Consider the following 144,179-nt stretch of genomic DNA (forward strand, 5'->3'; position numbering starts at 1 on the left):
AGGTGCCATGTTTATAGGAAGCTTGGGAACATAAAACAATAGCACCAATAGTGCCAGGCGTTCAGAGATGCCTGGGAGAGACTGGTGAGCAGGACAGGCAAGGGGCGTCCTGGAAGGGCTGGCACACAGTGGGGGTTTAATGAATAGTCGCTTGATGAATCTACTGATTGATTCATAGTAGTCTACGGAAGTTGTGTCTCTGAATAGAAGACAGTAGAAGCATTCTTACAAATGTCACTCTAGCAGAGGAGACAATTATGAACAATTCCAGCGGATATGGATGTGGAAGCACTGAAGGTATTCAATAAAGCAAGAAACTCAGAGAGCTCTGCTGTTTACATACCTGTGCACTCCATCACTTGCAGCCTAGCCCGCTGCTGTTCTGTGTTCCCAGTCTATAAAGGCTGTGTCTGTGTCTGGATTTCTGACTCAGTGGCTAGATGTAAAAATCCTACATAGTCAGACAACTTGCTTTGGCTGTATCAGCAGAACAGGCTTAGATGGAAAAACGGCTTTCCATGGTTCCACCTATAATTCCTTGACGTTGACATCCCCAGTATAAAAACAGACGTTTGCAGTAAATTCCTATTTAAAAGGCAAAGAAAGTATGAATAGGACAATATCTGTCCAGGAAAGTTCAGATTCAAAACTAGTTCTTAAAATATGAATTCTATAAGAATCAGTTCCAGAATATCACCAATGTATAATAAAATAGATAAGCGTTTATACTTAGTATAAATATATCTTCAGAGTCTGATGGTTTTCTCTGAAAAAAGATAGGATTTTATTAATTTTTCTTGCTGAAAACTGTGTTTACTGAGCTGCCAACTTTTTTCTCTGATTCATTTCATCCCTTGTCCCCATGCCCCTCCCCACTCCCACTCTACCTGGACTAATAAATACACTTGAGAAATCAGAAACATAGGCAAACATCTTTTATTTGGGGTTAGGCTTACACAGTTCCAAAAAGTGAACATAATTAACAAAACACCTAAAGGTACCAGAGAAGGTGCTCCGGTATCAGTAGAAGGCACTGATCATGATACACAGAGAAAGCTTGACATGGGTCTTCATGTAGAGACGCCAGGACCAGCCTGTCGCGTGAACACGCTGTTTTCTGGCAGCGTGTTCGGCTGGCAGGCAGGGGTGGGACGTGAAGGCTCTTCCCCCCTGGTTGGGCAGCCAGGCCCTCCAGGAGTGTTACTACCAATGACATGACGGGCGTAACAGTGACAGTAATGCCGGCTCTGACAACAAAGCTGATGTCATCAGCAACAGCTTGCCCGGATCCATAAGTCCTTAGGGCGCTTCTTATCCAGCTGATAATCCCTGATCCGTTTCTTGGACAGGCCACAAAATCCACTTTCACAGAAATGAATCCAATGCATTCAGTTATCACTGAAAACATACCCGTCCAAGTATTTGCTAGTTTGGAAAAATGGTAAATACTATTGCATCACTTTGGCAGTCAGTCGCATATAAGCTGCAAGAAGAATGTGCTGTTAAAAACACAAACACGGGTACTTTTGGTGGCATGGCTTTAAAACCCTGTGCTTGGCTAGAAAAACATTACATGCAAAGTTAATGAATAGAAATTTTTATTTAAAAAAAAGAGGAAAGTATTTTACTATACCAAAATTAGTTTTAAGACGTATCAAAATCAAATTTCACACAAATATCTTTAGAAAACTGAATTATATAATTAAAACGTTAAATTACAGAGTATTCTTTACAAATTAATGATGTATTTAATAATATATTAAAGACATGATGTGGAAATTAGAGCTGCTTCAAAATACCGTTTTCAAATTTCATTCTTTAAGAGCCTGGGGAAACTGCCAAATCACCATTTGGTACCCCAACTGGGGCTTCAGGGTACACTGGGGGGCCTATTCTGAGTCTGGAGAGAATCATTAAGTAACATACAAATAAAAATAAGAGTAAAGTACCATGTAAAATTAATTTAATTCACTTCCCGAGACTTACACAGAGCTCAGTGACTTGAATAAAACATGACGCTGTTTTTAAATGTTGAGAACACTGTTTTCTGGCGGCAGCGAGCACACTTGTGTTACAAGTAGGTCGTAAAGATAGGGCTTCAGGGAGAAATGGAACACAGACAAACCTCTAAAGAAGTAGAACACGCTCGCAGGCTTCTTATTCTCTTTTTATGAGGCACAAACAGAAAAATAGATAAAACATAACAACCCTGATTACAGACTCCAGGGGATTTTTCATCACTAGACTTTTATGATGGTTTATGAATGATCCTTAATACAGCAATATTCCTAGTGAGTTACCAGGAAATAATTTCAATCATCAATAATACGGTTAAAAAGTTCACCCCATTGTAATACCCAGATCAGCAGACTTCCCCTCTTCTTTATTTTACACGTATGACGACAGACAGTCACGTCTCTCCAGCCTCACGCCCAACTGAAACCTCCGTTACAAAGGAGAGAGAGCAGGATGGAGACTTTGGTGCCATTTCTTTTCCTGTGACAGAAACAAAGCTGCTGTTTTACAGCTTGAAAAACACACAGTAATCACTGCGTATTACAACAGCCGCGTAATGCAAAAGGAAGTGATTTCTCTCAGGAAAAAAAAATCTGTTTTCCCTATGACTCCTCCCCCCCAACTCAGAAATTACCATCCAGTAATTTCCACCTAAAGTCAGGAAGCCGCCGTGCCCCGTGTCGCGCGTGAGCATGAGGACCGCAGCAGGACGAGGCCGGTCTCTGCCTCGCATCCTGCCTGGGCTCCCGGCGCCAGGCCTTATAGCTCCTCTTTGAAGCCTTTCTGTGTCTCCTGCTGGGCTCTGTCTTCCTCACTGGGTGCCAACCACGCGAAGTAGACCTTCACTGGATCGATGTTCCAGTGTTTGTGGAAGGAAATGGGGACCTGGTGGGACAGGTAGTCCTTGGGGTAGTCCACGGGCCGGGCCTGCGGGAAGAAGAACAGAGAAGGCCGCTCTCTGGCTCACTGAGGACAGTCTTGCTTCAGAATAGCATCTCAGTGCATGAAACCGTTGCTTTCCGTCAGTAGCTGATGTTGGTTATGGGAATCTAAAAGCAAGAAGAAAATCCTTCCCACTAAAATCTTCCCTCTAACTGTAGGCTCTTTGCTTCTATGTCTCCAGTTACTTTCACACCCCAAGTGCATCGCTTGAAACACATCGCTTTTTGCTTCTGTGTTTCATAGTCACACCTCTGGGAGATTCCTCAACTGTGGTAATAATTATGAAAAGTTTCCCTTGGTAAGTCATTTGAGTTACAATTATGCCTTCTGCAAAAAGGCAGAAAATCTGTCATTTCTTAGGTCTAAAAAAACTAAAACTCTGGCCATACATGTGTGTGGAGGCGTGGGGCAAGGGGTTTCCAGGCTTCGCATTGCCTGTCTGCTGCCCTGACGTGGAATCAGCGGGTGTCTCTCAGAGCAGGGAAACGTGGAGCTCGTCAGGGAGAAGGGTGCAGTAGCTCCTACTCTCTTCCTACCTGAATATCCAGCCTGGTTCCAGAGGTGTCCTTGGAAATTTGAGTAACCTGAAATAGTCTGCAATAGGACCTAGAAAGTTTTTGCATTACTATCATTTCAGAATTCTCCAGAACTTTTGAAAAAATGAAATGTAAGCAGAATCAGATATAGCCTAAAATGAGACTGAAAAAGTAACCTCCAGGGTATGGAAGGAAACTGAAACCAGATACATTTTGTTTTCTCTGAGCAAAGCATCCATCTTCTCTCAAAGCTTATCTTGTTTACAAATGTATAAAGCCCATCTGTGTCATATAGTAACTCACTGGGTTACCAGTACTGAAGTAGTCTTGACTTTATTAAACCTAGATGTGATACATTTAGAAACAGATCTTCTCTAGGCTAATACTTTATTACATTCCATCTAAATTTTTGATACGAGTAAACTCTCTTAAATGGTTTACAAAATACCTTCATTAAATGTTCTTATTTAGTCCTTGAAACAAACTTCGCAAGATGGTCAGAGCAGCATGATTCCTCCCCAGTTCATAAATGAGGAAGCCAGAGCTCACAGAAGTTATAACTTTCTTGGGGTAACATGACTTGCAAATGTTGGAATGGGGGTGAGAGCAGGTGCCCAGCTCCTAGGCCAGTGTCCTGCCAGCACCTCAGCCTGTCCAGGGTCGTCAGAGGCTTTAGCTGCCCTAGCCGCTTTGGGAGGCTTTATCCAGCGGTGGCACAAGTATGCTGCTCAGCTGAGGGTCAAATGATAATATCTGTGAGGAAGACTTCAAAATAATGTAGGGGAGAACTTTCATAATGGTCACGGTACTATCCTTTAAAAATTCTAAGTGTTCATGAAGTTAAAATTCTAGGAAGAGACTTTTTAAGGGAAATACAGTGAGACAGAGACCAAAATTACATACTAGAATAGATTCTAAATGACTTGAGAAAGTTTTGAATATTAGCTGAGGGAATTCATATATTACATGGGGTTTATTTGCAATGCTCTCTGAGAATTTACCAGCAGAGAAGAAAACCTAGGAGAAACAAAGTCTCAATTCAGTTCTCAGATAATTCCACAATGGTCTCAGGAGAAAAAAATTAAAGCAATGGAAATGAATCGTTGCTTGTTTTTCACATTTAAAAGTCAACTATTGGAGATACAAATACATCTAACAGGAAAAAAATAAATCCATAATATCTTTCCCTCTATTAATGCAGATTCCAGAAGTGATTAGTTGCATCTCAGGAGCCATCTATGCAAGTGAAGACCTGGCTTATTAAGCTCTAGGATGTGCTCATCATTTCTGACAGATGAGCTCATGGAAAAGAACAAAACCAAATGAAAAAAGTAGGATGCATCCAGAGAGGCATCTGTGACACTGAGAAGTCCATTTAGCTTCTAAAAATCACACGTCTGTGAAAAGGCCAAAAGGAAATCCCAAGCAGGCAGAGTCAGGGTGAGGAAGGAGGGCTGGGTAACAGAGGGGAGCATGGTGGGAAGCTGTGTACCCAGAGAGAGAGAGAGAGAGAGATGGCTGAAACTGCATGAGGAGAACACACACTGGGCAAAATTAAAATCTTCTCCTTACAGCACAGTGAACAGAGTGCAGCAAATGAAGGTTAAAACTATATTTTCTTCGACACACATTTTCATCTCAGCTGTATTGAGGTATGATTTACATACCATACACAGTTCACACACAATAATGCTGTGAATGGTAGTTTGGATAATGTTAGCAGATTTCCAGAGCTAGGCAACCGCAAATCTGGTTTCAGAACTCTATAGTCATGCCCCCCAAATTCCCTTGCATGCATTTGCAACGAGTCCTCACCCTCATTCACAGACCTAGGATACCACTGATTTGCTGTCTCTACAGTGGTCCCTAGAAATTTCTTATGAGTGGAATCATAATAGGGGTGTTTGAGCCTGGCTTCCTTCACTTGGCATTGTGGCATACGTCAGAGGTTAGTTCCTTTCTCAGCTGGGCGGTGGTGCCCTGTATGGACGTACCACACAAACCACGCCCAGCTGCCGCGGCTCAGGATTCTGGGCAGCACGCAGCCTGGGCCACGGCTTCACAGTCTCTCACGGTTGCAGTCAAGGTGTCAGCTCAGGGTCTGTGGTCTCATCCGAAGGCTCAATGACGAAAAGATCCACCCACAACCTCACTGGGTGGTTGCTGGTGGCATTCAGAGGGCACCATTGGGGTCCATGTCATAAACTGCCTACTACAAGTATGTTTAACTTAAACTACCAAAACATTCCCAAAGTGCCTGTATTTCATATTCCCACCAGCAGTGTCTGAGAGAGCCAGTTTTCCTGTGTTCTTGTGGACAGAGCGTCCATGGTATGCTCTGCTTTCTGCTCACAGCCAGTGCAGCAGACATGTGGTGGGGCCTCACAGTGATCTCGTTACATTTCCTTAACGACCAGTAACGTTGCACGCTTTTTCATGTGCTCATTAGCCATTTCCTTCACTTCTTCAGTGTAACATCTATTCAAATCTTAGCCCATTTTAAACAGAGTGGTTTGTTTCTTTATGCAGTTGTAAGAGATTGTTATATATTTCTGGACACAAATCTTTCATCAGATACATGATTAGCAAATACTTCTCCCAGCCATGACTTCCTGTGTTTTATTTTGTGTTTTCATTTTCCTCTGATCCATAGTCAGACACATTATCCATTATGCCACTTGCCCTGTACTTTTTTTCATTTTCTTAATGATATCTTTCAAAGAACACAGGTTTTTAATTTACATGAAGTTAAGTTTATGAATTTTCCCTTTCTAGATCATGCCTTTGATGCTGTAAGAGATCTCTGCCTAAACTGAGGCCACAAAGAACTATTCTCCCTGTTTCCTTCCAGAAGCTTGTAACTTTAGAGCTTGTATTTTGTACTGTGATCCATCTCGGGTAATTTCTGTGTATAGTGTCAGGTAAGGTTCTAAGTTCACTTTTTGTATGTGGCTATAATTGTTCCAGCACCACTGTCCCATTTCCCCACTGACTTGCCTTGGCATCTTTGTTAAAAATCAGTTTACCATAAATGGGAGGGTTTATTTCTAGAATCTGTCCCATTCCTTTGATATATATGTTTATCCTTATACTAATTTCACATTGTCCCGATTATTGGAGGTTTATAGTAAGTTTCAAAATCATGTAAGTGTAAATCCTCCCACTTTGAGCTCTTTTTTAAAAAACTGTTTTGTATTTCCATATACATTTTAGGATAAGCTTGTGAGTTTTTATAAAGAAGCCTGCTGCTGTGCTTTTGATATGATTACACCAAATCTATAGATCAATTTGGGGAATACAGGGAGACAAAATTTCCCTGCATGACTGTGTCCTGTAAAAGAGCCTTAGCCCACTATAAATATCTCACATTCCATGAGAATTAAATTGTAGTCATTTTCTAGTTAACTGCTGTGATCCAAAACGAGAGTAAAACCCCCTTCATCTCTGGGAGAAGGCCAGTGGTCATAGCCCTGAACTCCGTCCCTAAATTAAGCCTTGAAGCGCCAGGAAGACCTGAACACTACTACCCACTACTACCGGAGGGATACATTTACATTTCAAGGAAGAATGAGGCCCTTGGAGAAACTATTTGCATAGTAAAGTGCTGAAGTAAGGACTGAAAGGGACAGCTGCCTCCTTCACCTTTATAAGCAGAGAAAACAAAATTTCCTAATCGCTTGCCTGTGGAGTATCTGGTCACCAGTGTAGGATAACTGACTTCGCTCTCATCTTGCCCTAGAGGCAAAAACTAGGTCAAAGGGGCAGTGGGGGTGTGGGCAAGATGCTCTTATTATTTACTGTGAGGTATTTAATTTAAAAAGCTGTCTCTGATCCAGACCATTTCATGCCAGCATTCAGAATAAAAGTAATAAAGTAAATTTTAAATGAATGAAATAAATTAATAAATTTTAAAATGAATATTAAAAGATCAAGGAAATTGCTAGTTTTTTAATACATAAAAACTGTCTGTATCTCAATTTATTCACATCTTAATTTCTCTTAGCAGTATTTGATAGATTCTTAGGATTTTCTACATACAAGATCATGCTGTCTGTGGGTAGAGACAGTTTTACTTCCTCCTTTCCAATCTGTATCCTTGTATTTCTTTTTTTGCTTTACTGCGCTGGTGAGAACCTCTAAATACAGGGGTGAGTAAAAGTGCTGAGGCTGGATATGTCTGCCTTGCTCCTGATCTTCATTTTATCAGGTTGAGGAAGTTCTATTTGTTGAAACAGTTTTTTGTTTTTCTGTCTGCTTATTATTTTTTTTTTTATCATGAAGCGGTGTTAGATTTCATCGAACAGTTTTTCTGTGTCTACTGAGAGGATCATGTGTTTTTCATTCATTATTCATATAATAATCATTGACCTTGGGTGTTAAACAAGCCTTGCATCCCTGTGATGAGCATGACTTGGTCATGTCATATAACCCCTTTAGTATACTGCTGGCTTCAACTTGTTAATATTTGATTAAGGGTTTTTGCACCTCTGTTCAGGAGTAACATTGCTGGTAGTTTACTTTTCTGATGTACCATTTTAATCCCTTTGTTATTTTTTTGCTATATAATTTTAGTCATTTTCTTCGTGCTTGCTGTAGGGATACAACGTTCATCTCTGACATACTAGGTCAACGCTGGCCTCATGAAATGAGTTGGGAAGCATGCTCAGTTCTCTAATTTCGTCCATGTATGTAAGTTTAAATACATTTTCTGTTCCTCCTGGAGAAATAAGATTGCTTAAAAAGTGTGATTCTAGAAACTTCTCCATTTCATTTAAATTGTCTAATTTGTTGGCTAATTTTGGTAGGGTTTATAATGATGCCTCTCTTTCATTTCTGGTTTTGGCAATTCATGTCTTCTTTTTCTCTTGGTGCAGTGAGCTAAAGGTTTACCAAAGTAGTTGATCTTTCCAAAAGAACTAATTTTTGGCTTAATTGATTTTTCTCTACTGTTTTTCTGTTTTCTAGTTCGTTGGATTATGCTCTAACTTTTAATACTTCTTTTATTTCACATAGTTCATGTTTAATATAATTCTTTTGCTTCTCAATGTAGAAACTTAGATTATGTTTAAAACTATAAATTTCCTTTAATCCCTACAACAGCTGCACACAAATTTTTGATACATTTTCATTCAAGGTATTTTCTAATTTTCCTTATGATTTCTTCTTTGACCCATGGGTCATTTAAAAGTGTGTTGTCTCATTTCCAAATATTGGGGGAATTCCCAACATAACTGTGTATGTTTTCAGTCCTGTTACATTTATTGAGACTTGTTTTACGACTTAGCATATGGTCTGTCCTGAAGAATGTTCCATGTGTACTTGAAAAGAATGTTCATTCTGTTGTTGTCAGGTCAAGTAGTTAATACTTAACCTATTTTTCTCTTCAGTTCTATTTCATGTACTTTGAAGGTCTGTTGTTAGTGTATATATACATTTACAATTATTTTATCTTCTTGATGTATTGACCTTTTGTCATGAAGTGCCCCACTCTCTCTCTAGTAATATTTCTGTTCTTAAAATCTATTGTGTTTAATGCTACTGCAGCCACTCAAGTGCTCTATAACCAACTGTTTGCAGGGTGTATCCTTCCCCATCCTTTTATATGCAACCTGTTTGCGTCTATGAATCTGAAGTGTACTTGACTCTCATACACAACATACAGTCAATCATGCTTTTTATCCAGTCTGACAATCTCTGCCTTTTGACTAGGGTATCCAGTCCACTTATAATCATGTAATACTTGATGTAGCTCTATCTTCATCAGCCATTTGCCATTCTATATGCCATTGTTTTTTACATGTCTCATTTTTTGTCCATCTCTTCTTCCTTTATTGGCATTTTTTCATTAAAATCTTTTTAGTATACATTTAAATCTTTTTCTTGATATTTTAGCTGTAATAAAGGTTTCCCTTCACGATAACTGAGACTACAACCCCAGGCCAGTGAAGATGCCGGCTTTTCTTGTTTGTTTCCTACCCTAGTTTGACAGCTTTAGTTGACGTATCTGTGGGTGTTCATCTCTCCCACAAGTCAAGCCCACAACTCTGACAGCAAACCTATTGTTTTTTTCCCACCAGGCCCATACTGGTGAAACTGCTGCTGCCCTCTCCAACCAAACAGGGATGGAAGAGGGCTTGGGTAGGGGGATTCAGACAGAAAGGCCTCAGGCTCTGTTGCTGTTACCCAGAGCTATAGTAGATTTTCAGGAGTTAATGCTTCTCAGTGCTTCTGGTTGACTCTCAGAGTCCTGAAGTGGTTGTTTTGACAATTTTGTGCAGAGGATTCACTGGCCATTGCATGTTGCCACACCCATCAGAGGCATATAATGTTGGAAGAACAGAAAACCACATTCTCTAGAGATTTTGTTTTTAACACAGAGGGACAGACTGGACATTCCTTGAGGCCTCCTTCTAAACCTGTGGTTTCACAATAACGTTCCCTGCCTAAAAAGAGAAGGAATGTGGCCCAGGCAACTTTGTATCTGAGCTTGTTTCCACATGCCCACTAACTCCTCAGGAATCCTGGGTTTTCTCTCTGTCTCATATCTCTTTCTCAGTATGAACAAATACACGGTTTGGACCAGTGTTCAAACATTACAAATGGAAGGTAATGTCCAAATCAAAGCAGACTCTCTTAAAAGAGGCTTAAGAGTTGGAAGATAAAGCAGTGTCCATGGGGAGGATAGGTTTTGAGCATACTTTACAACTTTGGAAAGGTTTAAAATTTATTAGGTGAATTAGAGAAATCAAGAGTTTTAAAGTATGGGAAACAATTTTTTTTTATTTTAAAATTATCTTCAAAGGACTTTTACTCAAGGAGTACTCTCCTTCCTTTTTCCCTTAGCATCTCATTTACTAGCGTATTCTTCCCTAAGTAAAAAAGGCTGCTGTAAAAACCCAAGACTGTGATGTAAACAATAGTAAATTATTTCCCCTATACACCAACAGTTTTAAGTACCCTTCCTTTTCTTTTTCTGTGAGTGAAACGTTATGAGATACATCAAAAGAGGGTAAGAGGCTAACTTGCTTTTCTAAGTCATAACACCACCACACACAGACTCAAGGGTTTAAAAGATGGAAAAGTACCTTCTGAGTGGTACCAAGAAGGAGATTTCTCATACGTTTCGTATTACAACAGTCTATTTTTATCCTCCTTTGCAGTCCTCAAGAAAGCAGAAGAGGATTCTGCCTCTCTTGATAATGCACTGTCTTTGCCTTGTTCAGGTGAACTTCCGTAGTGCTGTCTCTGTCAGGCCCGTTTCCTGTGCTGCTGTCATAGTTTTTGCTATTGGTTGTTAAATAAAGCATGAGGACTATATTTTCAACATAAGGGAGGGCACTTAAAATATACATGCACTCAAATATTTCAAATTTCAAAAAGCTTTACTGAGTTTCTTAAAGGAGAGCATTAAATGAGTGTGGGCTGTGGTTATTTTTAGTCTAAGTATAGCTGCTATTCTTACATTATCATACACTGACCTGATTCTTAAGAGAAAAAAAAAACTTCTATAAATAATGCAGAAGGATTCCCTTCAGACCCTACACTGCAGGACAGTGACACTGTTAGCACCAACCACCCCTGATAAACATCATCTCAGCTCTGCTTTTCTATAGCCTCCAGAATATATGCATATTGAGATAGTACACTGAAATTTAATTAAGTTTAGCCACTCAGTTTAATAGCAAGCAAAGGGGAGAAAGCCCAGCAAAAAGGTAGCCAATGGAGACTGTAAAAACTGAGGACAGTGTACGCTGACACACACTTGGTGGCCAGCAAGACAGTATTAGATCAGTCCTGTATATTTTCTAAATAGCACTGGATAATTTTTAAATGCCATCATTTTTTTTAACTCAAAAGAAAAAAAGAAAGAAAACAAACAGCCTTTACCTGGTCCTACATGCAAGGATGCTGGTCAAACACCATTTCGTTTTCTAGATGTTTCTGCCTTCCATCTTCATGCTGCACCTGGTACAGCACCAACCCTCTGGACAAAGAGGTCTGTTAAGGATTTCCCCCTGGAGCCTGTCCACATGGTTCTTAAGGTTGTTTCCAGAACAGGTGAAGGGAAAGAAGCAGGACCCTTAAGTGAGAGGAAGATCCCCCTCTCTCCCCCTGAGGTCGGACTAAGAACATTCTTCTCACCTGATGGAAGAGCGGGCTGTGTGTCACAGGGATCCCTAACCCGCTGAAGCACATCCCCAGGACCATATCATCCGGAGCATCATTGCTGTAGCAGCGACACTTGCTGGCGAGAAGTCTCCTGATTGCCTCTCTGCTGAAGACCATCCTGGGGGGATGCAGACAGAGAAGGCAGTTAGAGCAGCTCCTCCCGAGCAGTGATCTGAGTAAGGAAATAGCGCTCTCAGCCCCGTGTCTGATAAAGACATTGACAGAGCAGAGTTTTACATTTAACAGTTATTCCAGGGGAAGTGTTTGTCACAGAAACATGAGGTGGCAGAGCGGCAGTGACGATGCCAAAGCAGCAGTGGGGGCCAGCCCTGGGCCAGCCCCAGATGCAGTGTTGTTAACCCGACAGCAGCAGCAGCACCAGAAACCAGCACCCTTTGCTCCTCCAGCCTCAGGGGACAGCATTTCCCATAGTGACTGAGCTCCAGGTAAGGCCACCTGCTCCCTTTTATCCCTCAGCCCTTGCCAGTACTTCTGTACCAAGTTCTTGCAATAAATTCTCTTTTTAAAATATAGATTGGTTTCTGGCTTCCCGTCTGGCTTCATGAATAACCCAGTAGCTGATGGGGCTGAGGGGGCTGACATGGTTCACAAGTTCATTCCCACTAAGCAACAATTTTCTTGAAAGCAAAACTGTCTAAAATGTATCCATATATTCCCACAGGCAAATACAGGGCCTCACATACAGTAAGCCCTCAATAAGAGTTTGATGATCCAACAAATGAGAACAAAGCCGCCTTTGCAAAGATCATCCCGAGGAAGGGGGAAGTTTTATGAATCCATCTAGTAGGAAGGGAAAGAGGACAGAGCCTGAACGCAGTCCCTGACGCAAACACGCTGATTCCTGCTCTGCGGGGCTCAGTTCAGTGCCCTGTGACTGCCACTTCTGACCCTAGGCTGGCAGTGCTCCCTGCCCGCGCTAAGATGTCAGAAGCCTCCATGGAATATGACTGGACAAGAGGAAGCAGCTCGTTATTTAAGATGATACAAGGAAATACAACTGCACAAGAAGAAAAAAGTGATTATGAACTATACAAAAGGGAGCAAGCTGCAAGTCTGAAAACTTACCATAAACTGCCTTTCTCTTAGAAAGTCTAGGGTCCCCCAGTGACTCTGGCTCACACCTATGTGCTGAGTCAAATTCCTGCTTTACTGGCCAAGCCCGGGAAAGGAGCCTGTGAGAGGACTTGTGTTGGCCATAAACAGACCTCTCCCTTAGAATGTCTACCCGATGCCCAGTCAAGGAAAGTTTCATAGGTGACTAAATATATTCCAATCACAGCTGTTATCTTATCCTTTTAAATCCTATCTGAATAAAAATGCTCCTTTCTCTCTTCTGCCAGTAGACAGAAAAGGCCAGCCCGGTCTACCATCCAAAATGGAAAATTACCAGTTATATCATCGTATGTCTGTTCTGCCAACTTTTAAGTATTAAAAAGATATTGAAAGGCTATGAGACTAATAATATGATTTCCTTTAATATGCAATATACTAATTTTAGAAATAAGAAAGCCTGAAGTGGGAGGCAGGGACTGCCTCAAGGGCACACCCACAAATCAAGAGCACGTACAGACGGCAGCGTGGGTCAGAAGCAGCCCGCCCACTCCTGGGCTCCGAGCAGACGGACAGGTCATGGCTGTCTCTGGGCACCACTGCCAGGGCCTCTTCCAAGGGGGCTGCCAGAAAGACTAATGACATCCTGATCACAGCTTCCTACCCAAATATACACAAGTAAGTATTTTCAAAAAAGAAAACAGTTATTGCACTACTTGCCTCCAAATACCCAAACTTAAGGAGTAAGCAACAAGGCAAAAACACAGACAGCCTGGATTCAAATAGTGCAAAGTTCTCAGTTTCCAAACAATACCAAATATCTGCACGTAAATCGCTGGCGTCCACTCTCCTGGCTTAGCTCTGATAAGTGGGGCTTAAGAGGGAGGGTTTAAGGCAATGGCTTTCCAAAACTTGACTGTAAGCCACAGTGAGAAAACACACACATTTTATAAGTAGTAGTTTATGTTTTGTGTATGTGTGTATGTATGTGCATAAAACTGAGAAAATCACGTAACAATACTACTTTTACTACATGTGATACACTATGGTATTTCTATTTTATTCAATTCCATTCTGCATTTCATTATTTTTAAATGATGGTTATGAGCCATTAATTGGTTTTACAAGCCACTAATCAACCCTGATTTGCTGTTTAAAAAAGAGTGTTGGTTATTAAGCTAGATCACCAGAGAAGTCTCCTATAATACTAGAGAAATTATCATGTCTGCAGCTTTTATCAAAGGTAGATATGGGACAATCTCATAAAGAATGCATCTCTATAAGGTGCTGTTAAGAACAGAATACACTGGTCCATGTTAGTTACGTAAGAATCATTACCAGTGTTCATGCACTTGTTTATTCATTTATCCACTGTACCTTGTGAAAAGTGAGTCCTCATGCTAGCAAGTAAGGATGTAATGAGAAATGAAACACAGGTGCTGCCTTCAAATAAGTCATAATCTAGGTGGAAAATAGAAAATAGACAATTAAATGATAATAGTTTGCATAATATGCCATGAAAGTATATTAGAAAGGCATCAAACCCAGATTTCAGGGGCTGGACTAGGCTGGAGGCTTCCAGGAATTCATAAATGATGGTGATATCAAGTCCAGAAGGAGGGGGATTCGCCAGGTGAGAGAGGCAGGAGGCTGGCTGGGGGAACAAGGCTGTGTAGGGGCCAGCAGATGCCGTATCTGGGGGAAGAGTTAAAAACAGTGCCTCTGAAGAACTGAAACAGGCTCAGTATGAACTCTTTTAAGATGAAGGTGCAGATAAATGAGGCAAAAAAGGTAAGCATCTCCTAAGACCAGAAGAGGCCTGGTGAGCTGGATGAGGAATCTGGACTTTATCCTAACAGCAGTGGGAGGTTACAAAAGGATGCAAAACCTTTCACTCCCATGGTAACACAAAGAAAAATCCAAGTAAAATAAAAATCACATTAGCCTCTGGAATCGTTCAAGAGATGAATGATATGAAGCCTAGATGAGCCAGTTTCTAGAGAGGACCCCTGCCCAGGGGAGCAGCAAGTGGTGGCAGCTTTAAGTGGGTCTGGGGGCGGGAGGGGGGAAGGAGAGGCCTGCTGGAGGCTTAGCCCCGTGATCTCAGCGGCACCCGGGAGGCTGGAGATTAGGCAGCTACAAGTGGTTACGACTGAGGCCTAATCCCAGATCAGCTTGACTCTTGTTGAAATCTGAATGATCATGTCTTATTCGGATGCCAGAGTAGGAAAGAGTTTACACTAAAGGCAGTGGGAAGGCAGCGCAGGCCTGACAGCGAGCAAGAGGATCAGATGTGCTTCCATCCAGGTCTCTGTGGCGTGGAGGACACACGGAGTGGAGGACGAGCAGAAGAGACCAGGAGGCCGTGTATAGTAAAATCTTCGTGCTACAGAACATATAAATCTCATACAAATAACAGCGTCCCTTGCAAAAGTCAAAAGTTCTGGCCAATGGGCACCAGCACCTCACCCAGGAAACTAAACACATTACTGTAAGGCTGCAAATGGCGGAACCTTGTTTTAACGACAGCTCAGTTCTCCTTAGGTTTACACTTTAGTGTCTTTTCCAAGGCCGAAGGCCTATGTGGACCCTGCCCTCCTGCTAACGGCCGCCGATGGGTGAACAGAGATCAGTACTCCTGCACAGGCTTGGATCGTCACTAGAAGAGCCACCTCCATAACCACGTGACAGTCACCACCGAACGGGCCAGACCAACCAGAACACTGGGAGGGTGACCATGCAGTAGGTCTCGCAGCAGAAACGGCTCTCATCTAGGGGACTGTGAAATAGGAATATCAGGTCCCAGCTGTCAGATGTTTGTAATCCAGTGACTAGAATGAATGCTGCCCAGCACATAGTGGACATTCAACAAAAACCTGGTGAATGAATTTACATTACAACAGTGGTAACAAACTGAGATTATCCCTAAATAGCCCAATAGCAAAAGACTATAGAAATAACAGAACGACTGCTTAGCTGACTTAGCCATGTAAATCAAATCAAAATCTTTCCCGAGAGATTAGGCAGATGCTTATTTTTTTAAAGCACTGATTTTTAACTGTATTTAAACCCTATAAATCCCCCACAAGTATCACTTGATTGCTCAAATCTAAACTTCTATACCACTATTTTCCCAAATGTGACTTATAAGCACTGGATAGTTAAAAAAATCTAATGACTTATTTTCTGAAATTAAAATCTATATCCAACTTTTTTTTTCCACTTAAACAGTCAAAACGAATTAGCTGCCTCAAAGCAATCACTACCACAGGGACGTTTCTCCCAAGTACCTCCACATGCACTTATATTACTGCCTCTTCAAGGAGTGACATATTCTTTACAGTGGGATCTTCTCATATTTAGCAAATTTAACGTTCACTTTCCTACCACAGTAACAGCTGCTGTTTGCAGAGCACTTACGTAGCAGCGCAGATCCCACCGCCAGACCCGCCCCTGCGGCCCGGAAGCGGAAGTGTGCTGAGAGTGTGGCCGGAAGCTCATAGTTACCCTCCTCCTCCCGTGACGTAGCTGTAGCCGCCGGCGCCCAGGCCGTAGCCGTAGCGCTCTCCCAGGAACACGGGCTCGCGGGGGTCGTAGCAGCTCAGCAGGTGCCGGAGCCTGGAGATGCTGCGATCCCAAAGCGAACAAAGCAACAGTTACTTAATTCAGATGTGCGTTCAGAGTAAGTATGTTATGGCTCTTACAGCCCAGTGGTTATATTATGCAGTACTTGGAGAGACATTCAGAGTTCGAGATTTGGAAATATTTACTCTATATAAAATAGTTAAAAAAAAACAAATTTCTTCTGTGTAGCACAGGGAACTATATTCAGTATCTTGTAGTAACCTATAATGAAGAAGAATATGAAAACGAATATATGTATGTATATGTATGACTGAAACATTATGCTGTACACTGGAAACTGACACATTGTAACTCATTATACTTCAATTTTTAAAAAAGGAAATCATTTAGAGATGAAATTCAAGTGATTTACACAAGAAATGGATTAAAAAAAAAAACTGATGAACACCATACATTACTGGAAACAGGAGAGAAACTGAGAAACAAGGGCTTCCCCCCCAGTTTTAAGAAAGCCCCTGCCAGTCGTGGTGGCCTCGTTTGGGTGGGCAGGGCGGCAGGTTAATGAAGTAAAGGTGTCCTGGGTACCACACAGCTCAGTTCTACTGGAACTGCTCCCCAGTGATCCCCAGTGAGAGTGAACTGATGGTCACATCTTTTCAGATGTCCTTGGTATTTTTTAAAATTCTTGATGGCCGAAAAAGGAACTTTTGAGGTACAGATGAAGTCCATGTCAGGCAGGTCGCTGGCAGGTGGGGAAGGGAACATGAGCAGTGAGGTTTTCCAGGCTAACCTTCAGATTATGATGCACCAGTGTGCTTGTACCTTCTTCAAGGAAGGCTTCCCTCATCTATGGTCCTTTATTTCTGTCTGTACCTTCCGCCCCCTATCCTTCTTTGTCCTGTGTCAACAGTGGTCGCTTACAAAGGGCAGTGAGAGTACCCATGAGCTGGTCAGAAAAGTGCTGGCAACTGTGGCTGCTGTAAGGATGGGAAAAAAAGATTTCATAGGAAAATAAAATCTAGAAATAATGTTTTTAAAGTGGAGACAAAGGTTGATGTTAAGAAAGGCTAGTTTATCCACGTTTTAAGAACTTGTATCACGAAAGAATGCCTTGTAAAGTCCTTCCACTGCTTCTTCTAGAGATTTTCAAGTCACACATACAAAATCCTAGCTTCCCTCACGTCAATCAGCATTCCCTGAAACAAGTTTTCCCACGGCCAGTGACTTTGGATTTGGATTACATATTTTTAATGGGCAAAGTAAATTTTAGTGTTTCTCAAGCCTGTGATTCATGAGCATCATGCATCTCTTAAGAGGTCGATATATCAAGGATTTCTCTCAATTACTAATCATGAATTCTGTTCTCAAGAGCAGTATTAACATCTAGAACACTACTGCTCTACAGCCCTCATTTACTTTTCCTCTTTCTGGGGGGCGGGGGGGTCATAGAAAACAGAGTAGAAGTGGACAGGAAGGAGCCATCTTTTCCCACCCACGCTCACACAGCTTACAGAAACACCCAGCTAATAACACCGAGGCTGGAAGAGAAGAAAAAAAGAAAAATAATGTATGAAAAACGTCTCTTACAAGTGAGGTGCTCATAGTCTACAAGCTGGCTGAACAGCTTTATATCTACCCCAAGGTCAAGGGCTCTGATAACATTGACGGTTTCTAAGTGGCCAGAAAGTGTCTGAAAACCTACCGTGTTTTTGACACAGAAGTTAAACATTCTGGGCACCTAGTTTGGAATCAGTCTTCAGAAAGGCATCTAATAAATACCTCGGCAGGAGAAAGCAAGGAAGGGTGTGGACACCTAGTAACTCACCGTTCGGTCATGGACAAGATACTCAAAGATCTCTAATGAAATCGCAGCCTTTGGTTGGTGAAAAACTCAAAGCCCCCTGGGGCAAATACATGTCTACTTCTTGACCTAGAAGAAATGAGTATCTCCCTTCTTCCTGCATACTGTACAATTATTAGTTAAACCCTAAACCCTCAATTTCTGAGGTTAAAATAACTAGGATTTAACACTGCATCTGATTTTCTTTTCCTGACAACATTAGCCATTTCCATATTCACAAGATCACATTAAAGCTGAAGAGGCATAGACTGAGGCTGACAACGATCACTTACTCCTTATCTGCTAAAAAGGGGAATGTGGCCACAGCAGGCAGATCTCTAGTTCTCGCCAAGTGGACTGGCTCCTGATCCAGGAGAAAAGCCTCATTTAACAATCAGTTACCATTTCAGGCAATTTGAGGCTCAGAAATGAAGAGAAGCAGTATGGAAATGCTCAAGTGACATCAAAATTCTGTTAGTACATTTTAGGGTTTTATCATTCTCTCTGTCTCTGTCTCTCTCTATGTACACACACACACACCTGTATGTATGAATATATACATATACATACATGTATATGTGTACATACTTTTATTTCCTTTGCTGAAATATTTGACATTATATTGTGCCTTTCCCCCCCTAAATACATCAATGTGTGTATTCTAAGAACAGTGCAAGTTAGCAACTTCAAAAACTACTACTGACAGTAAGTTTCTTAACAAGTTTAAACATAAACCTATTGTATGTCCCAGCCATCCTGCCCCTAGGTATTTGGCCAAGATAAAGCAGATGTCTATACAAAGACATGGACATGAAGGTTCACTGCAGCCTGAATTATAATCCAAAGTCGTGAACACTGACACCGTGCTTGTATCTGAGCTACCACCATATTCCAACTCTGTCAACTGACCCAGTAATGTTGTTTACAGCATTTTTTCCCTCCAGTACAGGATGCAGCCCAGGACCCTTACTGCATTTATTTATCATTCACTTTTTTCTCCTGTCATCTGGAACAGTTCCTCAGCTTTCATCTTTCACGACAGTGGTATTTTTAAAAATAAATGCACCTCCCCTTTAATAGACTGATCCTCATGGTGGGTTCGCCTGGCGTTTCCTCATGATAAAGCCCAGGTTATGCGCTCCCAGGTGCGGTAACACAAACGTGCTGCTGTCTGGCACGTGGTACCCACCTGCCCTCCACTGGCAGTGTCTATTTTTATCTATTTTGATCACCTACTCAAGGTGCTACCTGGTTTCTCCCTGGACACTTACTGTTTTCCCTTTGCTATTTTTCAGAATCTCTGGGCAGATACTTTAATACCAGCAAATACCCAGGTCCTCATCAACATGTACTCCTAGTTTAGCATCCATTAATGATTCCAACCTGAATCAATCTTTACTATGATGGTTGCAAAGAGATGATTTTTCCAACTCCGTCCACATTTATCAGTCAGAACTCCTCACTGTCCTGCCGGCCTGCTGTGGACCGCACTATGGCCCGCACCCCGATACTCAGATGTGGAAGTCCTAACCCACAACGTGACCGTATCTGGAGGTGGGGCCTTTAGGAAGGTAACTAAGGTTAAATGATGTCAAAAGGATAGGACCCTGGTGCAACAGAATTAGTGTCCTTATAAGAGACACCAGAGAGCTGTTGCTGCATGGCACACAGAGAAAAGGTCATAGGCAAGGTGGTGGCCACCTGAAACCAAGAGGCCTCAGAAACCGACCTTGTCAGCCCCCGATCTTGGACCAACCTCCAGAACCGTGAGAAGGAAATTTCTGTTGTTTAAGCCCCCAGTCTGCAGTATTTTGTTGTGGTGCCTGATCTGCCTCATTTATTGGTTTATTTACTTACTTATTATCAGCATGAACTCACCGATTCCTGACTTTAATGGTTCATAATTCACTATTGTCCTTACTCATACTGATGCTCAATTTGTCCCAGGTTCACAGCCAGCGGGAACCTTTTCAAGCTCACATCTGTGTCCTCTTGACATGCACTTTTTTTCTTCCTATTTCCTTACTCTTTGGTATAAAAAAGAATGTTCCAAACGTCTTCCTCTATCTTCCTTGCCTCAGCCTTAAAATCAGGTATTTCTGAGAAGGCCTGGTTCCTTTTAGTGGTGGAAATTGCACTATTAGTTCTGGTCACTGCTGCTCGGTGCTTCTGGGATGTCTTCGATTCTACTCTTCTCTGGGGGAAAGAACTAGAAAGATGTATGTGTGCAAGTGCACACGTGCACGCGTGCACGCACGTACACACACACACACACACACACACACACACACACTTTTCAGGAATCATGAGTCTAACGGAAATCAGGAATTCTGGCAGATTTCTCCATTTCAGTCTTCCAGCCCTCCCGCGGGGCTCTTCCTTGACCAGCTTGTTCCAAATCCTTCCACAGACAGCACCTTGGCTACTGACACCACTACCACTTACTCATTTACTCAGGCCTACAGTGTCCCTCACAGCCCTTCAGGACTGCCCGCCCCGCCCCGCCCCAGAAACCAGACCGGCTGCACACCTGGGGGCGGACACTCCTCGCCTCGCCCCGCCCCTGCCTGACGGTGTCTCTAAGTCCTGTCCTCAGCAGCACTTGCATTAGTTTTATTTGCCCTTTAGTGTGATTGTGTTTTCATCTGGAACACATATTCTTCCGTTTCAGTTTTCTCATCATCCTAGTTTACTTTTCTTCTGTCTTGGATTTATTTTTCAACAGGTAAAATATCAGCATGCTTCCCAAAGTCATAACTAAACTAAGAGATAAACTCAGAAAAGGGTCACATACCCCCACCTCCATCCACCCTGTCCTCCTCCCTCTGTAGAAACTACTTCAGGATTTTCTGGCTTATCTGTCCTTTTGTGTAAAGATAAGCCTACGGAGTGTTTTATTTCCCCTTCTTTCTTACACACAAGGAAGCAAACTAAATATGTTCTTGTGCGCTTGGCGGTTGTCAGGTATCTTCTAGGAATCACTCAATACAATTTTTTTTTCAAGGAACCAAAATTTTGGTTCATTAGTTTGATCTCTGCTTTTTTGACCTCTACATCATTATTTCTGCTTTTATCTTAATTCTTATTTTCTTCCTTGTGCTTTTTTGAGTTGACTTTGTGATTCTTTCCCTAGTTTTTTGAGCTGGGAATTAAATTTTTTATCTTTATTGTTCCCACTAGCTTGGCAAACCTTACCCAGCCTTTATTGTCAGACTTTTGGAATGACTGTTTTATGTGTCTTTCATATAAAGCAGAGTTGGGGTTTGCTTTATGAGCCAATCTGAAAAGTCTGTTCTTTTATTAGGTGAGTTAAACCCACTCACATCTAGTGATATGACTGATGATGTTTGATTTCAACACTAAGATTACTTTGTTTGAATTATTATATGTATTATACTGTATTTACTGTGTTTCTTTATCTACTTAGTGAGTCTTTTTCTGCTTCTTAAAAATATTTTTGCTATTAGAAAGTTTTATTTTCCTGGTATTTATCTTCTGTTTACCTTTTCATGTCTCAACTATGCCTTCTTCCTTATTTAACATTTTATTACTTGGCCTGTCAGTTCTACACAGTCTCCTTTGAATTCCATCCGCTACCCATACAATTCACCATGATCTCATCCTACTGTCCCCTTCTCCTTCCTTTTTTTTTAAGTTGCAAGCTCTCTGCTTTGTCAGAACATACATTTACACGCTGTTCTTTACCCATGCCCCCACCCCCATTTTGCTTTTAGTTCTACAGTTAAACATACGAAATGCTCACCATCAGTCCTTTTGTCCAGATTTCATCTTAGTTGCATGAAGTTCTTTCCCTAATATATTCCTCAGGAAGGACACGTGTACACTGTTCCCTGAATTCATGTGCACTGAGAACCTTGTCTGCAGCCTTGATACTGGAAGAACATCTTAGCTGCATATAAAATCCCTGACTCACAGTTTCTTTCAGTTGGTTGAAAACACTCCTCCACCATTATCACACTTCTTGCGTTATTTTGGGAAGTCTGACGCCCGTCTAATTTTCATGCTCTTTAGCTTACTTCAGAGACTCGGAGGACTTAATTATCAAAATCCAGTTGTATTACTAGGATATGGGAAGAAGCTGATGATCTCAGTCCAGTTTTCCCCGGCACCAGCTAGGCCCTTTCAATATACAAATTAAGATTGTCTTTTATTTCTGGTAATTTAAATATTATTTCTGTTCTATTGAGTTGCTTCCATCAGGGACTCCAGTTATACCTGTGTTAGACTTCATGGCCTCCTCCATTTCAACCACAGATACTGTAAATTTTACCTTGTTGGGTGCTGGATGGTTTTGTATTTCTGTATATATTCTTGAGCTTTGTTCTTGGATGCAGGCCAGTGACTTAGAAACAGTTCGGTCTTTTGGGGTCTTGCTTTACTATTTGTCAGGCAAGACCAAAGCAGTGCTTAGTCTAGGGTTAGCTATTTCTCACTGTTAAAGTAAGACCCTTCTATAAACTCTACCCAATACTGTGAATCAAGGGTTTTCCGGGCAGGCTGGTGGGACCAGGTACCATATTCAGCCCTGTGGGAGGGCTGGGCACCACTCCCTCTGGTCATCTGGGTTGGTTCTTTCCCCAGCCTCTGGGAGTCTCCTCACACATACTCTGCTGAATACTTCAGGGGAGTCTCCATAGTCTCCAGTGCTCTTTCTGTGCAGCTTCTCCTTTCCCGTGCTCTGCCCTGCAGCTCTAATGGCTTTGGTCTCCCCAGACTCTCAGCTTCATCACTTCAGCTCAGGGGTTCGGCTGGGTTCCACCTGGGTTCCCCTCCCTGAGCAGGACTGTGGAAACTCTCATAAGGCAGTTACCTGGGGCTGTCAGAGGACTCACCCTACTTGCTTCCTGTGTCTCATGATCACTGTACCTTGTTGCCTAATGTCAGTATTTAAAAAACAAAACACACCTATTTGATACATTGTATCCTTTTGGGGGGTTGTTTCAGATGGGAGGGTAAATCCAGTCCCTGTTACTCCATCTTGGCCAGAAGCGTAAGTACCCATCATTGTTTCTGACTGTGAATCTATGTAGCATTTAAAGCCACCCGAGGACAAGAAAGACTCCGTACCTACTCCGTACCTTATCAGCGTGTCATCATCCAGGATGACTAACCAGGCTACTCTGTCGTGGCTGTGATTCAGAAACCTTTCCAAAATGGCAAATGTCTTTCCACAATGACCTAGGAAAGATGAAAAGAAACTTAAAATTCATTATCTTTCTTAAAATATATATAAATCATATATATTTAAAACTTAAAAGTTTTAAAATGTGACAAGTAAAAGCTTAAATGCTGACATACACCTTAAGAATTTGAAATGTGAAAAATAAGCCTTTTCTAATTTCCATAGGCATAGTGAACCAGTGGGAACTTTAGAGATCACAAAGTCAAAGTGATTCATTTCACACACAAGGGACTGAAGACCTAGGAGGTGAGGGGACTTACACAAGGTCAAGCACAAGTGGGACTAATTTCCCTCCAGACAAACAAGAGAGCTGTAAGCCTCACAGAAATTACAGGTGCTTGACATCTCTCCTCAGATTTACTGTATCCTGAAGGAAACAGTAGAAACTCAAATGAAACAATGGTACCAAAATGTAGTACTATACCTTCACTTATTTATTTTACAAATATTTGCTATTAAGTTTCTAATATGCCAGATATGGCGGCCAGTTCTAGGATATGCATTAAAGATACATGCTACCTGAGACAGAGTCACAGCCCCTTAGACGCCAACAGATATCGATGCTTTAATGGAAAATGCTGGGGCCAGGATAACAATAAAACGCTTGGGAAGAGAACTTAAGTTGGTAAGTAAGAATAAACCCCTCATTTCAACAAAGTATTTGGTTATACAACAGAGAACAAACCACTCGATTTAACCTTCATTTTCTGTATTCTTGATCCCTGTGTGTACTTTTAACCATTATGGTATATACCCTTGAAAGCCATCTCAAATTACCTTTGGAGAAAGTAGAATATAAATATGAGAAATAATAAGGTCAGACTAAAATCAGATGAGGAATGCATCAACGAAAAAATGATTATTATAGTCAACTTAAAGTCTAAAAAGCAAGATTAACAGAAACAAAAAAAGAACAAAAGAAAATTCAGTCTAAATCCTTTTTCTAAAACAGACAGCAACAGACAGACTCAGCAATACATTTACTAACCTTGTCGGGATTACAGATAATTACAGCACTGACACACCTGATTCTACGTTGTACTTTATCAGTCAAGGCATTCTGGGTGACACTACCATAAACTACTCAAGACAAATTACTCTGTAGAACAAGATAATCAACTTAATACTTTTATTTTTTTCATTCATGAAAGGGTTTGAGGGAACCAGAAAACTAAAGAAAAAAATGTGGCAGGAACACAGGATAAAAATTAAGATGAACAAAGAGCATCTGAAGATGAAATAGTCAAATTTCTACTCCTGTTTTTTGAAATAAAGAACGTTTCTAATTAGAAAGCCTGCAATCTGAAGAGAAAAGCAGGTGTACTTCCAATTTACTAATTAAAATATTAATATATGGACATACATGTAGGTGAGCTTTTACTGCATGTATACAGTGTAGAATGTGGTTAAATGCTCCTGAGAAGTACAAACAAGATGTGCCCCAGACTGTCACAGACCATAAGCTCCAGGAGGACAGAAACTGTCAGCTTCATTCCTTTTTGCCTCAGTGTCTAACAGTGGCTGGCACACGGCAGCTGGGTAACAGTCCTGGCTGGATAAACTGCTACAATTAAATGAAGAGATGCTTTGTAGGGGAAGATGATAAATTAACTTTGAACACCCCATTATGGCCACAATGAATTATGAAGGTACCAAAAATATATTATTAAACTCTACCATAACTGTCATATGCATAATTGTCATGCACGTCAATCATAACATGACCAATTAAAAACTCAAAACCTCTGTTAGTACTAAAAGCAGCTCTGAAACTGCAGGAGTCAGTCCGTATCCCTGGATGAAGATGCGAGGGAGGAAAAGAAACCTGTATGAAGCAAAAATTACAGTATTCATAAACACTTCATTTTATCCTAATTTACGACATTTACAGAAGGGACGCTTTGGAGAAGAGGAGTAAATGCAGGACTGACCTCTGTCCGTATTGGGAACTCCCAGATCTACCGTCGGAATGGAGCCATCTGCATAATCGCTGTAGTATTCGATGAGAGCTGCCTGACCCGCCCAAGTCTGCTTCACGATGGGGACTGAAAAAACGAGGGAGGGGACCGTCACCGCACTGTTGTCTGGGAGGCTGGGAACTCAAAGCAGCAGGCTTATCGCCTGTAAAGGACGGAACCGTTGCTTGTTCTTCTTCCAGGGTCCCAAGGCTTAGAGCTTGCTCTACTCTGAGGAACGCCGACAGCACACGAGTCAAACTGTCTTCTAGAGGCATTTTCAGACACACCCCAGGACCAAGACTGCTCATTCCCAGTGCTGGACGCACTGCGTCCAGAGAGCGATCAGTTTTCTAGTCTCATGATACTGTTGTGTTTAAATTAATTTTAACTAATTGTTCTCTTTTCCCAATAGGCTCCTTCATTTATAATTCACAATTTATAAATGGATTTTTAAAATACTTTTTAGGGGAGTAGGGAATGTAATCACTTCTAAGGACTGGAACATTCTGTGTGGTTCTAGCTGAGATGTAAACTTGCCTCCCTCACAGTGGGATGGGGGGTGGGGCGCTTTTCAAACAACACACATCTCCCCTCAGAGATTCTAACAGGACCACCCAGCCTATAAAGGGCACGACCCTAGATGGAGAAGCACTGCATGTGATGCTGACATTACTATGGTGGACTTTGGAAAAATATGGAAGAAATAAGATTGAGAACCACTGCAGATTCTAAAGATCTACCATGAACAGATAAATTATTTTAATACAATAAACACAAACAGCAGTAAATTGCTGGTTTTCTGTATTTTAGGGTGAGATGCTCAAAGGTAGGTGTGTCTCCATGCCTGACATACAGAAATCTGCCTGATCACTACTTGGTATTAATTCACTTGACCAACTATTCCAGTCATTATTTTCTTCTGTGCATCTCTAAATTTTAAAAAGGGTTTCCATTGTTTTAACAGAAAAGATATCTAGATTTTATACCCTGTTGATTTAAGAATCTCAGCTCTGATGAACCAAATCTTTAGGTCAGTATTTTAAGACTTTATTAGATCATTTAACTTTTCCTTTTCCACCAACCTAAATAAAAATAAATTAGATGCAAAAACTATCCATGCAATGCCAAATTTAAGTGTCTAGCTATGCTAGTCGGTTATCTGGAGTCAAACTCCCAGTCCTTTTATGAAAACAATCAAAAGTGTACTACTTTATAGTCCATAATTCACCAGCTTTTAAAAAATAAAAAGACTTATGAATTCTGCATGTTTGCTATACTAATCTACAAATTACCCATTTTAAGCCACTAAATATTATTTTTACACATTAAAGTATATTTCTGCAGTCATAAAAAGGAAGATTAGAAGATTTCTCCCTGACAGAATGGACATAACAGATCAGGTTGCTGGGGTGAAAAAGAGAAAAAAAAATCCTCACTCTGTTCTACTTCGGCGTTCCAGCACAACAGAAATCTTAACCTTGGCCCTGCAGTGGCACCTGCTTTGCATATAATAAGCAGGAGGACTTTCCCAGGCAAGGCTCCCTGCGACCACTACGCGTTCACGCTCTTGGGAAAGCGTCCCCCACTGTGTAACAGGAAGAAGCTGGGAGGAAAGGTCAAGAATTTTCCTTGGTCCCCAGCACTGGGTCCTGCAAACTCTGCTTTCATTTTCCTCAGCCTTTAAGCCTTCAGTTTCTGTTTGCTCTACGAGCGTCATTAAACAGCACAGGCTTCTCTTCTCAATTCGCTGATTTCAGTGAAGTTAAAAATCAAAATCAAGTGTCAGTTAGCTCTTTGCTACACCTAACGACTTGCTTCTAGTTTTCATTTGAAACAGATGAAACAAATTTCACTAAAGGTAGGAATTACTCTTTGACTCAGTCCCCAGCACCCAGCACAGTGCCTGGGAGGTAGCAGGTGCTCAATAAATAGTGACTGAGGACCGGACTCTGGAGGAATTCCAACACTAGGCTGACGGCTATTTGGGGAAGGTTTTCTTCTTACTGGTGATTCATTCTTTGGTACAAGACTGGTACCACCATTGCCAGTCATTCAAAAATGAACCAACCACAGTAACGTGTTATGAGTCTCTAACTCCAGAAGCATCAGTTTGTACCATCCGTCCCCTCATCATGGTAACGCCTGTGCATTTGTTGTATCCACCAGCTGTAAAGAATTAAAAGTTAAAGCTGAGTCTTCTATGACAGCAGGTGAAGGCTTTATTTTCAACCAGTTGATTCAAAATTACTTAAAAGTTTTAAGATATTGGTCTATTTTATTACCACTGTTTGAATTCTAAATTGAATTCATTCTATTTATAAAATATTTTATATTATATTGAGGCACTATATTCCTAAAGATATTAAACTTTGAGAAAATATTTCAGTATAGCTTTGTGATCTGTTATCTCATTTTCAATCAAGAGAAGCATACTTTCTCCCACATAATAAGACAATAGCGAATGCTTCTTTCAAGGTTTGCCATAAGATAACTTAAAATTGGAGCAAAGTAAAAACTGTACTATTAAAAAAACTCTCTGCTCAGATGACATAAATCTTGCCTTTTGCTTTACAGACTGGAGGCAAGAGATGTGTCTCCCTACGAGGCACAGAAGATACATTTTTACTCCCAGTGAATTTACTTGCAAAACTCTGATTACAAATGAAAATGAACTGACACTTGAACCCTGTACAAAAACCACCACAGGATCCAGTGTACATGACTGTTTTGATTTTAAGGAATCTGCTATTTTTAATGGACAAATGGACCTTTTGTCTCGGTATGAAAGTCAAAGACCACAAAATAAAGCTGTGGTTTCTCCTCTCTTCTCAGGAGAGGGTTGGCCACAGCACCCCAAGGGTGTGCTTGCAGTCCTGGGTCTAGAGGTGCGAGGCAGGTAAGATGGAAGCGCATCCCCCATGGCTGATCTAACACAGCATGTCAGGGCAATCTGGAGCATCCTCACCTGTGCAGCAGCCAGGGCGAACGGAACAAAGCAATGTTAATGTTAATAATTTATCTGCTCACGCATTCAGCACGGGGTGTGGCCTTCCATCTGGCTGCATTTGATTCAAACCTCCTGTTTCCAATAAGCATACGGGTGAGAGAGGCTTGTGAGCACCTCTTACAAGGTATAAAGGGGACACAGCTACCAGACACTCTTTTTAATACGTGTGTTCAGATTTGCATCTTCTAGACAAGATCACTGCAGTAAAGATATCAAACTTTTTTTTTAACCTGAAAGGAATAAAGTATTTTTAGGGGCTCAGGAAACTGAAAAGGAACTAAAGGCTGAGCAAATGGCAATTTAACCCCTTTAATTAGAGGGAGTCTGCAGGAGGGGAATATCTCCCATCCCACCGTTTGACAAAAAGTGGCTGCCACATATGGGAACCGCCTGCAAAATGAGGCAGAGAAAATTCCTAACGTTTTCTGATGGCTCACATCACACAAGGGAAAACATGTAACCCAAGAGGAAGTGATCAAGATGAATATCAGAACTCCAGAGAGATTTTCCTTGCTCAGACACAGCTTTACACATTATCCAATTCGTCGCTTTCTGTCATAACCTTCAGTGTCTTTAAGACCCTACCAACTGCTTGCATCTCAGCGAGTGCTGCGGTTTCGATGGTGTCAATGTGTATTTCTTTCTTGAGCAAAAGATAGGATATATTTTTGCTAACTCTGTCCTAAGATGCTTTATTTCATCTAAATCAGAATGAAGACACAAGCAGTTACGTAAACGTTTAAAAGTACAAGATGTAAAATAATTTTCCTAATTTTGGAACTTGGCTTTTATTTTATTAAAAGAGTATGTAGAATGAGTTCAGCTTGTATTTTCCCTTGCCTTGACTAGAGCCCTGAACAGCATGTTCCATCACTCCCCCTCGTTCCTGGAGGAGCCAGGAGTGGGGCTGTGGCTAGCGTCCGCTTACGCTCAGAACCCGGGGCAGCGCACACGCGGGAGAGCCTGCCTCAGGGTAAGTCACTGCTGTGTAGCCGACTCCCAGTTTCTCAGAGATAAACAGTCTTGTCTGTGTTTATTTTTTCCCTCATTGTCATCTGGCTTTTGTAACTTCAAGTGTTTCTACCAGAGTGCACATGGAAAGAAACAGAAAACACCCAGTCCGTGTATTTGGCTTGACTGCAGCAGTAATACGCCTGGATAGGGTGGCAATCTGGATTCCCAGCTCAATATATACTTCAGATCATCCGTGGACTTCAGTTCCTGGCTACCTTCACCACTACTGAAAATAAAAAGCCTCTGCCATGGCTTCTGACCAAGTCACAACTGACCTTGAACGTAGCAGAGCTTCAACACGACTATCATTAGGTTTGTAATGCATCCAAAGAGTTTACAGTATGGCTCCGCTAGTGGAAAGAACTGGGGATTTGGAGCCCCAAAACTGGAGCCCCAGCTCCCCTACTCAGCCTATGAGAAGCTGGGCCAGCGTGTTGTCCATGGTCAGCTTTGCCTATAACATCGAGTGAGTAATAATAGTTACCACGTCACAAGGAACTGCCAGCATGAAACCAGATGATATAATATATGTGAAAAACACACCAGAAAATGGAAAAAAAGATGAGCGGCTAGAAGCTGTTGCCACTGAAATTAATATGATTACTGGATAATTCTTTGGGCCAATGGGTGGCTGGACTAAACTTCCAAAAGGAGGGACAGAGCCCACTAGCCTGGCAGGTTTCACTTCCACCCAGAAAAATGGACATCAAAGACTCTAAAACCCTGCTGTCTTAGAGCATCTTTTCAAACAGGTCCAAGTTTAAAGATGGCCTGCCACAGAAAGTCAGCTGTGAAATCCTTAAGACACCCTGTAGGTCTCAGGCTTCAGTGACTGCAGGTCCAAATTAACAGCAGCAAGTCAATGAGTCTGGCTCTGGGAGGTCTGGTTTGAATTCTCCTAAAAGGCCTATAAGATTTTGTCATTTTTAAAGACCTTTGACTCAGAATTCAAATATAAAAGCATTTAATAGGTATCTGAAAGGATCATCTCAACCTTATGCAAAATAAGAAAGCAGTAAGCTAGATTATTCAAAATGACTCAATTAAAATTAGCAAACTTTTTTCATTTCTGTGGAATATGAAAACTACAACAGGGAAGGTCCCCAGTTTTACTGCTTTACTGTCTCATTCTTAACATCAACATCACGTTCCAGGTGCAGCTTCAAGATCAGGTGAATCATTTGAGCACTTCTGCTTGCTGTGTTTTAAAAAAAAGCAGCCTAGTTCATTTCCCTTGATACTTTTTTATGAAAGATATCAGAAATCATCCCACAGAGCACTTCCAGATTATGAAAAAAAGAGATATTAAATCCAGGTTAAACTCATGATAAATGAACATTTTAAGTGCTATATTCATTTTAATAGTATTTTAGGACTCCTTATATAATGAATGCGTGTATTTCTTCAGGCTGATTTAACAGGACTTAGAACTTATTGTGTCTATTTCAGGTAACCGTGAAGCTTTGTAATAAATGTGAAAGCAGCTCTTTTGACCCTTTCCTGTTTGCCCATTTCTGTCCTGCTCTAACCTTAACCTAAGTATAGGAATGAGATCACTAAGCAACTGAAACTAACCCCTGACTTATGCTCTCCTGAATGCATGCCATGCCCTAACCTGCTGATTTTCCTAGATAAAAAGAAATAAGAATGAAAAAGTAAGCAGTTAAAGAACGATTAGCTCTCTAGCCCCACCAGCCCCTGAGCAATCCTGCAGGCAGATCACATGGGCAAGATAACAACTGAAGAGTCCGGCAGTCTGCGGGCAGTGGAGAAGGATGCAGACCCCAACCTCCTGCCTTGGTGATCCACTGAGATTCTTCCCTCCCATGTTCCTTTTAAAAATTGCCATGGCCGAGCAGACTCTTCAGAGATGGTCCACAGGAGTCCACCTTCTCCCCAGATTGCCAGCTTTTCTGACCAAAGCATCTTTCCTTCCCACTGACACTTGCCTCTCAAATTCATTAGCTTTTGAGCAGCAAGCAGCCAAACCCGAGTTCGTCAACAAATGTACTTGTAAGATATTGTTGATTATAACCAGATTTGAATTGATGTCAGTGTCTTAGGCAGTGCTTTGATCCCAAATTATAATATTCTTTTATTTGGAAAATATGTTCCCATTTAAAATATAATTTGTAAATATCATGTTATCACATAAATTATATAAATGAACTCCCATAGCTCCAATCCCACAAAAATGATAGCTGGTTTAGGAATCTCTCCTATATAAATATCACACTCTTGGTGAAAACTGAGAGTCTTCATGGACAAAAATTAAAATATGTGCTAAAATTAGAAAATGCGAAAGGCTGTCTAATTCTCAATTTCAGGTCAGTGCTGCTTGAAATACGGTGAAAAAAAAGAGATAAATTATGTATTTATATTTAGGATAGGCTTTTTTGTTAATATTATCACCATAACATAGTAGAATTCTGTAATGACACCAAAAATTTGAATAAAAACAACACTCATCTGCATGCAAGATTTCCTTAAGGAGGAACCACTGCTTGTAAGGCACCTTTTTCCTTTTCTCCAGTATATCTATGCATGAGCAAGTACATATCCTTGAAGTTCTAATATGTGCATTTGAATAAATATAAAAAGAAGGAACAGCCTTCAGGAAAACACTCTTTTTGGCATGCTGTTACTCCGAAATTCCCTCTGGTATTTTTCCCACAGCTCAGAGACCGCATGGACATCACAGGACGCTGTTTTGTAAAATGGACTGTTATCCACTTACTGTCTCCTCAGTTGCCACAGCTGAGCTTTTCCAGTTCCAATTTAAAATACTGCTCTAATCGGTCCTTAGAAAGGCTGTGACCACTCACACTGCAATACAGAATTATTTGTGTGACTGATCTTGGAGACTGAAGGGGTACAATGAAGAATACTGACTAAGTAAGTGCTTGCACTTCAGTAATATATCTGTCATTATCTCTTTCTTGAGTTTATAACCGATTTCTAGTTTTTTTTTTTTAAAGGCAATTTGGACTTTTATTAAAGTTCAATAAAAATGAATAACCCAAAACATACTTCTGTCACCATGAAATTTCTTGCATGTTTTTACTGCAACAAAAATCTCCTCCTTCTTCACTGGATTTCCCTAAAAGAAAATAAAAATATATGCATGTATGAGTCAGTGTATCTTAACTTCACACCCACATGCTCTCTCATGCTCCCAAGTTCAAATTCACCAACGTCAGGGATATCAGACTTGTTTCCAGGATTAAGTTTTAAGGAAAAAAAGGAACTGTAGCTCCGCTGACAGTAAAACCTTTGCAGTCAGCCCGGCCTACACCAGAGTCCCAGCTCTGCCACAAAGGCAGTGTCACCGGAACCAGAGTCCCCAGCTCTCTGAACTTCAGTCTGCTCATTTAGCACACTGGAATGGCAGCCAACAGTCAAGCTGCTTTTAGCACTCTGAGTTATTACGCACGTCAGAGGTACTCAGTAAATGCTGGTTCCGTTCCCTTTCCTTTCTCCAGCTGGGGAAGATTTTGACAAAGGAAGGGAGAAGTAGGCAGACGTTTCAGCGCAAAGTAAGAGGTGACACCCTTCTGCAAGCCTGGCCTCACTGTGATGTTTGACGTATTTTTATGGCCCTTTATTGCCAACCCAAGTCTAGGCAATAGTGATGCTCCGTCCTCTGCCAAAGGCAGGACTACAAACACCTGCGGGAGCCTGGAGGCCTGAGCTGGCTGCAGCCCAGGTTGGTTACTCAGGCGAAGGGGCACACGAAGAGTCTGTGGGCAGCCCGCACCCTGACCACGGTGCTTCACGGTGGGGGGGGGGGGCAGGTGTTCTGACCCCTTCATCACCTGTCTTAGGCTTGGAACAATCAATATTCAGTCATGATTCCTGCATCATTTGGGGCTGGTTTATAGTGACATGTAACCGTAGTTTGGTCATGTCACTCAAGACACCAGGTCAGACCCTCCAGACTTTCCAAAAGAACTAAAGAACAAGCAAGCGTAATGTCCAGAAAGACACTCCCCCCTCAGGCACTGTGCCAGCATTACAGATTCTCCCCTACTGTTGCAGAGTGTGAGAGTGTATGTGAGTGAGTGTGTGAGTTGTGTGTGTGTATGTGTACGTGTACGTACATTCCTCTTTGACAGTGCAACATGCAGACTTCTGTGTCACTGACTTGAAAATAACAGACAACGTTTGAGGTGCTGAATCCATTTTTCCTGATGAAGAAGAACTGTTAACCACCCAGTTGAGTGCCGGGGTCTTCAGGCTTCTCCTGGGGACTGGACCAAGGGTCCACCAGAACAAGGAAGTTCATTCTGAAAGTTCTGGACAGTCTCAGGTGACATCAAAGTGGGGTCACTGGCTGAGAGGGTAAAGGGGGCGGCCTTGAGGAGAAGGCTGTGGCTTGATGGGAAATGTCTCATCACCTTCCTAGGGAACAGAATTGAAATCCCAAGCTCCATGCTCTGTTGTCAACAGAAGAACAGACCCCGGGCACACAGTCTCCATGGAGCGAGCGCTGCACACCGGCCCTGGGGTGAGACGGCAGGTCACAAGCTCACTCACTTCCCTGCGAAGTCCCTGTGTCACCCCGAGCAAGTGCTTAGCTTCTCCACGCCTCCCTCCTGTCCTGTCAAATGGGGAACAAAGGGCTCACCTCCTGGGGTTGTCATCACTGGAAACGTGATGCACAGAGTTCTCACCAGGCACACGGCAAGTGTTGATTTTACTGTTTAGCATGTAAAGTGCTAGGCCGGCCTTGTGCACAGCAGGTGCGTTCCCCTCTGACGGCAAGGAAGAGGCCCTTGTGTTACTTACACAGAGCGGCAGGAAAGAACGGAACGTGGTAGCACAGGACGCGTCCACACCGTCGGTACAAAGCTCGGGCACCGGAGTGAGGGGGTGTCCGCCGCCTCTGTCCCAGATGTAGAGGGCGATCTGTCACACAGGAGACGGGCGTCATGACAAAGCTCCGCCAGCACCACAGGCAGATGGAGGCAGGAAGCATCTCAAAGAAAAGCAGGCCATCCTTCTCTAGAGGATGTTAGGTTGAACCACATCAATTTATCAACATTCAACAAGTATTTTTGATTTTTTTTAACTTACAAAACTAGTAATTCCATGTAGAGCAATCTAATCTTTTATTAACCATAAGCAATTAGGAATCAATATTCTGACCTGCAGAAGATTGCAAAGTGGCCATAGCAACTTCAGGGAAGCTGTTCTAGGGATTCTAAAGCATCAGAGAGAAGGATAAAAGGAAATACTATCACAACTCTGGTTTCCCACAGGCTGGCAAGTACAGACCCTGAATAACCAGCTAAAAATACCTAAAAATGTTGGATAAAATATCTTTAAAATCATTTTAAATGCATTATTAAATTGGCACAAAAGTGTGGAACTTGTGAGGACAAAAATGGACAAGTGAGAACCTGCGGGAAAGGGCTCCGAGGGTAGTTTCCCGGGTGGGGATCCCGCTGAGCTCAGGGAAGGCGGAGGTTCTGATCCGCCAGTTAAGAGAACAAAGCCCGCGACCCACCCATGGGGGGGGGGGGGGCGTGTCTGTCAGCAAAACCCGCATATGAAGCTGGGACTGGGCACTAGATGGAGAGAAAAATCCTCTCCAGATGTCCTCTGAGATTTTGTTACCAGGCCTCCCTAATTTGTCACCTGTGTGGCCCCCAAACAGCTCAGAGTAATTTAAAGTGGTCCTAAGTCAGCAAGAGCCCCCGGCAGCAGGCAAAAGCTAATGCTGACCCTTCCTGAGGACCCCAGGACCTTATCCAGGACTCAGGGGGCTGCCCTGGATGGAGTTCCAAGGGAGCAAGAGTTCCCAGAAAAGTCACCAAAAGCAGCACAAAGGATGCAATGGTGAGGACGAGCCAGCAGACACAGCCTCATCCCACCCCAGAGGCTTCGGGGGCAGCATTACTGCTAAAATATTTTTATAAAGAAAAGAAAAACTTTAAAACATGAGCCAAAGTTCTATATAATTATGCAAGAGAGCAAAATCTGAAAAAGAAGTGACTAGAACGCCTGGGAGTGAAAAATATAAGGCTTAAAAAAGACATTTTAATGGTGAGGATAAATGGCATATTAGACACAGCTGACTAAAAATGAGGGCGCTAAAAGCTGGAGCCCAGTTATGTGGAACAGAGCACAGCAAGACGCGGAGATGGGAAATGTGGAGAAGGTCAGCCCTCGCAGAGTCTAGAGTCCCAGGAGGAGGGGACAGAGGGATGAGAAAATAGTGGATTGGCTGAGCATCTTGTAAAATTGCTGTTCTAGAAAGGCTCACTGAATGCCAAGTAGGATTAGGGCACACACGCCGTAGAGGCACTGCGGAGACCGAAGACAAGGAGACAGTCTCAAAAGCCGCCAAAGAGAAAGGCCAGGTTACCCACATGGGACCACGGGGAGTGAGGGCCGGCCTCCCAGCACCACAGCAGTGACAGCAGCCAGCACACAGCAGGGTGACAACACCGTGACGACAGACCGCGCCTGACAACCTAGAAGTGTGTTCGCAAGGCAGCTATGTCTCAGGAACAAAGCTGAAATAATTTATTTTTTAAAGAAAAAAACTGAGAATTTGCCACCTCACTAACAAGGGCATTCTGAAGGATGTAATTCAGGAAGAATAAACATGATCCCGTTGGCAGGTGGGAGAAGGAAGAGGGAGGAGGGACCACAGCCACTGGTAACAGAGGGCGAGGTGAATGCAGGTGCTCCCTGCGTAAACAGGACAGCATCTGAGTTGCACGGTTCAAAAAAAGCACATAAATCCTGGACAATAAGAGCATATAAGCTGGGAGAGGGGACAATCAGAGTTAAATTAGTCTCTGGCCTTGAATTTTCAGGATTGTTAGGTTAAGAATGCATGTTAAAATAACCATTAGGGAACACACATTGAGGCTAAACTTCCAAATAGCAGAGGAGGGGAAAAAAAATGGAACGAAAAAAAAATCTAAAAGCAAGGAAATTTTTAAAAGGAAAAAAAACAGGGACAAAGGATAAAATAAAGTGTTAGTCACCATGAAACATGTACACTTCAATTTCCTGCATGGTTTGAAGATGAAGACTGTCAAACCAGGAGGAAAAAAACACATGTCCTCTTTCAGAGAGACACATCAGAAGATGAGGACACAAAGGACTGAAAGAAGCGGCGAAAACAGTTATGGGGCAACGCCGGAAGAAAGCTAGTACAGAAGTGTTCCCATCGACAAAATTAACTGTAAGGCAAAGAGCATCACTAGAGATAAAAGATAAATTTACCAAGAAGATGTAACAATTCTCAACTTGCATGCATCTAATTAACATAGCCTCAGAGTATAAATAGCGAGAGATGGCAGGTCCCCAAGAAGACACGGTCCCACTATTCTGGGAGATTTTCACATTCCTCCCTTGGTAAATGAGAGATCAAGCAAAACAACAGTGGAAGGAAGGGAATGAAGGGAGGGAGGAGGGCAGGAGGAAATAAAATATGCGAAAATCTATTTCTTCGTTAACCTAACAGATACAAGGAGAACATTAGACCCCCAGATTAGAGCATGTACATCCTTCTCTCCGTTTATGAAAAGTGAACACGAACTACACCTAAAAAATATGTCAGATGACTCATACAGGCCACCGACACGGAGCTAGAAATCAGTAAGGCACAATAACAACACACAAGTACACTAAGTCACCATGAAAAAATGTCTTTTAAAGTGGGTCACAGTCAAAAGAACAGTGTAAAAGCTTCTGCCCTAGAGAAGCTCTTACAGACGATCGTCATAATACACGACAAAAATCCTCCTAGAAGTAGTGACTGTGACAGCAAAAAGCCAGTCGCAGCCCAGAAACCCAGGGCCGGAGAACGGACGACAAAGCTGTGGCACAGTCACATGAGAGACTGTCCTGAAAACGACCGTAAGCTCTTGAAAGCCCCACCCTCAACACGGATGAGTTTCCAACTAGAACAATGTTCATGGTATGATTCTGCTTACACAGAATCCAGGAGGATGCAATCATTGCACAATATGTTATGCAGAGATTCATTCAAAGCTTGTACAATATGAAGAAAAGGGAAACAGAAAATTCAAGAAAGTTGTTTACTCCGGTGAGGGAGCCACTGGGGAGATGTGTGCAGGTGGCTTCCAAACACCTGGTCAAGTTCCAGCTCCTCAGCACAGATATTCTGGCTGATCCTTATACCTTCATTTTTCTGCATGTTACTCAGTGTTTAATAGTTTCCCAAACATGGGTCTCTACATCCAAGCTGACTTTTCAGTAGAAATATCTAGATGGACCCTGGCTTTCAACTAATCATTCTTTCCCTTTTATGGAAATGAATGATTTTTTAACATGTACATTTCTCCTCAAATAAGCTTATTCATCATTTAAAAACACCCCCCAAAATGAAAACCTTGGGAGTATGTTTTTCACTCCTGGTAGGCTGCCAGCACTGCTGGGCTCAGGACCTGTCGAGACTGACCCCACGTCCTAAGATACAGAGGGATGGCTGTTTCAGGCAGTCAGAGGTGCCGTGAATGAAATGCACAGAGACCTTGTTAAGGCTGATTCAGGAGAGATTCGTGAATTAATATGGGACACCTGCCACCTGCCTCCAGGTACTTGGTCACAGATGTCCACTAGGTGCCGAGGGTCCAGGCGAGCAGGCCACAGCTGCCTGCTTGGGGCCACCTGCCTCAATTCTGCTCCAGAGGACCAAGCACAGAGATGTGACAAAGGCTCATGTGCAATCAAAGCGCCAAATACAATCAGAGGTATCTGAGTAATATTTGTGCATGTTTTCAAAAATCCACCTCTGGACCTCCCGCTGAGCTTAAAAACAAAGGATGAAGAATCTTTCCCACCTTCCTCTCCACCTTCGTGACCTAGAGGAGCTTGCAAGAGAAGGGCCCCTCTCAGGGTGCTGCAGGTCTCCTGCTGGGAGAAGGTGTGGGGGGGGAAGGGGGCACATTTAAGGGAACACAAAACACCTTTTATGTCAACACACTCTTAATTACAAAGACTTTTCACCAAACCAACCAGGACCTACCTCGTGTTTTAAATCTATCGTAAAGTCTGATTTCAGGGATTCACTCTTTAACCTCTTGGTAAGCCTAGAAAATAGAGGCAGAGTTTTTTAAAAACCAAAAGAGGTGTCAGACAAGAATAACACATTCTCGAGACTATTTAATGTTTGAAAACAGATAAAAATATACATTTTAAGATAAAAGGGTTTCATTTCCCTGAAGCAAAGGGCTGTGAAAACACAATTATCTGTGGACCAGTAAATGAAGGCAAGGTTTGTTGCAAATGTAGCATCGTTATTTCAGCATCTGGAAAATAACATAAAACAACACAATATAATAAATGTCTTTTCAAAAAGCCATGAACTTTGTTGACTCCTAATAATCCTTGACAAAATAATGACAGACAAAGAAAAGGGCAGAAAAGAAAAAAGTTCGCGTGACAGAGTAACAAAAGTGGCTCCTTTTCAGTCTCCTCCTTTTAATAACCTCCATGAAGTCAAGGAAAGGGGACAAAGGGAATGAACACTCCTGCAGAGGGCGCTGTTGCTCATCTACACAAAACAGAGCTTCCCCTTCCTTCTGGAGAGAATATTGATTTGATTAATTATTCAGCCCAATAAAGGGGCTCCATGATCAGAATGAATTTGATCCCAGCCAATGCACTGAAATTCTACTCTTAATGGTCCAGTGGTTGGTACATACGGGCCTGAAGTTGTCCCCATCAACTTTTAACTGGACAGGAGAATCCAGTTAGACACTGAGGATAAGTGCTTACATTCCGTGATTAGAGGCGCTCTACTGCTGGACATAAGTAAGAAACACGCAGCCCTTACTGCCCTGAAACCAACCACAGAGCGAACCAGATTTAGGATGAAATGATGCTGTGTGCCAAGCAGCAGAGAGAGAGAGAGCCAGGGTCCTCAGTAACACGGCTGATCTCCCCTTCCAACAACAGCAATAATATTCCCTTAATCCATGGTGAGTAATTTTCTGCTACTTGCATCCAAAAGCATGCTGATATAATTCCTAATAGCAGGAGGAAATGACGTCAGCCTACCAACTTTGGAACCGGAAAAGCCAACCATCAGAAGATCCAATGGCTGCTTTATGCCTCCTTTAGTTCTACATATAACACCAATCTCTTGAAGAATACGTTAGAATCTCCTATTAGAAACCCATTTTAAAATACATCGTGGCAACAAAATAGTTGATCTTGGATGGGTTACATCATCTGTTTATTTGATTACTTGTCTGCATCATGAGAAAAAGGAAATGCGGTCTAACTAGAATTCTGAATTTGGTGTATGGTGGAGTCTACATCTTCATTTTGTTTTGCTTCTGCTAGAGGAGGGATGGGGAAAGACCACAGATATTAATGCACCGCAAACATTCTGTAGTTACTTGGCAGCCACTCAGCGTTGTGTGAGCAAACGACACTGAACACAGAACTTAGCTGGTGCCTCCCTCCTCTCTCATGTCAGAGTTCTGGGGGAGGTGCCAGGAATTTCCTGAAAGGTGCAAAAGATTAGTCTTTTGGCCCCAATTCCTTCAGCCACAGTTCCCTGCATGCCCTACTGCAGTGACATAAGACCCTCGGGTCCTCCCATTCCTCAGCAGAAAGTGTGGTTACGTGCGACCAGGAGGAGAGCAGGCTGGACCAGTTGATAGATGTTTCCAGCAACCTTGTGAACACGACTGAGGAGACAATCATGTGCCCGTGGGACCAACTCTACAAAATGCCAGTTAACCCCTAACATGGAGTCTCCCTGGACAAGACTGCTCTCCTGGCCAGTGCAGGAGCCCTGGCAGTGAGTCACAGGCCCAGCTCGAGGGGGTTTCGAGAGAAGTGTTAAGCCGGAGCCGCAGCACCTGCCAGGCCCTCAGCACCTCTACACCCTCAGATTTAGAAACTCACCATCAGGGAGCCACTGTCTCAGCTGCCAGCCCCCAAAAGACCCCTCTTCTGTCATGATCTATCGAGCCACATGGCCACCCATGCATTGTCTCCTTCCCCAGATGAGTCAGTTCCCAGAAAGAATTTCCCACAGTGCTTCTAGCTGATGGACCCTGTATCATACAGCGGTTTCCTGGTAGCCAGGATGGCAAGGAAACAGATTTTGCTGTTGCCATTTTTCAGATCTACATTAGGAAGGATGTATATCCTTTCAAATACCAAGGGAGTCATCAAGAAGTTTGGCCAACGACAAATGACAACATATCTACCATCTACAGCAAGCCAGAAACTCTCCAGGACTACAAACCCTAGAAACAGGACACTTACTGTAGTAATAGAAACACTCTCTTCGCAGATGTGTTATCAACTTTCCACTCCCTAAAGAACAAACGCGTACAACCAACTCGCATGATTTAGATTCAGAGAAAGCCAGTCAACAACCCTATTGCTTCTGGATTATGACCTAATTATCCTCGCTTTTCACACCTGGAAAAGCACGACTGTGCTCACACAAACAGCTCCGTGCGGTGATCCACAGCGCCTCTCAGCGGCGCCTCCGGCCCAGCCCGAGTTCAGATACGCGTGTGTCCCCTGCACATAGTGAGCCCCCCACCTCGGCCCGGCCCTCCTGCTGTTCGTCCCCTCACTGCCAGCCAGGCACACCCAGAGCTCTCTAGGTCCACCACCAGCAGCGCTCAGGCCTCCACGTGCAGAGCTCCCAGAGCACTTCCGTGCGCGCCCTTAGGCTCAAGGTCATCATTCGCCTTGCTTTGCAGGTGAGTCAGAGGAAGTTCAGAGCAGCTGGGCGGTGAGTCCAAGGGGCCCAGCACGAGACGGAGCAGAAGCAAGAGCCCCCCACGTCTGGCTCTGGCCGCAGGCCCCCCACTCTACCACTTGCTTTTCAGCAACCTCACCGAGATTCATCAATTACAAGACTCAGGGAAATAAAAGTTGATTCATACATGAAATGAAATGAAAAGAAAGTCTAATAAATCCTTACTTGTTTACAAGTGGCATACTCAGGGCCCAGCCAGCAGCGAAGTCTGGATACTTAAACACTGTGGGGTTTTCAGAAAAGGCATAATGGTGAATTATTGTAGACTCTTCATCGTGTAAGGCTTTTCCTAAAAACCATTCCTGTTAAATAAAGATAACAGAATTGTTTAAAAAGCCATTTCATGCAAGACCAAAAACAAATTAGTATCATGAGTCTCAGCTAAGTATTCTGGGTGACAGAGAATAAGCATAGATTGTGTATTTTTTTTGAAGAATTTTAACCAAAATATAATTAATACTCATATGATAATGAATATAGCATAATCTTTGTCTATGAAGAGAGTAACTTAAGATCAGACCATCAGGGCAAACAAAATGTTAGTCATCATTATACTATAAATGTATAAAAGTGGTATTTTATAGAATATTCCATATCAAAATACTATTAATATAAGGAAAACGTGTTCCTTTATGTCCCACTGATGTTTGTAAAGAAGAATTTGAAAAATTCCTCCCGGAATCAATGCCTATTTTATCCATTCACTTATTCGTGCAATTAACATTTATTATTATTTGTTATCAATTAACATTTGACATTTATCCCACACCAGGTGGGAACAGAGCTGACACAGTGGGGAGACAGAGAGTAAGGAAGGAAGTAAAGTAACATTTGACGTGACCGCAGCGTGCTATGACAAAAACGAACCAGGGTGACTGGGGGTCCCTGTGGGAGGGAAGGCTCTCAGGAGGGAACAGCTGAACTGAGATTAAACAACATCAAGAAGCCGGTTGTGCACAAATCTGGGGAGGAGCAGGTGAGGCCGTTAATACAGGGTCCCTGAGGTGAGAAAAAGTTGGATACATTCGAGGAAGAAATAAGCCTGGTGTGGCTGTAACAGACTGGGTATGGGAAACAGTATGAAAGAGACGCAGGAGCCAGACCAGGGCTTAGATGTCAGAGTCTGGATCAGACTCAAACTCTAACAGCTGGAGATGCTGTTAAAGCAAAGATTGAGGGCATCAGAAAATGACAAAGGCAAATGGGAATGTGAAGGCTAATTTCCCAGAGAGCAGGGGAGCCCCCCAGGAGGCCCATATTCACCTCCTTTCACCCCAAGGGATTGCTGGTCCCAGAGCAGAGAACAGCACACAACAGAAAGCAGGTGGGGACTCCTGCAACCCGGCTGGACTGCAGAGACAGAGGCTGGAGCTGGAGGCTGCCGAGGAGGAAGAGACGTAACGGGATCCCAGAGAAGGGAGCCCAGCATTCTGCCTGCAATTTCCCGTCAATTCCCAGGCTGCACAAAAACCAAGAATCAAACGGAAACAGCAGTTAAAAAGCTGAGCAAAGACTTCAGCGACAGTTCTGGGAGCCAGAAGGGTCTGCCCAGGAGAAAGGCGTCCAGGAGTAAGGGCATCTGTAAACAGACCTCCCCAAACAAGGTCTACAACCCAGAGGAAGATTAAACCCTCCTGCAGAACAGCATATGATCCATAACCTCTTTTTCACATAAAATATCTAACATTTAATGGAAAATTACCAGGCATGCCAAGAAACAAGACCAGATCAAAAACTGAAAAATGAGAGATTCACAGATACATCAAATTTTGCAGTTAAAAAATAACTACAATTAATGTTTAAGACAATAGATGAAAAGATGAAGATTTTTACCCCAAAAAACTAGTATCTATAAACAGGAGTCAAATGGAAATTCTAAAACTAATTAATGCAGTAACTGGAACTAGGAATTCAAGAGGATATTAGACATAATAGAAGTGAGAATTAGTGACCCTGGAAGGTTAAGTTCAGTGAAAAATATCCATATTGCTGCACAAAAGGGAAAACAAAGAGGAACATACAGAAAAGCGCTTAAACGCAACATGGGACACAATGAAAGTTCTAAAATATACGATGCTGGAAACCCAGGACAGGGAGAGACAATGGAACTGAATCAACATTTGAGGAAATACAGGCTGAGAATCTTCTTTAAAAACTGACAGAAAGCATCAAGCCATAGATTCAAGAAGCTCTATAAACTCTAGTCAAGACAAATACAAAGAAAAGCACCCACAGACATATGTCGGTTGAAAACCCAAAGAGAGAGAAAACATTAAAAGTTGTTTTCGGGGAGGGGTGCACACATTTCTTTCAAAGGAGCAAAAATAGAACAACTTTTCAACAAAAACGGGAGACATGAAAGAAGGGAGCATCTTTACAGTGGTAGGAGGTTGCTGCCGACCCAGAGAGCTACACCTAGTGAATCTCTCTTAGGCGGGGTGGGGAACCACGCAAGCTTATGAGCAGGTGGGCGAGGTGGTCTGAATGACAGAGATACGGGATTGTCAGGATGGCGAGAGTGGGGAGCAGGAGACCAGCGGGGACGCTCTAGTCACGGTCAGCGGGAGGGTGCAGGCGTTCAACAGGGAGAGGAGAAGTGGACAGCAGATGGATTCTGGAGGCAGACTCAACTGCGGTTCAGGGGAGAGGAGTCCACCACCAGCCCCAGGGTTCTTTATATGAGCAACTGGATAGACAGTGAAGCCATTTCTGAGATGAGGGGACTGAAGATGGAAGAGGTTAAAAGGGGGGTGAGGAGTTCGGTCTTGAACACGCTGAGCTGGGGGTTCCTGTGAGACAGGTAGGTAGGCGCCTGGCATCAGAGTAGGGCGCCCACGGCACACTCCCTCGGTCCCTTCACACTTGGCTAAATGTGACCTGACCTGTGCGGTATTTCCTGAACACCCTATACAGGAAAGCAAGCCCACCCTCAGTCTATCCTTTATCCCTCTTACCTTGCTTTCTTTTTCTCCAGACGCTTATTGCCGTCTGACACATTATTTTACGTTTGTCTACTGCCTGTCCCCCCGCCACGAGAACATCCCCTCCTGGTGACCAGGGATGCTGTCCATCTCGCTCCCCACTGTATCCCCAGGGTACCTACCACGTCACAGATGTTCCCGAGGGCTGTGTTCAATGAACACAGCAAGCCTGGGAGAGCTTTCAGACGCAGCTGGTAAGGAAACGTCAGCATGCCACTTACATCAGCTACCCTGAAGACAAAGTCTTGTATATCTTCACTCTTATCCAACCACCACCACCTTGCTCCCCACTTCTTATCAAAAAATAAAGCTGCAGGAGGGATGCAGACTGTCTCCTAAGAGCCTTCTGCCTACGGTTGAGTTCCGGGCGCCTCCCAGAGTCTCACATTTGGGTCATTTCATCAACAAGTCATGAACATATGTGAAAGCCGGTAACACAGCTGTGTCCGGGCCCACAGCCCCACCTGAGGATTTCCTCTCGACACTCCATGGATATATTAAGTCACCCCTGGGCAAGAGAAGTAATTACAAGGCCAGCAGCCATGGCCTGAGAAGGAAATTCAGCATCTTTTTGAAAAACTCAAACTACTAAACATTAACCAATGTGGAAATCATCAGATTTAACATACTATGCAAATATAGCTTACTTAAAATTAAAGAACATAAACACCAGTATAGTTAAGCATTTTCTCACTGATCTTTCACTATCATAATCTCCCGTTCCAAACATGTATTTACACGGGACACACTTTTATGTTTTAACAACTAATAGTGGTATTCAGCTATTACCTAGTATATAAGGTTGTTTTTCATTATTTTTGTGGAGGGGTTATACTGTAAACTGCTCTAAGGGAGAAGTTAATACAGACTGAGTGAAGAGGCACCTCCCCATCTTTCCTAGTGATTTTCTTAATGGCTTCTTAATAAAGACAATTATAATCAAGACAAACTGCAAAAGAGAAGGTCAGACAATGTCCTTTTTAGTATCTCAGAGTTACTCTTTGCCAGCACTCATGTCTCACCTCTGTTAAAAATAAAAAAATTCAAGACGCTTCACCAATGCACACATATTAAAAGCGCATTGTGAGGAAAAACAGAAAGACTTCAATAAGATACAGACATGTATAGAAATCACCTAGAAAGGCGACTTAACAAAGATTAATCACTTTAGTAAAGATTAAAGGTTTTCATTTAAAATAGTGTATAAAAGCATAAATTTGCATTTAATAAGAATGACAGAAAATATACTGAAGGGAAAAAGTCAGAATCAGACAAAATAGCAGATAACCCTAATGCATTGTATAATTATTATTTTAATGTAGTTCATATGTAGCAACATCAAGCCAGGTTTGTTTCATGCTTTTCTCCTAAAATTTTATGCAGTAGAAGGACAAACCCACACTGGTTTGGCTAACTGCAACATTATGTAATTCTTACTTCCTCATGTTAGTTTCAAAAGAAATAAAGCATCTAGATTGTTTTTTTCCACATGGTAGAGCTCGAAAAAGAAGAAAATATCTCATTTTTACCTCTGTTCTGTACTTGCTTTTCATGAACTTGCTTTGAACTTTTAGATTTATCATTCTAATTTTCATTCTAAAGTACAGTTAGTCACCATCTTCTGTACAGAATTAGAGCTATGGCGAATGTGAAAATAACCTCCAGGCGAAATGGACACTAGCAGGAGACTAAAACTCCTACATCCGAAAAAAGGTTTGGGAGTTTTCCTCAAGTCAAAGGAAAACATAAAAGCCTAACTAACGTCTGACATAAAACACAGCACAAAGTACACAGATGGTGCTTAGCATGATCTCAGAAGCCTGCATGAGACACGTTCATAATTCTTCTCTCCTTTGAAGGAATTTTTTTTTTTAACCTAACAACCTTCTCATTCAATTTTATCTGTACGTTCCCAGAACTCAAAAGCATAAAGAGAAATCATAATGGGTCCTTCCAGCATTTAAAAGGCATGAAAACCAGTGGTTTTATTATAGTAACAAACTTTCCAGCCTTTGAGAATTAATCTAATGGTGATGGCTACCCAACTTTGTGTGTCTACATCAACAAACCAAGCAGGGTCCCGGAACCAACCCACCGTTCCTCATCCACGTGCCAGTTAAACCCGACTCCCGCCTGCAGTGGGCATCAGAACAGGGCTGAGCTGAGTGTCCAGTGGTACCAGAAGGGGCCCAATTCTGCTTATTCCACGTGTAAAGAATTCCATTAAGTGACCAGGGTGTGACCTGGCCTTCTCCAAGAGAACTGAACAGCCTGATTTACTTTGGACACATTTCCAGGGTAGCCTCTACACCTCCAGAGACACTGAACACAGCCCAGCTGTCCTGCTGTCTTTATAGGGTCATTCAGTCCTTCACAGATATTTCCTGACCACCTACTAAGTGTTGAACACCCCTCAGCGCTAGGAATTGGGATGTAAACAAGATCCAAACAAGATCCAATTGTGACATCATATCTGCACAAGGTAAAATTTAGAAATATGAATGCAGTGATGACCTTCTCACATAAGATGCATTCTGTCTCATTTCCAGACCTTCTCAAATATTGTTCCCCTGCTTAAAACGCTTCCTCTTCTTAACCTCTACTCATCCCACAGGGCTTGGATTAAATGTCACTCCCTGTCATGACCTTCCCAGGTCAGGTCTGAGGCCCTGCTCTGTGCTTCTAATAGAGCCCAGTGTTTCCCTTCGTAAGGTGTCTCACTGTTAACTGTAATTGCTCCTTTCATAGTCCGTCCTCCCCCTGCGACTCTGTACCATGCAGGTGATCAGGAGCCTTGTCTGTCCTCACCCCTACGATCACTCCTTGATACACAGTTGGTCCTCAAAAAATATTTAATATCTAAAATAATGTGTGGTCATTGTTGACGAAGAGAAAGAACCAACTTAAACTTACTTTTTAACTCTAGGGTGTAGTTTTTAACTTTTTAAAACTGCTAACACATATAGATATTTTTTTCATTTGAAATTGGCTCATTATAAGTTCCATCCTCTGAAAGCTCCAAACCACAAAGAGAATTACTTAACATTGCTTCCAGATAGCCAACTATTATTTCACTTTTTTAAATTTTAAATTAAGTGTTTTTATTAGACTGAAAAGGCTCTTAATCAAAGTTAAACTTCTTTTAAGCATTTTCCCCAAAAGATAAGTACCCGTGTGGAGACTGTATTCACCTTTGATGGGTCGTATCTTCTGAGTGTTTCTAAGAGTTCTGGAATTTGTATTCTTGTCTCTTCTTCACAGAAGAAAATCCAAGATGAATTTCTGCTATATGTTACAGAAAAGCTGACAGAAAGAAATAGGTTATAGTAATCACTTCTATAATAAGGTTTAAAACTCATAAGCGGGACATGGATGAAAAACATATAAAATGGCAAGGAACCTGGATTTTTTTTCCCCTATATTTTTCTTCCATGTATAGTTTCAGCTTATAGGAAAGCCGGATTCTACTGGTTTATGAAACAGCTAGAGTTCTTAAGGTTAATTCTTTCCATGACAAACAGCAATTCAGAAGAGAGATACTTTTCAAGTAAAATATCAAATATATTGACATCATATCTTTTACGAGAGAAACATATTTAAAAATAAAAGCTATTCATGATTAAGAATCAATCATCATGAAATCTGATTAAGGGAGTAGTGAGAAGGAAAAACAGAGTCCAAATTTCCTTTACTTTCCTAACTCTGAGGAAAAACACCCCTTAGTAAGAAACCCAGGGAGCCCCCGAGGGTCGGGCAGAGACGCCGGTCACGCACACAGCCCAGTGAACGTACTGCGGTAATAGTGGAAGTATGGTCCACGCGCCTTCCTGCTGGGCAAGCTGGTGAAGGAGGAGCACTCGGGGGCCTTCCTGAGGAAACAACCATCAAAGCAGAGAAATAAATAGAACAGACAATAGGACCACAATTTTTTTTTTAAAAGATTCAGATTTAAGACCAGGTATGTAAAAAATATATATATATATATATTTTTTTTTTTTAAATTTTAAAAGATCTGATGTTTTATTCTTTACACCACTCTCTCTTTTCTTCTCTTCAGGAGCTACTAGAAACAAAGGATTTTAGCTGAATCCACACAACTTCCCCACCAGCCAGGCTCCAAACAGGGCCCACGACCTCCAAGAAGGGTCCTCAGTGAGACCAGAGCTGACCTGAAACTTGCAGAGCCCGGGGAAGTCAGGGAAACTCAGCGGCGTAAGGACAGTTTTTATTGTACACACGACAGCGGTAGTACACGGAAAATAAAACACCTCGGCTAAACAAGAGCGTATAATGCCCCATTTACCTCCCGTGAAGAAAACAACTTTCAGAGTGCCCTAAAAACACTGAAACACCGCCATAGTGAAGAGCTTTGGATCTGTATACTAGAAACAGAGTCCCTAAGGATTCATAAGGCAAAAACAGTAATAGCATAATGATGGAAGTTCAGAATTTATAAACTTTGGAGGAACTAAGATCCAGAAATAAGATACAACTATGGTTGAATATGCATGGAGACACATACATACATACAAGAAAGAGACTAATTGTTAAACTATAAATGTTAGCTTTGAAGTTAAGCACTATTCAATGAATTTCAGGTTGTGACAAGCCAAAAGTCAGAAATCTAATACGCCTGAACACCCCCCACAACAAACTTTATTATGTTCTGTGTTTTATACTACCTACATCCTGGTAACTGTTACAGACAAAAGACTTTAAGAAGAAATGATTAACCATCTGAAACATTACCACAGTAATGAAGATTCCATACGAGTCCTGAAGTTCATATAAGTTTATTATTTAGGAAGAAAAGAATGGTTTTTAATTTAAATCTTTGGAATCTCAAATAAGCCTTATTTCTTTATATAGTATTTTTAGCTTCCATGTACAAATATGAAATGTAAAAACAGTAGTCAAAGGTCCAATCACACAGTGTGGCACGTTAGAAAAAGCAAACCCTAAAGGATGAATTAACAGCTACCCAATATAATTCTGGGCTTTCCTACTGTTGATTCTGAATCTTGCAGTAATTTTCATTGTCTTTTCAAAAATTGCTATGTGTATTTATATATATATATATACACACACACACACACACACACACACACAGACAATAGCTATATGCTATACACATATGTCATATATACATATATAGCTATATGCTTTATGCATATAAATGCCATATATATACTCATGAGGGATTATGTAAGAACAAAAATCATATGTGAAGAAAACTAGTAATATTAACATTTGCATAAAACCTTCAAATTATTATGGGTGTGTGCCAATATGAACTAGCTAGAAAAGAAACAGCAAATACTAAAAAAAGGTTTATAAGAAAGTAAGTAGCAAATGAGCAATTATGTAGCAACTGAAATTATAATAATGAAGACATTATAACCATGGGAACTTCTTTATGTTAAGTGAAAAAACAGACATGATTCCAACTGTGTAAGACACGTTCACACATGAACAGAGACTGGAAAGGAGTGAGAAAAATAAAGTTAAAATGTATTTTAAGTAAAAAATTATTTTGGGCAGAAATAAATACAAAAATTTGGCTTCCAAACAAGAACTACCCTTCCGAGTTATAGGAACTATCCAAGTGATGTCAGCAGGGGTTATACGCAGACGGTGACCTCAGCAGAAAGGCTGTGAGGGCCCTTTCCTGGCAGAGATGCAAAGACAGACGTGTGAAAACCTCCTGTCATGACAGTAAAAGTGCTGTAGGCTAAGGTTTAGTCAGCACAAAGAAAGAGTTAAATTCTAGACTAAAATAAACTCTGTGGATTGCTAGTGGATTACAATCTTTCCCATCTCCGTTACTTCTTGTTTTCTAAATCATATGCCTGGCTTTCATATTTGCTTCAGTTGGTGAACATAAAAATGGCAATCAAGTTTTCTGTACCTCTCTGTCTCCAAGTAGAAACATTTCACAACCAGTGTGCTTTATGCATAATTATCTCCAGATATGTGCCAATACCTTTATCTCAAAAATATAAAATAGGTCCTACCTTGATGCTCAGAAACCTGCTCTTGATTAAGCCAAAGTCATTTCACTTATAAACTTTCACCTACTAATCCTCAAAAGGGACCAAGAGCTTTTATTCTTGTCTTATATATATGTGTGTATATGTGTATATGTGTGTGTGTGTATTCTGTGTATGAACACACACAGACCCAGACTTAGATACACACATACTCGTGTGTATTAGCACTTCTAAGATAAAATAATTTAAAAGGTCACAATCAAATTTCCCATCAAATGATCAAACGATCTTATCTCAGTTTTACCACTTGTGGTTGTGACAATTTATGTTCTGTTCTATTTACACCGCCACAAGACTTAGACCTCCTTCAGGGTGCCGCATCACCACCTTACAGCACTTTAAGATACAAAGAGAGTTCTTTTAATATATAATTGGATGGATGAATAAGAAAGTTTTCAGATGAAAAATCAAAGAAAAAGTAAGAAAATGTTCTATCAACAGAGTCCTCTGGAGTAAAAGCCACAGTAAAGACACCCATGCGTGCAGTGCCACCTGCCGTCAACCGAAATGACGCCTATTCGCCAAACCATGCTACTACTTCAAACCTAAAAGGCAGGGAAAATTCTACCAAAAATTAGATAATGCCCTAACAGAGGCAAGCATAAAGGGGCTAAAAATACAAATAATCTAATATGGGAAAATGACAGGCAAGGAAAAAAGTGAAAAAGTTGATCACAGTAATTTAAACATCTTATATTAATGCTATTTGTCTCACTGATCCAAAGTCTCCCTTTATTTTCCATCATCAGCATTGACCATGGTCTGCTAATAAACCCTTTGAAGTCAGAAAGCCCACTGGACCTTCAGGCAGTACTTCCTCTGAACATGTTTTATTAAGGCATAGTCATATTTAAATAATAATTATTGAGAACCAACAAATTCAAAATCAACACTCTAATTCATTACCTGGTTCTTATTCATACTTATCACCTTCATTTGGGAAAGGGGTTTGATTCCACAGCTAAGCACTCTAAAAATGCTTTCAGCATGGAGAAAGCCCGTTATTCCTGAATATGGAGGGAGAGATCATTAAAAATTTATATCTAGAAATATTAATAGTATGAATGAAAAAGCCAACATTTGAACATGGATCAAAACAGATTAATATTTTAAATACCATAAATAACTTAAATTACTAGGCAAATTTGGTTGTGAACCACTTTTGTCTTTCTGCCTCTGTCTGGAAAAGATTCAGCTAATGTAACTCCATGATGTTGGCCTTTTCCCTTGTCCACAGACTATTTCCCACTATTTGTAACCTGTCCATACCTTAATTTAAAATATAAGCCTGGCAGTATAGGAGTTTATGGTCTAATTCAATCCCATTACTCAGAGCAAGTACTAAATTAGAAACCAAAGCCAAGACATTTGTTCAGTGTTAGGCAAAGGTTCTGAAGGACTAAATCTTGTTTTAAGACTGATTCCAGTTCAACTGTATTTCTAAATCCCAATCATTATATAGTTCTTAGGCACTGAACTGAGCTTTTAGACCAACAAATAAATTATGATGAAAATTAACATCTGTTTATTGTTATAATTTCTTCCATAAGATGTAGGTCTATCTTATGAGGATAATAACCAAGATGTATAATATGCAGTTAGGAACATATATCAGACAGATTTACTAGCCTTTAAAAAAAAAACAGTATTCATTTATGGACCAGTAGATTATATGTGATACCATAACAACAAACCTTCCAGGAATCTGAGCCTATATTAAAACACATTTTTTTCCAGAAACCTGTCTTAATCATTAACCATCATTACCTAACAAGAGAAAAATATTACCTCATTATTTATATAATTTACTTTTATTAACTATTTACTTTGAAATGCGTTACTAAGTACATTTTTATAGCTCATATAAATCTGTTTTAACCAATCATTCACCCATTCATGAAAGGCGATAAAGCTTAGCATTTAGGAACCCGATTTCTGGAGCCAAAGTACTTGCATCAGAATCTTCGCTCCAGCTCTTCGGAGCCACACAATCCTGAGCAGGTTCCCAGACCTGCCTGTGGTTCTGTCCTCTCACCCCTAACACAGGGAAAACAATTCTCCTGGGATCAAGGGACTTAAAACATGCCAAGTACCTGGCACAAGCTTGAACGTGATGGTTATTAATAGTATTACTGATTTTACAATATTTGTTGAGCAACTACTACGTGCCAGGCGCTGTTCAAGGATCACAGCAAACAGCTATGAACAGACAGGGCCAAATCCCTGCCCTCTCGGATCTCAAGTTCTAACGAAGGAGACAAATAATAAGCAAAGAAATCTAGAATATAACGTCAAGGATAAATGGTATTAAAAAAAAATAAAGCCAGCTAAAGCGAGAGACAGCACAGGCCACTGTTTACTAACCAGCGTGGAATAATCTGCACACACCAGCCGCGCAACCTGCCACCCGGCCTGCGACTGAGGCCCCGTCTGTGTGTCGGGGAGCAGGTGGGAACCGAGATGCCGGCCTGGCCGCACCACTTACTAGTGACTCTAGCAGGGGCAAGTCGCTCCACCCCTCTAAGCCTGAGTTTCCTCTCTGCAGACGGGGAGAATCACAGAAACCGCTTCACAGTCTTAAGCGAGTGATGCCCGACAGCGGCACAGCGTCCTGGCAGGAGCGCCAAGTGAGGCAACGCCCGCGACCGGCGCTCACGGAAGTCGGCCGTGATCGCGCTGCAGCTCCGACCCGTCCCTGCCGCAGACCCAGCCCCACATTTCAGGGCTCTCCCTGGTCCCTGCAGCCCCGCCTTCCCAGACTAACTCACCGCGTGAGCTCACGGAGTAGCTGACCCCTTGGCTCCTGTCCTGGGAGACTGAGATGCACCGTCTCCATCACTGAGGGTCCTCGCAGTCGTCCCAGGCGGGAGTCTAACAAACTCTTACTGTTCCTTCAAGCTCAGGTCAAACGTCAGGACAGAGCCTTCCGGCAGGGCTGGCTGCTGCCCGACCTGGGTTCTCGTGGCTGATGTGGCTGCAGACCGTGACATGAGGGTCTCCCCCAACGTGAGCCTCCTGGAGGCCGGCAGAGGTGGGGCCCGTCCACAGTGACTCACTGGAAGGGTCGCCCAGTCGCCCCACAGGATGTCACCCTCGTCCACACCCCAGCACTAGCCTCCTCCACACACATGTGTGCTGCCTCCTCGCTTGGTCCCCACTGTCACCACCAGACACTGGGCACTGATGTCACCACCAGGGGAGTGAGATCTAAAGTGACCACTTCTCTGGGTCCCTGGCTGCAGACTCAGAATCCTGCATGGCCACATCCAACTGTCCACCATCTCTGAGCTGGGAGGACCCAGCGCCTGGCCTCTGAGGTTCTTCGTGGGCCAAGCCCACCTCCCACCAGACTCACACAGGGTCCCAGTTCTCCGGGGAGGGAGGGGGTCCAACCACTGGGCAGTCGACATCCAAGACGGGGTGTGAAGAACTCACTGGCGCTGAGCAACCCCCTGAGGAAGGGAACTCGGTCTCACTGTTCTGTTTTCTCCTGGGGCACCTCACCTGGGCCGTGTGTGAGTAAATATTCCATAAAGATATCATTAGATGCATAAATTCTTATCCAACAGCAATGTAATTAAAAACTCCAATTTAACGAACAATTTAATGTGATTACTTAATGCCTATGGATTACTACAAAAAATGAAATTTTACTAAGTAATTCAGCATCCAATTGCTCTCATCTAAAAAGGGAAGTTTAGTGGAAGAGCAGCTTGACTCTCCAAGCTAACATTTTAATGAAGCACTCACAGTCTCCTGGCCAATACAGAAAGTCTAAAAATAGACAGTGCAAGGCCATTTTCTCCAGCTTCTTTGCACCAACCTGTAAAAGGCTTTGCTCCCCGCTTTCCTGGCTTATCTCATGGAAATGAGTTTTTTTTTAAACTAATGAGCCAAGGCCTGACTAACTCTTCTCAAGAAAATAGTGATTTTCCAAACTCTCTGTGGACAAGCAAAAAGAATCATTTATCTGTAAGGCTGCAATTCTGCCAGGTTTTAAATGAAGTTCATACCACGAAAGTCGGCAACAGAATTAAAAGTGTCTGTTCTCTTTAAAAGCTATTCAGCCGAAGGCCAGAAGAGTGGGGGAGGTTTCTGAATAGTCTGGCTCCTTTTGGCCTCAAAGGGGAAATGTAATCCAACATCTGCCATAAAATGAAATTTACAGCTGCACCATACACTCCCCACCTCCCACCCCCCCCAAAAAAACCGCCTTATAAGCATAACTCGCTTCTGAATTTTCTTTTCTGCATTTGTGGGATGCCTTCATTGGTGGTTCTGCCCCATCTCAGGTCCTTCCTTCACTCTGAACCCTGCCCTTCCCTCTCTGCCAGCATCACTCCCGCAGGGACTCATTCCCCGTTCCTCATTCAAAGTGACTCCCCAGCCAAGCATGACCCGTGCCTGGCACTAAGATTAAAGGTCACACTTTAGAGTTTTCAAAATAGTATATGAATCCTTATTTTACTAGAACCTACTTTAAAAACACACACACACACACACACACACACACACACACACACACACACACACACACACACAGTGATACTTTATCCTCTCTCCTTTATTGTTTCCAGTTTAATCTTACTTTGAAATTGCTTTGGAGAGCAGTAATAGTTTCATCATTTTAAGCAAGTGTCAATACATTTCTAAAGCTACAGTAAAAATCATCTCAATCTAGATGTAAAGTTAGAGATGAGGAGTGTGTGCAATGATTACTCATTGTCACTGCTTCAAAACTGATCAACACTGTATCTAAAGCTTCTGTGGTAGGGCTGTATCATGTTCTAGTTTTCACTTTAAACTGCAGAGAATAAATTAAAATGAAAACAAAAAAAAAAATTATCTCAATCTAGGATCAGCCTTGGTCACTGGGTCCCAGGTCCCATAGGGGAAGAAAAAAGACTCTCAGATGACAGCCTCTCCAACACAACATAAACAGGGTTCTCCAATAGAGTCTTCACCAGGGACTGAGCTGTCTGTGCCCCTTTTCGGTTAAAAAAAAAAGAAAAAGGAATTTCCACACAAACATCCACTCAAGAAGGAATTTTTTCAAGTTCAAAAAAAATAAAAGTCAAATCATAATTGGTGCACAGATGCTATGCACATAATAGGTGCTTAAAATGAAATCCAATGAAGAGCCTGATTAACTCGGAGACTGTCACACAAACTCTCCTTCCGGGTTTCCGTGGCCTCACCTCCACCTGGCTTTTGTTCACGCACCTCTTTAAACAGTCAATCTTTATAACTTCGCATTCCCCTTCCATCTGTAACGCAGGGAGAAAACTCAGGGGAAAAAAGGAGCACTTTTTCCACATCTGTATTCTTATAACTACAGATGTGCATTTAGGAACCCGTATTGGTCAGCCACATCCCCCGCCTCCCCAGCTTTACTTTCCACCTATTTCAATCTAAAAAGCTCACTCCTCCTGTTAATACATGTGCTACTCATCCCCCAGACTGTGCCGCCTGCCACAGACTCCAGGTCCCCCGGGCATCCCAGCAGCAGACCGTCCTGACAGTCAGCGTCTTTGTCTTCCGGATCCGATCCCTGTTCTCAGCTGACATCCCTCCAGCTAACTTCCTGTCTCTCCTCCCTGATCTGACAAAAGTCTTCCTTCTTTATCCTCCCAGGCTTCACAGGCACAGTCAGCACTAGACTTACTCATGTTTTTATACATCACTCTTCTTCCTAAACAGCTCCGTGAGCATCACTTTCTCAAGGGCCCAGGTCCTATGGAGAGATGTCCTTTTATATTCACAAGTACCTCCTACAGCTACAGATGGCCAATTAATGTTTGTTGAATAAACATTTTAATGCATTTATTTTGGACTTCTAATTTCTACTTAATGATAGAGTCACTTCTATTATGAGGCTGTTACCATCTACCTTATGAGTGATTCAAGGAACCACAGTATCTTTTCTAATTCCTAACTCTTGGCTCCACAGCAATGTAGAATGGTTCTCTGAACACAGAAAGCACTTGGTAAAGTCTGCTGGCTCCCTGATTAGAAGAAATAACCCATTATAAGCTTCAAAACCATTACAGACTGCGTTAAAATCTTCAAAACTGGAGATGGGAGTGACAACTCACAATGACCCAGATTATTTCAGAAAACAAGGGAAACAGTGTCACCACTCCGGTAACAACCCCAAGCACAGTATTAAGTTTCAGACAGAAAGTTCTTTTTTTTTTTCTATTCACATGAGAAGCATGAAAAGTGTTTGTGTTTTTAATAAGAGCACACTGACTTGCTAGAGCAGAAGAGAACAGTTAGAAGCAGGTGCGTAACCCCAGAAACTGTTACTTTTCTGCACCTTAATTTTTGGCAGATTTCATAGTGGAGTGCAACTCGATAGGAGTAATGAATAAATAAACAGCAGTTCTAGACATCTGGCAGTGTGGGAGGAACAGATATTTTGGGCTATCAGATAAATATTCAGATGATAAAACCTACCGCTGATTCCTCCCCCATAAGCAGCTTTTGTGAAAGCTCATGGTGGGCAAATCTATGGAGAAAAGCAAAACTGTAACCTAAAGACTTCAGGGTTCAGGGCCCAGGGGACTTCCCACTCCATCAGAGGCACAGCACACACCTGGCAAACCACGGGACTGACCCCTCAGAGGGGGAGCCGCCCGCTCCCCACCACAGGGCTGGGGTGCCCCGACAGCTCTGCCTTGAACTCAACCATCCTCCGCTTCCATGGCTGACAACTAAGCTATCAATTCTTTCTCAAGAATATGTCAGTTTCTTAAAAACACAAATTCCAGTTAAGTTGTAACTAGGGAGCCATTACCTGCCTCTTAAAGCGACTTTGATGCCCTATGTTTTGTGCATCTCAGCATTTAATTCTCTGCAGTTAATCTTCTTTGTCTGTGTGCAGTTCTAGGTCCAGGTAGCTCAGCACTGCTCCAAGAACTGTCTGCAGACCCAATGTGAATTGTCCGCAGACCCACTGTGAGCTGTCAGCAACCTGTGGCTCTCCAAAACGCTATGCATGGAATAAATTCAACTTTCAATTACATATGTAACATAAAGAACACTATAAAGAGGAAAAAATGAACTAGTATCACACACGGCTGCACACTCTGAAGTCTCCTGGCCAGCTCAACTACCGAAAGACTTGTTAACCCAAATGTGGAATTACCTGAGTCATAACAGAGCACCCTGGATCTCGTGAGCAGTTTAAACCCAAGTGCTAGAATAAAGTCCCTTCATAACTACTTCAGTACTCAGAGCTGGAGTCCATCAGGGAAAGAATTTTGGAATAAGAAAAACAGGCTATCTGATAATTAGAGGGAGGTTTCCTGTGGTTTAGTCTAGGCTCCATTTATTATCACAGAAAGTAGGTGCTGGGAGAGGCGTTTGCTTGATGAGATTGCTTAATTAGGTGTCTTTAAATGCAAAACCAATACTGCCACCTAGTGGCAATTTAAGTCACTGGCTAAATAGGTGGTCTAAACTGCAAGTTATAAACGTAAAGGACAACAAAAATTTAAGTATAAGCACCCTGAAACTAAATAGAAGCACAGAATAAAGTGCTAAAAATGTTCAATACTTTCGAGAAATGGAACGGTTTTCTGAGTTTTAAAAGCTGAGACTCGCACATCCATGAAAATACAGTTTCTAATGTTGAGCATACAACTTCAAGGTCACATCCTTGAAAGGATCCTTGTCCTCCACATATCAGAATGCAGATGTAAGGGCGGTAAGCCAGCTCCAATCACACAGATGAGGACCAGACACCTGAGCCTATGGCAAAGTCACAAGACGGAAGAAACCGGACCAGAGCTGCCCGCCCCTGCCCCTCAAATGGACTGTGTTGGGGGGAGTAAGGCTCCACCTTCCTTAGTCATTGTTATGCAGTCTGCGTGAAAGCAGTCAGTGAATTTTCTGGTGCTTTTCCATACTGCCTCTCAAAGATTCACTTAATCATGAAATCAGACTCTCAGAGCACCAACTCGTGCTCAATGTTTTATTCTGCTCTTCCCCCTAAACTCTGATTTCACAGGGAAAAGTAAAACAGACATTATATTTAATATGAGAGGGGCTGGCCACTATCAATTTAAGAACTACTCCCCAAAATTTTAATAGAAAAAATAATCTACTCAAAGTAATATTTAGTTTTCATTTGTTCAGTTTCTTCTGGATTCAGTTCAACTGCCATATGTTGAATACACACTACATTTAAGGTGCCGTGGAGGAATCAAAAGCAGAGAAAGCCAAAGAACCTGCCTCAAAGAACCTGTAACTTAAGACAAGTGTGTGTGTGTGGATGTGAGGGCGTGTGTGTGGTCAAAGGTGACCATACTGTAAGAGAAATAAAAGGAAAAAAAAGAAGACACTAATGAATTCATCTGAAAAACAGAAAGAGACTCACAGACACAGCAAACAATCTTATGGTTACCAGGGAAAAAGGGGGTGGGAAGGGATAAATTTGGGAGTTTGAGATTTGCAAATGTTAGCCACTATATATAAATATAGATTTAAAAATCAAATTTCTCTGTATAGCACAGGGAACTATATTCAATATCATGTAATAACCTTTAATGAAAAAGAGTGTGAAAATGAATATATGTATATATATATATCATGACTGGGACATTATGTTGTACACTAGAAATTGACACATTGTAATTGATTATACTTCAATTTTAAAAAGTAAAAAAAAAAAGAAATCAAAAAGAAAAGAGAGTAAGGAAAAATGAAACCATGAATTTCAGAGATCCAGTTTAATTAACATTCACTGAGGACTCAGGTTCAGTGCATGGAAAGCTCTGTGCTTGGTTCTGAAGAATCAGAAACCAATCAGACACATTCTCTGCTCTCAAAATTCATAAAAGAGACAGAGATGTAACAAATAAAAATAGTCCAAAGTGTAAAGTATACGCTAAAAGTGGAAGCAAAGAGGAAGTGATCTGTCCCCGTAGATCAAGCGAGTGCACAGAAAGGCTTCACCGGATACGGGAGCTTGTCAAGACGAAGGTCATCACATGCAGGGCCACAGCAGTATGACATAACCAGGTGACCCCAGGGACCATGAAGAGTTCGAAATCACTGGCAAACAAAATGCAAAGGGACGAGTGGCAGGGAATGAAGATGGGATCAGGGACGGGGACTTTGGTTAACAAGCTCTGGGAGGCTGTCTTGGTAAAAGGTAATGAGCATGGGAGGTTCCCAGGGGTCTGCTGGATCCACACCTTATTGGACTGCTGTCCTGCCTCAATTCCCAAGAGACACGCCCGAGAGCCATGCCCATTCTCCATTCCTAAACGTGCCAAGCTTGGCTGAGATGGGAACCTGTCACCATCTTCCCCAGAACCTCCAGCCAGTTTTAAGCACCAGCATTCCTGGGCCTGACCCCTACAGAGCCCCCAGGCCTCCCGAAGGAGCAGGTATTCCCAGCCCCCAGGCGTACCTCTGCCTGTGGGGCGGAAAAGGAGGAGGAATGTTTTATAATCTACATTGCTTCCCACCAAGCGGTGCCCACACACGTCTTCCCCACTGTAAACCAAGTCCCGGGAGCACTGTCCTGCCCCCAGCTCCCAGGAAGCGCTTCTTCCCAGAAGAGTGGAGAGGGAAAGGCAGGCAGGGAGCCAGTGATGAGTAGCGATTTGCATACACAAGAAAAAGTTTAACCCAAAAAACCACAAAAAAGGAGCTGACAAACAGTAAAGGAAGTACTGGGGCAAACTCCCTCAGCTGGCCTTGGCTGGCAAAGTGTGTAGGCACCCACACTGACCACAGGACTGACAGCACAGATTCAAGGGGGAAGACACATACCCTCATCACACGTGAGTCTGCGTCTACAAGAGGGAAGGTGCTTCTGGGAACGAGCGTACAAGTCCCAGAGATACATGTGCCCTTAATTCATACATGAATTCAAGCGATACGTAACTCTGCCCTGACGTCACCACTGATCACACAGCTGGGGGGAGTGCCAAGGCTGGCTGGGCTCGATTCCACGGATGCTGAGCCTGGACCGAGGGGGCTGCATGGGCTCCCCCTTCCCGTCCCCCTGCCACAGGTGCCTCCACCGGGACCCACGGAGGAAGCCCGGCCCCAAGGTTGCTGCGTGTCTTCCATACTGACGGCATCTAAAAAACTGAGTAGAAGAAAATCCCCAAAGTTGGGTTTCCAGGCCAAGGAGAATGGTAAACTCATCAAGCTGCTCCCATTTCCAGTTACCAGAAAAACTGCCTGGTGTCTGCAATTCTTCCCTCTCCCTGGAGAAGGTATGATGCCCCACGGCAGAGGAGCCAAGGATCCGTCCCTGCAGGGACTGGGGAGGCTGGATGAACTTTGCCCAGAAAGCATCTAAAGATTAAGCATAATGAACCCTACTGTCAGCAGGGCTTAACCTTGGAGACCATTAAGGTTGTTAATTTTTCCACTGGTATTTCCAACCCTTTATTTCCAAGCGCCCACCAACAGAAATCAAGCCATCTGTCAAGCACACGGGTCTCTGGGCAAAGAGCTTTTGCTGAGAGAACCGAGAAACGGCCCTATTTGCCTCCAGACAAGCACGTCTGTCTCCAAGGCTGGAGGAATTTCTCCACTTGCCTAAGAAGCAAGCTCCGAGCAGCAGCACAAGAAGGAAGCTCTTCTTTTGCTCCAAACCCCAGCATTATTCAGAACAGGTTTAAATTCAGTTCACGCCTGTTTCAAACATTATTACAATGTACCTGTCTGTGTCGATCTTTCTCTCCATAATCCTTCTCAGATATTACATTATAAATCAAATCGAAAGTTCAATTAATAATATCCAATTAAAAAACAGATTAAGGGACCCATGGAAGAAGCACCGCACTAAGGTTAATGAAAATGTTATTTCAACATAAAAATTGCCATAGGACTTCTTAGCAAAATTTTAAAAGTTAATTATCTTTGCTATTTTAAGCCCTGCCTTTAAAAAGTTATTTTTTCCAATTTTTTCTATCACACTTCTTGATAAAACCATGATAGTCCCATACCATTTATATGATTTTCTTAAAATACACATATAATAATTTAGAATATGATGCTTTGAGTATTGGGAATAACGAGCATTTTAAACAACAGATAGTCCCTATTAAGCCAGCGAAACAAATCAGAACAGGTATCTTCATCTAAATAAAGTTGATTCTCTACGGACCAAGAGCTTTGGACACATGATGCATCAAGAAATAAGTAATTACCAGACACCCCAAGCCGTCTCCACATACCTGTGTAAGATCTGCAGCTTGCTTTAAGATGCTTTTTTTTAACTGTTCTGCTTTTCTTGCATGAAAAGAATTACTTTGACTCTGGATGACAAATACAATTTCTTTTAAATCTAGAACAACAACAACAAAAAAGTTTTCAGACTTTTTTCTAACAATGACTGAAATAAACTTGAAAACAAGTGGACAACAATGACGAAAAACCCAGCCCACAAGGCAAGCCTTCAGGCAATAAACTGTTAGGGGGGAAAAATCAATTTATATGTAATTCTAGGGAGAAAATCTCTCTTTTAAAACTGATCTCTGAAACTTCCTTCCTAGCAGTCAGCAAGTAAATAAGCTCGCTGTGCTAGACCAAGTCTGGGGTAACAAACTGAATTTGCTGCTACATTTGTCAAGAATGCAAATATAAACATGGAGGAAAGGGTGAAGCCGCCTGGAGCGCTCACCTCCCTCGTCCCTGAAAATCCAGTGTTTGCAAGAAGCCTTTGAACAATTCACACATAAACCTACAGTGTGTTGTTACCCATTAGGGGTTGAACTGTGTCCCCCAAACTACGTATGCTGAAATCCTAGCCCCCAGGACCTCAGAACATGGCCTTATTTGGAAGTGGGTCTTTACAGAAGTAGCCAAGTTAAAGTCAGGCTATTAGTTTAGGTCCTAATCCAGTGTATCCGGTGTTTTTATAAAAAGGAGAAATCTGGACAAGAGACCCACGGGGGAGGAGACTGTGAAGACACAGGGAGAAGACAGCCATCTTCAAGCCAAGGACGAAGGCCTCAGGGGCAACCGACCGGCCTCCAGAAATGGGAGACAGGTGTCTGTTTAAGCCACACGATTGGTGGCACTTTGTTTCGGCCGTCCTAGCAAACTAAGACACCACCTCAAGCATGTTCTAGACGGCCCTTTAAGGTGACACTCAGCAGGGACCTCACAAGGCACCTGGCCAGAGCGAAGTGTTATCTCCAGGACAAGAGCCAAGATTCCACGGCAACAAGGCTGGGGCAGGAGGTGCTGCAGAGAAGTACTTGCCTCCCAGCTGGAGACCCGCTGCAGGGCAGCCAGAGTTTTGACAGGTGGGCAGAGAGGGAGGCAGTTATGACAAAGTAAAGAAACAGCCACTGTGTCGAGACTCTGCCTCCAGACAGAGGTGTTGGCCGAAGGCAGATGTGACATAGAACTGCAGCCTCCAGCCAGGTTGACAGTAAGTGAACGTGGGGACCCTCCCTGCCACCGTGAGCTTTTAATTTTATTAAAATTAAAAAACTCGTTTTAATTTTATTCTGTTCTATTTTATCATTTTCATGTTTAGTTCCACAGCTCCATTCATTTATTCACTCAAATATTCATACAACAAACAGCTCCACAGCGAGCCAGCTAGATCCCCAAAATAATCCAAAGTGCTCATTGCTTAAAACTCAAAAATGCACAAGGAAATGCTGAGCAACCTACAGAATATGACCTAACTCCTTCTCTGTAGGCGTTTAGATAAATATGAGCCCCCACATACCTATTTCTGCTTTAAACTGGCTTCTTGGCTCTATAAATCAGACATCCGGCTAAGGCTCAGTGGGTGTCTTCTATTTCAACTGACACATAACCTTCAGTCCACTACCTCTGAAACACTAGCACAGCTGACTTACCAAACTGAAAAAGATTCACGTTTGTTAACAATGGAGTCAATAAACCTCAGAGAATAATTTTTGCAAAATGTAATAAAGTTAAAGATGCACATTTCCAATGACCCAGAAATTCCACCATTAGTCATCCTTGAGAAACTCTCATACGTGGGTACAGGACACACAACCACAGTGCTCACGGCAGCCCTGCGTAGAAAGAAGAGGCTGGAAGCAAACCAGACACCCACTGACGAGATATCCCAACTGGACCGCAACACAGCAATAAAGATTAACCAGCACTCCACGGATCGATCTACATGGACATCGTAGACGAACCCTACCCAGAGAATGGCAGAAAAAGCAGGCTGCAAAGGCATAACCATACGGTATAAACCAACGCTTTGCAAAAATAGAAACACAAATATATGTAAAATGGACACATGCTATATATATGCATGTGTCCAATTAACTACGACATGGAAGTACGAAAGACTACATGAGAATGCTAAACACCAAACCAGGATAATGGTTTAAAGGCTTCGGCTGTGCTAGGAATGTTTTATTTCTTAATCAGGGTGGTAGATACAAGGCTGTTCATTCTGTTACTCTCTATAGCCTCCTATAGGTTCAAAATAAGTCATACTAAACTTTTAAAAAGTGCAATTGCACCTGTCAAAAGGCTAACCCCCCAGGAATCAACTCTTGCCCCCTGTTCTAGCAGATCCGCAAAGCTCCCCATTTGCACAATGGCTCCTCCGCGCGGGGACGAGCTTGGTGAGAATTCTTCCCCTTCTCCTGTATCAGGTCCTGTGCTGTGAGTTGTTTCCTTTGCTACTGAGCGGTCACTTGCTTTTTCATGTGCTTCCCTCATGCGTGTGACGTGAGCTCCTTCAGCAACACCTCCGAGCCCCTCCTAAGCGCGAGGGTCCAGACACGCAGAGGAACGGGCGCAGCCCCAGCACGGGAGGGCCCGAGTCCCGCTCAGCCATCTCAACGCCAGGCAGCGAGCTCTCCGCCGAGCCCCGCGGGGACTCTGGAGCGTAGGGGACAGGGGTGGGGGAGCTGGCCCTGGGGGGTTTCTGGGAAGGGGTGTTTCCTGAGTCTCCTTTAAAATGCAGCAGTTTCTGCAGACTCAGGCGCAGAAGGCAGCAGACAGGAGGCAGAGAAAGAAGGGAGGGGATCCTGGAGCCCACAGCCCACCTTATCTCTGCAGCATCCCCAAGTAGGTGACCGGGGAGTTTATCCGGCATTTCTGGGAAAAGGATGAAGTCAGTGATAGTTGGAGAGGAAGGCTGGGTCAGCCAGACCCGATCCTGGAGGATTTATATGACATGCGGAGAGGCTGGGTCTACAGATTAACAGCCTTCAAACGGGAAGGGTCCCAGACCACCTGGGCCCCCAGGCAGCAGGGCCTCCCCAGAGAATGGGATAAGGACACCGACCCTCGGGACACCCAGAGAGAGGGTGGGAGGATGTTCCCAAAAGAGAGAGCAGGGACGGTCTGGGACAGGAAGTGGAGGTGGGGCCCTGAAAACATCAGTTAGGCACAGCTGGGTGAGGAGTCGGACGCGTGCAGGGGAGTTCCCTGCGATGAGGCAGAAGAGGAAGGTGCACCCAGGTCCCACAGCCCTGATGTAATGAATGACAGAAAATCACTTCCATGCCATTAAGCCCCACCCCAATCCCAGAAAAGAACCAGGACAGTACAATTTGGTTCTCAAATTCCTGCTGTTCTCTATATCAGCACCAAGAAATATTTCCTGACATACATCCTAACCAAATCGCATCCTGGCTGAGTCTAGATCCCAGGGCTCGCCTTGGCAGCTGTCTTCTCCGTTTATGCCATCCCACCGCCCAGTCAACAGAGCCGCCTAAGACAATTCACTCCTTCCTCCTCACTCTGATGCTACTGCCCTAAACTCACTGCAGTTTGCCCTTAGCAAACCCCGTCACAGCTCCAGACAGAATGTCACTGTTTCCCCTCCAGGAATGAGCGATAAATGGGTCGCACAATGAGTGCCTGACAGTAATGATGAGTGTGACCGGCAAGGGGGGAAGATGAAGTTGTTACTCAAGGAAGCAGAGGAACCCACGCAGCTCTGAAGCCAACGTAAGCCACAGAGAGCTTTCAGGAAACAGAACCAGAGATGGCTAGAGAAGGGTCCCTGCAGGACAACTAAGCCCTCTGTGAAGGTAAAGAGATCAAAGGCTCCCATTCCCCCGCTTCTGAGCATACATCACACACCACACACTCTACTAAATGCTGACCTCTCCCGGTCAGAAATTATCTAGAAACCTGAGTTTCCTAGTGCTGGTGTTTTTCTGATGAGGATTCAATGTGATGTTCTTCTGACAAAAGCTTCTGGTAACAAGCAGCCTATGACCTAAGGCTGAGGGGTCAACATGCTCACACACGCATACACATAATACATGTACACACACACACAACATATGCATACACGCACGCATATACACACATACACAATACATGCACACACAAATACATGCATGCACACACACAATACATGCACACAAATACATGCGCGCACACACACAATACACACAATACATGCACACACATGCACGTACGCACATGTATACACAACACACAAATACATGCACAAATACATGTACACAGACGCATGCACACACAACACACACAATACATGTACACACAAATACATGCAAACACATGCACATACACACAGTACATGCACACACAATACACACAATACATGCACAGATACATGCACACAAAACACAATACATGCACACAAAACACAATACATGCACACAAAACACAATACACACACAGACACATACACACAAAACATGTGCACACAATACATGCACAAACACACACATGCATGCACACACATACACACACACATACACACACACACAGAGCCACTCCAGTTATGCTGTATGTGGTAAGAATAATGGTCACCAGTCAATATATTGATTAGGCAATGAGTCAAAAGAGGAAAAAAGACTGCCCGCCCTTGGACTTGGTCAGCAGCCCTGAGTGTTGTGCGACCATGATCCAGGCTCTGATTCTGCTGGGACAGCTGCTTTGGTAGCCCCCACAGCCCTCAGCCTCCATCCTATAGACTAACTCATGGTCACATCCCTGAAGATGCTCACAAAACACCGGAGGGAGAAAGATGTGATAAAAAGGGAGTACAAAGGGGAAAGGGGAGGGAGGGATAACAGAGGGGCTGGGGATTAACAGACACACACGACTATACATAAACTAGATAAACAACAAGGACCTACTGTACAGCACAGGGAACTATAGTCAATACCTTGTAATGGCCTAGAATGAGAAAGAATCTGAAAAGAAAATATGTGTATGTATATATATAACTGAATCACTTCGCCGTACACCTGAAACCGCCACTGTAAATCAACTACACGTCAATAAAAAATTTTTTTAAAAAGGAGTGCAGGTGAGGGTGTTTACGGGCTGGGAGGGAAGCATGGTGTGTCTGCACAGCAGTGAGAAGCCACCTCCACCCCAGGGATCTCCAGACGAACTTGACAGAAGAGGTGGTGGTGAGCAGACCGAGGGGAACACACTGTCCGCGGGTCAGCGAGCGGGACACCCGGCTCCAGGCGGAGGAGGGCGTGGGCAAGGCCAAGGCCGTCCTCTCCTCCCACTAAGAACAGACCCTGTTTATTCACCTCTGCAGCCCCCTCAGTGCCCACCTGGTACCAGAATCTGTCCTTACTGGAAACTCAATAAATTGTGGCCAAAGGACTTAAATCCAAAATATGAGCTGTAACTTCTAACATGTATCGAATGCCAGTGAGCCAGCCTGAAAAGTGTTCTCCCTGTGTCTTCAACACTGAGCTGGGCCAGAGACAAAGTATCGGGACAACAGTATTTATCCCATACAATCAGAAAGCAAAATTCACTTCACTGAAATATAATTTACAAGAAATACACCTGGATACACACTCTTCAGTTTAAAAAAGAGAAATCATTACTTACCTATATCATTTTTCTTCAATATACCACTTTTCTCCAAATTCTGTATTTTAAATAAAAGAGAAAAAGATCAATCTCGTCACATAACAAAACTAGCAATACACCTATGTGTAAATAAATATGTATGGTACATGTTAACATTTGCAGGGGAGACACTGAAAATGAGAGCTTAGAAAGGCTTCCCTAAAGAAACAGAACAAAATTAAAGGAGAAAAGGCAGCAATGATGCACTTCTGTATCACAACGTAAGGTTCTGATGGGGCCTTTCTTCTGTGATCTTGGGCGAGTCACTGAATTGAGCTGAGACTCCTTCCTCCAGTGTAAACGGCTCACAGTGTTTGGGGAAGGGTTGGCTTAAAAACCCCGTAAACGCCAAGCATGGCAGACACATCAGAGGTCGTGCCAGCCCTGGCTGCGTGGTCCTCGTGGGGCTCCGCTCACTACTGTGTCTCCCATCTTGGAGGCTCAGACGTGCCGTCCTCGAGAATGTTCCTGTGATGCGTCTCCTACCTGAGAAGCGGCCCTGGGAGCCGGAGCAGGGCCCCGGAGGCGGTCAGCCCGGGGCGAACGAGATCTCACCAGCACAGAGGTGCGTGTCTTAGAGCTGCAGAGCTCCAGGCACAGAAACCCAGATGTGGGCACAGGAACCCCTGATCCTGATCCCGGGTAAGTCGGGGGAGGGGCTCTTCAGGGACCGCTCCGACAAAGCGCACAGTGTCAGCGCGGAATCTGCCACTTGCATTGTCTTCTCTGGCAGAGAGATTTTCTCTCTAATTGCCCCCTTCCATTTTCAACCACCATACGCTATAATTACGACAATTGGATGGTGGCAAATATCCTCCAGTTTTCTGCGCAGACTGCAACAAGAAATGCAGTTGTGAGCCTCTATCAACAAAACCGGAACAGCTTAAAAGCCAAGATGCAGCTGCAGAGACGCATCCTCTAAGGATGCCAGCAGGGCCGTGACAACGGCGTGCAGAGAGAGAGAAACACAGCACAGTGGCCACCTTTGGTGGCATTTTCTGAAGTTATCATTATCTCAAGAACAGAAATACCACCGGGTCAAGAGGGACCTCACAGTCGCGTCCTGATCTCCACCTCAGGATCAAGTGACCCTACTTAACCCAGATAAAAACACATACTTTTTGGAAGAGCCACTAAAAAAGACTGAACAGCCCAAGCCACTTGTCCACGTGACCTGAAGCAAAGCCAGGCTGTCACCGAAGTGAGCACGTGGGGACTGACTGCCGCTCCAGCCGGGGAAGGCGCCCTCAGTGTCCCCGTCAGCATGCAGCAGAGAGGCCACGGCCTTGGCGGCCAGATGAGGATCATGGAAAATTGCAAATTTTAGATCTAAAAATAGGCCTGGAATGGATTTTTTAAATGTGGTCCCTCCATACAGTGGAATATTATTCAGCCTGAAACAGGAAGGGAATTCTGATACATGCAACACCATGGATGAACCTGGAGAACGTTATGCTCAGTGAAAGAAGCCAGTTATAAAATGACAGACACTGTATGACCCCATTTAAGACAGCCTAGAGTCACCAAATTCCTAGAGAGAAAGCAGGATGGTGCGGGCCGGGGCTGGGGGAAGGGAAGGGAGAGTTGCAGTTTAACGGGGACAGAGCTTCAGTCTCACGGGGTGAAAAGCGTTCTGGAGACTGCTTGCTCAACAGTATGAATATACTTAACGGTACTGAATTGTGCACTTAAAAATGGCTAAAATGGTCTATTTTATATTATGTGTATTTTACAATTTTTAAAAATAGCATAGATGATTCAATCCAACACTCGCCTTTTGCAAATAAGACAAGGGAGGCTCAGAAAAGATACAGGATTTGCCCAGTGTCCATGAGTCACTCCGGCCACAGAAGCAGGATTAAAATCCAGGTCTGTGAGCCTTCCCAGGGTTCCTTCCTTACACTGCTGGACGTCGCATGCCCAGCGCTACTGCAGAGGCCTGCTTCAGACGACATGCCTCATTAGATGGAAACGTACTTGGAGAGTAAGCTCAAAGTAACACCTGCCACAAAAGTCATCTTCACCCAGAAGCTGAATATAAAAAACACCCTGAACTCAACGCATCCAGACTAACTTGAGCTTAGAACAGGAACCGGACTTTCTACCACATGCTTTTGTGAAAACAAAGACAATCAGCCGAAATGACACGGCTGTCTGTTTGTTATTAAGCACTGCGGCTCCGACTGCCTGACACAATTTTGAGCTAGGAAATGATTAGCCATTTCAAACGGCTCAATTTGTAAACTGTAAAAATGAAATATCCAAGGAATAGCTGCATTAGGTGAATTGAAACAGAACCAAAAATGGTCTTCAGTAATCTCCCCTTTGAGAAAGAAAATTAGACCAAATGAACGAATTGACAGAACATTTTAAATTGTCTCCAGCTTCCCTTGTGAAAAGGCTTAGTTCTTCCTAAAGAAGACAGAAACACATGGTTTGTTTTATTATCTCTGCTTCCCCATGTTTCTGACACAGACGATCAATATCAATCAAAATGTGCTCTGTCAAAGGTTTCTAAGTCAATGGAATTGCTACTCAGAGAGGAGAGAGACAGATGTGCCACAAGTGCAGCTCCCCACAGACAGCTCCCACCCTCACCGGGAACAGACAGGTCCAAGCCACCCTTCCGTGCAGGTTTTATTTTTAAGACACAATAGAGTTGAACACTTGCAATCCGTACATGTGATGCCCAGTGTGTACATCCTTCACCAAAAGAAGATAAAACAAGCTCAGAAGAATTTGCTATGAAATGTTTTAAGAAGAAAAGAGAAATAAAATGGCATCTTCTACCAGGTTGCAAACAGCCCCCTGCCCCGCCCCCCGCCCACATTTTGTATGAAATGAACTCATCAGACGCGTCCGCCAGCGCACTCAGCTGCAAGCTGGTCCTGTGCTCTAATTCTGCCTCCACCACTCACTAGCTCAGGCCTCAGGTTCGGTAAAACAGGAATCATAATTACAAGACCTTCTGCACAGGGTTGGTGTGAAGGTTCAGTTAGATAGTATCACGTCTGCCCAAAGCAAATGCTCAACATGTGCTCCTGCCCCCTTTAAACAGTCATCCTCATCACCCGTGTCACGTGAGGCCCACGGAAGAAACTTAACTGATAGAAGCAGTAAGGTCTATGGTTCCTCTTTCTACTTTGATTTATGTAGGTTCCTCCCAAAACTGCATAAGACACTTCCTGTTGTCATATCTAGTAAACATTTAAATAGGGACCCGCACTGCTCTAAGTGGTGGACACACAACACAACACAACACATACACACACTTAATCTGCAAAAGAGCTTTCCGAGGGAGGTCCCATCACCCCATCGTCCAGACGGACGAGGAGGCTGAGCACAGCGAGGTTCCGGGACTCCTGCAGGGGGTCAGAGTCGGGGAAGGGCTGTGAACACCGCAGCCTGGCCCCAGGGTTCAGCTCTCAGCCTACGTCACTCAGGACCCAGTAACTCAAGCCACCACAGGGTGTGAGGCCAGGCAAACCTGCAGGCTGAGGACAGGTATGGGGCTTGGCTGAGGCAGCACCCAGGGCCTGAGCACCAGCCTGGGAGGGCAGGCTCCCCTGAAAGCCGGGGCAGCTCAGAATCTGGGCAGTCCCAGGGCCAGGTGCCCAGAAGAGGAGCCTGGCCCAGAGCTCAGGCCCCAGGCAGGATGGCAGGGCACGGGCAGCTCTCAGGATTTGGGCGCAAAGCCACCAGAGGCCAACCAGCGTGTCTGACCACTGTTTGGGGAAGGACCTGCCCTGGGCAGGGCTGGCCGAGTTCTGGAGAACTCCAGACTGCACAGACGTTGGACAACACTGGACAAACCACTTCTTCATCGCCCAGTCTTGGGATGGGCTACAGGGGACACTTCATCACTGCCTCTCCTCATGGGCTGAATGGCTTGTTGGTTCTGTGACCTAAGCACAGATGGGGTTAATGACATTTTTCAAGGGCTTTAATAGCTGTGTGTGAAAAATGACACTAAGATATAGGACTCACCTTACCTACCTCTATTTATATTTATATATGTATTTAAGGCAAAGAATATATGTATTTCTTCTTTTGAAAAGATTATTTAAAACCTATATTTGAAAGTAGGTGCTCTAATTTCTAAATTCACCACACAAAATATTAATTCCCCATTAATAACCCTTAAATTCATTATAAATGAGCCTCATTATTGCCAAATACACACACACACACACACACACACATACACACACAGCTATGTACTATGAAATCACAGTGTGAAAAATTCAAGTATTTGGAAAATTTGGATTCTGACTTCACCTTTCGACCTCAATCAAATTACTTAACTTCTCTGAGGGTAAATGTTTTCTGCTATATGTGGGAATATCTGCTTTGCTTAGCAATAACACGATCATTCAGAAAATCAAATTAAATGAAATGTCTGAAAAGGCTTCATTAACCAACCACAAAGACTCTTAAAGCCATAAGGAATTATTATCATCATTTCCCTAGCATAGGAATCCCATGGTGTAGTTAGAACAGATCACACTCTGCTGAAAAAAGAAACATTCCATTTAAAAATGCTTTTATACCAATTATGTGGGGAAAAATACAGTCAACTGAGCCTTAATTAATATGACAGAAAACAGCTCATATGTTTAAAATATTGTTTCTCTTTCTCATGTGCCAAACTGATCTAATGCAACCCCAAATGGCGAAATTTAGACGCAGTTCTTGAATGCAACCAATGATCAAGAAGGGACAGCTCTGAGATTTGGGTAAGTGTTGTCCCCTCTCCGTCGGTCCCCAGGTCTCAGTTTCTGGTTCTGACTGTGTAAGGAGCCTGACGGCCACCTTTGGGGGTCTCCAGGCCGGTTCCCAGGATGCCCTCTCAACATGGTGCCACCTTCAAGGTGAGGGACAGCCCAAGGTTAAGTTGTGAAAGACTGGAGAAGACTATGGTATCCAGGCAAGACTGCTAAAATGTCTAGCTCCATACCAAAGCACCTTTTCTCTGAAAATGGAATTGAAAGCCTAGTGGATCTGCCTTAACTATTAAAGGGCTTTTTTAAGCAAGCCTATTTGTGGATTGCTGCCTGGATTCAAAATCTACATTGACCAATGATTCATTTAAAAAAAAGAAATCTGGTAACTATGGAAACATGAAATCATTGCTGCTCCCATTAAAGAAAATACAAACAAATCTCACATAGGAAGAATGGATTTGATCATTAGACTTGTACCTTAGACTGCTTGACCTCTTTCTTTATATCTTCAGAAACCAAAGCAAAAGCTGGAAAAAAACAAAAAGAAAGAAACATTTCTACATTAAAATTAACAATTAAGATTCATTCTCACATTAAACGGTTTTCCTTAAAATGAGGAAAAAAAAATACTTTAACAAGATTCGTTTTGCTCATTTTTGAAAGCAGTGGCACTGCTGCAAGCTGGTGCCCAGGCCACCTTTACCTCCGGACCTAAGATTATCCATCAGTGTGAAGCCAACATGCTTAGGCTACCGAGCTAAGGAAAATGGACAGCAAAGGAATTATCTATAATTATAAACCACAGGACAGACGCATACAAACATACGACTTCTCAGAAACCCTGATTCTGGTACCTTCTTAAGCAAAGAGGAATTCCTGAGAATCCGGCAAGAAGCAGCACAGATTTCCACCCTCTCATCCGTGCCAGAGTCTGGCGGGCAACAGAGCTAAACCTGGGGCAAGTTTTCCATCTCGGGGGTTGTGGGTGCAGGGTCTGCAGTGTGGTGCAGAAACTGCTCCCAGCTCGCAGGGGAGAAATAAGAGATCCCTACTAAAGCCACGGGGCCAGGGGAGCCGGAGGAGTTAGGACCATCCCCCGCTCAGAATTTCATGTTTTGAGTCGGAGCCCATAAACAGGCAAAAACATCCCTAGAGACAAAACTAGGCTCTACATTAAAAATAATAATAATAACCTGACAGTAACATTTTGAAAATATAAAGCAAAATGATAAATGAAACAGGAAGGGTAACCAGACCAAAAAAAAAAAAAAAAAAGCTTAATTTTACAGTGCATGTCCCCTGAAGGGCTAAGAGGAAAGCGTTTCGGAGTTTGCTTTCTCCAGTTAGCGTTCCCAGGAGGAGACGTGCAGTGCCTTAGAGCAAAAAGGCGCTGAAAGGGCTGGACAGGCGATTCCGGGCAGCAGTCACACCGCATACGGAGCGTCAGTGCCGGGGCTCCCGGGGAACAGAGGAGGAGACGGCCCCCGCCTCAAGTTCCCTCTCCATTAACATCTGCTCAAAGGAAATAACCTAAAACATACTCACACTAAGAAGCAAATGACTAACAAGGTCGAATCAATTCCACTTCCAGAATGATATTTCGGAAGGCGGGTAAAATCCAAATGGAAGCCGAATGAGCCTCTATGTGAACCTCGATCCCAGCAGGTGCTGCATGAGGCTCCCTGAGTGAATCCCCACCGCCACCCTCCGACCCTCTGCTCTGCTTTATGTTCCTCCAGAGCACCTCCTGCTGCTGACACAATATATGTTTACGTGTTTATTGCTTGTCTTATAGATTAGTGTAGCGCAAGCTCCGTGAAGGCAGGAGTGGTTTTATTTACTGTTTGCCCCCAAATCAGAAGCAGCTCAATAAACATTTATTGAATGAATGAATGGAGTGAGCTCGTCTCCAATCCATCACTGAAGGGCTGTCCCCTCCTTACACTCAACATCTCAACCCAGCAGACTGAAGTTTAGTACCCTACTCAGTTTATGTTCACTAGGATCTGATCTGCTTTCTCACTTTTTACACACATGTGCATGCATAGCACACACACACACATCCCAAGCCAAATGCAAAGTCCAATCATTTATTAAGTCCCAAGAAGAGAGGACAGATTGAACTTCAAACACCATTTAAATTCTCCTTCTGGGTATTTAATCTTTTGATATTGTTTTATTTATCTCCAAGCTAGTGTGTACATTTAAAACCCTCAACAAGATCTTAAAAATAGAATTATTAATAAACATCATATAGTGAGGTTGCAACATTCCAATAACTTGCAGGATCTAAAAACTGTGGTCAATCTAATATAGGACTTGAGACTCAAAAATCCATCTGCCCCAACTCACCACTGCCTAATTCCAAACATGGACAGTCAAAGCTCTCTGGGTTAGAATTTCCTCCTTTATCAAGAAAAATAACCCTCCCAATTTAACATGTTCAGTGACTTATCAGCTAATACCCAGCATTTACTCTTAACCTCACTTTTTGGCAAGACCAGTTGGCCATGTGAAAAAGAAAAGTATGTCCACACAAAAGCCCCAGGCCCTTCCAAATGCAGGCTCTATACTGAAGGAAAGCGTCTTTAGCTGGTATTGGTTCTAAGTACTACTAATGCATCAGCTTTCAAAAATAAGCAGCTAATATTATTTGACAATGTTACTGTGTAAAGTAGGAACTACACAGAGGAAAGATGTTTCCCATAAGTCAAGTAAATTCCTCAAACCCTGCTGTCTTTATAGAATAAAGACACCATACTTTTATTCAGACAAGGCTTAAGGGAAATTAGATTTTAGTTGTCTCCAAAAATATACTGGCCTAGAGTTTAAATATCCTTTAAAAAAAAAAAAGGAAATAAAATTTATTTCTCCCCATCACTCTGCTGTGAAATTAAGACCTTTTCCCCGTGAGAGAAATAAATTACATAAAATGTAAAGCAATAACATAAAAAAGCCATCAGAAGGCCTTTCAAGCATAAGAGCAAATCATAATATGGCAAGACAATCCCCATTAGATGAATATCTAAACAAATAACTAGTTGGTTTTAGCTCTGTATTTCCATAATCTAAATAAAACAAAATAAATCACCAAGGAACCAAGTGCATTTTGAAGAATATGCTACACTATTGACAAATCCAATCCTTTGGGGGGGGGCGGGCTGAAGGGTGATAATTAGGTTTCTGTCTTTATTTCTGGAGGAGGTACTGGGGATTGAACCCGGCACCTCGTGCATGCTAAGCATGTGCTCTACCACTTGAGCGATACCCTCTCTACCCTGATAAATTCAACCTTAAAATAATGAATCATTTACAGAACTCCTACCAACAAAATCCCAGCTTTTGCAGTTCGTGGAAATGAAGGCAAAATGGTGCATTATAGTAGAAGAGGAAAGTGAGAAAAATCAGCAAGTGAGGTAAGAAATTACATGTCACCTTCAACAGCCCTAACAAGAGCACAGTGCGGACATTTCACCCAGCAGGAGGGAGGGAGGCGGGAGAGGGAGTGAGACCCCCCACCCCCGCCATGGGGAGGGGCCACCTGGGGCTCAGGGTGTACTGTTTGACTTGCTACTAATTTCCAGATTCAGTGGGGGGAAAAGAAATATTCTTGAAAGCTTGGCCTTAATGTGCAGTTGGGAGAAATATTCCAAGGTAAATCAGCTCTTATATGCCAAACTGCTGTTTAAAAGTAATTTCCCCTTTTCTATTTTCAACATGAATCCCTGTGAATTGCTACAGGGAACTATATTTAAAGTGCAAATCAGAGCGGACAATAGAAATAAGACCCTTCTCATGATAAGTTTAAGTAATTCAAGCCAACTAATGTGTTAGCGCATCTATCCTGAGAGATAAATCAAATTTTACAGCTAACCTGGGCCCAAGATTTATCGACCAGCCCAAGCCCTGGAGTGTGAGAAAACAGGAGAGAAATTAATTGCAATGCATTTAAGCAGCACTAATCAGCTCTCTTCTGTTCCGGGGAGGGACCAGGGACCGGCCCAGGCAGGAAAGGTGACTGATTCTCCTGTTTTATTCCTCCCAAACTCCTCCAGTAACATCTATCATAGAAACTGAATTAAATACCAAAAAACAAAACCAGTAAGACGCTAAATAACCCCCCAGGGGGTGCCGTCAGGACTGAGTGAGATGAGGCAGCAAGTGCTCCGAGAGGGCTCAGCGGATACCGAAGGCTCAGGAGGGGGCTGCGGAGATGCTGGTGGAGCAAACCAGCCGTCACCGTCACCGTGGGTCGGGCGGGCGTGTGTCCGGCACACAGGCCGGGAGGAGGAAGCAGAGGGAGGGCAGCCCTGCCATCCAGGACAGAGCTCACAGCACCCGGGAGCCTGCGGCCAGTGCCCCCCCAGGCTCAGGGCTCTTCCCGGGCACAGTGGGAGGGAGCACCTGGGGCCCGGGTTCTTTGCTGTGACCTACTTTCCTTAACAGGTCCCCCCCACCCCCCACCGCCCGCACAGCTCCTCCCCAGCAGCTCCTGCTCCCTGGAGCTTCCAGGTTTAATTCCAGGTCCTCCGAAGGGGCCTTAAGCTCCAGGATGCATAGCCTGCAGTCAATTTACTTGGTTCCAAAGACCTGCTTTGAAGATAATCCCTGGCAGCAGAGGGAACAGAAACAAACATGCTGGCCCAGTGACAGGCCTTCCCTTGTCCTCCTCAGACAAATCCACGGTCCCCAGAGCTGCGGTCATGAGGGAGGGGAGATGCCACTCAACCACGGATGGAGGGCCCTTCACTCCGCAGGGCTGAGAACAGAAGGACAGACCAGCTCAGGCGGCTGAGGAGCTAATGGTTGAGCCCCTGTAACAGGCCCAGGATGGGGCCTGGCACACGCAAGGGGCTCTGGGTGTGAGCAGCTATTGTCATTACTTTTATTAATTTATACTTTCGTTTGTTCAACAGAAAATCAAAGAGCGGCTGCATGTTATATGTGCCCTGCATTCGGCTAGGAGCCGGGCAGACGATGAATGAGCAACTCCCCAAGGAGCTAATGGTCTAACTTGCCAAGCCCCTCAGTCAGCAACCAAGTGCCGACGGGCGCCCCCTGAAGGCAGCCGTTCTAAAGGCACCACTGAGGGAGCCCCCGCGGGGAGAGAGGGCATCGCACTGGCAGGGCAGCGGGGAAGGGAGGCCGCCAGAGCGCGGGGCACTGCCTGCAGCAAGCTCGCCTCGGTGCTCAAGGAAGTAAACCCCAGGCAGCAGAGACTTCAAGTACAAGAGGAGAAGGCCTGGAAACAGGCTTCTGCACACAAAGCACATTAAACAGTCCGGTGTGCCCAGAGCATGGACACCTGGGGGGTGTGACCTGGGCACAGACACCTGGGGTCTGTGATCTAGGCAGGGACACCTGGGGGTGTGACCTGGGCACAGACACCTGGGGTCTGTGATCTAGGCAGGGACACCTGGAGGTTGTGACCTGGGCAGGGACAGCTGGGGGGTGTGACCTAGGCAGGGACACCTGGGGTCTGTGATCTAGGCATGGACACCTGGAGGGGTTGACCTGGGCATGGACACCTGGGGGTGTGACCTGGGCACAGACACCTGGGGTCTGTGATCTAGGCAGGGACACCTGGAGGGTGTGACCTGGGCAGGGACAGCTGGGGTCTGTGATCTAGGCATGGACACCTGGAGGGGGTGACCTGGGCATGGACACCTGGGGGTGTGACCTGGGCAGGGACACCTGGAGGGGGTGACCTGGGCACGGACCATATATTTTAGGAAGGAAAAGATCTTTTGCTTCTTTGATTCATATCTCATTTAAACAGAAGATATGAAAACCCATGTCAGTCAGGGTCTGAAAACTAGAAAATTCCAACTCAAACAGAGTTTTGGGAGAAATGCACAAGCATGTTCCAGAGGCTGAGCCATGGGTAAGGGGCAGAGGAGTCCTGGCCGCACAGCCTACTCCCCAGCACAGAGGAGCTCCGCGAGGGCACTCACTCAAACACCAGGAAAGCCGCGCTCCGCACAAGGCCTTTACGTTGCTAACGCATATTCAGCAGCTAGCCGTCTGGCTAATCTGTAAGAGCACGCTTCTGCTTGACTCTTGGGTAACTTAGTTTTGTAAGACAGAGTGGGTCCTAAAAAGCGCCCGTCAGTGCCACTGAATCCGTGGTGCCCACAGTCTGAGATGTGCCAACGCCTTCAAGAGCTTACTTGTCTATTGTCCAAAAATCTTTGCTCTAACAACCCACTGCTTCAGCTTTTGAGACTCATGCAGTCCCTTCAGTAGCATCTGTAAATCTGCTAAACGATGCTGGAATCAGAGAGAGACTTCTCAGTCTGAATTCTGGGGTTTCTGGTTCCTTCCCCAAGGAGACAAAACACCTGATTGCTGAGTGTCAGGCCTCCATTCCACACTTTGCTCTCTCCAAAACAGCGCCTTACTCAATTTAAAGACCAAGCAACCGGCAATCATCTTTACCTTCTACAGATGAGCAGGGAATCGGCCCCACTGACCCCAGGCAAGGGCAGCCCATGCAGGGCTCTGTACCTGCCAGCATATACAACTCATGTGGCGCCTTTTTAAAAATGCAGATCCACAGGCCTCATCACCCACCTCTTGAATCAGAAAAATCTGGAGCCTGAACCCAGGAATCTGCATTTTAACAAAGGGGCCTCTTTAAGACCCTGAGGTGTTTCCGTGTGTGAAGTCTGATGCACGCTGGGATGGACAGACAGCAAGACTCAGGCAGACGGGACGGGCTTTTCTCACCGTTTATCTTCCTTTGCCTCCTTCATCTCATAAACGAAGAACAGGCCCCTGCATATCCACCCTCAAGGATCCGGAGAAGATAAATTCAGCGTGCTGTGTAAGAAGCCTTGAGCTTCTTATGGGAAGCAATGATGTGAACCAAAACATATCACCTTTGCAGATCATAAAAGACTCCTTTAGGAGTGAAAGTAAGTTGTATGCCCAGGAGAGACTGGCATTGCTGTGCTTGAGATGCATTCCAAACCGTGTTTGATGACACTTTAACTCTTTTTTGTGTGTGTGTCTAAACCTGCAGCTCTACACTGTATGAGTTTTACAGATAAAGACTGTTTATTTCCCCAACGTCTACCAAATTTCAGAGCACAGACATTTTGAGTAAAAGCTTAAATAAGTTTATTTTGTCAATCAAGGCTCTCTTCTTAAAAAACAACAACAAAAAACGCAAATTGCCCCCAAATCTCTCTTCAGCCAACCTCTCCTCTGAGCTCTAGACCCGCAGCTCTAACTCCCCACCAGACAGGGCGCCTGAGCATCTTGCATGTACCCCAAACTCAACTTGTCCAAACTCAGCTCATCATCTGCACCTCCCCCTAAAATTAAAAGTAAATTTTAGAAAACTTTGAATACTTAATGCCACAACTGTACACTTAAAAATGGCTGAAGTGATACATTTTATGTTGTATATATTTAATTACAATTAAAATTTTCTCTTGCGGTTGAATCTGGTCCTTCTCCATCAATGCCTGTATCAGTAAATAACACCTCTTCACCGACAGCTCAGAACAAAAACCAAGACTCATCCTTGAGCTTTCCTCCCAGCCCGCTGGACCAGTCACCACCACACCTCAGAGACTCTTAATCAGGTCCCCTGGGGTTGGCTCTGGCAGCCTCCTCACTGGTCCCCTATGTCCACACTGGCCCCCTCCCGTCCCTGTCCTAGGGGACAACCAGCGTGAGCTTCTTAAAATGCAAGTCAAATCATGTCACTCCCCTATGACAGCCCTTCAATAGCTCTGACTGTTCTAAGGTCAAAGTCCCAAATCCCTAGCCTGGTCTCCAGAGCCCCTACTGACCCCCACCCCCTCTACAGCCCCATCCTTTTTCCACAGAATTCCTCCAGCCCGAGCTCTTTCCTCCGCTTACCTGATCTCTGCTTCCCCTTCGGGTCTGAGCTCTGATGTCCCTTTCTTGAGTCCCTGCTCTGAGCTTCCTCAGCCCTGCACTACTGGCAGCTTGGACCAGATAGTTGATTCTTCGGGAGGTGGGGGTTGTCCTACGCATTGTAGGACACTCAGCAGCGCTCCCTGCCCAGCCATCCTGTGTGACAGACACCAAATCTCTAGGCATCCACAGGTGTTCCCGGGTGGGGCAAGATGACTGTTGAGAACCACGGCCCCAGACTCCAGGCTAAAGCCATTAACATCCCTGGGGGCCCCAGACTCCAGGATAAAGTCACATGCGTCCCCGCAGCCCCCTCACTGCACCGAGCAGGCTGCAGCCAGCATTTTTGGTGAAGTGAGTGTTTAATGTCACCTTCCCTGCAAGCTTCACAAGGGTAGACACAGACTAGTTCTGGCTCCCTGCAACATCCCAATGCTGGATGTAGACTAGCTACTCTACCCTCTTTGAATAAATAAAACAAGCTTGGAGCTGGTTTTTGCTTTTAATACTACTCTTAAGTTAACATTTTCTAGTAGTTCAAGTCCGCACCCACACTGCATCCAGTGTCTTTGGAAGTGGCTTAGTGAACAGATCCTCTGAAATATGGTATTAAAGGAGACTCTCAATCAGTCACGGGTCTCAGGAACCCCAGACACACACCGTAACTTTTCCTTTATATTCACGAAAATGGAAATCACACCCCTGTATATTGTTCTTCAGCAGGAATCTGCTCAGCACCCCAGATGGACTACACGTAATGGCTACAAGGAGGAGAACGCAGAACGTCTGCAAACTAGGCCTGCTTTACATGCTTGTAACAGAAAGCGAGAAACCTGGCCCTCAGTGGCCCCAGTGACCTCAGTAACGATGACTGACTCAGGCCCTGGGCCCACAAGGTTCGCCTCAGACAAAGTTGGCAGGAAGGTCAGGACATACCCTCCCCGCCCCCCTCCTCATGTGGAACAGATGCCCTTCCTCCCTCCCCTTCCACCACCCCCAGCCCTCCCTGCCTCCTCCCCAGAGCCTGACTGTTGGCCACAGGCAAACTCCCATGGGCCAAGTCCATGACCAAGGGGGCCATGCTAGTTTGGGGGACCTGGGCTATCTGGACCACAGAGAATTCATCCAGACAACTGAAATCTATGCCGGTGATACCTGAGTACCGCTGAAGAAACAAAAGGAGGGCTTCAAAATAAAAATTTAAAAAAAAAAAAAAACAAACAAGATAACCTGGAGCCAGGTGTGACTCTCAGGGTCCTAAAATGTCTGACTCACTGCAATGAAAAGAATCTGAGCAAGACCTGGCTTGGAATGAAAAACCATCCCTAATTTTGGCAGGTGCTAAGACTTCACAATCCTGACTCATACAGAGCAGAAACAGGGACGAGAAAGATAAATGTTAACATTATTATTTTTACCATTGGTTCAAATGAGTCTCTTCCCAGATGTACCCATTAGAATTAGGTTTGGCTGCATGTAATTAAAATACCCTAACAACCGAGGCTTTAAAAAGACAGGTTTATGTTTTTATCACATGTAATACAAGTGTGGTAACAGGCCATCCCGGGCTAGCCTGGTGCTCCACACCCACCTGGCACCCAGGTGGTGGTACCCCTGCCCCTCTACCATCTGCACCACTGGCTTCTGTCTTCAAGGTCACCTCGTGGTCACAAGATGGCCACCAAAGCTCCAGCCATCAGATTCACACAATAGGCAATGAGGAGGAGGAGGAAACAATGACAGAAGTTCTGCATCTCAACTGGGTCAGCCACCAAGAGACCCACCCAAAAATCTCTACAGATAGCTCACTGGCTACACCTGTTTGCAAGGACCACTGAAAAATGTTTTCTCACTGGACACACAGCCACCCCCCACCACCCTTCCCCTCACCCCCTGTATTATTAGTCTGCTAGGGCTGCCGTAATAGAAGCCACGGCGAGGCTTAAACAACAGAAATGTATTTCTCACAGTCCTGGAAGCCAGGAGTTCAAAATCAAGGTACCAGCAGGGCTGGTTTCTGCTGAGAACTCTCCCCTTGGCTTACAGATGGCCGTTTTCTCTCTGTCCTCACACAGCCTTTTCTTTGTTTGCAAGCATTCCTGGTACCTCTTCCTTTTCTGATAAGGACATGGGTCCTACTGGATTAGGGCCCCACCCTTAAGACCTCATTTAACCTTCATTACCTCCTTAAAGGCACATCTCCAAACAGTCATACTGTGGATTAAGGCTTCAACACGTGCATTTGCAGGACACAATTCAGTCCATAACACTGCTGATTATCTAAGAGGTTTTTCGGTCAGGAAAAGAAGGAACTAGGGGCTTGAGGGTAGCAGACAGCAAACTCTGCTACAATAGAATCAGTTAAAACTGTAAGAGATGTCGAAGTTCTAGTATTTTTATCTAGTCTATGCCTCCTGTTTTATATGAGAAAATTGAGGCTCAAAGAAAGCAAAGAGGAGCCACACCATGGGTGACCTGGAAGCATGAATAAATCTTCTGATTCTAGTGCTGGCTTTCAGACTTTAGAACTGAAGTTACAGTGAATTTTGTTTGTATAATCATATGGGTTTAAAATAAATGTTCTATTGACTTTAAAAGCTCAAATGAATACACTACGGTTTGTGGGAAGCTATATACAGTCAGGCCACCCTTACAAGGGAATTTAAGGTATTTTTACACTGTCAGGATTGTTCACATGCCTGAGAACTCCTATCACATTCTCTATTTCAGAAACTTTCCAAAATCCTGATTTGAAGATATAGAGTGGGTACCACATCTTTTTATTTCTTGGTGCCTTTCTGCAACATCAAAGAAGATCTCAATAGAAGGAACTCATGGTTTACCTCTGACCTCGAAGACCTGTCTGTACCAACACATGAAAACCACTTCATAAATCCAAATGTCTCACAGGGACCTTTTAATAGGTTTTATGTCTTATTTGTTGTGCCTACCTGACAACTTCACAAGCCTGAGACATCTCCAAAAACCGGAGGACATTTTAGTTCATTCTGAACGTCCTTTAATGTATTATCAAGTTTGGATAATGCAGATATCCCCGTAAGCGCAGTGAAAAAGATACACATAGCAACACAAGTGTGCACTTCAGCCAGTACAGTGAATATGTTACATACAAACATTGTGTTCCCACTACAGCATTGTAAAGTGCAGTGCTATAAATAGAATGCCAATTTCAGCTACCACCCACCCCATTTGGTGACATGCAAAAACGCCCAGGGAGCCAGCCAACTGATGCAGCCAGCAGTCACCTAGTCCGCGTCCCACCCCTTCAGTCCCCCCTTCCCCCAGGGCTGCCTCCCCAGCAACGCACTCTCTTCCACCAAAGCAGATTCTGGCCAAGTTCAGTTGCTCCCCACCGTCAATTACAGCCTTCTCCGCCCAAGGTGCCCAAACATTTTTAATTACATTGTTACTTACTTAATCATGCATGTGAACAATTACCAATTAGTCTCACTCACTTTTTCCACACTTACTGAGCACCTACAGACACGCCAGGGTACCAAACAAGGTCCTTATTCGGAGAGTTTTAAGTCCAAATGAAAACGGCTAGAAAGGTTCTGGTGGGCTACCAAAACAGCAGTGTGCAATGACGCTACGTCTTTTCCTAAATTGCACCATTCTGCCATTTCTAAAAATCTGAAATTACTGCCTCTTAACGGGCTGGAAACACAAAAGCCTGGGAAAGAAGACAATAACCCTGAGAACACTGCAAAGGGAATAATTTTCCCCCAAAGCTTTCAAACTTGCACAAATCATGAAAGTCAACTGCAATTTTTTTTAAACTTTTGCAACATTATTTTATGATAAAGGGGTAAGCAGGCTCTTGTGAGGCGCATGGGGGTAAAGGGAAGGGGCATTACAGCTGCAGCAGACAAGCACTGTTGCAGAAGTGTTCTCTAATTTCCCCCCACGAAGACGCAAGATTCGGGAAGGCTTCCCCGCTGCCTGCCCCAAGCCACGACCGACACACGGAGGCCCAGCCGGGTACCCGGTTCCCACTTCCTGGTCCAGGAATCAGTGGAAGGGGCTGGTGCCCAGTGGGCATCTCAGCCTTGGGAGCCCGGGCAGGACCGTCAGACCCCGCAGGGAGCCCCGGAGGGGCGCGCGGGCCGGGCGGGAGGGGCGGGGCGGGGCGGAGCGGGGGCCCGGGCAGCTGAGCCCGCCCGCCTCCAGCCTCTGCGCCAGCGCGGGGCGCGCGGGGCGCGGGCGGAAGGCATGGGGGGCGGGCCCGCGGCCGCCGCTTCCCTCCGTTCAAAGTTTCTCGCAGTTGCACATTCACTCCGCGCTTCCTGTGGGGGTGGGCGCCGCGCCCTCGCGGCCCGGCCGGCCGGCCGCCCGCTCCTGGCGGAAGGAAGCGGGAAGATGCGAGGCGGGCCGGGGCGGCGACGGGACTCCGCGCGCCGAAAGGGGCCGTGGAGGTGCGCCCCCGGGTCCCGGGTTCGGGGGAGGGGGGGGTCCCGCCCTGGCGCCGCGAGAGGGCGCTGCTGCCGGCGCAGCGGGGACCGGACGGCGGGGCGCGGGCGCCTGCGGGGCAAGGCTGGGCCGCCCAGCGCCTCCCTCAGCGCGCGGACGCGGGGCGCGGGCGGCTGCGCCCGGGGAGCCCACGCCTCTCCCGTGCGCACCCGGGCCGCCCGCTACTTACCCAGGGAGCAGGTGAGCAGCGAGAGCAGTGCCGGGAGCGCCAGGCGGCGGCCCCGGCGGGCGTGTGGCCGCATCCCGGCGGCGGAGCTGTGCTCCCTGTCCGGGCGCGGGGACGGGAGACGCGCGGGGAGCGGAGCTGCGCCGCTGCCGCCGCCGCCGCCCCAGCCGCCGCGGCTGACCCTTCTCCGCCGGCTCCCCTCCTCCCTCCTCCGGCTCCACCGCGTCGGCTCCCGACGCGCCCTCTGGCGGCCGGTAGCGGGAGCGCTCTTGTGCGCGCTTGTCGCACCCGCTTGGTTGGCGGTTGGGGCTGGGGTCGCCGCCAGGGTGAGGGTAGAGGTGGCCGCTCCAACGCTGGGACAGCGCCCTCCTTCCAGGCGTCTGACCTCTGCTCCCTGCGGCCACTCGTCTCCACTCCTCCCTTCCTTCCTCTCCCTCACCTAGGCCCCATCCTCTCTTCTCGCGTCCTCCTTACTCCGTCACCTCCCCTCCCCGGATCGCCAGCGGTAGGTCAGTGGCGCCCCTTCTTACCCCCGAAGTGAAGGGGTGGGGGCAGCGGGTGATGGGCGGCAGAGGAAAGAAGGGAGAATCACTTTTCTTCCCTGCTAGTATACCATCTGCTATAAAAAAAATCAATAATTCAAATCTTAATATTGTTGGCACCAGTATTCTACTTTGATGAAGGTGTTTTTAATCAGCTCAACTAATTTACTTAATATTCTCTTTTTAAATGGAATTTGGCCAATGGCTTAGGCCTGGAATTTTATAGAAGTTTGTGTAAATGTAATTTTGTATAAATGTAATTTTAAGTGTTCACCATAATGGAACACAGAGGGGGTACTTTTATCCAAAAGTCTGATAAAAATTAATTGAATCGGAATGCCGAAAAGTGGAGGGACTGCAGAATCCTCCTTCGGAAAGTCCCTCTTGTCCGCATGTGACTGTCCCTCCCGAGCGGGGAAGATGGTGCACTGAAGAGAAGGAAGAGCTGCAAACCCCTCCCAGGGTCCTGAACGCCCCCGAGCCTCCCCGGAGCCTCGACTCATTTCTGTCTCCCGGGGGGAAGACAGGACCAAGTGCTCGTGCTTACCTGAGTGTAGACCGTGACCTCCTGAAGTCTCGTCCATGTTTTCACTGCACTTCACCATATTTCTGGATGCTCATTAGGTGCCCTGTGAACACCAGTATCTTCCACATGGACATCCAGTGTTCACCCATTTGCCAAACATTAAATGAAGACCAATGCCAGGCCCTACGGATACCAGTAGGACGTGGGGGAGAGAGGCCGGTGCAGGCTAAACGTTTGCTGTCTTGAGCCTAATAAACATGAACGCTTGATGAGAGATTACCCTCACAGCGCCGGGCAGTATGTCCTTGCAACAGCGGCTGCAAGTTTTTAAAAGGAAGTCTAGAGACAATGGGTTTTCTCTCTGTGATTTATATTGACTTCTTGAAACCTGAAACTGAATATTTTGCGTGTTGTCCATTTCCCGTGAATGCACATAGGGCCATTTTGTTCCATTCAGCCAAGGCTTATGGCTACATGTCAACAGCATTTTTCTGGGAGGAAGTGGTGTCAGAATCCTTCCTTTCGTTTTTTTCAGCGAAGCTTTTCAAATTTGTGGTTGACTGCATTGATCCCTTCTGTCCTTCCTTAAAACCTACCTGCCTGGTGTCGAATTCTAGAAGTTTTCCAATTTCCAAAGCTGTTTACCTTTCTTCCAAGAAAATAACTCCCCACCTATATTAAACATTAAACCAAGACTTGTTTAAAACAGACACAGAAGCCTGGTAATTAAGCAGCTTGCCTACCAGGTATGTGTTCAGATAGCTACTCCATGTTTGCTAACAAGCAACTCTAGGTGCTTAATCAATGTTTTCATCAGAATTCAGCACGCAGAGCAGAGGTGTGGGAAACAGAGCCCTGCACACGGCAGAGCGCACACTCCTAGCCACAAGCCTGGCCCGGCGTCCTCCCTCCCATGGCAGGTGCAGATAAACGGTCACAGAGCTCCATACCTCACGGTTTCTAAAGGATTACCTCTCACTCCAGTTGCGTGATAAATGCACTTGCTGGCAGTGCTCCCTCCCAATCACAAGTTGAGAGTTCCTGAAACAAAACATGCCCGTGAGGACACAGAGGCTCTTGGTGACACAGTCCTTCCCCCCTGCGCCTCTTTGCCACCTGGAACACCAACTGTAAGGGGACACCTTCCAACAGAAACGAATTAATCTCTTGTCCTCTGAGACTGTGATACGAAGGAAGAGCAGGTCACAGCTTTATCTTCCTGGGGCTCACTCACCTGAATTCTGGATGCCACCCCCATCCTGGCCCCCAAAAGTATGCCCTTCCCCTGTGCAGGGGTTCAGCAAGGAGGCATGTCTTTTGAGGGGCCTATTGCACCATAATTAAAACTGACTGGTAATTTTTAAAAGAATTTTCTAAATACTAAAGGAGAACATAAAGAGCTATGCATAAAGCCATGGCTAGCCAAATAATCTAATAAGCTCCAAACAGATGGGTTTTGGATCTCATAATAACTATACTTCAGGCCCAAAAGGCTGGACTGCATTCATTCATTCAGCTGATGGTGAACGCCTTCGAGCTGGCCTGCCCGTGACCGGGCTCTGGAGGGGACACAAAGGAGCATGAAACGAGGCACCGGGCGCAAGAGTGCACAGCCCCGTTGGGGAGGTGGAAACGTTCAGAAGGAATGCCACTGCCGTGACGTTATGCTCCAGCACAGGTGGAAACGCTTTGGAACATACCGAGGGAAAAATCAAATCGGGGCCACGGGAATTGGTCAGAAAAGTGGGCGTGGCTTTTGTGCAGGGTCTGAACAAGGGAATAGCAGGTTCCTGGGCTGAGAAAAGGAGGAAAGGCGTCCCAGGCAGAGGCACCCAGAGGAGTGTGCTGGGTTGTTGGTGTGGCAGTAGGGACGCGCTTCTTGCCCAGCCCTGGCCAGCCGGCTGCCTCTGTCCCATGACTGGGGATCCTGTCCTGACCAGTGAGGACCGAGCAAGGGACAGAATCCAACTCTCCCCTCCCCCACCAGTGTTGAGAAGGCTGTTCTCTTCTAACACAGTGAAGTGGCTTTATGAATTACGAGTGGGCCTTGGGGGTTATTTTCCAAACCTAAAACCCGGCCTGGGGTCTGACAGTGGATTAGAATGTCTAAAACTGGGTCTCTAGGACTTAAGACCATTGTGATCATCAGACCCATGATCTAACCGTCTGTTAACCCTGCCCCACACCCTGGAATGGTGCACACCTGCTCTCACTGCACCTGAGGCTTTAGCCTTTAGGGAAGCAAGAGAATCTTCCTCCCCTGTGGGAGAGGAGCAAGGCAGGAAGAGGAGATGCAGCTCGGAGAGGATGCAGTGGCCCTGGCCGCCCCTGCAGCAGGTGCTCAGGAAGAAGACTCTGACAACATAAATAAGGGGGTCTCTCCACCGCCCTCGAGGAGCTTGTCTCCCTTTGCTTCCAAAGCTATTCCAAAATTATAGGCGAAACTCACCCTTAGCATCACAACTAGAAAGAGGATCCCACGGATTGGTCCAGTGGGGCTGTGGGAAGGCCTGGTCTTCCCTTTCCTCCCCTCCTCTCCTTCCTGCGGCGTAAAACACGGGTCCCTGAACTTGGCCACGTCCTTCCCACCTGGCCGTGACCTTCCCACACTGGCGCTACCGCTTCCTCCCCTCTACTTCCCACCACAGGTGCAGGGCTCTCCCCAGCCACCCCACATTTTGTAGAAGTGTCATATTCTTTCCCACATGTGAGAAGACACGGCAGTATTTTCTTTCTGACTAGCACAGTCCCCCCGCTTTTCTGCCTGGCGAAATCACAGGCTTTCTGTGGGATTTGTGTGAAACACTGCTTATTCGGGGACTTTGTTCCGAGTCCTCTGCACCTCAGAGCAAATGATCCCAGTTTCTGTTCTCATTCAGCAAAGCAATTACGCACCATAGCTACCTATTTATAAATTATGTATGTCACTGTACCAGTTCTATCTAGAAACATGCAAAAACAGAAAAATTAAAGTATGAGATAAAAAAATAAAGACAAGTTCTAATATTTTTTCTGTCCCCTCCCCCACCCACAGCCCAGGGACCACGCCCTTTGGACACAATTCCATCACATTCATGGCATCTATCACATCCTGTTATAATTCTGTTTCAATACCCTAATTTGCTTTGTATCCACACAGTGCCTGACAAGAAATAGGTGCTTATAAATATCTGCTGAATTAACTTTATGCTACACTAGAAATCATTTTTTATAGTTTCAAGCTCCCATAATTTGTCGGTATTTGCTGATTGTAGAAACTGGTGCATTGAATGACTTACTGAACAAATGCTATTTAAAACTCAAGAGGAGGGTGTGGGAAACTCAAGCAAATAACTCTTCATGCAAACTGTCCCAACACTTGTGCTCAGTTGGGTTTTCTCCTGTCAGTCTTAGATGTAGACCTCGGGGCACAGACAAACACAATCCAACCCCGGGTCTGGGCTATTAAAAATTCCAGATCTGGGTTTGTTTTTGAAATGAAGTATTTGAACATCACCACCTCAGCTAGGACTGGGTCACTAATTTGCAAATGTGAAAAGTCTCCCCAAACAAGCCAAAAGCACAGTTATTCAAGCAAGTCTTGAACCTCAGGGGAGGAAAATGATAGGAATGAATTTTAAATACTCACAATTTCCATTTTTGAAAATTCTATTCAGTTTGGGTGTTCGAATCTCAGTGCTTTTTCATATGAGAATTATCTGACTGTGAATATTTGTTTAAAAAATACAATCTTTTACAAATGCTGTTATGTTGTGGTCTTCTATGATGAACATTCTAGTTGATTAAATTATACTGCTGATGGCCAAGCTAATCAGGCAACAACGTGCTAACATGTTAATAATTAAGTGAGTTCTCTGCTCTGGCGAGAGCCTGAGTGCACCTGCCTGAGGGGGAGGTGGCCCGGGGAGTGAGTGCTGACTCTGCACCAGGTTCTATAGCTTCACCTTTCAGCATCCTTCCAATAAACCTCCAAAATATACCCTTAAAAAAAAAGCCAATTTGAAATAGGTCCATAAAGAGCCTTGACTGAGCACTTATTCTTTATTTTGTTCTCTGTTTACTTCTCCCTCAAGACAACATTCAATTTCTGCTAAGAGCTCTTTAGAAACAGTAACATGGGTTAGCTATTAAGCATGCGGCTTTTGTTTGGGAAACCCTACAGATAAGGAAATTAATAGTAGATTGTATGCTATTAAAGGAGCTGTTTAGGGTTTGGGTTGGTGTTTGGGGTAATAAACCACTCATTCTTCCTTCCCTCGAGGAATTTATTCCTAAATGCCCTACACATGAGGAACAGAAGCCGAGCTCTGCTTGAACAACACCCCCACCACTGAGCTAGAGTTAAGCGGGCTGCATCGGAGGCTTAAGTGAAGCACCTTGCTTCTGATTCTTCCCTTCCAAATCCAAGAGCGGCGCAAGTCCACCAGCCCAGGCAATCAAATGGGCAGAGATGACATACTCCATCAGAAGCAAGGCCCTGTGGAGGCCGAATGTAGAAAAGGAAGTCACAGTGTCTCTTGTCAGTCCTGACCTTTAAGACCAATAATACAGCTCACTAGCAACACCCAGGCCAGCAAATGTCTTGAACTATAATCAATCAGCAATCCACTTTCTGCGGAAACATGGCTGTGCTTGAGGATAAGGGTAAGTGTGGGTTAAAGTAGTCCATCCACTATGGGGAGAGAGGCCGACAGTGATAAGTTCTGAAAACCCCTCTTCCCCAGTAATGGTAATATTCAGTTCTATGCTTTGCTGGTGTTTTTGAAATGTCATGGGTATGCGCCTATGTATCTGTCAGGTTAGGCTATGCTATATTGAATAACAAACAAACCGTTAGCAGATAGAGGAAACCCCAACTTGGGAAACTCCCCAGAAGGGTGGGCAAGCCCCCTTAAATGTGCAGCCAGCAGACGGAGAGAGACTGAGAAAGAATTCTCAATAGAGCAGAGGGTCAAAGTGGAAGAAAGAGCTGCTTTTTTGGTCAGAGAGAGAGGAAAAGAAAACACTGGAGTGGGGAGCCGGCGGCGAGGTAGCTGGTGGACACAGCTCCAGCCCCTGCTCAGGCCGCAGGGGCTTTTTATCCTTCTCTTCCTTCTGGTGGTGGCGCTAATTACTTTATTACTGACTCTTCCCTCCCTGGGAGCTCAGCCCTGAAACAGGAAGTTCAGAAGGAGAAAGAACACAAAGAAAAAGATACTGAGGTCTGTCCTTGGCATTAATGCAGCAGCCGTGGGACATAAGTCATCCTGTTGTAGGACCATGTCCTTGGAATTAAGGAGCCAGCTGTGGGAGATGAGAAATGCCCTGCCTTTCAGCAGCCTGGCACTGTCTTCCCCTTGTTGGAAGGCAGTCAGGGTCAGCAAACCTGCCTAATCACCTCTCTCAAAATGACCCCCAAACTCTCCGAGGCTTACATAACAAAGATTAATTTCTCTCTCCTCCGATGTGTCCATCAGGGGCCAGCTGTAGTTCTGCTCCACGTCGATTTGACTCTAGGACCCAAGGTGACAGAGCAGCCTCTGCCTGGGACATTGGCCATTGCCATAGCAGCAGGGGAAAAATACAGCAAACTACACATTATCTTTGTTCACATCTCATTGGGCAAAGTAAGCTGCATGGCCACCCGTGAGGGAGGGGGTGTGCCGTCCTTTCTAGGGAAGGTTACCATGAGCAGGACACCGAACACAGCTAAACCACATTACGATCGAATGCGCGCTGTTACACGCTTATGTTTTAGGCTGACCTCAGAGAACTTCAGAAAAGTGAGACACGAAAGAGACCTGCAAATGGAGAACACAACTATGAAAGTGTTCCGGCCTCAGTATTGTTTCATTACCAAATAACTCTTTTAAAAAAATGGCTTATTTTCACTCATAGTACGTGTCCATATCAAGGAGTTCTGCTCTCAGTGCCCTCACACTCAGACACAAGTCCCCACCTTGTCCGTGGCAGGAATGTCATGCGTGCTAAGCATGTGCTCTACCACTTGAGCTATATCATCCCCCCCAAATTGTTTAAATTACATTATGACTTCCATTTGTGACTCACGTTATATTTCTATTGGACCATGTTGCTCTGGACTCCATGCAGCACCTAGAGTGATCCTTTGAGAATGGTGAATTTCAAGCTCTCCAATGGCTCTAGACTTCACTCAGAGACAAGTGAAAGATATTATTGTGGCCTGTGAGGACTCAGATGGTTGTAGATGATCCCACCTACCTCTCCAACCCCCTTCTCCTATCATTCTTGTCTCTGCCACTCCATTCGGGGCACACTGGCCTCCTTGCTACTCATGGAACATGCCAACCATGCTTCTACCCCAGGGCCTTTGCATGTGTTGTTCCCTCTGCTCAGAATCCCTCCCCTCAGATATTTGTATGTCACTCCCTCCTTCCTTCAGGTCTCTGCTCTTTTGTTACATTCCAATTTAAAGTAGGAGTGTGTGTGCACACACATACACACACATACACATCCCATTACCACCTGTTCCCTGGTTACTCTGCTTTAGTTTTCTTCATGGTGTTTACCACAAGCCATCATTTTTTGTCAGTCTCCCAATCTTAGAATTTAAGCCCCATGAGGGCAGAGATTTTTATGTGTTGTTTATTGCTGAAGACCAAGTGCCTAGAACTGTGCCTGGCATGTAGTAGACACTCAGTGAATGTTTGCTGAATGAATATGTGAATGAAAAATATTGCCAGCTGTATCAGCAAACAAAGGATGCTGTGGCCATCAAGTCCTCAGCCACTACCGATGCCCCCGACAATGAACCAGAGGGAACTCAGGATGGAGACAAGCAGGCTGCCTGCTGCCAAGCCCTCAGCCTCTGCAGCCACTTCCAACGGTGCCCCCTAGGGGAACTCAGGATGGGAAAGCACAGGATACTGGCCCAAGGTAGCTAGGTGTACATCAAAGGAATGATTTCAGTAAGCCCAGACTCTTGCATCTTCCCATATATAGAAAAGTGCTAAATTCCTTAACTCTAGATACCTGGTTTTCTCAGTAACATCTTTTGATGTTCCAACTCCCTGGTCTTTGTTGCAAAAACTCCTGTGTATCTTGGCTCCTCCCCTACCTCTTGGGAGCAGTCCCTTAGAGTGATCTGAGAGGCTGCCTCCCCAGCTTGAAGTTCTCAGAATGTCTGCTGAATAAAACATAATCCTCAACTTTTAAGTTGTTCATTTTTCTCAGTCAACAAGTATCAGAGCGGTAAACGTGTGGACCCAGGGGGAAAAGGCCGGGGTGCCCTCAGGTCTGCTGCTACTCTAAGTGAGGATCTCCTCCACCAGCAGCGGATTGCTACTTCGGGGACTGAAGCAAAAGCCTCTGAGGAATGAGGGCCCCTCTGCCTGACTCTGTCTCCACAGACACCCAAGGCGGTGGCTCCGGCAGGCCAGGACCTGGCAGTGCTGGGCGCCATCCAAATATCACCAACCCTGACACAGCTCCAAGCCTCTTCTGCACTTGTGTCATCTTTCCTTCCCTCTTTCTTCCCCTGCATTTCTCACAACTAAAACGAAATATAGTATTTTAAAGTTCTTAGGTAAAATAAAAAGAAAGCAAAGACTCCAAAGAGCATGAAACCAATTACTGTAAGGCTTGAGCTGTGCTTTTACAATAACTCGAGTCAAGTCACAGATTGATTAAATTTTCCAGAGCGAGGCCCGGCTTCCGCTGTCCTCTGTCTGCAGGTCATGTGTGCTCTGGACGTTACCTCATTCCCCATTACCTAGTGTTCTCCTGAGCATTCTCCTCAACTCAAGGAGAAACTGAAATGTCAGCTTTTCTTGATAAATAAAAACCCACTTCCGAGAGACCTCTAGTTCACAGTTTATCCCCCACCCCCAGGCTTCAGGAGTCATCTCTGGGTCGTTCCCACCCCTTCTGGACTCGAGGGGGAGGCAGCCCTCTGGAAAGATTAACAGGGAAAGGAGTACCTGGCGGCTGCAGGCCCCGCGGGTGGTCAGGGAGCCTCTGGGAACTCAGCTCCCCCCACCCCAACTCCCTCCCCCTCCCCCCCCCTTCCCCATCCGGCCAGCCTCAGGGCCGGGCAGACCTGGGATCTGGTCTGTGAGCTCAGACAAGGGCACTGTCCCCGCGGACACTCCCAAAGCTGCACCTCTGCCATCCCAACGGGCTGCCCAGCACCAGATAGCAACCTGGGCCTCCAACGGAATGGAAATTCTCTCCCATTCTTTGGGACTTACCTCTTACGGGTTTTGTGGCTCAGGCTGTGCTCGAAGAAAGGGGAGGAGTTACTTCAAAGCACGTTCCGTTTCCCCCCACCCACCTGCGCCCAGGGCCCAGGCCCCACTCCCAGCCTGCCAGCCAGCGGCCCTCTGTCTGACCTTCTGTCCTCCCATCGCTTCCCCTGCCCTGCGATCAAGCAAGGGCTGTGGTGTTTAACACCCTGCTCCACCACTTAACAGTGGTCCTTTGGGAAATTACTTAGCCCAGCTGAGTCTTATTTGTAAAACGAGGCTGAAATAGAAGGTACCTATTTCAGAGGGACCCTGGAGGTTACCTGGAAAACATGGTGTCGCCCACCCCCCTCTCCTCGTCCCAGGTGTAAGCACTGCATCAGTGCGGAGCAGAGTGGGGCTTTGTCCCACGTGGGGAAGGACGGCAACACAGAGAGGAGGCTGGAGAGGAAGACCGGGTGGGTCGTGATGAGCCCACCTGAGCCCTAAACACGGCTGAGCCTAAGCCAGATGCAAGTTACGTGAATTAATGCATCTCTTTTTCTGTTGGTCGGCTGTTTTCCCTGTTGACTGCAGTTGCTAAAGCCGAAACTGAAGTAGTACTTCTCTGCTCCCTGGCTTGTAACTTAGGCAGCTTTGTGTAAGATTTTCATGAGTCTCTGGCTCCCCTGGGTGGCAAAGAGAATAAATTCACATTTCTAGGAATCCCACACTCTGCATAAGCATTCTCATTTCCATGATCTTTTTACACTTTGACTCCTCTAGTCTCAGACATCCTTGGGTTAACTTGGCCCACAAAGGCTTCGACAGAGATTTCTTTTTCATGGTTCACCTGCTTTCCTGGCTGTGGTGGTGCTGTGTCTGCTGTGAGCCTGTCTAGTCCCCTGACTGGTCCCGTTTGGGGTGGCCAGTGGGTCTGGGTCAGTGGCACAGTGAGTGGCCCACGTCAGGAGGGCAGTGCGTCACTCTCCTCTACAAGCAGTCAGGACACAAAGCACCATTTTGATATTATTAGAAGATTCACCAACAGACTATGTGACTCCATCGTGCTTTTAAAAGCCACAGCCACGTCAGTTGGGCCCATCCAGCTTACTCTGAATGAGGAAAGTGCAGAATAAAAAAAAAAAAATTTTAAGTCAAGCTGGTAGGCATTTTTCTTATGTAATTTGTGAGGACATATTTAAAAATACAGACGTTTGCTTTTATTCGATCATGCTCCATTTTTTGGAGAGGGAGTGCTACTCCTGGGAACCACACCAACCGTTCGGTACTCAGTCAGCCTGGAAGCACAACCTGAGTCCGTGCCGCTCCGCTGTGCTTACGTTTTTTCATCATTGTTGCTCTTTCCTTATTTTAGAAACAGTAACCTGCTTGTCCTCCCAGGTATCGACACCTCTCGGGTAGTTGCAGATCGGGCAGAGAAAGGGAGGACCCTTCCTCCAACCTCCTCACCTCCACTCAGGTGCCAACCACCTTTCTCCACCCCACCCCCGTGCCACACCTTTGGCCCAGGCTGGGCTACGGATCCTACTTCTGTTTCCAATAATGCTCTTTGCACAGGGCTGTCATTACAGTGATTACCCTGGATAAGTATCTGTTTACAGGTTATGTCCCCAACTAGACTGGGAAGCTCGAGGTGTGGTCTTTATCTCTGTTATCTTTAAACCAAGTGCTTCTAGCACAGGGCTTGGTCCAAAGTTTATTAAATGAATATATGTTAGAAAGACAGGAGAAGATAAAATCACATTTGTTGAGAACCTACTGGCTAGATGCCTTAGAGCACTGCGGTGAGCATTTACCAAGAGAGTGTAGCTTGACAAGGAGATGTACCCAGCACAAAGTGGACATGTGTGTTGAACGCTGATAGTGGATCCACATTCTGAAGATGAAAATGCAGAGGCTCAGAGAGCTCAGGCTGCTTCCTGGACTCACATGGTTATAGTGAGAGAGTGAGGTTGGAGCACAGCTCTCTCTGGTCCCCAGGTCCTTGGCTTCACTGACACTTCCCTGTAGCTTCCACTTACACCTCCCTCCATCCCTCACCCCAGCAGGTAGGCAAATATTTTTTGTTGATAATGATCTTTGAATCACCTGTAACACTCTTATATAATGGCTTTTTAATGGAAGGAATTCCACAAATATTTGTTGGATGAATGGGTGAGTGACTAGACTTGGGGAAACTTCCAGTGCTGAGCAAGGGTGGCTGACTAGTCCGTTTAGTGCGGGGTACTGCAATATTCCTTTAGAAAATGTACTAATATCACTCCAGTGATCCACTAAGCAGAAACATAATGTTATAAAGTAACACTGGGGAAAGGGCTTTAAGAGTTATGTAACAGAAATAAAGGTTAATTAAGTGAATTTTTTAAGGACACTGACAAAGTTAAAATCTCTGGTATTTGCAATATTCTTCAGAATCTCTCACAACAGAAAGGAGGCATTTTAACCTCCCTGCTAAAATCTGATTCTCTGGTTTTGAATTATCAGCAAAGATATGAACACAGATCTATCGAACTTTTGGAAATCTGTGATCGTCTAAGCAGAGATGCCACAGGAGTGGCCCACTGGGCAAGGGGAGGAGGGTAACAGGTGTGTGCAGTCGTGCAGGGAGAGGATTATGAGGGCAAGGAAGTGAGGAGGTGCCTTAGGTGACCAAGAGGTTAAGTAATCAAGGCAGTAACAACCACAGCTGCTATTAATCATGCTTCCTTTCTGTGGTAGGCACTTTGCTTATGTCATATTATTTAACTGGCCTCCACAACACTGTGATGCTGTAGGATTTCCTATCCACATCTGACAGGTATGATTTCACAGAGGTTAAGTAATTTGCCTACAAGAGGTTATAGACGCCAGGACTTACACCCAGATCCATCTGACTCCAGACAGGGTCTACTGTATTGTCTTGGAACTTTTACCATCACTTGGAACCACAGCCCAGCTGGCCAAGTCCTGAACCTTGTTCTAAGAGCGGCTTCCTCTTCAGAATCCCGAGGGCGGGGATGTGGGTGGGTTCATCACTGCACCTCCAGTACAAAGTCAAAGTCTTGCCCAGTGAAAGTGCTCATCAACTGCAGGTGAGGCCAGGAGTGCAGAGTTGACTAGTTAGGACAAAACACGTCAAGATGAAGGCTAACAGGCATTTCTGTTATGTAATCTGTAAGGACATATTTAAAAGCACAAAGGTTTGTCCATATTTGTCCTATTTTATCATGATGAATTTCCTAGAGACCCACTACTATTGAAAAAAGTCAACCAGGTACTTGGAACCCTTCCTGGAAACAGCCCAAGGCTCCTGGGTACTAGGGTCCCCCCTCCCCACCTTCCCTGCCAAGCAAACATTCCCTGATTCACAGACATACTTTACTCTGCCCTAGGGAAGAGTTCTGAGTCTGCTCAAGGACAGAGGCCAACCTCAAGGACGCGTCATAGGCCACAGCAATAAGGGTGGGGCTTCCTGTACTCTCAGGAAACATTCACCTCCATCCCAGTGGCAATGAGCCTAGATGGGACTTGCTCCTCCTTAGGAGGTGTCCTCACCATTGTCCTCACCAAGCAAGACCAGCGCAGGGCCAGGTGGGAAAACGGCCCGTAGTGGTTTGTTCCAGGAGAGAGGGACACTTTTTTCCCCAACTGATGAGGTAAGACGGGACCGGGTTGCCTTTTGCTGGTTAAGCCCCTCCGCCCTTGGGAGGCCAAAAAGAAATCAGACAGGAACAGAACACACATATATCGCCTAAAACCTTGGCAGAGGAGCTCAGGGATTTACATTCTGGGACACTGAGGAGACATAACCAGTAGTAAAGGAGGAGGCTGGAGACGGGGTGGAAAGGCAGGGGACAGGAGCTACAGACAGGCCTTCCTGACTTCTCGTCTTGGGCTGACTCTACTCCCTTCAGAAACAAAGGTGTCAACTGAAATCAAAACGCACAAACTGAGAGCTGAGCGTTCCAGTTCTATCTGGGGACTCACTGAGGACAGTATCCTGGGAGCCAGCCTCCCAGAGAGCTCTGTGGAACTGCTCCAAAGAGGCGAGGGCAGCGGTCAGCACGCACGTGATTTTGAGAATGGGTAGGTGCAATCAAGCAACACCTTAGTAGAAGGCTACTGCCAGTCACAAGGCACAGCTAACTTAATGGTTTTAGTGCTTTTCTAAGGACGGGAAAATGCAAGAAATTGGGTTCATAAAATCTTCTCCTGAAAAACTATCTGAAGGCCTGTCCTGCCAGTTTCCTCAGAGCACGCCTTTCGAGGTGTGCTGAAGGTCAATGACTGCAGTGGCTAATGACTTAATTCCTGTAGAGCTGAATGGCGAGTGACATTCTTTAGCTGGCCAAGGGGAAGAATACATATCGTCAAAAAATGAAAAGAGTTGATAAATGGTGAATCCTCAGAAGAGAGCCTTTGCAAGCGTTAAGATTAAGTGCAATAAGGGATCTGTGGAGTGTCTTTTTCTTTTTTTCAAGTGAAAAGTAACAATTCACAAACTTCCTCCGGAAAAACAGGCTTAACATTTCACAATTTAAATAGCTGGTTTCAAGGTTGTTAGCAACATGCTCTTCCTAACAGTAACTGCGTTTCCCCCTCTCTAGCGGGCTAGAGGGACTCAGCTTCTCCAGTGCTTTATTCACTCCTCCAAACAGACCGTAAACCTTAATGTTCGCTGATGTAGAGAGCAGCGGGGGGCACGTGCAATTATTTTGGAGTGCTTCATCTTTCAGAATTGGCAAGAAATACCCTTTTGCTGTTTTTCCTTTGTGTTGGGGAATTAAATAAAGTAACTTTGGTTCGCGTGACTCTTAGTTCTCATGTCTCTCTTTTTATCGTTCTAGTTGTCCATCACGAGACAACTGACTCTGTGAGTCTATCCATCCTTGCCACGATTCCGCTTTGCAGTCAGGTAGCCAGCTCTCCTGAAGTGTCTTTTCACTTGGCACAAATGAGGTTAAGGACAATCCGACTTGTCCAATAAAATAAAATACTGAAAATGTTATTTATTCTACCACTTCCACCCTCCTGAGGAAATTATTAATTCATCTGGGGAACTGAATACACCCTTGGTTCTGGCACCCTTAAGGTGCCACCCACTGATGGCGTCCATCGTCAATGCTAACATCTCTGGAGCTCAGACACATCCTGCTTTCAGAACCTATCTGATTCAAAAAAAAGAAAAGAAAAGAAAAGAAAAAAGGACATCAACACTTTGGTGTTATTTCCCCTCTGAAAACTAAGGTACTTCCTTTCAACAGGCCAAATCCAAACAGTCTGTGCTGAAATGACTCACTTCACTTGGAAGGACTTTGAATTTACCCCATTATAGTTCAGAATACAGCACACACAGGGTATTCGTTCTCCCTCTCCTTTTCCTCCCATGTGCTGAGGAAACAAAGCGGAAAAGACGGAATCTATCCATGGCATGTGAATTTAGTTTTCAGGGTGGAAAGTCAGAATAGCATGTAAGGCAGTAATGATCCCGGTTACCAAATACTAAATTTCTTTCTTTTTTTCTGCTAAAACAGGGTGGTTAAGGTGACCATAAATGTAAGAATGAATACTTTCCAGTAATTGTGCAGGCACTCAAAGTATTCGTTCACAAGCAAGGAAACTAAGGCACAGAAAAGCAGTGAGTTATATACACTTGTCTGAAGGAAATAATTTGTAATCACAAAAATACTTCTCAACCACTGTCAAAATTAGCTCCTCCATTTTCATGACGGTCAGTAAGCGTGTCCTGCGGCTAAATGGGAGGCGCGCCATCCCTCCTCACCTATGGGACCAAACACGGGCTGAAGGTGCCTGACTCACTCATAACGAGGCTTTCACTCCTCCCATGTCTCAGTCTCTGTGATTCAGAATCAAACATTACTTTGTTTTCTCTCAAAAGAATGTCTTAAGACAATGCCCTTTCTGGGCCAGTGAAGCGTAAGTAAAATCTTACAACAGTGGTTCTCAATCAGGGACAATTTGTTTTTGACGGTGTTACTGGCATCTACGGGGTAGAGGTCTGGGGTCCTGCTAAACCCCCCGCAATGCACAGGACAGCGCCCACAGGACAGCGAGCACCTGGCCTAGTGTGTCAGCAGTGCCAAGATGGAACAACTCTGTATTAGAGGAAAGCTGGTACAGATCCCTTTTTCCTAATAAGCTTATGAAATACTTTTATCATTCAGCCATTCACCAAATATTTACTGAACATCTATAGGGCGCTGTGAGGAAGAGAACAAGGTCACTGCCTTCCTGAGCCATACGATTCAAAGAGAAAAAAGATAAGTAAATAAATAAACAAGATAATTGCAGGCTGTGGTATATATTGGAAAGGAAATAAGTGGTAACAGTAGAGGGTAACTGGAAACCAGGGGATGCTTTAGATATAGTCAAGGAAGACCTACCTTGCTGAGGAAATTACGATGTTTTTGTCAGCAAATAACAGAAACTCCCAATTCAAGCTGGCTTCAACACTAAGGAAACATATGGTTCACCTAACTTAAATGCAGAGGCAAGCTGGGTTTCAGGGTTGGCGTTAAGTCCTGGGCTCCAACTTCTATCCAATGCTGTATGCTAGCTACCTTTTCTGTAGTAAGGTTATTGTGATCTCAGAACCTCACAAGATAGTGGCTGGAGGACATGGGAGGAGGTGGAGGGCACGGAGTGAGGAGGAGCAGAGAGGTGATGCTCCCATCCCAGCATTCTAAGTGATAGTACCGAGAGTCACCTGGTTGGGCTGAGTGCATCACGTGATCACCCCTGAACCAACGACTGTGATGAAGGGAAAAGGAATGTGCTGACTGGCTCAAGCCAAATGGTGACCATCCTTGGAACCAGGTCTGGTACCAGGTTCACCTTAGTAACTAAACAAACACTGAGTGGTCCTTTGGGAAGGGTGATGTGCTTACTAGTTGGCATTCAGAAACCTCCCTCTGTGGGAAATGAGATTTCGACTGAGCCTTGAAGGATGAGAAGAAGCTGGCCTAGCCAAGAGCCTAAGAAGAGCTTTCTAGGTGGGCCCAACGAGCACCAAAGCCTTGAGGTCAGCAAGGCCACCGCTGTTCCAGCGGTGAAGTGGTTCACAGCGAGCTTGGGGTGGGGGTGGGGGGACATGAACATTATCCTACAACCACATTGGCCATAAAATATGACGGTCCTTTTTAGGTTAGAAGAAAAAACATGTAGTCTTTTTTCCTTCAGGATTTCTCCATGTATTCCTATTTTTAGGTGATCATTCTTTCTAAAATAACTTCAAATCAAGAAAAAATAGATTTTACAGCCACCAATTAATTTTTAAATAAATTTCAAGTTAATATATGAGAAGGAAAAACCCTTTAGAAAGCAAATATTGAAAGAGACTGGAAAGGATAAGATTTCAGATACCTGAGCATTCAGATGTACTGGCATTATAGACAAGCCAGACAAAAGGCATCTTGATTTAGAACAAGTTTGATACTCCTTCTGTAACTCCCAGCACCTGGCACCGTGCTGAATACAAAGACCACAAAAATACTGACTCACCAGAAGGTGAAGGTCATGAGCACTTTCATGTGCATTATTCTATCTATGCAACCACGCTGCCCATCTCTTCCTCCCTTTCAAGGACACCTCTCCCAGCTCTTTATATCTACTGCTCATCATCTCTTTGAGATGCATTTTTGTTTGGGCTTTTCTTCTTTTATCTTTGCATTTTTGTTTTATCTTTGTTGTTCTTCGGGTGCTGTCTCCACTTCTAGTTTTAAGAACTCTCTCGCTCTCTAAGACAAATATGGGGAAAAACCCAGTAACTGCACTGGTAGCTGCTAGCAGACAGGGTAACGTCAACTTAATTCCCTGTTTACCTGTGGATCCACAATTAGACAATTCGTTGGGACTACTCTTATCTGGTGTTAGTTTCATTCTAAAATTTGACACTACGATAGAAATAGTGTGAGAAACTATTTATGTATTTAAAACATAATAAATCAAAATAAATAAAATGTAATTAAGTAATAAAAATGACAAGGATTCCAAGCATACAATAAATGTAATATTAGATAATAAACGTGGTAGTTCATATGGCCCCTACTCACTCACCTGTTCCAACACACGGTTAAGGTGGACTGATTAAATAAAAGGGGGCTACACAAAGGTACAACTCAGTGTCCAAGCAGCACAAGTTGAGCTACAAGTTCTGGCACTAGCTTTTCTTGAATAATATTACTGTTACTATTACTAAAACTTACTGAATGTCTACTACCATACTAGCTGTTTTATTTACATCTGATTCTTCCAAAATCCCCAAAAGATAGGTATATGTCCATTACAGATGCTGAAATGGAAGCTCAAAGAAGAATCTGAAGAACATTAAATGGGTATCACATAATAATGACATACGTTTAGCACTTTACATACCCTTTCCATCATTAACACATATCCTATGAGGTGGAGCACAGGAAAGCTTAGTAATTATCTCAAGGTCACACAGCTGGCAAATTAATAAATCTGTATAGCCAAGATTCTATATTCTTCAAGATTCCATGAAGGAGAGCTGGGGGTCTTACAAGCAGTACTATAAAGTGCTAACAGTATTGCCCGAGGATTTGAACCTGATCCAAATCCGTCTGGCTCCAAAGACCAAGAACTGTTCCTTTCTCTTGTCTGCACAACAGTTTCCCCACATAAATGTGGGAAGCTGACCAAAAAATCCCCAAGTTCTGTTTCCGTTCAAAAATGTTATGATTCCATGGATTTTAATACAAGGTTTTGATACGCAAAAAAAGTGTGTGTGTGTGTGGGGGGGGAATTGTAAAGCAAAACAAAAATAATTATAGCTAGCTGTATTTTCAAATTTAAGAATACAATCACCTTTAGAGACCTACTATTTCATTAAATGGTTCTCATTTTAAAGACCAGTTAACCGAAGCAATGTAAAGGTTAAGTAGCTTGTCTAAATGCTGGGCCAAGCACACAATTGACTTTATATGTAACATAAACCTGGCCTTCTAGCCTCGTTTCTGATTTAACCTTCTAAGGATTGCCGTACTCTTCAGGGCTTTAATTATTCTAACTTCAGCTCGAAATTCCTACATATTTCATCTATATTTCTATGTGCCTGAGGGAGAGTAAGCAAGGAGCTCTCAGGCAAACTTAAAAGGACACAGAAGGCTGTAAAAGACCTGATAACAGCAGCAGAGTGCCACCTTTTTTTTCCTTTCTATGCTTGTCTCTTTACTGAAAATAATAGGGACATAGCTATTAAAGAAACACAAGCTGTTTCAGATCAAATAAGAAGCAAAACTTATCTAATAATTTACGGCTCAGGAGTGGCAGGGTAGACCAAGGCCTGCTCACGTCAGATGTGTCAAAAGTAAGCAGACAGCTTTCCAAATTATGCCACATATAAAACCCGCTTAAAAAAAAAAAGAAAAAGGAACATTTCATTCCACAAAAGACTATCCTGCCGCTGATAAATTCAGTAACATTTAATACAAACCCTGTGCTTGTTACTAGAAATTTAAACAGAAAATCCTCCTTCTAATTTCTAATTCACCAGCTGTGGGGTAATTTAGACAATAGTGGAAGCGGATACCGAGAAAGCAGGGTAAAGAAATAACGCCATCACTGAGGAATGCGCACAAAAGCGCTAGAGGGAAGCCGGCCTCTCCCGCGAGTCCCCCAAGACAAAGCCAGCTCCCAGCACGCTCTGCGGCCGGGACTACACATCCCAGCATGCAAGGCGACACCGTCCTCCAGCCTGACTACGGTTCCCTACACGCTCCTCTGAGAGCCGGTCGGCCTCCTTGGCGTCCGGGCGTCTCGGGTCTCTGCAGAAGTAGGGATGTGTGTCCCCGCCTGCTCAGCCTCTCCTTCGAGTCTAAGGGTCGGACACCATCGCTCATTATTAAATCACGAAGATTACGATTTTTCGAGTCATTTTTCATTGTCCATTTTATTAGGACAGCGAAGAGCCCCTAGCTAGGGAGGGGCGGGGCGTGGGCGGGTCAGCTTGGCCTGCTTGAGCAAATAGCGCCGGAGCGGCTGTCCTGCCGCCATGGCAACGACTGTCGTCCCCAGAGGGACCAGCCACCCATTGGGTAGAATCTTTCGAGAAGGCTCGAGAAGAAGGAAGCGGAAGTGGCACGTGGAGGGGCCGGTGGAGGCGCCGGTGAGTAAATGCCGCAGATTCTGGAAAGTTCCGATCAGTGCGATACATAAGGCTGAGGAGCTGGGACCTCCCCTTTTGGGTCGGTAGTTCAGCGGCGCGCCGGTGAGCCAGCGGCTGTAGATCCAGGCAGCCAGCCGGAGCTGCGGAGCGACCTTTGGAGACTGAACGCCGTTTTCTCCAGTGGAGATTTATCGGCGAGCCGCCACTGTTCCCTGGAAGCCGGAGGCGCCTGACCGGTTGCTGTCCGTCTGTCCGTCTGCGTGACAGGAGCGAACCTTGCGGGAGCCGCGCGTGGCCGGGGCAGGAAGCGGCGGCCAGAGGACGCAGACCGAGACCCAGACCCAAGGCGGAGGCGGACCGAGAACCGGCCATGTCGGTGGTGGGGCTGGACGTGGGCTCGCAGAGCTGCTACATCGCGGTGGCCCGGGCCGGGGGCATCGAGACCATCGCCAACGAGTTCAGTGACCGGTGTACCCCGTAAGTGAGAGCCTGCGGGGCGCTGGGGGGAGGTTCGGGGGCGGGGAGCGTGGGGACCCCAGGCTTGAGACTGGTTGCGGATCACCAGGACGAAGTGAGGGCGATGTGGGAAGCGGTGCGCCCCTCCGTGGGGTCAGGATGCTGGCCGCCCGGCCGCCGAGTAGGCGAGGGGTCTTGGGGGCACAAATCGGAGAGGGGGTGTCTCCGGGGTTCGCGGGGCCAAGAGAAGCCCGAGAGTCTAATCTTCTAGGGTCGTCACTTTGGATGGGCTTCCTCCTGGGGACCGGGGTGCGGCCAAGGCCGAGACTTCGATCCCTTTTCTAGGCAAGAAGCTTCAGCCAGTTCTTTCCGCGGCCGCCCCCGTTTCCCCACCCGGCTTCTCTGAGCTGGCTTAGCCGCCCCCAACTCGGCCCCCTCCCTCCAAACATGTCTCTGCATCGCAGATCCCGGGCTGCCGAGTTTTTTTCTTCCGCATTGTGAATCTCGAAATGAACTGGAAGCTTCCAGAGCCTGTATGCTGCTGCTTGAGCAGTGAGAGGGCGGATTGTTGTTAGCGACCACAGAACACTCCTCTGATAAATCTGCCTGCTCTTACTCTTGGATCATTTGTGGAAGATGTAAACGGCTTTTTTGCTCATTTTATGAGAGCCATTAAAGAAGAATCCCAAGTCGTGCCCTAATTTCTTTATTAATTTTGCATGATTAAGAAGGAGAGAAAATAAAAATTGCGTACTTTTGTGCTAGAAGCTCTCCAGAGTGTGGATGTTGTCACTGAGTTAAGTGGTATATTCTACAGCAGCGCGTGGTGGGCAAAGGTTAACATTTTAAAAAGCAACTTTTTTTGGGGGGGGGGTCTTAATTTCTGAGCATAATACATGGAAACATGCCTGTATGTGCACTAACAAAAACAACTGTTTTGTTTCTCAGGGAAAATGATGTAGGTATTTATTTTTAATGCCTTAAACCCAAGGTAAAAATCGTAGAATGAAACATTGAGCCCAAAGGTGAAATGACTGGGGGCTTGTATCACGAAGAGTATTTATGAAAAGTGAATGGCAAATCCCAAACATCTAAGTATTAGTTGCATTGGGAAGACTTACTCCCTGAGCATCTCATGCATGGACCTCTGTAAATCTATATAGTCTTTTCTTTGGCTGTGCAAAGGGCTGTGATGGGAGTCTAGTAAGAAAGAAGACAGTTTCTCAGGCTTTCATGCCTGGGTGCAGTTTACATTTTTTTCTGTTTGATCCAATGAAAGGAAGAAAAGCTCAAAGGAGAGTAAGAAAAAATTACGTGGCTACAGTGACCAGTGTGAAACTAAAGATGACAGATAGGGCTCTAAAACGTGGTAAACTGAGGGTAGTATTGGAGTTTCTTTTAATATTTTTTGGAAGATAGATATTTGGTTCAACTGCATTGGCTACTGTTAATTTCTGTTTAGTGTAATTGATTTCATTCTCCCCTTGGAAAATGAGTGAATTTGTTCTACAGCTGTATATTTACTCTGAGCTTGGAGTGATACTAGGTTTTTGGAAAGAATTTTAAAGATCTAGCCTTTGCTCCAACAGTTCGCTGGCTTTTAGGATGTGATTGAGCATCTGCTCAAATAATCTAGGTCAAAGATGTTTCTGTTACAGCAGATTTAAATTTGATTCAGCTTGGTATTTAATGCCCTCAGTATATCCCATTTTGCTCCTATGGTACCATTACTCTTATCTGCCCTCTAAAACCTAATTCACTTCCTTCCTTCTGACGAGACTTCTCTGCTCTGTGCTACCATTCTGTCTCCATTTCTCAGAAGGCTGACTCAGTTACAAGTCACTTTGCTCGTCAAAGCTGACTTAATGTAACTGATTATTCAGTCCTTTTCCTCAGCATTTGTACTTGTTTCTGCTGTGGTACTTGCTTCTACTTGGCTTCCTCAAGTAGATTTCTTCCATACAGGAGTCTGTTTTGTGCTTTTAAATTCCAGAAGCATAACTTAGGCTTACTTGTATCAATTTAATTGTATAAAAACTTTTGATCCTAAAGAGTCAAATGGTACCTTCAGGACAGCAATAAGTATGATAGTGATATTTAGATTTGTATGGAGTTGGTAACTGCAAAGTGGTTACACCATACTTTGTTAAATCATGCATCTCAGGCCATGTTAATAATACTCTTTAACTGTTCAAAGCATTTTCAGAGTTACTGTCCACTTCCTAACAATTGGAGCCTAGAGAATTATGCTGGTATTGGAAAATGTTCTCTGATCCACGAGCAGACTGGATCTGGGATGGGGATGGGATGGGTGGTGGGGTACAACTGACACCTAGATTGGATTCTCACAGTAGCAGTTAAGGGGGCCCCTCTTAGAGTCATTGAAGCTTTAGACTTCAAAATTGTGCTGTCCTTGTGCCCCAGTCCCCATGAATGGGTAGGACATTTATATTAGAATCTTTCTCATGTCATTTAAAAATGTTCACATTTATGCTTTTTAACATTTTTGAAACATGCTTTTAAAATTTCTTCCAGATCAGTCATATCATTTGGATCAAAAAACAGAACAATTGGAGTTGCAGCCAAAAATCAGGTAGGTTTAAGAGAATTTTGATCACTTTTTAGGGGAGAGGTTTTAAATGTAAAATCTCAGACATAAGAACATGAAATACCTAAGCCTATCTATTTTTTTGTTTTAGAACTGTAATGCAAGTATTCCTTTGAGCTCTTAGATACTTTGCTACCTTCTAATTTATCTAATTTTTAAAAATTATAAATGAGACACTTGTTCTTTCATGTGAAGTTTCTCATGATATTCATTTAAGAGTTAAGGATTCCTTTTATAGAAGGAACATCTAAGAAGTTCTGCGTTTAAAAGTGTTTCCAGGTTACTTACTAATTAAGGTGGTAGGAGGAGAGCTTCTGTCCAGGCTCTGCCGTCTACGTGGTGGCCATTGGCTCCCCATGGCTCTGCAGCACTTGAAGTGTACCTGATCTGAATCGAAAAGTAAGGTACAGAATACATGATTTCGAAGACTTAAATAAAGAGTAAACCACCTCATAAATTTTTTACACTGAGAGCATGTGGAGATGATGATATTTTAGATATACTAAGCTGAATAGGTTATTGAAATTAATTTCACCCTTTTTCGGAATTAGGTTTCCTTATTAACAGGACTTGAAAATTTACCTATGTGGCTCCCATTTGGGGCTCACGTTATAACTGTTGAAATGTAGGAGCTGAGGAGAAAAGTAAATATGAAATATGAAAATTCCTTTTGAGACTCTTTTAAGGAAGGGACTGAAAGCAATCCTATTGCAACATGTAAAAGTAACATACACTGTACACCTTAAACTTATACAATGTTACATGTTGGATTTATTCAATTAAAAAAGAAAGATTGAAAAAATTCTTTTAAGTATGGAAAATATGCTAAAAAAGAAACAACTCTAAATCCTGGAATACTACTCCATATTATTTGAAAACTAGTGTTGTCAAGCTATATTTTTCCCTTTAAAAAGTGTAGATCAGAGAAAACAGCAAATAGTAAACTGTTTTGGCATTTTCAAGCTAGTAACTTTAGAAGTCTTAGTTTTTTATCTTTTAATTATTTTTGTATTTTAAATAAAGTTCCCAGTGCTGACATCTTTGCGTGAAATATGCTGTGAAATGGGACTTGTAAGTCCAGAGCCTGATCATCAAAAACCTGTACGTGCAGCGAAAGCACCACCTCATACAGGGGTTTTGTGAATTACCCTTGCTTTTTCTGCTTTTTGATATCGATAATTAGTATTATATGCTATTAATAGGTCAAGTAGCAATCCATGTATTTTGTGGCCCCAAATATTTATTCTAACCACTTAGCAACTTAATAGACTATGACAATTAACTGTTTTTAAAAAAATGTAATATGACTATGTTGCTGCTAGATCTCCTTTTTCACTTATTCATTAGGTGTAAAACTTGCAGGTTTAGTAGGGGGAAGGAATACGTATAGGTCTTGGGAGTTACTTAGACCTGTAGTGATAGTGTCACTGTCTTCGAGTTTATCTTGGAGATTTTGAAGTCTGTGTGTGTCCCTCTCACGGCCTCCCTTCTGGCATTTCTGTTGGGGAAGAAGAATAAAATCTATTCACTGATGGAGAAATTTAGGGCTCTAGGAAAAGTGACTTACATCCCTATGGTTTGAGTTGTACATTTGACTTTCTTCTTAATTGCTAATAGGTGTGGAAATTAGGAAAAAAAAAATTAAATCTCAAATTTCATTTGCAGCAAATCACTCATGCAAACAATACAGTATCTAATTTCAAGAGGTTTCATGGTCGAGCATTCAGTGACCCCTTCATTCAAAAGGAGAAGGAAAACTTAAGTTACGATCTGGTTCCAATGAAAAATGGAGGAGTTGGAATAAAGGTAATATAATTGACCTTAGGTTCCTTTCTAGGAAATGGTCTAATTCATCTACAGAGAAATGTACTTAATTCTTAATAAATATTTAACTCAGTTTTGTTAATTGGGCAAGGTGTTCTTAAAAACTTACTTATTTATCTAGCTTCTCTTAAACTGTAAGTTTATGTTTAAATCATCATTGAAAATTATTCATATGGTATATACTGCTACAACTTTTTTGTGACTTATTGGCAATTGTAAAATTTAGAGTTGCCTCATGGTGTTTATTCCTGTTGCATTCCTGTCTTGTGATCTGCACAAAATAATATTTATCCCAGTGATTCATCTCTTCAGTTAGAGTGGAAATTTACTACCTTCTATAATGTTTTGACTAGTACTTTGGATATGGGGAAAACCTGCCCCAGCTTTTTTTTTCCTCCTCTTCATCTCTAGGGGAAAAAATCTTTCTTTGTTCTTAGCTTTCCTTTCCCTGTTTTCTCTTCCTTTTACCATTCCTTTCCTCCTCCTTTTCTGAACAGCTGTAACAATAAAGATTTTCTGGAAGAGAATATGTAATAATGTTTGGAAGTTAATATTAGTATGTAGCTTTAAGAATCATAGTATTTAAAACATTTTTCTTTCCTCAATATAGGTAATGTACATGGATGAAGAGCATCTATTTAGTGTGGAGCAGATAACAGCCATGCTGTTGACTAAGTTAAAGGAAACTGCTGAAAACAACCTCAAGAAGCCAGTAACAGATTGTGTTATTTCAGTAAGTAGAATTCAGCAAGGAAATGTGTTTCATTTTAATTTGCTTTCTTTATGTTATTTTTTAATATTGAATGTGTGAAAGCTGTTCTGTAGAGATCAGAATTCCCCTGGACTGTATTAACATAGTGTTCAGCAGCATTTAAGAGTAGGTTTGAGTGGTATTTTTAGCCAGAAGTTGCAGAGGTTCTTGAGTGGTGGTGCAAATCAAAATCTTCTGTCAGGCTTTTTGAAAATACAGACTGACTGGTTGAATTGGAGGATATTCTAAAGTTACTTGATGTGTTGTTAGACAGTTTGTATACTTAGATGGGAGCTGTTCAGAATTCCACCCTCACGTGAGAACCAGTGAATTAGTTTTTGGTGAACATTTACTTTGAAATATAACCGACTGTTACATTTAGCACTGGCAAGCTCACTGCGTCAATGGACAGTTGATAATTAGGTTGTCAAGGAGGACTTGCAGTGTACAAAAGCTGCCTCTTATTTGGACACCAAAAAGCTGTTGTCAGTCCTGCGCTCTCAGATGCCTCCAGTCATTTCTTAATCTGCTGGGATTATGCTCTGCACCGGGACTGTCTGTAATGAATTTACCTTCGGCCTGGTTTGCATCACATCCGGGGCAGGGTGGGCTGCCCAGACATGTCAGAAGCCTTTATGGCAGTGCATCCTGGGATATGAAAGGATAGAAGCAGAAAGGCTAAAATTTCTCTCTTGCAAGACAGAAGGTGTTCTACCAAGGGGCTGTCTGGGTCTTGCTTGGAGAAATGCTGTTAGGTTTTGGTAAAATTAAAGAATTAAGTTATATCAGTGGTCCTTCCTTCTTCCTTTTTTCTTTTCCCTTTAAATAACCTAATATGGAAAACTCAAGAAAGTAGTGTTCTGATTTGAAAGGTGAGCAGAGACCCCACCTTTGCTCTTGCCCCTGTCTCTTTCTGAAGCATTCGTAGTTACTATGGGAAAAAACATGAAAGCCAGTGTACCAGGTTTTCCCTTAGGCGCTTTCCAGTTGTGTGATTATATGAGTGTATTCCAGGTCTACTGAATTAGAAGGTACTCCACCTATTAATGCACAATGACTAGCCAAGCTAAAGGGCAGTGGCTAGAATTAGCCCTGTATTACCTTTAAGTGCCTGTCGCCTTTATAGTTTAGTTACATGTAACATTTAATGTTGACTTAGCATAACAATTTCCAAATGTCAGAAATTTAAGACTAGTTTGGAAATGGTATTTCATCCACTTAAAGTTAAAACTTTCTGTTAGATTTAAGTAACTGTTAATGTGTCTAATGAATACTCCTGATTACTTTTTATTTCAGGTTAAAATTTTGTTATAGTGAGTTTGATGTGATAATTCTAGGGCAATCTTTTCAAAAGTAGTTACTGTTTCTGAACGTTAAGAACTTGCCAGAAACTTAGTCTGAAGTTCTGTTTGTTTCATATCTTGGCTGGGGACTGTTTAGCTGGGCTCTTGTGAATTTATTACAAGTGGCTGTGAGGAGTTGGTATGCATTTTTGTGATCTAGGTGAGTTAAATCCTTTCCCTTTTTGTTTGTAGGTCCCCTCTTTCTTCACAGATGCGGAGAGGCGCTCTGTCTTAGATGCTGCACAAATTGTTGGCCTAAACTGCTTAAGACTTATGAACGACATGACAGCTGGTAAGAAGAAAACCTGCTTTTGTGTAGAAGTTAATGTGCTGTCCAAACTAAAGTTAAGACACACTGGGTCTGTTATCAAACACTTTCATGTAGGTGTAGAAACACAGCTTATTAAAAAAGCATGTGTTAGATTTGAAAGCCTTTCAGATGCTTGTTTTAATGAGAATATGGCACTTTGTCAAATTTATGAATTTGCTTTCATTAGGAAATTTCTTGTGTGTGTATATATATATCTAATCCTTTGAATTAGTGTGTTGGATTTAGTTTTTTTTTTTTAATTTCCTTACATGTTTTTATAGTTAAGTAAGTTTTCCCAAAACCTTACGATTGTTACTTTTACAACTACCTTGACCACTGATTTAGTTTAAAATATTTTTTTCTTCTATACTTTCCAGTTATATGTAGTTAGGAGTTGATCATTCATCTTCTATCAGATACTGATTTAAGCTGTACCATTTGCTGGGCCTGTGTTAGGAGTGGGTGTGGTGTGGAGCAGAGCACTCACTCACCTGCTCCTGGAGCTTCTGTCAGTTCATTGTGATTATAGACGGACTCAAAGTCAGGTATAGCCTCATGTATTCAGGCACAGCAAGAACAGGCTGTGTTTAGTATATACTTAATAGATGTGTTAAGAACTCGGTACTGACGACGTCTTAAGTATACATATTTAGGAATACGGTGGGTTCAAAAAAAGCTAACACAGACTGTGTAAGGTAGATCAATTACTTACCTTGGATCAAATTGGTAGGAACTACAGTTGCTCTAGTTGTATATTAAATTCTTAATTTTTTTGGATAAGCAGTCTCTAGCAGGTTGTGGTTGAAATGTAAGTATTTGTGTAATGAGTCTGATTCTGTTTGTGGTTACATGTGGATTACATTCCATTGTTTTGCAATCATGTTTGTCTTTTCTGTTATGTCTCCCCATTTATTTAAAAGTGATAGAACATTGTTCTAAAATCACAAAGGGATAAGGTAATTGATGCCAAGAAAATTAGTGTGAAGTCAGATATGAAAGGAATATGTTCATCTTTAATTGATCGAAGTATAGTCAGGTTTCCTGCATGTGTAGTTATATCAGTAACAATGAAATTCCTAAGAAAATGCAAACCAAAGAATTGAAACATACTAATTTTTTTTTAGTTGCTTTGAATTATGGAATTTATAAGCAGGATCTCCCAGGCCTGGATGAGAAACCTCGAATAGTGGTTTTTGTTGATATGGGACACTCAGCTTTTCAAGTGTCTGCCTGTGCCTTTAACAAGGGAAAATTGAAGGTAAAGTCATAAATTGGAACTAAGTGACCCAAATATTAAATGTGCTAAAATTGTCATTAATGTAAGCTGCTGAGTTTTTTGACTGTGCTCTTCTAGGTAATGAAGAGTTTTGGCTAAAGATACCAACAGAGAGTCATTGCTAAGGTTGATCTCCCTAAAGATGACGTGTTTGCTTTACCGTACTCTTCAAGTGTTCTTGCTTAGGGAAGAAAAGCTTTAAAAGATTATCCCGTGTAATTGTTAAGTCTCTAAGATATTTTTGGTTTTTAGCTGCATTTAGATTAGGTAGTTACCTGTCTCCTAACTGACTTGGATTTCATGTTGTAGTTTAAATAGAAATCTTGAGCCTATTACTATTTACTTGTTTGAGTAGTAATATTTAAGATTCTAGTTACCAATATTATTGAAAATAACCAGATTATTTGTTGTTTTAACTAAATTAGGTACTGGGAACAGCTTTTGATCCTTTCTTAGGAGGAAAAAACTTTGATGCAAAGTTAGTGGAACATTTTTGTGCAGAATTTAAAACTAAGTACAAGTTGGATGCAAAATCCAAAATTCGAGCACTCCTTCGTCTGTATCAGGAGTGTGAAAAATTGAAAAAGCTAATGAGCTCTAACAGCACGGATCTACCACTGAATATCGAGTGCTTTATGAATGACAAAGATGTTTCGGGGAAGATGAACAGGTGTGTCTTGAATTCTGCCAGATTAAATAGAAGGAACTTCTTGCTGAAACTATAGCCTGGGCGTCAGTTCTAGCTGTGGTGGTGTGAATCTCGGCCCACGTCTCAAGATTGTATAGGACCTGTTGGAAGTCAGAACCGTTAGAACTAGGGTTACATCTGCAAAGGGGGTTCTAAGAGAGAGCGTTGCTAAGTGCCCTCATGACTGACTAAGTCTTTTTGGTGGTATTCACTTTTCAGTATTTCTGGGCCAGTGATTGAGTAATGGTTTCACAAAACATTTCACAGAAATACTTTGAAGTCAATGGAAGTATTCAAAGTAATCAAAATCGGATCACATGAAACATTAAGGAATGAAATGGCAATCTTAACATAAAAATGATTTATTCCAGTAATACCATTCAGATTGATTTTCTCCCCTGTCACCTTTCTACATCTGTTTTGTGTATTTTTTGGGGAAAAAAAAGTTACAAATTATGATACAGTTGAACTTGGCTCATGTGGAATTCAGGGTATCTGAGGAAAAAGATTCATTGGGTTGATAAGACTTATTGTTTAAAAAAATAGGACAGGATATTGGCTTTAAGATAATTTTCCTAAATATTTATAAAGTTTTCCTTTTAATTGCCAAGGGCACAATTTGAAGAACTCTGTGCTGACCTATTGCAAAAGATAGAAGTTCCACTTTATTCATTGATGGAACAAACTCAGCTCAAAGTAGAAGATGTGAGTGCTGTTGAGATAGTTGGAGGCACTACACGAATTCCAGCTGTGAAAGAAAAAATTGCCAAATTCTTTGGAAAAGATATTAGCACGACACTCAATGCAGATGAAGCAGTGGCCAGAGGATGCGCGCTACAGGTACGTACTGCCTTGTCTGCCCGTCTTTCTCTTGGTGCCCATTCCTCACCCATTTCTCCTTTGTGGTGGGGTCATCAGGTGAGCAGGGCCCAGTGCCCAGTTAGATTCCACAAGAGAATTACTTCTTAATAAATCTGTAAGGCTGTAGGGGCACAAGGATCTTCAAATCTGGAAGAGTTAGGAAATTTAAGATGAAAAGAACTATAGAACTAGTGTTTCTCAAACTGGGATGATTCTGGGGGGATCATAAAAAACACAGCTGTAAAGCACTGGTTAGCTCTGTGGTGGTGACAGATGTTACAAAGCACACAGAAGGGAATTAGAATGGCAACCTGGTGTAAAAAGGAATAATTTGGGGGAAGTTGGCAGGGGTAAGAGGATTAGCTAACAGGTGGTTTTAACTTGCTTAACAAATAGGCAGCCCAGAGGCATAAAGGTTGTGAAAGCAAGAGCATCCAATCTAGAAGTTAACTTGATCTAGTTAGCGGTATTTTTTTAATATAAAGCAAGAGATTCTTTAGACAAAAATATTTAGACTGAGTACTCTAACATTTTTTAAAAGAATATATGCTGACCACTGCTGATAATCCATTGCATCATCAAGATGCATCATGTTTTATGGGTTTTTGTTTTTGCTTTTTCCTTGATAATGGAGTATGTCTCCTGCATTAATTCCCCCAAACTTTGGAAGTTTTAGTTTTTTTTAAGAAGTAGAGCTTATTTTGGCTTCTCTTTTGAAGAATCCTGTGCTATTCAAGAAATAATTGACTTTAATTTACTTATTTATTTAAAAAATACTTTATTTACTATTGTACTATTAAATTATTTTGTGGGGGTGGGGGAGGTAATTAGGTTTATTTATTTTTGGAGGAGGTACTGGGGATTGAACCTAGGGTCTCATGCATCCTAAGCGTGCGCTCTACCATGTGAGCTATACCCTCCCCCTTAATTGACTTTTTATTTAGTCATCTATTTAGTCATTTTCATGTGACAAATCTAAATCCACCTGTTGGTCTGTTGGGTGTTGTCTACCTCAAATTTGAATTTGCCATTGCTTCCTTCATTCGTAAAATTACTTGAAATTAGGAACACTTTGGGTTTTACCCTTTTTCAGTTTCTTAGATGGTTAAAAGGCGATGTGGACAGAGCTGCTGCGATGTATATACATGTTCACAAGTGATGCAGCTTGTGAAATGGCTGTCAGCAGGGCATTTATGAAAAGACCAGTGTTTTTTCCTAAGCCTCTCTGAACCTTGCTACTAATTAACAATTACTATCCTAAGATTCCTTGTGTTATTTGTACTTATAGCTGGTGATTGTCATAGTATTTAGGGGCTAAATCACTTATGCTTAATTCACATATACTTAAGACACGTAAGCAATTTTGTATTTGAATTTAAACCTACCCATCCTAGTTGAGTTTTGTATTAAAAAGGTGAGTGAAATTTTTCATGTGCTCATGATGATCTTTTTTTTTTTTTTTAAAGTGTGCAATCCTTTCTCCGGCATTTAAAGTTAGAGAATTTTCCGTCACCGATGCAGTTCCTTTTCCAATATCTCTGGTCTGGAACCACGATTCAGAAGATGCTGAGGGGTATGTAGGAGAAAATATCTTTCAGATATTGTGTAATATAAAGAAAAATTAACAAATGGCTTTTATGGTAGAGTGATTGGGACCTCTGAACAACCAAACATACCAAGTATTTCTCCCATTTGGGGTTGTAAGTGGTGGGACAAGGCAGACACAGGTCCTAGACTCTGTTCTGCTTGTGCTGCACCGTGAGTGTGGACTCTGAGCTTCTGACGATGCCTTTCCCTTCGCCTAGCGTCCACGAGGTCTTTAGCAGGAACCACGCTGCTCCTTTCTCCAAAGTTCTCACCTTCCTGAGAAGTGGGCCTTTTGAGCTAGAAGCTTTCTATTCTGATCCTCAAGGAGTTCCATATCCAGAAGCAAAAATAGGTAAGCAGTTAATTGTATTTATCTTTTAAAGATGTCATTTACTTAGTGTCCAGGCTTAAACACTTTTCTTACTCTTAGCAGTGTTGAGTGGACCGTAATGCCATGTGAAGACATTTTCAGTTTGGGATAATGGTGATGGGGAAAGCTCTTTGTTTTATTGGTGAATAAACTGGCCTGTAGGGGGAAATGACTTCCAGTGCTGCTGTTACTTCCAAGTGTGTATATTTAGGAGAGTTGAGTGTTTTTCTTTTTCTAATAAGTCTATACTTATAGGATTACCACCTACTTTTAATACTAACCTTTCCTCTGGATGAAATGTTATCTGCAGAATGTTACTTCCAATTTAAAATCTGGTTCATCGACCATTAAAACTACTTCTCAAATACACCCTTGTATTATAATCTTTTTAAAAAATGTATCTTTTTTGGTACATTTTTCTTTAAGAAGCTGGACACTGTCCACCTAGTTTGACCCATAATGACTGGAAATCTGAGAGAGAGCTACAGGCATCTTCTTGAATAGCCTTGCCTCTTTCCCAGGCTGGGGGTAAAATTTGCCAATAATGCTAGATCTTGTCAGGACTCGTCTTTGCCCCATACCTTTTCATAATGAAATTGTTTGAAGGAGTCTAACCTGGCCAGTTGTGTTTTCTTTCGTACTATTTAAAACTAAAAATGTTCTGACACAAGAGTTGTTTTATTTTTAAAAACAGTTTTTAAGAATTTATTGATAGACAGTTAGTTTAAGGAATCACTGAATATAGGCTTAAATTTTAACAGGCTGGATTCTATTCCCCGTTGTGCAGAGGATAGTATCTAAGCTCTTCAGTGTGGCATCAAGTCTTTAATATCATCACTAAAATTGAAAAGCTTGCACGTACATGTAAAAACCACCTTACATGTTTCTGTCTCTTCTGTGAGTCTTCCTGGATGCCCTTCAGTAAATGCTCTTCCTTTCTCCCTCCCTTTCTCTCTCTCTTCCATGTTGTGTCAGTTTGTTTCTTTAAATGGATCTATGGCAATTATTTCCTGAACCTGGTGATTTGATACTTAATGAAGGTCTATTCCAACATCTTTCACTGACCTAGTAAATATAACTATGTGTGTTTGTGTAGACAGCACTTTAAATACAAGGCTATTAAATCTCACATAGTGCTTTGTGTATAATAGGTTCAAAATACTCAATTTTCTTTAGTGGTTTCTGTAGTAACAGTACTGTTGGTGGAGGTGATAACTGACATTCAGTGCTTGGTTCCAGAGTTTTAAGTGCTCACTGTAAATAAACACTTACCAACTCAGACCACAGAAGCTAGCTGAAGTAACTTGCAGCAGATCACACAGCCGAGTTTCAGGCCCAGGTAGTCTGGGTCAGAGTTACCACTCCTAACTCCTACTCGGTAATGTTCTGGAACTTCTCTATAATGCATAATAATTTCAGGCTTTGATACAGGTTTTAGCTCACCTTGCCTATTTGAAACGTAGGAAAATGTTTATTCAATCAACAAAACAGTATTCTCTGAATCAAAATTCAGCAAGTGCTTGGTATCATCTGCCTTATACTTAAGGCTTGCGTGTCTGGGTTGTGCTCACCTAGAGAAACAGGGAAGGAAGAGGCAGGGACGGCTTGTCCTCAGTCTTACAGGGTTTATGTCAGATGTATTAAGTAGAAAGTAACAAAAGTGCCCTTGCCTTTGAAGGTTTTATGGCATATTAAGACTAATCTCAACTACTGTAAGTATACTGTGTACCTGTAAGCCTGTTTTAAAAGGTTATGGTTATAGTGTACATTAAAGGGCTTAAATCTAATTTCAGGTGGCAGAGAAAATGGGGAGAGTTTGAAATAGCAATGTTAACTTTTAGTCTTCTTGATAGAGATTTAGATTCAATACTAAAATTGTCCATTTCTTTTTCTTCTAGGCCGCTTCATAGTTCAGAATGTTTCTGCACAGAAAGATGGAGAAAAATCTAGAGTGAAAGTCAAAGTGCGAGTCAACACCCACGGCATTTTCACCATCTCTACGGCATCCATGGTGGAGAAAGTTCCAACCGAGGAAAACGAAGCATCTTCTGTTGAAGCAGATATGGAGTGTCAGAATCAGAGGCCACAGGAAAACCCAGACGCTGAGGTAAGTTTGTGGATAAGCCTTTGAGTTAGAATATATGGTTTACTTAATTCTAAGCCTTAATAAACAGGAGGGGACGGGTTAAAATCTATTTTTCTTAATTTCAATTAAAATTTTGGGTAATGATGACAATAGTAGTCGCTAAGTTGATGGTAACATACAGCCTGGAGTTTGGTGAATTGTGACTAAATTCTGTGTAGCTTTATTTGAATTGGCATATGACAATTTAATGAGTGGGTAAAGTTTCTCTGAATTGTTTTTTTTTAAAGACATAGGCCACATATTGAGAAATCAAATGCTGACTGATGATTAAGAGAAAAGACTAAAACAAAAACTGTTTGGTGAAATACATACAAAATATTAAAGCATTTAAAAAAAAAACTGGCAAAATTGGCTTTGGTATTTCAGAACTTGCTTTGATTTCTGTGGTTCGCTGGGTTGTAGGAGGGCAAGGGAGGTGTCTGCCTAGAATCTAGGAGGTCGTGCTTGTTCATGGCTGTCCAGACCTCTGTTAGCATGAGTGCTAGTTTTCTATGGTCAGCAGAAGACTTTTAAGAAACTTTAAAGTAGATTAGTTGTTATAGATCACATCTGGGTTACGGTGAGGCAGCAGGCAGTGTTGTGTTTCAGATCAGATGTGAGAGAGCGCAGTGCTCCGTGTCAGAGAACTCTGTTGTCACTGTTATCATTCCTGGGATATTTAAGGTGCATTAGCGCCTGAGCTTTAGTTTTGTTCTCATCTGGAAAAACTTCAGTGTAATGAGTTAAATGACCAGCGTTATAAACTTTCTCATTTGGCTACAGACACCATTTTTCTAATCTCTTGGTACCTTTTGGGTGTATGTACATCAGGAGTGTGTTGCTACTGACTACTTCAGTGTCTGCCTTAGGAACTTGAAGCCTGGAGAGAAAAGTATGAGAGACTTCAGGGTGGGCAGAAAGTAGTTAAATTCCAATGTTTCCAGCTTCGCCCAAAAATGGGGAAAGATACAGAGAGCACTGATAGCCTGGGGGTTGCAGTGTCTCCTGACATGTGGCAGGTGTTCTTTATACTGGGGCCTTTTGAGTGTAAATAGCTGGGTCACAAAGAGTGGGAACGGAGAGGGTCTTGGTTCTCTATAAACTGAAATGATGAACCCCCAGATGACTGGTCGTTGGTTATTTTATGTAACTGTTAAGTTTCTTGAAATTGAGATTTGTCGAGATGCATGATGGCCGCTGGTGAAATTAGGTTTTGGGAGCTTGTTTCTGGGATAGAGGCCTGGAGTAAAGGTATTTCCTGTGCTTTTGAGAGTTAATCCTTGTACTGGGCTAGATGAAGGTGTCTTAGAGGGGGGTTCTTGGTCGTCATCACATCAGTCAGAATGCCTACTGCTGATGGTGTTTAACTGTGTTAACTGCTACCATTCAAAGAATTTCTTACAGGTGTAAAATATCTAAGATGTTTTCAAATATTTTGTGTTCATTTTGCTTTTATCCAGTATCTTTTCCCCTCGCCTATTAAGATTTCAAAAATTGAGTGTACTGTCTGTGGTGCCCTGTAACCTTTTAAACTTATACAAGTACACCTGCTGTCTACATCCTTTGTGCCTGGGCTTTCATTTCAGAAAAATATCCAGCAAGACAACACTGAAGCTGGAACACAGCCCCAGGTACAAACTGATGGCCATCAAACCTCACAGTCTCCCCCTTCACCTGAACTTACCTCAGAAGAAAACAAAAACCCAGATGCTGACAAAGTGAGTTACTCTTCCAGTTCATTCCATTAGACAATGTTGCAACATGTGATCATTAATGGTACCGTTCAATCTGCAGTTTCAAGAGCAAGCACCAGGTTGTCTTATCCTGTGTAGAATTTTTTTTTCCTGTTGAATTTCTGTGTTTTTCAACTAAAACCAGTTAGAGGTATTCCAGCTCATCTGAGAGAATTGAATATCCTGCTCTTTCGACCTGAAAGCTTCTCTTGATTAACTGCACTCCAAGCAGCTAGCGGCGAATGCATAGCTTTTGTGTTTTCTCTAGTGCTGGGGGTGTCTGCAAATGTGAGCATCGAAGTAGGCACAGCGCAGTGCTGTGTGATTAGTTTTCACCTGAATTCGTCTGATAAATACATGGGCTATAGGAGTCTAGTAAACTTTTTTCTTCTCTCAAATCACCTGTCAAATTTAAATAAATTAATTATGATGATCTGGTAATAACCAGATTGCATTTCAAAGTAATTATTCTTTTTTTCTTATTCCATAGTATGTATCAGAAGCTAAATTAAATAGTTGTGTCATGTGCCTTGAAAAATGATAACTTCTAGTCAAACCTAAACAATTCATGGTCACATGGATATTGATTGGGAAGTTTCCATTGTTATTCCAGATCTGTGCTTTGCAGAACTTCATTCTTTGTGCAGGCTGCATATAAATGATTAACTTTCATCAGTAGTTTGGTGTTCTGTCATGTTCTGAAGATAGAATTGTTTACCCTCAGACAATTACAGAGAGTTGTCCATTGGGATCAAAATACCCTTCGCACTTGGTGAAAGGTTTTTGTTTTTAATCTCCCCACGCCCCGGTTGATCCTGTGGGGCTTCTACCATGAGCTGCAGGTCCTGATTCTGGTTTCTGAAAGCCTTTTCCTCCCGTTAAAGGTGATGTGTTGATGGTATAGCAGCATTGCTTTCTTTGCAATAGCAGCTCCTTAATTTCAGCGTCACTTCTCTTCACTGAGTGTTGACTGTGAGCTGATTCATGCCGGTGGGCTCAGCACCTGTCTACAGCGTGACATCGGGTAGCATCTCGTGTTCTTAGCTGCAGGTGGGACCACTGGTGCTGAACTCCTTGGAATATCATCACAGACGCCCTTGGAGGGTCCTGGTCTGTGCCATGTGGAGTGTATTTTGTGATACACTGGTTTTCTCAGTAGTTGGCTTAATGTTGCTGGATGGTCGTATCCTGACTTAACCTCCATACGTGTAGCTGTCATCCACTTGTTCCCCAGATACCTGTTGTGTTCTGTGTTTTGCTGGGTGTAGGTGTCATCTGATTCATTTTCTTTCTTGTTTCGTGCCCCCAGAGCATGCATAATATATTGGAGGTTTCTCTTATGCACTAGAAGGAAGAAGACATGGGGACTGCAGGCTGACTGACCAGATTATTACTAGTGATACAGCTCACAGCACTTCAGAGACGTGATTCCTAAGGATCACTGAAACAGAAGCCTGGGCAACGTGCTTTCTAGTTCAGTTTCTGTCTTTGTGATTTTAGGCAAGCCACTGAGCCTCTTCCGAGTCCCATTTCATCTTACAGAGCGCTTGGAATTCTAACATTCTTTACAGCTCCCCCCCTCCACCCATCCCCAGTGCCAGCGCTTGCTGTGCCTCGTGGGCCATCTGTTCCTGTTTCACTGTCTCAGCCAGGCAGGGTACATGCTGAGTGCCCCTTGGTTGTCTTCTGATCTGTTCTACGACTGAGTTTCCTAAATTGTGTTCTTTGTCATTTGTGCTTATAGGAACCTGCAGAAATGAAAATACTGTAAAAGGCTTGGAAAAATCAAAGGCCATAGGAGATACTTACTTCTTTAGCCCTGTATTTACATATTTTGAAAAACTTAAGCAGCATTTGCTGCTTTATCTCTTTATGCCTTAGAGTTGCTTATAAGAAGTGATACGGCTCAAAGGCAGGTAGTAGGAATAAAGATATAGAGAGAGATAATAGCTATAGATACACACATACATATATATGTGTATGTGTCTAATGTCCACATTCAGGAAGGTCTAAAAGGCACTCATCAGAGTAGAGCAAATTGTAATTAAAGCAGGTTTAATACTGGGATATATAGAGACTCAGATATTATAGGAATAGTGTTGATCCTAACATGTTTAGCAGTTGGTTAAATTCTATCTGGGATTACTTTTAGATTGTAGGCTATAATTTAAAGGTGTGGTAATTTGATGAAATTTTTTTCTTTTTTGGAGTCACAAACATTGCCTAAAGGGATTAGAAAGTAAAGAGCTGTGAAGAAGAGCTTTTAGCAGGAGAGATTACATTTAATATGAAAAGAAGAATATCCTGGTGAATTCCTGAAGGGAAGTGTGGCATGTCTAAGTGTCATTGCAGCCCTGATTTAAAATGGGCAGGTGGAAGTTAGATGATCTTATACATTCTTCCAAATTTGTGATTTTAGGAATTTTATTTTTGCTTAAGTCATCAGTAAGTATGATAGGGAGATTTTTGTTTTTCAAGGATTATTTAAGAATTTCTCCCTTTTTCTTTTTTTTAACCTCTTTCCCAAGGCTAATGAGAAAAAAGTTGACCAGCCTCCAGAAGCTAAAAAACCCAAAATAAAGGTGGTGAATGTTGAGCTACCTATTGAAGCCAACTTAGTCTGGCAGTTAGGGAAAGACCTTCTTAACATGTATATAGAAACAGAGGTAAGTAATTCAATTAAATATTTTTATTTTGGAATATGTTTAGTTGTCCCTGTTACCCACATAATAGATGAGTGGCTATAATTCTGTCCCGTGCCTCAAGTTTTATACAATTTTTAGAGATAGGATAAAGCCAAAACTAATAGTAAAATTAGAAAAATTGTAAAATTGTATTTTCAGTTTAATTTTTTTAAAACAAGTTTTGTTTATGTTTTTGTATTCTTATTAAAGAGAGCTGTACCATAGATCTCTCTGCTTGGTGTAAACTTGATTGCCCAAGTTCTAATGTGAAGAAATTAGATGCTGCTGTCTTCTAGCTTGGAGGAACACAACGCAGTGGATATCTCAGGCCACACTAAATGTTGCGGTTAAAATACGTACATCGTGCTGCTTTGTAGTCTAGAATATTTGAAATAATTGAGATTCCGTTTTCCTTTACTGAGATGGGAACATTGTGTTTAGAAATTTAATAATAAATTATACTCCGTTTGTATTATATTTGATAAATAAGTGGACTCGAAGGACATTTGTTTAGCTTTGGTTTAAAAATGTGGTAGCAAAGTGTTACGGCCATTATACATGGGTCAGTACTGATCCCATTAGGAGACGACCATGTAACTACAGAGAAGAAAACAAAACAAAACTGTATGAAAGTAGATTGGTTTTTTTCCCTTAGTATTAAATCAGAAATGTGAAAGCTGTGTAACTTTATTAATGTTTAAAAAAGAAACTTCATTCTGTGTATTTAGAAAATGAAGAACTTTGTAGGAATTATTGGAGAATTTTATGAGGTATATATTAGAACTATTAAGACTTTTTTTGGGTATAATTATTGATTTTTATTAACACCAGAATCTAGTTAAAATTTAGTTATAGTTAAGAGAAGACTGGAATTAACCTTTTCTGCTTCCTGACAGGGTAAGATGATAATGCAGGATAAACTGGAAAAGGAAAGAAATGATGCTAAAAACGCAGTGGAGGAATATGTGTATGAGTTCAGGGACAAGCTGTGTGGACCATACGAAAAGTTTATATGTGAGCAGGTATGTTTAGAGCTCTGTTTTTATTCAGGTAATCTCATTATGAAGTGTTTAATATCAAATTTGACGTCTAAACTAACTTGAGCTTTTTGAAAACAAAACAATTTGAAGTAGAGATGATATAAACAAAGTCATGGAGAGAGGCTCATTACTGATGTGTAGTTTTATTCTAGTTTATCCCCATAGCTTTAGTTTTTACCATCAAAGAAAGAACCTGTCAACACATTTGTTCGTAGTCTGTGACATCACAGTTACTGGGGGCTAGAAAGATAAATGAGAGAAAATCCTTGCTTTCAAAGACCTCAGATTTTTTTGATGACTCTGGTCCTTTGGTTGCTCTCTGTCATTGTTTTATCCCATAAGACTTGTTGATCCAGTGATGCCAAAGTTTATCAGGCACCAGTATTCCTCTTAGACTTTTCTGAGCTCCCAGAAGCCGTATGGCTCTAAGTAAATCCAAGAAGCACAACTGTGACAAGTGGGCTTTGGAGAAAAATTCGCTAGATAGAAATCTAGGGTGGTTTCAGGATGAAGTCTGGAGTCTATTTTCATCCCAAGATCCTTGGGCTGCCTTGTAAGACGCTTCATTCTTGGCTCCGCCCTAACATTTCCTGGATTTCTTATGGTTGGGATTCTGAGGCAGAGATGGCCCAAACCAGCTAGACCTCCTAAAGCCAGAGTAGAAATGCATGCTTTATGTAAGTTGGTTGGGGGTGACTTACGTGTTCAGTGATTGAATTGTCAACTTGTCCAGTTTCCCTCGCAGTATTTGATAGTTGTGGAAGTGAACAGAAAGTGACTAATCGAGACCTAATTTTTTTTGGAGAGCAGGAAGATGATTGCTCTTCCATAATCACATTTTAGTGTATAAATTGTCCAAAGTTGGACTTCTAAGAAAAATTATTAAAAGTCAATCAGAGCAGTTTACCAAAAATTCTCAAACATCCCTGTGTAAAAGGATAGCCAAAGGACAGTTGTCAACCCCTCGTGTAAAATAACTGTATGGAGCTAATGGCGGAGTGTTTATTGCTCCCTGATACTGTTCAATGAAGACAGCCAGCTAAGTGCCTTCGTAGAGATAAGATTAGCTATCTTCATGATTAACACTTCTGAAGATGACTGTTTTGTTGTGAAAACTTTTTAAGTATGATTGCCACTAAATGTTGATCTCACGTTTCATATATAGGATCATCAGAATTTTTTGAGACTGCTCACAGAGACTGAGAACTGGCTCTATGAAGAAGGAGAGGACCAGGCTAAGCAAGCGTATGTGGACAAGTTGGAAGAATTAATGGTAGGCCCTGCTCGCCCCCTAGAAGGCAGAACTTGTGCTTGAGACTGTAGACTCTGAATATACAGTGATGACAAACACTGATTCATTACATTTGGTTTTAGAAAATTGGCACTCCAATTAAAATCCGGTTTCAAGAAGCTGAAGAGCGGCCAAAAATGTTTGAAGAACTGGGACAGAGGCTGCAGCACTACGCCAAGATAGCAGCTGACTTCAGGAGCAACGTAAGTCTGTGCGCAGTGAGGAGGTTCCCTGGGTGTTAGAAGCTCGCGTGTAAGTTGAGGGACCTTCATTGGGAACAGATGTTCTCAATTTAGAAGGTGGGTTTTGGCGTTTGACCAAAGATAGATTTGAACTTACGGAAAAGTGGGTCAAACTAGGTGTTACTGTTAAATACTTAATTCTACAGAATGCCCTTTTCCATTCAGGATGAGAAATATAACCATATTGATGAGTCTGAAATGAAAAAGGTTGAGAAGTCTGTAAATGAAGTGATGGAATGGATGAATAATGCCATGAACGCCCAGGCTAAAAAGAGTCTCGACCAGGACCCCGTTGTACGTGCTCAGGAAATCAGAGCAAAAATAAAGGTGCGTGTTTCCCTCTAGCGCTTACTGCTGTGTTTTCTTAGGGATTCCGGTTGCAATCATTTGAACTATAAACATAGCCATTTTTCCTTAAATCTTTTACCTCATCCTGGAACCACATTTTTTAGTTCATTATTGATATTACAAAATATAGAAGACCTTATAAGATTCTGTTAAATTTCTATTTTTTCATTTATTCATTAAGTTCAGCAAATACACTTGTTGAGCCCCTACGATATGCCAGCCGTTGTTCTAGGGGTTAAACCTTCAGTGTACAGAGAAAGATGAGCCCCGTGGAAGTCATCTGCCAGTGCGAGGAAGACTTTACGATAAGCGAGTAAGGAAGGATATCAGATTGTGTTAGGTGCCAAGGGTAAAAATTAAGAGTCAAAAGGGTTTAGGAAATTTGGGGCGATGGAGAGGGACCCAGGCTGGTATTTTACCTGGGAAAGCCTTGCTGAGAGCATGAGGCTTGAAGGAAGTTGGGAAGAAAACCAAGGAACTGCTTTCTCTGGAAAAATACTCAGTAAAGGTTAACATGAGCCTTTGAGGTTAGTGGGCTGTATATAAGCTTGAATTCTAGCTCTTTGTCTACTAATTTTTCTGATCCTGAGGTTAAGTTATTTAACCTCTCATTCCATAGTGGGGATGATAATTCCTACCTTTTAATACTTACTGCGAGGAGTAAATGGGGTAACAATATATGAGTACTTGGCGAGACCCTGGCACAGTGTAGAATAGTATTCACTTCTCTTCTGATCAGGCTTCAGGCGAATGTCATGAGCAAATGCAATTCTTTGAGGTATGTGTAATTGGCATTGGTGGAACAATGCTGGTCCGGGTATGTAGGAAAGTTAATTGAAATGAAAATGAACTAGAGTTAATCTGATGACTAGTTTTGTTTTCCTTTCATAGGAGTTGAATAACACTTGTGAACCTGTCGTAACACAACCCAAACCAAAAATTGAATCGCCCAAACTGGAAAGAACTCCAAATGGCCCGGGTGCTGATAAAAAGGAAGAGGACTTAGAAGGCAAAAACAGTTTCAGTGCTGAGCCCCCACATCAGAACGGCGAATGTTACCCTAACGAGAAGAGCTCCATTAACATGGACTTGGACTAGATGACACGACCCTGGCTTAGTCCTTAAATTAATAAAATATTTTGCCATAGTATGTGATTCTACATAACATACTGAGACTATTTATATTTTCTTTTTTAAGGATGTTTAGAAACTTTGTGTATTATTATATGGAAAAAGAAAAAGCTTAAGTCTGTAGTCTTTATGATCCTAAAAGGGAAAATTGCCTTGGTAACTTTCAGATTCCTGTGGAATTGTGAATTCATACTAAGCTTCTGTGCAGTATTACCATTTGTATCACTGAGGATGAAATTGACTTTTGTCTTTGGAGAAAAAACCAAACTGTACCGCTTGTTCAAGAGGGCTGTGATTAAACTCTTCAAGCATTTGTTTCTGCCAAGGTAGTTTTCTTGCATTTTGCTCTCCATTTCAGCATGTGTGTGGGTGTGAGTGTTTATAAACAAGACTAAGTCTGACTTCATAAGGGCTTTCTGAAATTAATTCTGTCCAATAGAATATGACTTTTTGCTTTGATATTATTAACAACCCAGTGACTAAAAGCAAAAGCTAGTGAAATGTGTTAGCAGCATGCAGAACCAAACCTTTAAAATCTCTCTCTCGCTATTCGGTATGTTGTCATGTGAAGGTGTAAAATGTAAGAAACATTGATTCTGTTTGTAACTGATGTTGTGAAGCCTTTTATGAGCTTTAAAATAAAGTTCATCTTATGGTGTCATTTCTAAACAATATTGTCACTAATTTAAAAATGGGATTAGGACAGTGATAAACTGAAAATCCAGTTTTCCTTTTTTGCTGTTTCTTACATATGCTATCACTTTTAAGAATAACTTTCTCCTGATAGAAAAGTAACGTTTATTACATTAAATTTTTTAAAAAAATGTGAAGTTACATGTAACTTATAAAGACATATGAACATCAGCATCTAACCAGTCCCAGTATTGGTGGGCTTCGGTGTTTCCCAAGGTTTTGCTATTCTAAATGATGCCGCAATGAATCTTGTCTCAGGACAAAACTGCAGTGATGTGGAGGGTCGTGTGGGGAGAAGGCCTGCATCCTTAGCATGGACCACAAGTAACCATTGTCCCCACCAAGATGCAGTGGTTCCCTCCTTCAGGGGTTCATCTTTTACCTAGCAACCACTGTTGAGCTGCTCTGTATGAGGTACTTCACATAGTTTCATCCTCAAAACCACATACATGGTTAAGGTTAAATAATTCAGAAAATCACACAGGAAGTATTAGCTGGGAACAAATGTGGGCACTCAAGTTTACTCCAATTGGAAAGCCCACATTCCACTTCTGCACTGAGCAGTGCATCTTTGTTTTAAACATTTTTAACTTGCCTAATTTTATTTCATGACTTGGGATATTTTATTCATTCTCATTTGTAATGTTAGAATATTGATTTTTTTATAAGATGTTCTTTCAAGGATCTTAACCATTTGCGAGATAGCATTTCCCACTTGGTAGTTTCTTTTAACATTTACCATTTTGAAGCCTTAGATTTTAATATAATCTCTCTCTTAGTGTTTTTATGGTTTTTCTTATGCTCTCTCCATGCACACTAATGCACATTCAGTCGGTATACATTTATCCACTGACACATGAAGATAGGTTTAATGTGCTGTGTACAACCAGGAAGCTCATAAAAAGTTTTAAAAAGTATGGATGGGGAGAAAACTTTTTTTCTTATGCCCCAAAATAGCACCAGATAACGGGGGAAGTATCAATCTGGCCTTTAAGTTTCAAAGATTTCTGTAGCATCACTTTTCCTCTATAAAGGTGAAGCAGTATTTCAAAACACGGCTTGACTAGCTATAGCTGAGTTTGCTGTAGACCTCAGAACTTCATTTTTGGATGTGGGAAAAACCCACTGTCTCACTGACTTTTATAACATGTTAATATCATTGGCTCACACAGCTGTGTGATGCATTAGTAATTACCTAGAATCCCTAGGACGTGGACCAGGTTGGATAAATGCTCTAATAAAGGACTGAACTTTATATGTAATTTTTCCTTAGATTGTCACTTTATGACTATTTCTAAAATTCTCCAGTCATTTTAGTAATCAAACTGAAAATTGAACCTTGAGTGTAGTTCATCATGAACATTAGTAGTGTCTGAGCAACAATTAACTTGCTTTCCTGGGGAGAAGTCCCCAGCACTCACTTGATTTCTATTGTCCTTGATTCCTCATCAAAAAGTAGCCTATGGAGAGTCACCTTCTGAAAGCCACAAAATAACCTCACAGTCAGCAAACGGGATCAGTGATGACTCACTGTTCCCAGCAGCTTCTGAGGTGTTTTCTCAGTGTTAACCACTGATCAGTTCATATCCAGACTTCCACCTTGCCTGTGGCATTTGCTGCAGATCAATGTCTCACTATTTGTAATCATAGCACAAAAAAATTATGTCATGCTTTTATGGGGAGACTGAAACTTACTGTTAGGAGACAGATTCACTTTGTCGAAGTACTGAGCAGATTTGGTGTGGTTAAGCTCTCCTGGTGGGCAGGCTGATGAGGAAGTTTCCCTGCCCTATGGCTACTTGCTGTGGCAGGTGTGCGTGGGCTAACTCTGTCACCCTGGGTGCTTCCTGAAAGACAACCCACCAAAATTAGTTACTTTTGAGTCTGTATTTGCATGTAGCTTTTAAACAATAGACGCATGTATAATTTGAAAGCTCTATGATAAATTAGCTTTTCCAGTCACCTGCGGTTTTTCTTTCCCAGAACTGCAGTCAAGCATGGGCCCCTTACCAGTTCCTCTGCTTCAGGATGGGTGGTGCATAGCATAGTGGAAAGAGCACATTTTGGGGAAGGAAAAGGTTTGGTTTTGTATCCAAGGGTCCAAACTGTGCTGTCCCCACCCCCTCCCAGCACTGTGGTTTTTAGGCAGATCCCCTAACTTTTCTGAATCTCCATTTCCTCATCCAAATCCACAGAACATACACTTGGCTGAATCTCTGATGTTGTGGATTCCTCTAGTGCAGGGTTTCTCAGCCTCAGCTCTGTTGTCATTCTGGGTTGGGTAATTTTTATTATTACCTTTTAATACTAACAGCTTGTGTTTATGTAAACTTGATATTTTGTTCATCATGAATTTTCTACATGAATTTTTAAAATTCATACTTTATGGTTGATTTACAATATCGTATTAGTTTAAAGTATAAAAGATAATGATTCCAAATTTTTATAGCTTATACGCCTTTTAAAGTTATAAAATTTTGGCTCTATTCCCTGTGCTGTATGAAGATCTTTGTAGCTTATTTATTTTATACATAGTTCATATGGGCTGGGGAATTCATTGTTATGGGGGGCCTGCCCTGTGCACTGAAGAACATTTAACAACATCCCTGGCCTCACGTTGTGACAATGACCCCTGTCCCTTGAGGACCCCTGCTCTCGGGAAAGTGACTTTGAACTTTAAAATCATAGGCAAAGAGAAGAAAGTAAACTGGCCGCGTGCCTTCTGGTGAGCCGGCGCTCTGCTCCTTGCTCTGACGCAGGCTTCACGATAATCCTCACTGGTTTATGTGGGTGAGAACATGAGCTGAAAGATCATTTGACCAAGTTAAAAGGTTAATCAGAACTTGGAGCTGACTGATTCCAAAGGCCGTGTTCTCTCCGTGGTGGCAGAGTGACCACAGCACGCGCTTACCCTGGCGTAGAAGTTGATCAGCAACACCAAATACACGTTCATCCTCGTTGAAAACTCCCAACAGGAGGACTCCAAATCTGTTCCCTGAAATTAGCCGCAAAGTTCAGCCGTGTTAGGATCTGCTGTGTTTTCACCAGACTGTGTCCAGTTCTCCAACCATGTGCTTATGTGAAACACCAAAGCTTTTCTTTACCAAATATAGATTCTTAGCCCAGTGTTTTCAAACCCGATCAAGGCCAGTATTTTTCTTAAAAAACAAACAAACAAAAAAAAAAACCCAAGTAAAACAAAATATCAGTGCACCAGGAGGAGGCAAGGTACCATTCCTTGATGCTTTTGTTAGACAACTGCAATTGTTTAAAAAAAAAACAACAAGCTTGTCTTTTCTTTGAAAATTATTAGATTAGAAACAATGTTTCACAACACTGGCTGCATTTTGGAATTTCTCAGGGGCTTAAAAAAAATACACCCACCCCTAGAGATTCTGATTTAATTGGTCTGAATGGGACGTGGGCATGGGGATTTGAAAAGCTTCCCAGATGAGTGTCACACAACCTGAAGAACCGCTGGACTGTTGGCCTCCATGTGGGGCATCCTGTGCGATGCCTTTGATACCTCAGCCCTAACAACCCGAAGTCTCATTTTCTGAGCATCAGCGCTGTATTCTGTGGATAAACTGATACGTGCTTATCCACTTATAGTCTTCTGACTTAGACTTTTCTCACTGGCTATAGATGTTCAGCACCCCTCACCCCAAAACCCCTGCACCAACATCCTCCCTCCAGGGGTTTCCCACAGGTGTGCTTTCATCTTTTATTATCAAAAATAAGACAGTGCGGAGAATCGGGAAACAGCCCCCTATATACTGAGTACTGGCTCCAGCTGAGTTAGGGGGCAGTACTGGATAGTAAATTAAGTGCTTTGTGGCGTTTCAGTCAAATATACATGGGTTTACATTCTGGCTCCACTTTTTACAAACAGCATGACCTTGGCATTGACCTCTCCCGGCCAGTTTCCTCTGTAAGATGTTTCTCCCCGCACAGGAGTAAAGGCGCTTGTCCCTGTGAAGCGTGTGGCGATCTTGGTGCGGAGCCCACCCCCACTGAAGGTTACGTTTGATGCCTGAGGGCTCCGCCTGTCTCCTCCTCACTCCTCTCCACCATCAGTGTATCCTGCTTACTCCTCCCCTCCCACCGCCGAGCACACAAACACCGCATTTTTTTTTTCATTTCTTCCCTTCCTTTCAGGTTTTCTGTGGAAAGTGTGGCTTTTTAAATAGACACGGGCAGTCAGAGCAAGGCTTTCTTCCTGCTCGGTGAGCCATCCAGCCACCACGGCTTAGTGGAAACTCAGAGTCTGTTTTATTACTCAGGGTTACCTCTTTGCTAACCACTTCCAGGTTGGGGAGTGTTCTGAATGCCAGATGGTACCAGAAATGTGTCTGGAGAATACTGACTTTACTGTCAATAAACAGGACAATATTTTCGCAGTTTCGAAGATGTGATTGTCAGGATTTGTGAATTGTCCTGTTTACTAACATAAGAAACCTCTCTGCAAGAGTCACTTTGACAATATCCCCTTCCCTTCGAATGACAACAATCCCAGAGTAGCATTCTTTTTTTTTAATGCCCCACCTTTTAATTTAGACAAGTTGAAAGCGAAGTGCAATGAACACGTGACTGGTCACTGCAACGCTCACCCCTATGTCTTCGCCACAAGGCTTCTCAGCCACAGGGACCTCTGCCCAGTGGCAAGTCCAGTACCACATCCCAGAACCTGCTCACGGGCACGATAGCATTATTGGGTCCAAAGTCCCGAGCGTCCTTTACAGCTATATTTTGGATTTAAGATGCAATTGAGGATTATATGCTTCATTTGGTTGTCATAATCTGCCCAACACTTTTTACATGATGTAAGCTTTTTTTTTTTTTTGGAGAATTCTGGACATTTTACAGTAATAGTCTCTGTAAGCATGTTGCCTAAAGGACAGCTCTATTAGAGGAATCAGAAGACGGCTCTTAATCAGTCAAATATTTCCTGATAGACAGTACTTGTAACCACTGATCCATGTGATTAAAGAGCGTTGAATAACCAGTCTGTGGGTTAACTCAGGGAGACAGGGCTTGCACAACACAGAGCCCGGTGCACCTGCCCACTGTCCTCGCTGAGGTCTGCTCTCCCTGCGGCAAACTTGCTCCCCGGGCAGGGTGGGGAGCGCCCCGGCAGACGTGCTGACACACACCTTCCTGTGTCAAGGAGTCGGGGGAAAACTTGTGATGGGTGCCCTCCCGGGGACCAAACTATGTGCAGGAGTGAGCTCTGTCAGAGCACAGCCACTTCCCTGTGGAGTGGAGGATGTCAGAATAATCCTTAGGGAAAAAAACACACACTGGCCAACTAGAGAATAAAGAAAAAGAGGAAAAGAAGGAGGGGCTGGCACTGCCTTCCTGGAATCCTTGCTCTTCCTGTACAATCCACTACATTTACTTCCAGTGTATACAAATACCTTTTTAACTGTTGACTTTACTAAGTTGATTTCTGGCTTTCTTTCATTGGAGGACACTTTCAACAGGTGACCTATACTCGTTGCTTCCAGGATGAGTCCAAAGACCTGGGTTCTAGTCCTCACTCAGCCAATTTCTAGTGTTGTGACTTTGGGCCAGTTACCTTTCGAAGCCTCAACAATCTTCACTTCAAAAACACGTAATAATATTTGTCCTACTTTTCTGAAAACCCAAAACAAAAGAGGAAATCTTGAAAGTAGCCAGAAAATGAAGACACATTCAATTCAGAGGAAAAAGATAAAATGAACAGCACATTTCTTGTCAGAAACCAAATAAACCAGGGCTGAAAGGGAAAATAAAAAACCCCTCTCAATCCAGAATTCTATACCCATGGCGAATATCTTTCAAAAAAGGAAGAGAAGTCTTTATCAGAAAAACAAAACCTGGGTCATTTGTTGCTGGAAGACCTTCAATGTAAGAAATGTTAAGAGGGGGCACTTCTCAGGACAGGGGACTGTGGCTCCCAGAAGAGTGCACACACACCCACATTTTTTCCTCACACCCGTACCCCCTCCACACACACACCACCCAGCCCCACCGCCCACCAGCCCTGCCCTGCCTGCCTTCCCACTGCCCAGGCCTCCCCCTCCCCCTCCCCGAGGAATCCCAGCCAAACCTCCTGACCACATCCATTACCTGCCCCTGGGGAGCTCCCTCGACTTCTGTCCTGTTGTGTTTAAGGCATTACTTTATAGTGATCTCTTTATATGTCTTTCTCCTGCTAAACTGTGTTCTCCTTGACAACAGGGACAGTTTCCTAGTCCTATTTGTGTCCCCAGAGCTTAGCACAGAGCCTGATATGTAGAGAATTTGTTAACTAAATAAATAAATGAAATAATTAATGGATAGGTGCTGGCCAGATGGCACATTCTTGATAAGGGAAAGCGTGCCCCATTCTAGACGCCTTAGTGCCTGTGTTCACTTCCCTAGGGCTGCTGTAACCAACAGCCACAAACTGGGAGGCTTAAAACAACAGAAGCTGATTCTCTTACAGATCAGGAGGTCAGACGTCTGAAATCAAGCTGCTGGCAGGGCTGCTCCCCCTAAACCCCCTCACCGCGGGATCCAGGGGAGAATCCGTCCTTGCCTCTTCCAGCCTCTGGCGGCTCCAGGCAGCCCGTGGCTTGTGGCTGCGACCTCCCCTGTTTCTCCTTTGCACCACATTTCCCCTTGTGTCCCTCTCATCTCTTTTTGCCTCTCATAAGGACACTTGTGATGGCATTTAGGGCCCACCTGAAAAATCCACGGTCATCTCCTCATCTCCTGACCCTCCTGTACTTAAATCTGCAAAGACCCACTTCCCGGTAAGGTCATGGTCACAGCACATGGGATTAGAACTTGCTGTCTGTTGGTGGCTGTTATTCAGCCCAGACAGTGCTCCCTAGTGAATGAAAAAATTGTTGCCTGCATCTTTCTTTTGGTGTTTTCCTGTCTGTGTTTCACCAGAGAGACATCTCCCAAATAAAATGGGCCTGCTTTGTTGTTGTCTAGGAAAACTAAACCAGTAATTAAACTTCTTAAGCCTTTAGTAAAACCTCTGATGGTGACAAAGATGCACAGAGATGCTAGTGTTCTTCATGAGAGCTGCCACCAACAAGAGGTAGGAGGAAGTAGGGAGGCTGGCAGGTGTGTTTCAGGACAGGAGGTCACGGAAGGTGAGACACCGCCTGGAGTATTTCAGACTAGCAGATAAACTACAAAATATTCTCTTGGGGATCTGGAAACTGAGAGGAGGGGAGGGCAGACCTAGGTTTCACCTGAACTCAGCCGGGGGTGAGGGGGTGTGAGGGATGGAGGACAGAGGATGGCCTCAGGATTCAGGAAGCACAGAGTGGCCTTAAGGGTGTAGAAGATCATGGCCCCTTCCTGAGTCTCAGAGGGACCTGACCAAGCCTCCAGGAGCTGTAGCCGGCCTCCGCCTGAGCACCCGGAGTGGAGAAAAGACCACAGTCCCTCCTTGGTGGGCCCCTATTTTCTGCCAGAGCATCCTAAAAAACTTGTGTTCTGAGGCTCCTTTAGGTTGTCCAGACAGGAGGAAAGAAGACAGTCCCAGCTTCTAATACCACCGACTAGAGACCCGGGTTCCGACTGGACTTCATTACTGAAGGCGGGTCACTCACCAAACCCTGGTGGGCAGATCTGGGTCGGAGGAGGGACGGCCCGTTCACTCCTTTGTTTCACAACTTTGCCTCGTTTTCTTCCAGCAAGCCCAGACCAATTGGAAGTTGCCCCTGGAGGAATCCAGAACCCTGCTCGGCTTGATTTATAAGACAGGTTTTGTTCCGAACACTGCTGACTTCATATAACGGCGTTCTTTCCTCAAGGGAGTAGTTAATAGAGGGAACCCGCCCTCAGCAAAACAACGTTCATGCAGGGCTCTCAGTTTAAACAGGACCACGTGGGCAGGCTAGAACCCCCAGGCTTAAACTCTAAATTACGGTCCAAAAATCAAGGATTAAAAATGAATACTTCATTAAAATAGAGAGAAACCCACTGTTTAAAAGTTCATTAAAAAAAAAAAAAGCACAGTGGGAAAAGAGGTCTGGACAAGTTAGGCTGATTGCTCAAAGATTCAGAAACAAAGATTCAGAAACAGGGAAATCTGGGGAGCAAACTGCAGCCCCCTCCCTTTTAACAGCTGAGGAAATTAAGGCTCAACGGATAAAGTCCTCATAGTTCCATGGTGAATGTGGCAGAGCATGGGGAGCCAGCCCCCAGGCCCCAGCCCCCATCCCCCTGCCCCGAGGCCCCGGCCCTGAAACCCTGGCTTGCCCTCCTTCTCCCTGTGCCTCTAGCCTCTTCCTGCACCCCTAGGGCCTTAATGTGCGTGTGCACGGCCCCCCAGCCAGCGTGTCCAGTATCTGCACCCCAGCAAACATCTTAGTCCTTAGCCACCTCAAGGGCCTGGGAGCAGTGGTCCCCTGAGGACGGACGGATCTGGGGGTGCTGCACAGGCTCTGAATGCAGACTCAGGGCCACCGAGGCAGGGGATCCCCAGGTCCCAGGACCTGCTGGGTGGTCTAGAAGGGGGTGCAGTCTTTGGGAGGACTCTTCTCCTTGGTTCTGCAGACCCCTGGCCCCAGGGGGCAGGGCGGGGCCAGGACAGCGCCTTTTGCCCGTTTCAGTAGGATACTTGTCATGAGCTGACCAAAGAAAGGGGGAGTGGGCCCAGGAAAGTGCTGGACTTTGGGGGTTAGGAGACTTCCGAGCTTTGCAGTTATGGGTTCCCTTCACCATAAGGTCTTCTTGGCAAAATGATGGCTCTGAGTCAGAGGCAGAGATGAATAGCCCAGTGTTTGGGGCCAAACTAAGATTTGAATTTTGAGGGCTTTTTGTGTTGCTGTTGTTGCTGTGTGACTTTGGGCAAAATACTTAATTTCTACGAGGACCGGTTTTCTCATCTGTAAAGCAGGGGATGTACCCTGGAGAGGGTCTAGAGAGCCTGCTTTGAGGATTAAATGATGTCCATGAAGAGGTGAGCGTAGTAAGTGATCTGTAACCGGCAGTGTGTTGTTATTCTTTTCCTATTACTGTTGGGACCTCTGAGATGGCACATGGCTTGGAGGTGATGGTACAAGGCCCGTGCTTGGAAAGGAGAGGGCCGCTGGCCTTCTGATGTCATTCCCTCTTCTCTGAGAGTCACTGCAGTTAGCAGTTAGGAGCGTGGGCTCTGGATCATTTTGTGCCATTTTCTTAACTGTTAACCATTGGCAAGTTGCTTAACTTCCTAGAGCCTCAGTTTCTTTGTTGGTGAAATGGGCCAATAAGAGCATCTATCCCTGGGGGCAAGATTAGAAAGAAGTGAGATGATTCATCTAAGGTCTTAACTAGGGCTTGCCTGGCACAAAGCAAACCTTCAAAACTGTCAGCTTTCTTACTAGCAACCCCTTCCCCTCCCTCTGCTCCCAGCCCGGCTCGGGCAGCCGCTGTCAGTGATATTCGGGGTCCTGGTGAAGCTGCTTCAGGGTCCATCAGCCCTGTGCTCTCTTCGCTCAATGAAATAATGTCTCCGAGGGGGAAAAACCATGAATCCGATTTGTTTGCTTAAATCCAAGCTCTAATTGCTTTGGGAAGAAGCCCATGTTGGCTGAAATCACTTCTTGTTTTGTTTTTCTTTGCCCCGTCGGGCAAAGCTGAATCTCAGTCAGACTTCTTGATCAACCAGGGAAGAAGAATTTGCCAAGAAAAGAAACTAGCAGCCTGGTCTCTGCAGCACTCGAACAGGGAAACTGCTATGTGATCAGTATCGTTTTTGGGCAGCTTCATGTCCTCTTTCTTCCTGGGTAAGTTTAAATTGAACAAATCTCCACCAATGATGGACAAATCCGGCTTCTTCACAAGAGCTGACACGCAGGTGACCTTGTGGCACCAGAGGGTCTGGTAAATACTGGGCACCCCCAGCGCGGGCGCTCCCCGGGAGGGCTTGCTCTGCTCCAGAGGCGGCCTGGAGGGAAAGAACCAGGGGAGTGCGTACTCCTCGTGCACCTGGTGGCTCACTGCTGCCTCTTGCTGAAATGCAAGCCCCTGGATGGAGGGCAGTGGTACCTGTCATCAGAGCACATGGTCCATTAGCAAAGACATGTCTATGTTGATCCTTTCTACTTGATCCTCGAGTTGATCACCAAGGCTCTCCTCCTGTTCATTTCTGAACACCTTGGAAAGCCACCGACTTCCACCCCTCAAATGCCTTCCTTTCATGACAGTCCTTGCCACTGTCACCTCCCCCCCAGCTCTGGGCTAAATACAGGGAACTACTCCCCTTTCTGACTCATCTGGGGGCCTTCCTTGCCTCATGCTCCTCCTTTATTTCTCTCTCTTTAATTTTTAATTGTGGTAAAACACACAGAACATAAAATTGACCACCTTAGTCATTTTAAGTGTGCAGCTCTGTGGCCTTAAGTCCATTCACAGTGTTGTGCAACCATCACTACCATCCATCTCTGGAAATCTTGTCATCTTGCAAAACCGAAACTCGGTGAAAAAGAACTACCCCCCCTCCCCTCTGGCCTCTGGCACCCACCGTTCTGCTTTCTGTCGCTGGGAGTTTAGGACTCCAGGAACCTCATGTGAGTGGGATCATGCAGCACGTGGCCTTTTGCAGCCAGCTTCTTTCACTGAGCATAATGTCCTCAGGGTTCATCTATGTTGTAGCAGCTCTTCCTTCTCTTAAAATCCCCTTTGAACGGACTACTTCCCATCCATCTTTCAGGTCTGAGTACAAAGTCCGTTCCTCCAGGAGGCCCCCTCGACCCCGGCACCGGTGCTCCCACAATGCTTTGCAGCCCTCCTGTCAGGGGAGAGCCAGGCAGTGAAGGCACGGAGCCCGGAGACCCCTCTGCCCCGACCAAGTACACGCTCCTCGGGGCACAGACTCCGTCCCCTTCCCAGCTGTACCCCAGTGTCTCATCACAGCCCGTGCCTGGCAGGGTGGAGCTCAACAAACAATGAGAGTGAATGTTGAACAAATGTTCCCTGAAATATTTGCTGACAATTTCCAGCACAAGCCTGGAGGCCAAATCTGCATGTCCTTGACCCAGCAGGGGTACGAGGAATCTTAACCAGCCTTTGCTGGAGCGTATCGTTTGTCTCCAAGGCCGGGCTCTCCATCTGATCACTGATTCTCTGGCCTCCCCCGCAGCCCCTGCTCAGTCAGCACCACTGTCCTTGGAGAACCCAGTGGCATCTACAGCCCCTGTGCTCCACGCACAGCCCCCGTCACCCCTCCGCCCTCCTGGCACCGTGTCTCCGGAGGTGGTTTCCCAGTCTGCCTCTCCTGTCCTCACTTCACCCTGCCCAGCCCGGGAGGCTCCTACTCCTGGCCGCCTCTCCACCCCTTTCCATTTAAGGAACCCCGTCATGTGTCTCAGCAAGTAACACTAGCACGATCACTCGGGCCTGCATGCTGGGGAGGATTCCCAGATCCACAATAATCTGCCCATTGCCAATAGCTTCTACTTCATCTCTGTGCTCATATCAGAGCCCTTGTCTGAGGCCTGGTCCTTTCACTGGGGGGGAGTGGACAGAGGGTGGGCCCATGTTCCTGCCTTACCACTGGCCAGTGGCTTGACTTTGGGCAAGTCACATGTCCTCCCTAAGCCTCCACTTTCTCATCTGTGAGTGAGGATAACAAGGAGTGCATCCAAGACGCTGCAAGAATAAGACAAAGCAGTTTAGTAATTCCCCACCCAAACGTCGGCGATGGCCCTGGGTGGGATCCTGACAGTTGCTGACACTGGATGAGACGTGAGCTATTGGAGGAGGCTGGGCCCCACTGAGGTGATGCAGGTGAGGTACCACTAACCCAGGTAGACTAAGGACAAGATCACGTGCTCCCTCCCCCTCCTCTGCACTACGGCCAAGCTGTCCAGGGAAAGCACTGATTTGGTTTCTAGGGAATCCTTGTTGCTCAAAGGATTACATGTGGTAGACACTCTCTTAACTGAACTGATGGATTGACTGACTCTCTGCAAACCCCCTGCCAAATGCCCGCAGAATGCTCTAGACACTCGCGTCTGGTAGATGGCACTTCTGCTCCTGACGGCTGAGGGGCTGTAACTTAACACGAATCAGCTGTGTTTGTTCCCAAACCTGCGGCTGCCAGTCGTACATTTTATTGTGATTATACATTTATTTAAGCAAAATGAAATTTGACGAAATTAGCACGAAAAAACTTTGTGAAAACTAAGATGAATACTTGGAAAAGACCAGATGAAGGGTCATGTTAAATTGAGGACAGATGATACAACTTTTAAAGCTTGGGGGAAATTGCAAAAAACTAGAAGTCTAGTGCTCTCATTGCTTTGCAAATATCTTTAAGTTCTTGCTCTGCTTAAAAAAAGCAGAAACTGAAAGTCATAAATAATGCATTTATGGCAGACTGTGTTGAACTTGCCTCTTACTCGAAGAAAAAGCCTTGGCCTTACATCAAAAGATTGGGAACGAATGTACATTTTACTGTTGCAAATTGAAATAAAATGTTTATAGGAGGTACATATCATTTAAAAATGGTTCCTTGCCTTCAAATATATATTTTTGAATTAACCTAACAGCCACTGGTGGGGATCCAGTTGGAGGAGAGGGTTTCTGCTGTTCAACCTCCTGTTTGGGACCCTCTAAGCGGCCCCACTCTGGCCTCGTTCATTGCTCACCTCTCCCGTTTCCCGTTTAGTCATTTAGTCACTCACCAAAGAGGGGCTGAGAATTAGAACCAGCTCTGCGTTCAGAGCCGAGTTCCCGTGCTGCCTCTCCTTGGAGTGGGTGCCAGCAGGAGTGAACAAGCCTGAGCGCGGCTGCCTCCTGCTGCGTGTGAGCTGTTGTCCTGCCTGACACCCCACAGCAGTTTCAGTACTTTGGACGGAACTATGTCCCCCCAAATACATGCTGAAGCCCTCTCCGCTGCCCACCACCCACCGAATGTGGGGATGGGGCCTTTGGGAAGTAATTAGGGTTGATGAGGTCATGAGGGTGGGGCCTTTCTGATAGGATTAGTGGTTTGATAGGAAGAAGAAAGGATAGAGCTTGCTCTCTCTCCAGCCCCTGAGGACACAGAGAGAAAAGCGGCCACTTGCGAGCCAGGAAGAAGGCCCTCCCACTCCTGGAAATGAACTGGCCTGGACCTTGATCTCAGAATTCCAGCCTCCAGAACTCTGAGAAATAAATGTCTGTTGCTTAAGCCATCTAGTCTACCATATTTTGTTACAGCAGCCTGAGGCAACTGAAGCCATAGCACACCCTGCCTGGGAAGGCGCAGAGAGGACTGCGCTGATTCTGCCGTCACCGCCAGTGATGGTGATGATGGAGGTGCCGATGACGTCACTCCCTCAACCCCAGACGTCCGTGGACGGGGGAGCCCCTCCCTTTGCAGCCTCAGACATCAACACATCATTACACTGACCATCTCACTGGCTTGCAGATCCACCTGGAAGATCTCAGGTAGACAAACAGGGAGCTTAAATGACTTCAAAGACAGACCTGTGACTGTAACCAAAGTCCACATCGCGTTCCTACAAGCTGAGTATTCTCCCAATCCAGACCTTAGATTCACGGCTCTCTGCCATTTTCTGGCAGGAAATGCACAACGAATGGTGTTTCTAGGTGTGATACCCTCCGACTCTGAAGCATCCAAAGCCTTTTACTCTTTGACCTCCTGGCACAGAGATTGCCAGTTGTCTACCCCAAATTCTTTCTTTCCTTCTTCTTTAGGTACAGAACTCTCAGCCTCTCTTGTGATGAGGTGGGGCCCAGCGACTAAATTCTGGCCCTCAAGATGTGAGCAGAAGTGTGCAAGGCCTCCTGGAAAGTCGGCAAAGGGAGCTGATCTCGTGGGAGGGCACACACTTCTGTCCTGGACCTGGTTCTGCACGCTCCTGTTTCAGGAGCAGGAAACAGGAGGCCCCAACAGCATCTGTACCACAAGGCCACAGTGAGAGGGAAATGAGGCTAGGACAGCAGGGCAGCCGTATGCAGTAGGGGCCTGGGCTCTCGGCCTCGGAGCTGCTACTCCAAGAAACCGGGGAGGTCAGGGTGACATCATCACTCATGCAGCCCCACCACCTAGGTCCAAGTCCCATGACGAGAGGAGCGGCAGGGGACACAAAGGGCTCCTGTGGGAGTACCCGTGCGTGGTCCTGCCTCAAGCAGCCTGGGCAGCAACCGGCCACAGAGCTTGAGGCAAAGGTGGCCTCTGACCACATTCATTGACCAGACAAAACTGGGGCCCCTTAGAGTGTCCTGAGCCAGGTAAGCAGGATGTTAAACTGGTGAGATTTGAGCTGTGACCTTGCTTTTCTCACAGGCTGTGGGGCTTAGGGACCAGTGACTCGTGCTAAGGACAGGTGACCTGGGATACCTCAGCCAGCAAAGGCTGCCTTTTATTTCAGGAGGGCCCTGGCTTCAACCTGGGTTTTCTTTTCAGCTGACCTGTCACTGCAAAATGCATCCCATTGATGTATATCTTCTTTCCCTTCAACTTCTAGGACAGAGTCTCCTGGAGAATGAGGGTTTGTGGTCTCTCCAGGCTGGAAGAAGGAGATGTGGGAATGGGAACCAGGATCACAGGTAACATGTCAGTTACATGGATTTTCCGTGTTAGGACAGGACCCAGGCTGGTTGAATTCGTTAGATAACAAGAGCGTGTTCCCCTGAGCTTTCAACGCAAACTACCAATTCATCTGTGATGCTTTCCAGGTGAACGGTTTTCTGCATTCAGTCAACTTGTTTCAGTTGTGGTTGTGTCTGATACGCTGGCATCCTGGCGGACTCACTCCTGACATCCAGAATCCAATCAACACATTCGTTTTGCAAAACAGATGTGCAGAGAAACATAATAATATTTTTTAGGGCTAGAATGAAACTTAAAGATCAGCTAATCCCAGCCCTTGTTTTGTAGATCAGTGGAAGTGATTGCTGGAGGTCACCCAACTAATGGGTGCGAACCTGGGAGTAGACCTCAGGCAACCCGAACTTGTAAACAGCACTGCAAACACTTTGTTCTGTATTTTCACTTTGAATTCCCATCGACCGGCCCAGACACACTACATAAGGGGTCCTCAGGTTCTTTTTTTTTTTTTTTTCTGTGTATTTTTCTTGGGGAGAATTTACAGACTGTTTCCTGAAGTATTTGCAGCCAAATTGGACAGAATAAGAAACACAAAAGCACCTAGTGGTTTCCCTACACAAGATCAAGGTCACCCATGAAGTCTATTGCTTCCTCCTCTTTCACCGGGTTGGGGAGGGGGAAGCGAGCATCATGTGAGTTATTTATTTTGAATGTACTGAACTGAGAATACTTCATCCCTCCCTTTCCTCCCATTCCTCCCCGCTCCCTCCCAGCCTGCCCTCCCTCAGCTCCCTTCTTCCTGCATCTGAGCTGCTGTCTGATTTTCTCCAGGTCTGGTGTGGGGACCCAGGGTTTTGTGTCTATTAGTTCATTTCCCCCATTAGCTCCTTCCTCTCTCTCTTCCCACCTCCCCCTGTGCTTTTGTTTTCTAAATTGGGGGCCTGATCAAAGTGAATGAACATATTTATTTTCTGGATATCACATGCCTGCTGAAATGAGTGTATTTTAAATAGGCCGACAGTGCCAGTGCTGTGTGGAAACATTCTGAGCCTCCCGGGAGCTACCAGGGCCCCGTGTTACCACCTTGGGAACGCTGTGAGAACAAGGTCCTGGAACCATGGGAGGCTCCTGACAAGACAGAAGGTCTTCTGGATTGATGGCTGCCCGGGCCCTTCACTCCCCATTTTCTGTGTCTGGGGCTCTGCGAGGACGTCAGTGACGAGGACACACTGTGTGATCAGTATTCCAAGAGGCTGCCAAGGCAAAACCTAAGACACATTTTTTTGCTGGCAGAGCAGGTGTCCTGCTTTGAGTTGTAACATAACCAGTGAGCAATAGCTCATGAAATGACCTTCTTTTCCATTTATTAAAGGGCAAGCATTTCTTGGAAATCCATATATTTCACTGAGCTCTAAATCAAGGCTGCATCTACCAGGGCCCGCTCAACATCTCTTGCTCCGACGCTTTCATAGACTCGGGCGCTAAACCCACCATTTCTTCTTTTCACCCGTCAGGAGGCCCAGCGCTTAAATGTATTTCCTAATGGTGAGCGTGTGCTGCAGGCTGAATCTTCCGGGTCTGTCTCTTTGATGTGACAGCAGGTTGAGTGTGGTGCTGAGTCTCTGTGTTCCAAGGCCACGGACAATAGCCTTTACACCGGTGAAAAGGAGGACAAAGTCAAGTTGATGCTGGGGGATTAGCCCCCGCTGTCTCCTACCTGCAACAATAAGCCCCCCGGCCCTGGCCAGTAGCACGACCTTGGGACATTTGTTTCTGTACTGACTTGGTCCTCTGGGTCATGCCTTGGCCCTTTCAGGCTGCAGTTTGTAATCTGTGCTGATCTGCCAGGAAGCTACGAAGGAAGCACAGGTGAGTTGGATGTGCAGACCCACCTTAGCACCAGCCTTGCCCTCCACCACCTTGCCTTGTCCCTCCTCTCCTGTGCGCGTGGCAGGAACACCTCCTTCCAGCGCTGGGTGAGCAGGCACGCTCTGCGGACCTGTCGGAACTTCACTGGCACTCTAGGGTGGTGGCCCTAGGAGGCAGGAGTGAAAATATCCCAGGGACTACTCTGCCCAAAGGTTCCTGGAAGAACAGAGATAAATTAATACACAGTAAATGTAGGATGGAAGGGAACCTGAGTTCTAATCAGAGCAAAGTTTTGTGAGGTCCACGTAATCAAATTCAGTTCTGCCCATGGTTCCGTAAGAAACAATCCAGGGCAATTGGCCCTGGAGCCTCAAGCCCGGAAGAGCTCCTACAAAACGTATCACATCAGCGCACAAGTGACTCAGTCTACGCTAAGAACTTGCAGGATAAATCCAAAATAGTTCTAGCACCTGCTTCAAGAAACCTCAGCTAGGGAGACAAGGTAACCTACTTAAGCAGGTATGGAGTCTCTCTGAGCAGTGACTCGGGTTAATGTCATCACTACAGCCCACTCCTCATCACACAGCTCCCCCAAGTCCTGAATCATTCCTACCGGGACATGATAGCACAGTTCCTTACCAAATTCACTGCCTCCAGTCTAGCCGAGTTCTCTAAATTTACATGTTTTTGATTTTGATAATTTTTGTGAAAATAAACTGATTTTAAGGTATACACTGAATTTTGTCTGCCTCCCCCAAAT

At 43.9% G+C, this 144,179-nt stretch overlaps 2 protein-coding genes across 3 annotated transcripts; one reads left to right on the forward strand and one right to left on the reverse strand.

Annotated features, from left to right (window-relative positions):
* Positions 1–918: 918 nt before the first annotated feature.
* Positions 919–84,564, reverse strand: B3GLCT (beta 3-glucosyltransferase). Its single transcript, XM_064493228.1, has 15 exons — positions 84,262–84,564; positions 72,189–72,238; positions 66,967–67,006; positions 61,356–61,465; positions 47,891–47,967; positions 47,290–47,401; positions 41,283–41,419; positions 38,352–38,415; positions 34,130–34,249; positions 32,372–32,441; positions 25,294–25,407; positions 23,259–23,358; positions 16,242–16,361; positions 11,637–11,781; positions 919–2,943 (listed from the first exon to the last, which is right to left on the reverse strand). Exons 1-15 carry the CDS (start codon positions 84,332–84,334, stop codon positions 2,776–2,778), a joined length of 1,500 nt encoding a protein of 499 aa, XP_064349298.1. The 5' UTR covers positions 84,335–84,564; the 3' UTR covers positions 919–2,775.
* A 19,119-nt stretch (positions 84,565–103,683) lies between these two features.
* On the forward strand, positions 103,684–126,985 carry HSPH1 (heat shock protein family H (Hsp110) member 1). 2 transcript variants are annotated; one of them, XM_031465841.2, is made up of 18 exons: positions 103,684–104,133; positions 106,648–106,705; positions 108,386–108,526; positions 109,155–109,277; positions 110,831–110,930; positions 112,073–112,206; positions 112,650–112,894; positions 113,524–113,752; positions 115,240–115,346; positions 115,579–115,712; positions 117,629–117,837; positions 119,442–119,573; positions 122,117–122,254; positions 123,169–123,294; positions 124,478–124,585; positions 124,687–124,806; positions 125,011–125,172; positions 126,085–126,985. In XM_031465841.2, the coding sequence occupies exons 1-18, from the start codon at positions 104,027–104,029 to the stop codon at positions 126,289–126,291; spliced, it is 2,580 nt and encodes an 859-aa protein (XP_031321701.1). In that variant the 5' UTR covers positions 103,684–104,026; the 3' UTR covers positions 126,292–126,985. The 2 variants fall into 2 exon arrangements, with proteins under 2 accessions (XP_031321701.1, XP_031321703.1); XM_031465843.2 differs by lacking the exon at positions 119,442–119,573 and having other exon boundaries at positions 103,744–104,133.
* The last annotated feature ends 17,194 nt before the right edge of the window (positions 126,986–144,179 follow it).

Source organism: Camelus dromedarius, chromosome 13, assembly GCF_036321535.1.
Source record: "Camelus dromedarius isolate mCamDro1 chromosome 13, mCamDro1.pat, whole genome shotgun sequence".
Lineage (NCBI taxonomy): Eukaryota > Metazoa > Chordata > Mammalia > Artiodactyla > Camelidae > Camelus > Camelus dromedarius.

What these genes read in the sequence shown, in the direction of transcription:
- B3GLCT (XM_064493228.1), bottom strand. Translation starts at nt 84,334, where the DNA reads ATGCGGCCACACGCCCGCCGGGGCCGCCGCCTGGCGCTCCCGGCACTG. An exon ending in AAGAGGTCAAGCAGTCTAAG is followed by an intron (nt 67,007 to 72,188) that starts GTACAAGTCTAA and finishes TTTAAAATACAG; the next exon opens with AATTTGGAGAAAAGTGGTAT. An exon ending in ATTGAAGAAAAATGATATAG is followed by an intron (nt 61,466 to 66,966) that starts GTAAGTAATGAT and finishes TTGTTGTTCTAG; the next exon opens with ATTTAAAAGAAATTGTATTT.
- HSPH1 (XM_031465841.2), top strand. Translation starts at nt 104,027, where the DNA reads ATGTCGGTGGTGGGGCTGGACGTGGGCTCGCAGAGCTGCTACATCGCG. An exon ending in ATGGAGGAGTTGGAATAAAG is followed by an intron (nt 108,527 to 109,154) that starts GTAATATAATTG and finishes TCCTCAATATAG; the next exon opens with GTAATGTACATGGATGAAGA. An exon ending in GTTTCGGGGAAGATGAACAG is followed by an intron (nt 112,895 to 113,523) that starts GTGTGTCTTGAA and finishes TTAATTGCCAAG; the next exon opens with GGCACAATTTGAAGAACTCT.